This window comes from Rousettus aegyptiacus, unplaced genomic scaffold (assembly GCF_014176215.1).
Source record: "Rousettus aegyptiacus isolate mRouAeg1 unplaced genomic scaffold, mRouAeg1.p scaffold_m13_p_1, whole genome shotgun sequence".
NCBI classification, from domain to species: domain Eukaryota; kingdom Metazoa; phylum Chordata; class Mammalia; order Chiroptera; family Pteropodidae; genus Rousettus; species Rousettus aegyptiacus.
Window position 1 is genome coordinate 133,911,587 of NW_023416284.1, and position 144,179 is coordinate 134,055,765.

The following is a 144,179-nucleotide window of genomic DNA, read 5'->3' on the forward strand; positions in this document are numbered from 1 at the left end:
CAAGTGTCATTAATTCTCTCCACTCCTCCCCACCTACTTTAACACTCTTTTAACTGTGGCAAAGTAACACAAGCAAACATTCATCTGAAACTCAGAATTTCACACTTAGAAGAAATTAAGTCCTCTGTTTTCTGCCTACAAATCACAGAAGCGAAACTAAGAAAGGAAATCCCCTGTCCAGGGTCATGGAACTTCCAAATGGGGCTGAGGGTGAAGACACCGACCTCCTGTGTGGGGCTTTCTCCATTACTCCATTTTCATTCTATACCGATGGAAGAGTGCTAATTTACTTAGGCAACTTCTAATTGTTTTTAGAAATTGGAACTTGTTACTATTTATTTCTTTTTCCAGTGTTCTTATTTTTGGCACATTTGTTATAATGTATTAGAATATGAGAATGGTGTGTCACCACATCAAACCCCCAGAACTGGTTTTTTTTTATTTGACAGTGGAGATAGAGGTTCTACTTTCTCATGCTTCTGTCACAGGCTTTTTAGTATTATATCCTCAAAAAGAAATCATCCCATAGAGATGAGGAGGCAGATCTTACAAAAGCCTATAAACAACTAAATATTATTTAACCAGCCAATTATCAAACATTCTTCTATTCTTTTATTTGTTTATTTATTTGATAAACATTTATTCAACTCCTACTGAATCAGTGGGAATATAACAATGAAGAAGATATAGTCTCTGACTTCAAATGGTTTATAGTCTAAAGGATAGAAGAAAGAAGAAAATTCATAAAACCGTAGAGATACAATTGATCTGTGGGTTAAGCATTGGGTATCATGAAAGCAATTAATATGCACCAGTCTCTTCTAAACATTTCACATGTATTAGCTCAATTAATATTCACCCATATCTGAGAGATAGGCGTTATTTTTCTCATCATCCAGATAATACAATGGAAACCCAAATAAAGTAAAGTAATTTCTCAAGGTGTATATAGTTATATAGTAACCAAATCAGAACTTAAAACTACACTGTCTGGCTGAAAATTCCAAGCTCCATATTACTTCCATGCAAAGAGTATTTTGTTTATGCTATTATGTCATTCACAAGAGTCTATGAAATATATATTCGTTTGTGTACACACACCATTTTTTTCTGCTAGATTTTAGCTCCTCAGAGAAAGGTACTGTATTTTGCGTATCTGGGACTTACCCACAGTATCTAGCATAGTGTTTTGAAAATAATTGCTTTAGAAACAAATTAAGGATTCAATGACCACTTCTCTTTGTAATTAAAGAAAGGTTATAAATAATATCAAATATAAGGAACTAGACAAACCCACTGGGAAAAATTTGCAAATACATTTTTAATAGCAAAATGTAGGCTCTTATAGTAATGTAGGATGATCTCGATACTCAAAGAATACTCTTGTTCTATTGTTAAATCAAATAGGATGTCTAATTAGCTAAGCATAGATTTTTTTTCTTTTTTCCTCCCTCAGAAAAGCATTCAATTTTTAAAATATTCAAAATTCCTAAATGAAACAATTTTAATCATCTATCTGTAAGTTGGTAGCACTATAGGAAATTGACAACCTGACATCAGAGTTAAACACCCTTTTAATTCTTCTTACTCCTAATTTGTATCATTAGCGTATCTTAGTCTGTCAAAGTAATCAAAGCCATCAGTGGGGGAGATAAGGTGACTTGTATGCATGACTATCGTGTATTTATTAATATGATTATTTAAATTATATTGTTAGAGAGAGCTTATTTGTAATGAGTACAGTCGCTGACCACGTATATATCACTCAGTGTCTTTCCACCACAGCAAAAATCCCATCTGCAAGTAAGCCAACCATAACTGGCATCAAGAAATGATAATGCAGCTCTGAGTAATGTGTGTTCATGCATAATAAAGGCATACATATGTGCCCTTTGCATGTGGCATAAGCAAGCAGGTAAACTCAAAGCAAAGCATCAAAGCATCTGGGATAGCATCTCATTTTATTATTCTTCATCAGAATAATATGAGACCTTGTGGGCACATTATCCACAATGAAAAATCAAGTTTCACCCTGAGCAGGCACACATGGTGCCCCTACGTTGTTGACATAAAATGTTTTTCTCCTACTTAGTAAGCATCCTTCTCAGCCCATTACTTTCCAGGTGCTATGATGTGGATCTGGGGAAGAGGCTCTCTATAGCACAAGGGGGAGGATTGTGAACATCTACCTGCCTTATTCTCTGCAGCTTCTCATGGAACCTGTGCTATTTTATACCACGACTGCAATCTTCTAATACGCCAAACTGAGTTTGCTCAGTGCCAGTCACTAGAACTGTAATAGCAATTTAAACAAACTAACATTTGCTTTTGGGTTTCTAGTATGATCTCCCTTTTCCTCTTTCTCTTGTCCATTGCCTGATTCCCAGCAAAAGAAAATTATTCATATACATGTACATATGTGTGAACTATACATATGAAAATATATAGTCATATTCATAGTTGAGAAACACACACTTACCCATTTACAATTCCCTAGGAAGAAGAGCACAACTTAATAGAAAGCAGTGTTTTATTTTTAGTTTTCAAAAAGTATTCATTAAGAGTAAAACAGGAAAGACGATCAAAGCACATGAAAGAGAAGCTATATTCTTTGTACTTTCCTTGTTGTCTTGACTGAAATTTAGTCCTCTTCACCTCTTGCCCCACTGGATTCACTAACCTCCAATTTTCTTTTCCCTATTGTGCTAAACTCAAAAATGTGCCTAGAAACTAAAGAATAAGGTTGCCTGTGACTTACGTATGTTTGGAATAGGAATTACTACCTAAGTTTTCTCAAATACTTTTGATACTTTTGAATTATTTTTCACCCTTAAGGAAAGGGAGTCTTTCTTTCTTATTTCTCCCTTTACCTCCCTTTTCCATTGTCAATTTAGAAGCTGCCTGAAATCGGCACTGTGAAAACACTGGGTGGCAGTCCCTCTCCCTTCCAGCCACCAACACCGGAATGGACTGTCATCACAAGAGCTCCAACTATATAACATTATGTTATTTCCCTGCATTTGCTTGCTGTACTGAAACTCTACATTCCTCCAAATCCCAGCCGTTCAATAGGGAGACTGGGCAATGCAGAGCAGCATAAATAACAGGTTTTTCTAAAAGCATGTGCCGCACAGCAAAACCATGAGATTTCCTAGGTCAGCCGAAATACAAAAAATGGAAGTGAAAAATGTCCTGTTCAGTGATCCGGTCAATGGGATTAAATCACAAAACTCCCAGCAGTTATTTTCGGTAACTGCACCCATGATTTTCTGAGTAGAGATGCATATCTTGTGATCTGGTCTCTCTTCTTTCTTCCACATCTATTCTATGTACTGTCATCATTTATATGAGTTTCCTGTAATCAAAGCATCTGTAAGCTCTAGTATCAGAAGCCTCTGCCATACTCTGTTTCCTTCTTTTAACTCTCCAAACACCCCCTCTCCCACACTATTCAAGACATGAATTTGGGTTCTGAGGCTCCAAAGTACACACGGTCCAGCTTGCCTGCTGGGACTCTACAGTGTCCCAGCACAGGGCTCAAGAGTCAGCTCCTCTCTAAACTCCTGAGAACTGCTGGATAAATTAAAAAAAAAAAAAAAAAAAGTTTTTTTCAATTAATTTTAAAGTTTAAAAAAATGACAATGCAAGATATTTAGAAAGTAATTAAATAGGCTATGTGTGGCAGTATAAATATTGTAAGCAAAAAAAAATTCCCACATGATATATCTGATGTATAATATTTAATTAAAATGGCCAAGATCTTGAATTTCCATCAAGAAGAAGCTGGTGGTTTAACTAGGTAGTATAAAATGCACCTAAATGGGAGTTACCTACATTTGTATTTATATCTAGTCTTTTTCATTGTTGATGCTATACTGTCACTAACAGTTAGACTAAAAATTAGAAGACAAAAAAAAAAAAAAAACTCAAATCAATAAATAGATAATTCCAAAAAAGCAAGGGCAAATTTTTCTAGCCAAATGAATTCATCACAAAGAGATCTGTGTCCCATAAAAGCATTTCTTTCTTTAACTTCAACAGCCCACAAAGAGCTCATAGAAGCAAGATTTATTTAATATTAATTATTGCAAAATTAAATTAAGAAAATAAATGAGTAAGTTAAGATATAGCTCAGAAATCATGGATAACAGACAGAAAGGGCTATAAAAATGTATTACTCATGAAAATTTTAAAACAATAAGAATGTATTAATAATTCCTGTTTTTTTTTTTAACAAATATTTCTTGAGTATATTCTATGTAATTGATTTTGTTGTGGGTCCTGGAGTTTCAGCTGTAGACAAAATAAATGAAGACACGCTCATGGGGCATGCACTTCACATATCAAGCGCCTGACTCTTATTCTACATTAGAAGGTAAGGGTATTATTTCTTAAAAATCATTTAAATTATAAATTGTCTAGTACCTTATCTAAGTCATGGGAGGTGCTCAAAATTTTGTTTTAAAAATAATTCAGTGACCACTGTCTGACAAAGAGATGCTTGCTTTTAAAAAGCAACGTGTCTGCATGTAGAATGATCAGCTAAAAGATATTTTAACTGCATACTTAATTAAAAAGATAAATCACATTCAAATCTGTATTGTAATATTATAATATATAGCATTTTGATAGCACATTCCTAGAGGCATTAATACTTTGCTTACTCTCTTGCCTACAATTTAAACTTAAATATTTATAATAATATACACAGAAATGGTAACATTTTACTTTTACCAGAAATTCAATATTGAAGTTTTTATATATAAAGTAGAAAATCTTGCCCATGTGACTCATACATTGTGCCTGTGACTTTAATGCCTTTAACAAGACAGCCTAATGGCCCATTATTGTTTTTAACATGCCACCTTAAAATAACCTTTCGGCAAATTTTCTGACATATTTTATCTCAGCCTCCATTTATTTCATTTATATTGACCCTGGTCCCTTTAAAATAGCTGGTTTTTGAGAAACACTGGAGTAAGCACAGCATTTCTGCAAAGACTTTCGGATTCTTCCAGTAATTCCATGTTGAGTCTGCTTAGTTTTATGGGTAGCAATCTGCTCTTCTTTTGGAATCTGTCAGGAACAGAAAAATACACATTAATCATTTACTATAGGAGCGTGTACTACTCCCAATGTCACCTATTTCAGGATGACAATTGGACACTTATCAGAAATTACCCACATCCTCATTAGTGAAGAGTTAGTTGTGCAGTTAACTGAGACTCTGCATCTTCTCGTTTTCCTCCGATGGTGTTCTTAGAGACCCCAGGATGTTGTCGTGTGAATACAGGTCTGTCATATATTTGTTCTTTGTGTATTGTACTATAGGAACTGTTTAGATTCACTTGCAGCCTGAACCTAAACCCTGAAGCATCTCCAAAGGGGTAATGTAACTTTTAAAAAGCCTTTGGGTAAGGAGCAGCACTAACTGCAGAAGACCTCCTTACACAGGAGTTGGGCCTACTGGTGGAGAAGGCCAGGAAGATCACGGCTCTAAACTGGACAAGTAGTGTTGTGGGAATTCAGGGAGAGATTTTGCTGGTTTCTCCCTCAAAGATGTGAAAAATACCTCTTTGACTTTTTGACATTGTGTAAAGATGTGTGGTCCCAGGAAATCATTAAACAGAGGCTTCTGGAATAATTTTCACCTACTCAATGTCTTTATGTTGCTGTTACCTTCAAGATTTATCTTCTGCAACCTTCTGGCCTAGGTTACAGCCTTTTATTTCCTCTTTCCATCTCCAGCAGATAGAACTGTCTACAAGGAAAAAAAAAACCAAAAACAACAACAAAAAAAAACTCTTCCACATTGCTCTTGGAAATGCAAACCCCAGAATCAGTGATTGAGAATGTGAATTATTACTTTTCTAAAATATATCATAATGAAATCACTTTTTTTTCTTTCTTTTTTTATTGTATAAGCCAGGCAAAGCACCCAGGAGGAATATACATGTTATTTCTTACTTAACCCTAGATTATTCTGCCTCTGAAAATATACAATTTTTTATTTTTCAAATTTTGACTCATGTTATCTCTGAGATTACTGTGTCATTTAAACTATAACTCTTATTCACATGTTCAGATATATGTCTCAGTTTAAAAGAGAAAAAAGAAAGAGATTAACACATCTATTAATTTTATTCTATCTTTTTGCATTTCACTTATATTTATTTCATTCTATTAAAATCAAGAATTTAAAACTGGAAAGTAAAGATTTAACATGCAGTAAAAAATAAATTACGATAAAAGGTGGTAATCAAGTGTCAGATTAATATATTAAATTTAAAAAATCCTGACAATGGAAGTTTATAAAATGTGAATTCATTCGGTGTTGTTGTCAGATATGCACATAGGAAACATTTTTTAAAAAGGTTATAGAAGACAATGAAACTCTGGGCTTTTAAAAATTCCTTTGAATAACTTTTAAATAATCTTTTCTTCAATTTTTTCAATTTTTTTAATAAAAAATATCAAAGAGTGTTTTAAATGTATTTAAATGTATTTATATGCAATTCCAACACACACTAGGACCTCAAAAATTTTGTTCAATAAATAAGTGAATAAATAAATAAGTGGATGAATGAATGAATAAAATTAAATTATAGATATACAGATAGGTATATGATAGATAGATGATAGATAGATGGATGATAGAGACAGATAGAAGAATAGTTTAGGAAAAGTTTTTATCTGAATTTCATGAAAAAACAAATCTGGGAATGAATGAAAGAAATACGAAATACAGATACAAAGAGTAGGGTGTTATATTAACACTCGATATGTGGAGGTGAGAGGAAGGCATTTTCAGAGACTGAGGTTAGAAAAAGAGAAAATAATTTTTATGAAAATTATATATGATGCTTTGAAAGTGATATTCAGGGGAAATTAATTTGGCAGAGTAAAAATATAAATTAGTACAAACTTTCCATAGTTTGAAAAAACATATCAAAACCACTTTATTTGAGTGTCCAGTATTTGCGTCACAATCTAAATTTTAATATTTATCTTAAGAAGATAATTAGACATATACAAGAGTATATAATTAGAGATATTCATTTTAGCATTTTTTAAATGATTCATTCAAAAGATAAAAAAAAAAAGAGCAAACCAAATAGCTACAATCAGGCTACAGGTTAAATAAATTCATTCATAAAATGTGAAAATAATTTATTGATGAAGAAAAGTGCTCATACTATATTTATTGTGGAGAAAAACAAGTTATAAAAAGGATTTATTACATAATTCACATGTGAGAAATATGTACATTTTTGGGTTTACTTTTTATCTGAGTTTTGCTATAATAGTGCAATATGACTTTTTATGACATCCAATGATTTCCTTTGTTCGAACTGAATCCTCATTTCTAAGATTCTATCTATCTATCATCTATCTATCATCTATTGTCATCTATCTATCATCTATAATTTATCAATTGACTCCAGTTCAGAAGCCTTTGTCCCTAAATATAAATTTCTCTTTGTTGTTTCATCAGTTCTTCTCATTTACGTCCAATGATTACCTATCCACCATGATTTATCTGGCAAGGTGCTATTAAAATCATCCTTGATCTTTCAGGCCAGACATGGTTTCTTTTATCAAGACTTCCAAGGCACTTAGACCATAAGGGAATCCTGATGTCTCCCTTGGTAACACAGGTTTGACTATAAGCCCCATCTCTTATTAGCTCTGGTTTGAAATTACTGAATTATGTTTCTCGAACTGTGGGTTCTTCATCTTTAAAACGGAGCCATTGAGTGCCAAGATCACAGGGCTGTTGTACAGGTAAGGTATGCAGAGCACCTAGAATAGCTCCTAACTCAAGTAAAGGGCCCTAGACTTGTAAGTTCTTCTTCCATACTTTCTGTTTATATGTTTTCCTAACTGCACCAAACAGTTTTTAAGAGTCGATAAACTGAAATCTTTTTATTCTTGGTAGTATGATGCAGTACTACATAGCTAATAGTTGTTCAATAAAAAGTTGACAGTATGAATAGAAATTCTGATGGACTTTTAAAACAACTTTTAAATACTCTTTGGGGAGACATACGTAAAGTAGCTATTTCCAAGAATATACATTTTTTTTCTCTTTCCAGATATCTTTATCTCTCTAAAATAACAGGAATATGTTTACTAATGCTACAGGAAGCACAAAGCAGTAATCACGGTAAATTGAGGATTTTCTAGTTGATCATCTACTCACTTTGTCAGGCCAATGGTGAAAAACACAGAAGAGGCAAATCAAGGCTCATAAAACATGACAGAAATCAGTAAAAAAGTTTATGCAATTTATCAAAATTATGAAAATAACTTACGTTTTAAGTAATGAGATTCCTTAGAAGAGAGTTTTTCTTATTGATGAAATTAGTGTATGGGCTTTGCTATTTGGCTAAAATTTATCTCCTTGGTCAAGGTGAGATATTTTGGGGGAAATTATTGTGGGATCTTTTTTATTTTTTTAATTCAGTTATTTCCTTAATGGCAAACAAACAGACAAGAAAGCAAGCTAAAAAAATCCCTGAGAGAAGGGAAGATTTGTCTGCTAAATTGCCTATTATTTACACAACTGATAGGAACAGACAACTGTGACCTTGTAAATTTATTTTTTAAAAATGAAGTCTTCTACAATGTAATATTCTAATCACCCGAAGGTAAAAAAATATATATTGTTTCTTTTTTTAGGCATTTACCTGACTAAAATGAGCTGAGTAACAGCTTTAGAGAACAAAACATGCTTTGTTGGTATGAATACCAGTGTACTTAAAAAAACAAAAACCAAAAAACTGCTCAAATCATTAGAGAAACTAGCTACAAGCTAAATTGAAAAATAATTACAAGTCCTGGCTTCCACATTTAATCAGGTGGCAGCTATTGGGCTCTCAGCTAACAGACTCTAAATGAATTCTATAATATTATTAGTAATTGTAGCATCACGTTTCACAAAACAAGTTAAAAATAATAGCAATGTGTAAATCTCATTGCCATGAGGCCCCCAGTGCTGAGGAATTTATTTTGCATCATATCCTAAAAAAAAAAACAAAAAAAAAAAAAAAAAAACCAAGCCAAAAACCAGATCAATAGAACTGTCACTGAGTCATCAACACTTCTTAACTGTGTTCCTTCCAACAGATCCAGCACCTGCTGTTGTTTCTGGTTTTTCACTCTCGCTTGCCTGGGAAGTGATGGTATTTACTAGCAGTTGTACGAATCCAAGCAGGGTCTGACAGTGTCACAGAGGCCAATGCATCTTGCACCCCGTAGGTAAGGAGAACTGCCAACAAAATGTTCTTAATTCACTATAGACAGATTATGAAAGTGAAACATAAGCACAGAAGCTGTGTAGGAGGAGGAGGGAGAAGAAATGAATAGTAGAAGAAAGTGGCAGATGTAATTTTTTTGTTTTGTTTTTTTAGTTAGTGGTACTGGGTTTTGATAAACCACTAATGATCTGAATGTTTTAGCCATGATTTTTTGAAGACAATGTTTAAAGGCCCATCTCTGGCTAGGTTTCGAGATACTACTTTGAATTCCAATTTAAGAAAATGCCATTATTTTTAAAATTATTTTTCCTCCCCTCTCCTTCCTCCTTCCCTCTTTCCTTCTTTTCTTTCCTCCCTCCCTTTCCCTTTCATCCTTCCCTCCTTCCTTCCTCATATTATATAATAACTGAAACATCTTTTAGTTAAATCATTTTGAAAGGAAGAGAATATTTCATTGTGTGTAGGGGGCACAATTCAATAACATTTTCTAAGTTATGTCTTTGAAAATTTGACATCCTTCCTCTGAGTTTTTTTTTTTTATTATTATTTTGCTAGAAATTTATATTTTTTACCTAGATTAAATAATTTAAAATTTCAAAACTTATAGGAACATATATGCTTATAACACTTTTTCATGTGTTAATATTTGAGATTTTTAAATGTTCTTATATGTAACTAGAAAAATATTAAAGTGATGACTACATCAATTCTTTCTTGGAATAATTAACTTGTGTCAGTGGAAACAGCACAAATTTAGCCTTTTGACAATGAGGGAAAAAATTGGTTCACTCTTATTTTACTGAAGCAAGATCTTGTTATAATAGACATTTGTAAAATAACAGGGCAAAATCCGAATCTCTAATATAGACTGGCAAGAATTGTTTTGCATGTCTTGGGTCTGGATTACATAAATCTAAATTATAGAATGATTTGATGTGTAAAATATTTAGCAAGTTTTTGTACTTTAGAAAGAAATCATTTAAACTAGTGCTATTTTCAAAGAATCTTCCAGTCTATAGTACATCAAGGATGTGAAAATGACTTTATATGTTAGAAATTGGCCTTTAGCGAGAAAAAAATATTAAGCAATTCTAAGTGCACAGCTATTAACTGGCTGATTTCTGATCCCTGACACAGAATGTCATTCTCAACCCAGTGCCTGGCTGTTCAGCATCCTGTGGGGACCGCAGGCTTCCAAAGATTCCTCTTTACAAATAACAATCAGTTCAGATAGAGGAGACACAAGGAGAGCCAGTTAAATCTTTCACATCATTACTAGCCTCATTGTTTTGCAAATCACAGCATAAAGTAGAACACGTTCATGAATCCTCTTACAGGTTTCTGAATGCTAGGGATTTCAGATATGTGAATCCTGTTGTTAGCAGTAAATGAATAAGCACATGACCACTCACTGCCTTTACCAGCTAAGTGGCTGGTTTAAATTAAAGATTACAGGTTATTGTTTGAATTCATCAAGATTTGTCCATCTAAAATGATGAGCTTTCCCTATTCATATGTCAGTCCATCATTATCATGAAGTCTGCCATATCTGATCACTAGCTCACTTGAATAGCTCAAAACAGCATTTTGAAAGTATCCTATTTATAGTAGAGATATGTAGAGTAATCCAAAACACTGTCTGTTTAACATGCTAACCCTCTCTTGGCAAGAAATTTTTCTCAGGAGACTCTTATTTCTGAAATGATCAAGTCCCAAAGCTGAGTGCCACAACTCTGGGCTAAAAAGTGATTTATCTGTATTTTAACCAGCTGTATTTTTCCCCTTTGTAATTTGCTTTTACAAATGCAATTATTCATTTCCTTCAGTAGGTGACTAAGTTGATCATATTTCACTTAAAGGTATTTAATATTCATTTTCTTGTAATGATTTTTCAGTACTATTTTCCACAAATGTCAAAATCCTGAGTTGTTTATTCGAATCCTGAGTTATTGCTCTAATAACGAGAAGCTCTAATTATAGAGTGCAGTGAACTAGGCAGCAGAGAGCTTGCATCCTAAATATTACTATTAATATCAAGACACATGAAGAGTGCTCGTAACTTCTTTAAAATTCATTCTTTACTTTCTGGTATTTGAATATAGACTGTTGTCTTAGAGTCGCAGTGAGCTCTGCAGTAAGAAACTCCGTATTCTTGTTGGTACTCTATTCAAATTAAGCTTTATCTCAGTTTAAGCAAGAGAACTCACCTGAAGTGTTACTGCCCTGTAGTTGCTGAAGACTACACTTTCTCACTCAATTAAAGGAGCAGCATAGAAAGCAGAGCTGGCAACGACCCTCACACTCAATTATTGGTGTGAGCAGTATGCCACCACTCCACTTTCAAATACTTCTGTTTGTTATGCATATCCAAGCAATATTAGTTATAGGGAACACACAGGAAAGAAACAATTTTCCCCTCCCACTTCCCATCTGTTGTGGAAAACACACAGGTTTTTCCACCACAGGTTTAGAACAACCTCATGTCCTTGGAACACAGATTCAAACTACATTGTAATGACAGTGTGAGTCTTCCACTCACTCCTCACCCACGAACCTATTTTAAGCCTGTATTCTGAGAATAGCCTTCACTGTGATGCCTTTGGAACATAAGCCACCATGTTAAACAGCAATGGTATGAAACTGACTAATGGTGAACAGACCGTCTAAGTCGCTCTTTAGAGCAGTTGTGACTGCAAGCCCTGCCCTGTATGTACTGGTTGTACTTTCCTTCAGAGGTAAATGGTACAAAACTACCCCTTACCAAGGCAAAGACTAATTTCATTATTACTTTTTTATATTTAATGTTTCACTAGATATTTGCTGATTTTTTTACAATAAAACTAAATATATTATCCATATCAATTATTAACTTATTGCCTGATCCATGGACTCAATGATCAGAAATTAAAAATGAGGAATAAAAATTACTTAAAAATTTAGATATTAATTAAGAACATTGAGGAGATAGCTAATTGAGTAATGCCTCCAATTATAGAACAATGAGTCCAAATGCCTAGATTCTATTCTTAGCTCAATCACAGATAATTTGTAGAATTTTTTCCTAACATTTTTAACCATTTCTCCATATTAAGATGAACTCAATATAAATTTAACTGTTATTCTTTTACTTTAAAAATACATTTGTTAGCAACCAACTCTATGGCAAGTTCAGGAAAACAAGATAGATATAGTCCTTATGGATCTTACTATTTATTTTGTTCTAACACATTTTTAGTATTACTCAAGAATATGCAAATATAATAATGCCTGAAATAAAACATGAGACACATAACTTCTAAAAACTATTAGACATAATTTATGTTGTTATTAATAACTTTACTCTGAAATTTAATTATAGTTAAATTTTTAGATAGTCAAATAGGTGACAATATTCTACATATAACATTATTTTACAATTAAGAATTGTTTTAGAATGAAACTTGAAACTAATTGCTAGTTTAGACATTATAAACAAGAATGGGTACACAGCACCCCCTACTGATTTCAATGGAGACAAAAATTTGAGAAGGGGGACAAATTTTTGATTCTGTCGCACATAATATCAGCTTATTTAAGCATTCAAAGGCGAGAAGGAACACATCACTTTTACACAGGCTAAGCTGATAGTAAAATTTAAGTTCTGTGTGGTGAATTAGAATATTATTTTTTTTCAAGGCAGCTCTTATGTGAAAAACTCCTCACAGCCAAACTTTATACCTCCACATAAGCTTCTTAAATCTTACCTTTCATGACTAACTCTTCATAAATAACCTTTTATAATTAATTTCTCATAACTAACACTTCATTTAATTTGCTTACATCCCTTCACTCTTTGATATCTCCAAATAGTGCTAACTGGTTGAGGCGCTCCTTTTCCACTCTGAAACCTGAGTGGAATTCTCTCTTTGTAGCTGTATCTGTAAAGATTTAAGTTCTTACCTCAAAGGTCTCTTGAAATATTGTTAATTACAAAGAGATTATGAGAACTCACCAACAGAGACCATCTCAATTATGTAAAAATATTAATACAGCAACTAATTATATGTCAGAATAACTGTAAAATCTTTCATTTGTACGTATAGAAATATGAAATAAAAATATTAGTTGGGGAGAAATAAGTGGAAAAATAAATGGAGATCAATATAAACTTCAGTGGTGGCCTTGATATAAATATATATATTTTTAATTAAGTGGTTAGAAAATGAAATTTTTCAATGGCAAGCTTCTCTTATCCACATTTAGAGTGGGGATAATTTGTACCTCAATGTCATTCATCTTTTCTTTTTTTACCACATTAATCAGGAAATATAGACCAATTCTCAGTAATAATGGTTTATTTGAGTTTACACTATATAAATGCATATACCTCAAAGAACTTATAATGCTAATGGTATTTATCACGTATTGTTTGTAAAAGAATAGTCCAACTGATATATTCTCTTTTCAGCAGAGGAATTATACAAATTAATGTTGACCTGGATGTAACCCATTTAAGATGACACATGAGAGTCGTAAAAATGATCTCTCTCTCTTAAAAAATTCCCTAGTAAGAATTAGTTCAGTAGTTATTTTTCTGCTTTTTAAAGATCCACTTTAAGGTTTCTCAACTCTTATCAAATGCTTTACAACGATCTGGGAAAAATATCTAACAATATCAACAGGGCAACGTATCAACAGTAATGTTAAACTTACATTTACTAAGACCTAAGTTTATGCTGTGTTTATAGTAGATAAAAAAATTAAAGGATATATGAATATCTGTCAAGTATAACAACATAATAACAATAAAAACTAACATTGAGTGCTTACCAATTACTTTTGAAATATTATCTTTTTTAAATTTCCATATTATCTTTTTGAGGCAGATACATGGATTAACCCCATTTTACAATTGAGGAAATAGATTCCTAAAAAGCATAAAAAACCTTTCTGAGTTCACATATCCAGGACATAACAGAGCCAGTACTCACACTCTGGTCTGTTTTTCAATGAACTCATGCCCTCAATCATAGTGAAATATGGTCTTTGTACATAGGCTGGTAGAAAGTAAATCTAGATAACTAAGTGGGATGGAATGACAACACTTTATGATTAAATGAATTTTATTTATTGGTTATAAAAATTGCCTGTGCACAATACTTTTTAATATCGGTAAACCATATATACTAGGCATAATTTGTATTGGTTTTCATTGATAAACCAATATCCTCCCTTTTTTTCAAGTTGATCTATTCCTTTCCTTGTTCCATCACTATTTCCTTTCTTTGATTTACTCACTACTAATGTTATCACAGTGTAAAGAATTAAAGCAGGAGGGGAAAGATTAGAGTATGTAGAATTTTTTATTCTAAATTATAAAACCTATTGTTTGAGTGACTTCCATTTGAGCAATAGAAAAATCTCATTCTTTCTTACTAAATTGAAGTATGGTTGAGTAGAAAAAGCAAAAACTATGGATTCACAAAGGTTGGAATTAAATTTTAGCTCAACCAACTACTAAGCATAAAAATTTGAATAAGTATTTCTTGTGTTCTTAGTCTACCTCCTCATTGGAGCTAATAATATTATGCTTATTTTTTAATTAGTTAAAGATAATTTATATATTTAATTCAACTTCAAAAAGTGTATTGAATACTTACTATGGGTCTGGTACTTTTATAGGTTCTTAATCTATACCATGAACAAAAGTAGACAATTATCTCACTATTTGTGAAATTTGTCATTTGAAGAGAAAAGATAGAAAGTCAATAATTGATGTAATTAATAAATAAAGTATTCTTATAGTTTAAAGTGACTTAGAAAAAAAGAAAAAGTAGACTAGGTAAGAGATTTGGGAGTGTTGGGAATGGGACACTACAATTTTTAATACGCGATGTTGGGTAGGTATCATAGAGAAAGCGATAGAATCAAAGTAAGTAAGATAGACGGCTATGTGGGTCTCCCAGAAGAAAGACGACAGCCAGTAGAAAGCTTTGTATTTGAAGAACAAGCAGCAGTATGACAGGAGATAACTCATAGACATTATAGAGGTTACAGGTAATGTAGGGTCTTGCCTACAGAGAAGCACTCAATAAATGCAACTCTCATTGTGTTTATATAAGATATATTAAGCTTATCAACAGAAAACATATTATTCTGTAACCAATAAATAAACACAGCATTGTAGATATTTACTACTTAATGTATGTCAAGTATTGGACTGATTTCTAAAAAAAAAAAAAAACTTGTTTAATCCCCATGAAAGCTCTACATGAAAAATGTTATTCCCATATCTACTATACAGATAAAAAAACTGAGTTTCTAATAGATTAAAATAACTTGTCCAGGATCGAACTCTTATTAAGTAGCAGAGGTATTATCCATGACCTTAACATGATTCCTTTTTGTTTAATGTTAAATGCATGTATCACATCATTCCTATCTAAACCACTGGTCATGTCCTTCTGGTTTCCAGATTAGGCCTGTACTTTTACTTCTTATATGGGATCCTTTGAGCTCTCTATCATTATACCCTTTCCATAAAAGACATTTGGTGCTCTGGCTGTGGGAAATAAATTTTTCGCCTGCTCTCTTCTGTATCCCTCTCTTTCACTAGAAACTGAACTTAATTGTCCTCTAGCTATAATTAGCTCATTGTGCAGGGATTTTACTTTACATGTGGCTACTCAACAATTTTATGATTTCATTTCCTAAATCATGTATTTTAGGTATCTTTCTTTTTAGTGTTGATATTTTATAACCTCTCAAGGTATTCTTACTTTCATTAGCATTGATTTATTCATTAATTATCTTTTGGATATGTTTTTTTCCTCTGAATGATTTTACTCTTTCAAAAAGAATTATTAGTCTTTTGTTGAAATTTCTATTTAATAATATACAAATATATATTCAGATTTTAATGTTGGCAATATGAAAAAACTTGTTTTTCAGGGCCTCTATAAAATAATTATCTAGTGTTTAAATGATGTAAATACTACATTTTCTTTTTAAAAATTGTTTTTTCCTATTATCAAATTGATACTTTTAAAATTCACCATAAAAGGAACATAGTTCTAATATATCTTCTAAATCTAGAATGGCATTTGTTAATTAAAACTTATTTTTCCAAGGTCTATGTCTATAAAAAGAAATAATTTCCCCTTTTTCTTTTCTATTTCCATATAATATTCAATATCATAGTTTAATAGTTATATTCCCCCTAATTTCACTCCTCTTTTATAAAAAATATATATGCTAAACACAACAAAAGGTTTGAAACTTATTATCAGAGGATTCAAACTTTAATGAAGAATAAAGATCCGAAAATAATATACTTATCAAAAGTATATGTTTACTTTTGAGGACATTTAGGTAGCTGAATTTTCTACTTTTAATCTTCTTCTTTTAGCATAGTACAGACAAAAACAAATTTTTATTTCCTTAGGAAAGGTCAGTATGATTTTTCAGTATACTGAGACCTACACCCAGTGCAGCAGATTCAGAATCTACAGTTTTCAACACAGAAGTTTGTCATGCTTCCTCCCTAAAGTCAGTGTGCAAGATGTACAAGATCAAACAAAATTAGCTGCAAATCCTGACCTCCAATCAATGACTCATGAACCCACTGCTTGTTTCCCATGCAATGGTACCCAGCTATTTGAACCATTGACTAATATAACTGTCAGGGTTTAAGAAAATAAAAAGTTTACATGATACAATCCTCTTATAGGAAATTTGGAATTCTCAAAAATAAAGGAACTAGTAAAATCTATTTGTGACCTTACTCTTAAAACACTTTAAAAATGTTTGTCACATAAATGTGTCAACCAGCAATATTTGTTGAATATTTAGCAGGTGCAAGGTACTGAAGTATTCAATTAAACCATGGCAAATACTCATGATTTTTAAAAATATGAAGTATCAGCCAAAAAAAAAAAAATCTCCAAGACCATTTATAGTTCTCAAGAATAGAGTATACAAAAAATTACTTTTTGTAATTTTTATAATTTTGCTACCTGTAATGTTGGACTATATTAAAGCTAGGGCAGTGAGAGGTGAAAAAGCCAAGGCATTACTGAGATTAATCATTGAAAATTGAAGATCTAAAAAAGTAACTTAAATGTTCAATCAAATACTTTACCCAAAGGACAGGAATATCTATCATGTTACAAATGAGAAAGAAAGAAGTGACATATTGAATCAGGAAGAAAGGAACTTTTTATTAAAATAATTTTAACTATTTCATGCCATTCTAATCTATTATTCCTAATAGAACACTGAGAGTAAATCTTCAGGTATGAATAAATTAAAGCAACTACACAAATAAGAAACTTTGAAGTAATAGCTTATTATCTTTGCAAAAGATTTCTTTTTTAAATGTAAATATTTTATTTCAACATATCCTCTGCAGCCTATCACCATTTTTTTCTATGATTTTTTTAGCATCTTGAATTAAACAAGGGATATTCACAAGAGGTATTTGTTATTGCAAGTGGAATTTATTTTGGAAAAAAAAATCAGTATGGACTACAGGTAAAAATCCCACTGGATTTTGAAAAATAAACCAGCCACATTATTACAAAATATAACTAGTAGATGTGATTTTTCCCCCTAACTAAAATAAAGAGCTTCATTGTTTTTCTTCTACAACATTAGACTTTGTTTTGTTTACTTTGGTTGATATTTTACATGTCAGGAACTTCGCTTGACAAATTAAAATTTTTTAAGTTAAATAAATCTTATCGAATTTCACTTCTAATACTTACAAAAACTTATATATGAGCACTTCCCCTTTATATATTAGGAAACTAATGCTCATTGATTAACTGATTTATTCAATATTACTGAGTTAATATGTAGAATTAAAGAAATTTAAACTCCAGAGACTATGCTATTTCCATTATATGAACTTCCTAATTGCCACATGTTATATAAGAATGTAAAAATATGTAGTCAGTTGATAATGACTTCAACTTCATTTTTAGGCCAGCTCTTCATAAAGATAGCTAATCATTTACATTTTCTAAAACAATATCTTGGAATGAAATGAGCTTATCTTCTTAATTCTCTGACTGGCAATGATTACAGGCTCCATTTAGAGCCTCTTGACTTACAGAAGCAGGAATGTACTCGACCACTTCCTTGTCCGTGGATAAGGTTGAGGATAAAGTTATAAGGATTCTGTAGCTACTGGGAACTTGAAGGATCAACTCATCTGCACTTGGCACATGCAGAATTCTTTTTTTCAACATCAAAGGTGAAGTCTAAGTAGAACAAAGTTAGCTGAATGATGAGAAAAGGAAAAATAATACAGTGAGCAGAGAAAATAAAGGAAGTCAAAGAATTAGATCACTAACAAGTTATGGGGAGCAATGGAGAGAAAGAAGTCAAGTACATGAGAGAAATAGTAGTGCCAAATCAGTGTACAAAAAGAAGGGAGAGAAAAGAACCATTTCGTGAGTAGATATATCTAGTTTTAAACACATTGAGTGTTTGGTGAATATGGGAACACACACTTATGTTTTATTGCTTTTAAGAAGCATATTTTTCACATTTTAATATTTATAAAATCCAAATGCATGGCACAAGCAGAAGAGTCTTATAATTGCCGATGGGCTTTCTTTCTTGATTGTATGTAAAGTATTGGTGCATATTGCAGAGAATAGTAGTTTAAATTGGATGAAATATGATATGCCATGGATTTCAGTCTCATCTTAAATCATTCATAGCCAACTTCTATCCATTAAACATCATTTGTGATATCTTTAGTGAACTTCAAGCTCTCCTTACCCTGAAACCAATTCCAAAATTCAGACCGCACAGCACATTCTAAGTTATGATTAGAATCCCAAAACAGATATGCTCTGATCTTGCTGTTTAAAGGGGAGTGATTTAGAGCCACATTAACATTTTAAAATTCTCTCTCTCTAAATCTCCACCATGTGTCTGGAAAAGCAAAGGATATTATTACCTGAGAAATTGTTCAAGTACCTTGCCATGAATACACCATATCTTACAGGCAGAGCCAGGGTAAGGATCAATGTCTTCTTGACTGCCTCCTGCACCAATCAGCAGTATTCTGAAACTGTGCACACCACTTACATCATGACTGCTTGGATTCAGAGCAAATGTCCCCTAGATTTCTTTACATTACTTCTTGCCAATGTATTTTTTAAAAGAACCAAGCAAAAACTCTGAGTAATTTTCAAAATGGCCTTCTTATCTAGTGACTTCGTGAGACCTCATGCTAATAAGGAGCTTAAGGGTGATAAACTAACATAAAATATATCCCAGACTCAGTCTCTCGTGAGATTCCAGAAAATGTGCTTAGTTAAAGATTAAAGCTTCGGCTGGAATTTTATGCTTGAATTTTTGTGAGTCTTCTTGTAATCAGAATGAGTAATGTTTTTTCAATGAGCAGAAAGTTACTTGATAACTAAGATAAGTTACTCATAGTTTCATTATAGCAATAAGTTAAATAAAGAATGTGTGTGTGTGTGTGTGTGTGTGTGTGTGTGTGTGTGTGTGTGTATGTGTGTCTGTGTGAGAGTGTACATTACTATGGGTACAAATAAGGAAAAGATGCAAGACACATTTCCTATCATCAAGTGGTGGACACACATATAAACATCCTCTTTCAATTGAATGAGGAGAAAGCAGAAAAATAAGCATTATGCTTTGAGAATACAAAAGCATAAAAGATTTAATCTAAAGGTAAGAGAGTTTTAGAGAAGAAGGTGTAGTTGAGATATGCTTGATAGGTGGGTGATTAGGGGAGGACATTACAGGCTGAAGAATTAGGTGCAGACACCTGGAAGCATATTATGTGTCCAAGTAATGACAACAGTCCTCTGTGTTTGGAGTACAAGACCTAAAGAAAGCTGTAGTGAGGAATGAAGCTTCAAAGACAGTTTACGTAGTTAGGTCCAGACAACTGGCTGTACTAAGTTTTTTGTTTTTTATTTTGAAGGGAATGAAGACAATATTAAAGGGTTCTGAAGAATGGGGAATTATGACTGGACCCATGCAAAGCTTTTACATTGAAGAAGACCTCAAATGTACAGTCTTACATCACTCCACAAATGAGAAGTATGGTCCAGAAAAAGGGATAATTAGTGCTAGTCTTGTTCCGCACACTAACCTACTGTTTGAGAAATAACAAATTTGCCTTAATAGTACTTTATTACTGAACAAAATGTACAAGGTTTCCAAATGAACAAGAAGTATTTCAATGTCCTAATATTCAGCTACATAAACAGACAAAATATTCTTAAGTTAGAGTCACTAAGATGTCCCTATAACAAACAAACAAACAAAAACTCTCATAATATAACTCTCACATGTCATGATATATTGGAGGCATGGGATTCTACACGGGGTAATTGGAGGGATCAGTTTATCCCTGGTCCCCACCCTCCTGTTCACATTCTAATGAGAGAGTCAGGAGATAATCTATCTATACCTCTACCTCTACCTCTACCTCTACCTCTACCTATACCTATACACCTATACCTATATACCTATACCTATACATCTATACCTATACTTATACCTAAACCTACATCTATCTATCTATCTATCTATCTATCTATCTATCTATCTATCTATCATCTATTTATCTAAATATTACCTATCACAGTAACTTATCTGAGGGAAAAAGTGGTAAATATACTAATTTTCTAAGCCTGTATTTGAAAACAAAGTGCACGTGTATAAATTTAGTATGAGAGATGGCTGAGTTGAGGAAGAAGATAATTTGTGTTTTACTTCTCTTTTGACTACTTGTTTTAACAATTTTGTATTGTCCATCATTCTTAATTTAAAATATCTTTTTTTTCTAATTGAGTCAAATCACTGAAAAAATACATAGTTCATAAGAGTGTGAACATAAGAGTGCAAATTTTCAGTAATACAGCATCATTAAGTCTGATATAAACCTGATTTTGTCCTATTGGAAAATAAATACAGGGTCATGTTAATCAGCTTAGGTTGCCAAAACAAGACATCATAGACTGGGTAGCTTAAACAACAGAAATTTATTTTTTCACAAATTTTTAGGGTGGAAGTCAGAGATTAGAATGCCAGCGTGGTCGCATCCTGGTGAGAGGCCACTTTTCCCAGCTTGCGGATGGCTAGCTTCTCACTGTGTGTTTTTCCTCCATGAGTGTGCATAAGTTCTTTTAAAGCCACTAATCCTATCAAATGAGGACCACACTTTTTTGAATTCATTTAACTATAATTATCTTCAAAAAGCCTTATTTCCAAATGTAGTTACAATAGGGGTGAGGGCTTCAACATATGAATTTTGGGAAGAAACAATTTAGTTCTTAACAGGTTATTATAGAAAATTTGCAACATAGAATAACATAAAGAACATACCATAATTTTTCATCTTTCCTCTCAAAAATAAACACTTTAACCTTTATCGATTGATAGTTATTAATAGTTTTATAATACCTGACATAATTTTTCCTTTTAACTATCAGAGAAATTGAAAAAAATATATTAGTAGTATAGTTAAAAAAAAACAAAAACAAAAACCCTGAAAATAAAACTAAGGAAGTCAGGCATATAGATGAATGATATATGTTTATTCATTCATTGATTCATTCATTCACTTAGGATTCATTGTGTGTCAGGATCCATTTCTGCCATTTTGGCAACAAATGGGCAGGAATTAAACAAATAGTTACAGTTTAACATAAATTTATAAATTTAATGAAAGAAAAATGCAGTATATGGTTAACTAGATTAAAGTAATCTTGTATGTGAGGGTAAAAAAGACAGAAGAAGAGGTCAGAAAATTCTCTTTAATAAGAAATACTGTTAATTTATTGAGGATTATTTGTATGGGATGGATGTATAATTCTATTCTTGCTGCTTTCATGTTTTCTTTCTTTTCGGCTTTTGAAAATTTGACTGTGATATGTCTTGGTGTGGATGTCTTTGAAATGTTTCTACTAGAAGTTCATTGAGCTTCTTCTATGTAGTCTAATGTGTTTTAACAAATTTGGGATGCTTCTGGTCATTATTTCATCAAGTATGCTTTGTATTCCTCTCTCTTTTTTCTCTTCTCTGGGATTCTGGTTACATATATGTCGGTATGTACAATGGGAGTATCCTCAGATTTGGTAGGCTCTGTTCATTTTTCTTTATTTGTTTTCCTTTCTATTTCTCAGACCAGATAAGCTCTATTGATATATCTTTAAGTTTACTGATTCTTTCTTCTGCAAGTTTAAAACTAATGCTGAGCCCCTTTATAGAGATTTCATTTCAGTTATTGTACTTTCCAACCTCAGAATATTTGTTTGGTTCTTTTTATAATTCCCGGCTCTATTAGTATTCTCAATTTGATTTTTTAAAAACATATATGAATTTCTTTAGTTCTTTAAACATAATTATAATAACTGATTTAATATCTTTGTCTAGCATGTCCAAAGTCTGGCATCTATAGGGAGAGTTTCTATTGATTGTTTTCTTCCTATGTATAATTCATATTTTCCTGTTTCTTTAAAGTCATTCAATTTCTTTTTGCTAAAAATTAGACATTTTAGATAATGTGATGTGGCGACTATAAAAATCGAATTCCTCTCTCCTCAGTGTCTGTTGTTATTTATTTATTTTTTTTTTGGTTAGTGACTATCTCAAACTACTTCTATAAAGTCTGTATTTCATGTGACATATGCAAAGGCCTTGAGGGAAGAAAGAGCCTAGTGCCTAAGAGAAACTTAGGGAAGATTTATGAAGTTGGAAGATTTATGAAGTTGGAGAAGGTCACAAAAATAATTTCGTACATTACAACAAATTATTACAGGTAATGACTAATGAGTAATTAATGAATAACATAAATGGATTTTATATTTTATTAGTTAGACATGGCCTTCTATAATACAGGCCATAAATAGTAATGGCTTAGAAAACAATAATAGCAAAACATAGCTAAAATGTATTGAACACTATTTCAGTACTGACTTATGTATATTTTTGCAATGTCCTGTAAGATAGGTACTATTATTAGCCCTATTTTTCGGGTAAAAAACCAAAGTTATAGACAGGGTAAAGAGTTTTCATGGCTCACAGAGTTATTAAATGGAAAAGAAAGATTTGAAATACAGGCAGTTTGGTTTTGGAGTCTGTACTCTTAACTACTATACTATACTACTTACAAGTGAAGAATAAATTAACATGAAGAAAATGGATAATTGTATAGTGGAACATGTTATTTTGAAGATAGGATTGTTAGGAATTGGGGCTAAATCTACTAGAAATATAAAGGAGAGGAAATAGTTATTCCATATTCCTGGAATAAATTACTTAAATAAATAAAGATACTAAATGGTAAATGTTGGAAGATAAATAGTTTTGAGAAAAGAGGAAATTTAGAATTTAGTTTGAGACATGTGCAAATATCCATATGTAATATTGTATATACTTATTTATGTAGAAATATCAAATGGGCATTTAGAATGTGGATCTTAGAGTTTAGCGGACCAATATGGGTTGGCGGCATAAATGTGTGACTGGGAATATATTTGAGGTCATGGCAGCAGATAAGATGGTTTAGTAAATAAGAAGGAGCGAGAAACTTGATGATCCTAAAGTGTGTCAATGTTTAGGTTTTGGGTGATGGTTTCTATAACACAAATACAGAGCAATTTCCTCTCTCCAATAAATAATGATTGACTCTTAGTTGCTATTAGTTCATTTGTAGAAAATGCATTGAGATTTAGAGTCGTTAATGGATTGTGTGGCGTATGGAATGTTAATCATCTTGATGAGATTTGTAAAAAAGATTAGAGATTCCCTAGATGGTTCCTGATACAATCGATCATTTAAAATAAGTAGGCAGTACTAATAAACCTACTAAGTTATATGTAGTGGGATCAAAAAGTAACAGAAAAGATTCATGTCTATTGAGGAAAGATTGGTTACATAGCTATCCTGAAATACCAGATTCTAAATTGAAGTTGTTTTTTGTTAGTTATACTTTTAGTAAAGTGCAAAAAGGAGAGGAGAAGGTAAGAACTATTGGCCAGAACTTTTCTAATTTTATGAAATCTATAAACTAACAAAACTAAGAATTTCAAAAAAACTCCAAGCAGAAATAATTATAAAGAAAATCACACACAAAAAAGTGTATCATAATAAAAAAACAATGATAATGAGAAAAGTTTAAAATCAACTGGGCGGGGTGAGGGGGCAAATTTTGTACATAGAAAAAGATAGGTATAACTACTGAATTGTCATAAGAAACTATGGTTTACACAGATAATGGAGTGAAAATTTTAAATTAGATAATTTACATTATATGATATTAATGCTTACAATAAAGGTACAGTAAGCAAGACAATGTAGCTTTGGCTTTTCTGAAATCAAAAACAAATGAAGACCAGCCTTGAAAATTCCCTGAGCAGACAAAACCAGCTTAGTCATACAAACAAAGCTTAATTTAGCTTATTTTGCAAGACTAACTTGACCTGGGTCATTTCTTGCTTATGCCTCTGGAAATCATAAATAAAATTGAACTGTTTCCCAAGGTCAATATGAAATAACCATCGAAAATTCTAATATTTCAACTAATTGCTCTAAAGAATAAATGGTCACTGCTTTCTCACTATATAAGCTGCTTATTGACAGCATAATCCCGAGCCTCATTTCAAGGTTCGTTGTGAGTGTTTTTGGTTCGTAAACTGTCATTTTGGTGTGTGCACAATAAACTTTTACTAATTACTACTTCAGTGATTCACTGGTTTTACTTTGACTATTTATGAACCTTTAACCATTTAAAGACAAACAACTAGAGTAGTTCAATAAAAGTAGACGCGTGCAAATACAGATGATTGATTTTCACTAATGTTTCCAAGGGAATTTAATAGAGAAAGGATAGTTTGCAACAACTGATGTTTTAAAAAAATGGATATCCATACACAAAAGAAAAGAACATTGCCTCTTTTATTACACCATATACAAATTTTACGTCCAAATAGATCACAGTCCTATACACAAAAGACAAGATATGAAACATTATAGAAAAATTGGGGTAATTTAAAAAAAAGTAAATTGATAATTTAGCCTTCATAAAATTAAATGGTAATTCTACTCTTCAAGAAACACTGTTTAGAAAATAAGAAGGTAAACCACTGACTGGGAGAAAATACTTGTAATAAATATATCTGATTAATGACTTTATACAAAATATGTAAGTATCATTTAAAACTCAATTATTAGAAAAAGTCAACCCAATAAAAATGAACAAAACATGTTAATAGATGCTTCACAAAATGAGATGTAAGAAAGGTCAAAAATATCATGAACTGATGTTCAATTTCAGTCATGAGGGAAGATGCAATTTAACACAAGAATGAAAAGACTCTACACGCTCTTTAGAATGTCTAAGATGAAACGACAGGCAAAACCCAAATACTGACAATATTGCAGAGCAACTAGAATTTTTTTACATTGCTAGTAAGATTGTAAAATTATACAAACATGTGGAAAACAGTTTGGCAATTTTTTATAAAGTTAAATATATACTTACCTTGAGACCCAGCCACTCCATTCCTGGTTGAAATGAAAGCATTTGTCCATGAAACATTTAAACATGAATCTTCACAGCACCTTTACTTGTCAGAAGTCCAAACTGTAAATAATATAAAATAAGTATTATATGAATAAACAAATAATGACATGTTCATACATAGAATAGTTCTCAGCAATAAAAAAAAAAAAATTAACTATTGATGACATGCAACAAAATGGATGATTTTTAGCAATATTATCCTGGGTGAAAGAAGCCAGACACAAATGAATGCATACTGCATGATTCCATTTATTTGAAAATCTAGCAAGGACAGATAGAATCATGATGACAAATGGAAAATCAGTAATTGCTATGAGTGGAGTAAAATGGACTGGAAGGGATTGTAAGGAAACACTTTGAGATGACAATAATCTTCTGCATATTTATTGTAGTAGTGGTTATACAAATGTATCAGCTTAACAAAATTCATGAGTATAATGTGTTGCAGTTTGGATATGTTTATAGAATTTGTAAAATAAACTGACATGGAGAGATTCAGAGAGTTGACCGAAGGGTGAAACAGCCATCTTGAAACATCTACATAGAATAGAATTAAAAAGTTACAAAATAGAAAGAAAAAGCCAGAGTTTAAGAGTTTAGTCAAGAAAATGAAGAAATTTAAAACTTTTCAGAAAAAGAGATGATTCTTAATATATGGAAAAATTTATGTCAATATTTCTCTGCTACGCTAAGTAAAAACTAAATCAGTAATATTTTTTTTATTAACATTTTGATAGCAAAGAACACTTTAGGTATTAAACGTTTATTCTTAGACAAAATATTTTCATTAGAGATATTGTGGGCAAAAAGATGGAATACATCCAATGTTTAAATAGCTTGAAAATTTGGCAGATCCTGGTTTTCTCTCTCTGTTATTATTTCATGGGATTTTCATATCAATCAGAATGTCTTTGGAAAAAAGAACATACCAATTTCTCTATATATGTTAGCAGGCTATTTCACTGTTATTGTCATAATATCAATTCCCAAAATACTACTAGCTCTGACATTTCACTATAATTTAAAATTTAATTTCAATGTTAAGAACAATGCCATGAAAATTTCATCCCTAGAATTCCCTTAATTAAAAAAAAAAAAAAAATGAAGCCATAGTGAACTAATTGGCTAAGAGAAGAAAAGAACAGACCAAGAGTTTACATACTTCAGAAGAAATAAGGAATTAACTCAAAATAAGGAAAATATAAACACTGGAAACAGATGGCCTTTATTAACTGGATATTGATGCACTACTTAAATTTAGATAACCTCATCAATTTATTTTCAGTTCTAAAGCTATTCTGATGTCTCTGTATCTATCCTGGTCCATTTTTACAGTATCTCCCTCATAAAATATCTTCATTTCCAATTCTTTTAAAGTAATTTTATTCTTCTAGCTGACTTTCCCGCCTGCCTTTGATGTTGCCAATATTTTCTTTCTACGACTTACCTTAATGTTAAATCCATGTATTCATTGGGCTTTCTCTTTTGCTCCCTTGAGCTTCTCTTTTCTACATTATTTTTCAATTTAAACTTCACCTCTTTAGGCGTTTCATTGTTTTTCCAATGCTTCATGAGTGCAAGTAATTTCACATAAACATAGTCTTTACTCTGGGATGTAAGCCTCACATTCTTTTTTTAACTTCTCAGAGTGGTCTAGACTAACCTGAATATAGCAAATACTTGATTATAACTAGTTATTGATAAACTACTATTATAAAAAAAAAGTCAACAAAAGATGAAATAACTCAAAACTAAACAATAATTACTGATGAACAAAGGTGAACTTTTTTTTTCTTTTCAGGGTATTTCCAGTTACCATAAAAATAAGATAGCCCTATTTTCATAGAGGAAGTACTGAATTTTTGAAGGATATATCTGAGCCTAAGTTTGATGACTAAGTCACTAAGAAATTTTTATGAGAAATTTTAATTTTTTTAATGTACTAAATTCCTTAGTATCCTCACATTTTACCTATTATAAAACCACTGATAGTTTTCCATGCTACAAAAATGTGTATTTTACACTTTTAAATTTTTTACATCACATTTTAATTAATATATAACACATTAAATTAACATAATAATTTCTAAATCATTATTCTATTATTGGTAATGTACCTTTTTTTTTAAACCTTCATTAAACAAAAATATACGTTGTATTTGCCTGCACTATCCCTTGCACTGGTAGGTATGGTAGTGAACAAGACAAAAATCTTTACCTTTATTGATTAGTACTGCATAAAGTTTTTGAATATGTCAAGGATTAGGGCTTTTTAAAATTCAATTTCCTGAGTTGTAATTTTACAAATAACTTTCTTTCTTGGGCAAAAATATTTTACTTCACTATGCCTCAGTTTTCTCATCTGTAAAATGGAAATAACAACACAAACTTCATATGTTTGCTCTGATGGTTCTGAAGACTAACAACCATAGAGCACTTAGGATGGAATAAATACTAAACAAAAACAAACAAACAAACAAAAATGATTAAAGAATTACTGAATCCAAAGGAGCTTCCCAGCGTCTGCTACAATTGTATTTATGTCACCTGGTCGCCAGCTTACTCTTCCACTTCTTTGCCACTGAACCTTCCGTGGAGACTCCCTGGCCTATTGTCCTAACCCAGTCCTTGATACCCCAATAAATCTGTATTTTTAAAAATAGGGAACATCTGCTACAAAATGTTTCCTCACCCAAAGTGTAACTATGGATCTCCCTCAATCTTTTCAGAAGGGCTGATGATAGATTTCAAGGTAATTTTCTGCCCAAATGTGTGATAAGAAATATTCAGCCACTGCTCTAGTTAAAGAAAAAAGAATGAATGTATGTATACAATTTTTTCATATCCTAGTAGATACATTACTGTGAAGCAAATGATTTACTATGACTTTAACATTATCTCCATCTTCTGGTTCTATTACCTATGCAGCTTTTATTTTTCTTTTTTAAAGAAATTGGTTTCTGTTGTTTATGGGAAATTATTATAAACTATAATGAAGAATTTTCCTGACACTCTCTTTTTTCTTTCATTCTTTCTTCCTCATACCCTCTTATATATAGGTCATTCTCCTAGTAATGGTCATTTTAAAATTATTTACTATCCATTTCTTATTTTAACACTTCCTTTAGATATTATTTAACATCAAAACACAGTACTTAAGATTTCTGTTTCTTTTTCTTTTTTCTTTTTCATTATTGGAACAGGGGTTTAAGTGCCATTCAGTTTCTATTTTGTATAATACAAATGCTAAAAGGCATTTTAGAACTAAAACAACTACTTCATTTTCCTTACATTTATTATTATAGGCTCCCTTAAACTCAGCAGTTTTAAAGCTTTATTTTTAAAGGCAAGTCACTCTAGATGGCAGGTGACTGTTATTTGGCACTGAAACAATGAACTGTGTCCCATTCTTCTCCATTCTTCTTTGAAATCTTTTTCTTTTTCTTTCTCTCTCTTTCCCTCCATCCCTCCCTCTTTCTCTCTGCCAGAAAATAGCCAATTGTGAAGGACCTATTTTTCTGTTTTTAGTTCCAAGTTCCCATCAATCATATAAGACCTGAAGGGAGGAAGCATCACGTGTGCACTAAGATGCTTACAGCCCAAAGCTGTGCTGTTGCTCTCTCTAGCAGTACCATCTGCTCGGAGCCAAGTTTAAAGCCAAGGGATTCCAGTAAACCCACGCGTCAAAAACTTCCCACTATGCAAGAATCATCCTAAAGGATCTGTGTGAAATGTGAGCCACACACTTCAAAAAGAAAGCAACAATGTTTGGAATAACACCACAGAATTCAAACAGAGCCTATTACAGAACTCACAAAGAGGCAGCTACACCAGGAGGTGGCACGCTCCAAAGAAAACTGCAAAAATTAAAGGGTTATGAAAAAAATAAAAATAAAAGCTAATCCAAATATTATCATTAAATAAATGTAAGCATAGGTTAATAATACTGAGTAAAAAAAATAAAAGGACTTTTTAAAGTTATGCAAATAGTTTAAGGTCTTTTTCAACAAAAGTTCTAGCTCCCTTATATTACTTAGAATATTTTAATCTGTAGTGATATTTAATTTTTAAAATATTTTAAAGGCATGCAATAGCATTAATTAAATAATTAAGAAGATAGTCAAAGATGAAAACTGATGTTAAAAAAGTCCTAAAACTACGAGATGTTCGTGCTGTAGGCTCAGGATCTTTAAATGAAGTAATAAAAATTTTATTCTCTTTGTTTAGAGCTACGAAATGCTTTCATTTTAATGATTTAAGATACCTTAAGTTCTTTATGTTTAAATGTATTTTACTTTGGAAACGAATAGAATTTATGTTACTAATCTGAGCTTAATATAAAAGAGCTTAAGATATATAAATGATTATTTACATCATATTTAATTGTGCCATACCCTTTTTTTTTCCCCTGAAAGTTTAATGTTGTAGTACAACAGTGGTGTGCACCTCTTATTTTTTTGTAATTATTTAACATTATCTTCATTAAGAGGACATTATCTTCTATAGAAAGCTTATGATGAAACTTGTGGGAAAAAAAAGGGTAAGTAATAGAGTTTCGGTAGAGGAGAGCAAATTAAAAAATCTTTCAATAAAACAGCAATGTGGAAATCATGAACAAGAAGGACTCCTAAGAAAAGAAAATCTAAAAGTAGGAAAGTCTCCTAAAGTTCAAGAATGAGGGGATATTTTAGTACTTGCAAAAAAGATTGACCAGGGATATGTGCTTTTTTGTTGTTTGTTTATTTTTGTTTTCTGATATGAGCGTTAAGAGTTGCTTCAGTTATAATTTTGCTGTGGGAAAAACATCACTCCAAATCTTATTGGCTTTAAGATGACATTTGTGATAATCACTCAGAACACTACACATTGACTAGGATTCACAAGGTGATTTTTACTCAGTGTCCTTCATGCAGATGTAGTGCAGGTGACAAAAATACTCTTTTGATTATGCCACTACTTAAAACAAACGTTGGTGCTATATGTTCTATGACACAAACGTTAACATTCTTGTTTAATTAAAGTATAGTTAATATAAAATATTATATTAGTTTCAGGTTTTCAACAGTTATTCAACATTAATATACCTAATAAAATGATCACTACACTGTCTAGTTACCATCTGTCATCTTACAAAGTTATTATAATATGAACAACTATATTCCCTGTGTTGTACATTACATCCCAATGACTTATTTATTTTATAATTGGAAATTTGTACCTCTTATTCTGTTTAGGTTGCTCCCATATCTAAGCCACTGCAAATAATGCTGCGGAACATAAGGGTGCATATATATTTTCATATTAGTGTTTTTATTTTCTTCAGAAATATACCTAGAAGTGGAATTGCTGGTCATATGGTATTTCTATTTTTAATTTTTTGAGGAACTTCTATATTCTTTTTCCAGAGGGTCCATATCAATTTGCAATCACACTAACAGTGTACAAAGACTTCCTTTTTTTCTACTTCCTCGCCAACACTTGTTATTTGTTGTCTTTTTCTGATAACAGCCATTTTAACAAATGTAGAGTGATATCTCACTGTGATTTTGATTTGTATTTTCCTGATAATTAGTAATGCTGAGAATGTTTTTATATGTCTAATGGACATCTGTATGTCTTTGGAAAAAATGTCTGTTTACATTTGTTCATTTTTAATTGGAATGTTTGTTTTTAGTTATTGAATTATATGAATTTATACATACATTTATACATATTTATACATTTTAGATATTGGCCCCTTCTCAGATACATGATTTGCAAATATTTCTTTTCCTCATTTAGTGGGTTGTCTTTTCATTTTGTTGATGCCTTCCTCTGCTGTGTCAAAGCTTTTAATTTGATGAATTTAATGTAATCCTTTTTTATTTTTAGATTTCTTTCTGTCACTAGATATTTGAATTACATGTAATCTTGCTTATTTATTTTTGTTTTTCTGCTTTTGCTTTTGGTATCAGATTAAACAAAATAAATGCTTTTTTAGCACTGGAATCCTTCATGTGCTTTAGAATTTTTTTTTTCTTTTTTGAGTGGAGAATTCTTTTTTTTTTTCTTCCTTTTATGCTCACCCCTTCTTAACAGTTGCCTCCATCACAATTACTTTCATCCCTGCCCTCCATAATATCAGTCATATGCCTAGCAGTACTCTTTTTTTTTTTTAATTCCAATCACAAACAGGAAGAATACATTCCTAACACCTGAATTCCAACCATAAGCAAGACTTTGAGAATGCTGTCTTGCCCTTAACACGTTTAATTCCTTTACCCACAGTAACCAAACTTCTAGCCACCAGGAAGCCAGAATCCTTCAGTATTATGGCTTTATCTTTACTTTTATGTTCTCTTTGTGCTCTACAAGATTATCTTTGTTTTTGAGACCAGTATGTTTTGTTTTGTTTTGTTTTCTTATTTGATATATCATTGACATGAGCGTGGGACAAAATCTATAGCAACATTTTGGAATCTTTAGAATTATCTAATATCTCTTCCTGTCACAATTCTGTATTTTAGTGTACACAGTCCTCCTTCAATATTAGAAGTATAAACCCATGTTCAGTTTTCATGCATTATGAATTCTCTGTATGGTCAATAGCTTATATATTTTAAAATTTTTTAACAGAACAGCATCTATAGAATAGACTAAATATTTGTTCATAATGATATGTTTAAGGAAAGTTTCCCACAGGAAAAAAAAAAATGGGGAAAGATGTACCTTGTAGGATTCCAAAAAAGTAAAAACAACTTTGAAGTCTATTCTTTCATTAATATTTTATACATTAAAGTACACAGTTAAATTCCATCTTACAGTGTTGTAGAGTAGTAATGAAAAAACAGCACCCAATAACAGACAACAGGAGGACACGTACAGTTTTCGAAAGAGAGCGAGTGCCAGGAAATATCTAAGAATAGCATTTTACTTAAAAATAGAGTTGCTAGTGGGTTTCTTGCTGCGATACATATAGACATCAGTGCAAAGGTGCTGGGTGTTTCTGGGAACATGGAGTCGAATGGGACTTATTACCACTAATACTGACAATTTCTCAATTTTGCTGAAAGCTACCTTGAGTTGGTTACAGTGCTTATGTCCTGGTTTATTTACCTGTTATAATTTATTTCCCTGTTACAATAACTATTACAATTATTATTTTTCCCTTAAGAAATTACACATATATTTGTCTTCTTTAAGGATTAAGAAAGAGGTTTAAATTCAATATGGAAAAAGAAAGATAATAGAAAGATAATAGAAACAATAATAGAGAATAAGAAATTAGCTACTACCCAAACATTACTCCTAACATCTACAGCACCTAAAGTATTTTTGGCAAGAACTTCCAGCATATGACCCATATCATTTTAGTTTTCTTTTCATGGCCTAATGAATTATATTGCAGCATCAAAATGTAAGCTTATTAAAATCATGGTTCTTCACTAGACAAAGTGCTCTTCCTGCTTTTTTACTTCTACATTTGGCTGTTATGTATTATGATTAACCTAAAAATTGTTCATTTAAAGATTATTGCATATTTAAAATGGAGGATTTATTTTACTGCAACTATATTTTCATGCTTATGTTTTTATTGCCACCAATTTTCAATCATTCAATAATCCCACTGTGGTTATTGAAATAAAAATAATTTAAAAGACAAGCTTTTCAACCACCTTCTTACCAGGGAGAGTAAGCTCTGCACAACTCCCAAACATAGATACCTACATTTACTGTACCTGAAAATTATTTCAAGCTTTTTAAAAAGTCATGACACAGATGAAAATAGAATCAATATGAAACAATATTTGAAAATACAATATTGGATTAAAATATAAAAAATTTTTCTACAGTAACAAATTATATGTTTTTATAAATCACTTTTATTAAAAGTTGTTTTAAAGATTTATAACATTTAATGTATCAGATACCTGTTTAAAATAGTATTAATTCAATTAATATAGTAAAACTTTTAAAATCAGGCTTTTCAAGAGGGAAATTTTAAAAATGTTGAAAACTTTGTTTAAAGGTTGTGACAGGACAGTTTGAGAAAAAGATTACATAATCTTAAATGTGTTATATGTCAGTTTGGGCCTAAGTACTAAGAAACGTGCCTACTGATAGCGTTCATCAGAAAAATCTGGCACCGGTCAGTAGACCTAAAGTAGGAATGAACAAAAGAGGCGAGAAAGACGTCAGAGCATGGCTACACTGCCGGGATTTGAATCACGGCTCTATTACTAACTAACTTTGAGAATTTGAATAAATTATTAAATTCTCTGTGCCTCAGTTTCAACACCTGTAAAATCAGAATGATGATAATAATGGTATTCCACCTCAGAGGACAAGCGAGCATTAAAACAAAGGCAGTGAATTAATATGTGTAAATTATTTATAAAAGTGCCTGAAATATTGTGTGCTCCCAAAAAGTGTTAGCTATTATAATTATTGTTTGTATAAATTATTAAAAAACATGAAATACTTATAGCAGCTTTGGAAGCCTTTATACTAGTTCCACTGTTGCCATCACAGCTCAAAACTTATTTGCATGTCTTTCTTTGAAACTGCTTTTAAGACTTACAGAACAAAAATACCACTTACATTGAATACTTAGCATATGTCAAATGAAGATATTATTTTTGTTACTGAGGATGAAAAATGAAAAGATGTAATTCCTGTCCTCAAAATGCTTATAGTCCAGTGAGAGAGATGGTATACACAGAGAACCACCACAGCACATCCTCTAGGTGTTTTATTACAGAATTTTTGACATTGAATCATAATTGAGAATTTACATGCATTTTTGAATCTTGTGATGAAGAACAAAAGTAACTCCATTTTGTGACAGGCCTCCATTTTAGCCAGTTCCTGGAAATTACTGTTTGACTATCACTATAGGAATGCTACCCCCCCACCTCCGCATACCAGATGCAGTTGACCAGTAGGAATGGCCCTGGAATTCCCCTTCTACTGTTTGCTAGTTAGACCTCCCTTGCAGGTACCTTCCCACCAATGTCTGTAAAGGTCAAATTTAACTTACTTACCAATCCTGCAAAGCCATGACCAGCCACCCCAGCCTGTGGTTTTTCCCTTTAAATATGTCTGTAAGATTAAGGAAGGGGCCCTTCTCCTGCACACTGCTTTGGCTGTGTGTAGAGTTGGGTCCGAGCTCGGTAATAAACTCCCTTGTGTGATTACATCAGCAGTCGTTTCCTTCGCGGCTCGTGGGGTTCTGAATCGGGGCATAACAGTGAGACTGAAATACGTACAGAACAGCATTGGAACTGGCTCCACATAAGTATCCAATAAATGACTGAAGAAAGATAGGCAATAATAAACATATATAAAGAGTGGAAATGTTGGTGGAAATTGTCAAAGCTTCATAAGAATGGATGACGTCTCCATTTGGTTTTGAAAGCTAAATAACAGTTTATGTGACAGGGAAATGTCAAATAATTATATGTGTCCAGAGAATTGTAAACAATTTGATATTGCTATGGTAAATACAAATATATATTATATTTAAAAGCCCTCTCAAGAAGTAGGAAAACTCCAAAGGAAGGTTATTTGGAGAAGAGAAAATAATAATGAAAGATCAAGGCCTTGAGATTTGAGGAGGGGAAGACAGACTGAGCAATTTAGGAATTACTATCTGCAAGATTTGGAGATGAATCGAATGGGGTAGGGTGTGTATGAGAGAGAAAACCCAGTGTAGTTTTAGATTTTAGTCTAGGGTGAAGTTTTGAATGACTACAGTGGTAACATCTCTACGTTTCGATGGTAAATCAAATTGTAAAAACTGCCAACAATGGCTCATTTTTAGAGCCATTATGGTGTGAATAAAGGGAATTGTCAAATTTCACAGTACTATTTTTATTGAATTCAGTAAAATGAAACTAATTTTCTTCTTTGGTAGATCCAATGGTTATGTATACATTTTCATTAGAAGAACTTCTAACATTTTATTTAATAGAAACATGGGAATTTGTGTAAAATTTTTATAGAGTTAATTTTAAAAATAGAATTATATTGAATAAGTAAATTCTTGTTTATTTAATATTGCCTTATGATTGCATTATCACATCTTATATTTTTCATCACTCAATGGCACTAGGAACTCAAGAATATGCTATAAGACCTTTGACTAACAAAGAACTACTCTTTGTCTTGCTTAATGCAGAGTTGCAAAATTCTGATAGAAATTAAGGGGACAATATATGTTATTTGTGTTGAGATGTTCATTTAGTCCTTTAGGAGATTTTATCTGAAGAACATAAGACTGCTGTGACCTAGGCTATCAGTCTTTCTACATAGCTCCTATATTACTATATTTCAGAAATAGTAATATGACAATTGTAAGTCATCTGATTTTCTAGCATAATTAGCAGAATCATTTTAAGGGTTCATAAGTCCTTCTTTGTTTAAATTTATTTCTTATTATACCTAAAATAAATTTTAAAATGCCTTTAGAATACTCTGGTACTTAAGTTTTCCAAAGTTTGTGCAGCTACATTGCTTGAATCTAATAGTACAAAAAGCTTTTTGAGGAGGTGGAAATGCTTCTAAAATTCAGAACAATTCAAGAAACATATTTTAAAATTTTGAAGTGCTAAAAATTACATTTACTATGTGTGTAAGAAGATAAATTCCAGTTTAGAATCTAAGCAAAAGACTTAGGTTCAATAATCTAAATTAAAGAATATTGACATTTTTATTCTACAATTATAATCATTGTCTTTATTAAAAATAAATGCTGATAGGTGCACCCAGTTACCAGAGATAATTCTTTAAACTTTATATTATGCAATGTATTCATATGCAACCCTTAACAGAGCTATATAATCAATACCCACTGCAGTTCCATTAGATACAATACAATTATCACAGGTATATTCAGTATATCAAAAGTTGTGTATACATTTTAAATCAAAAATATGATTTTTGATATTTGGTGAGGGAAGGTTGATTATTTGTTCTCAAGTTACTCTTAAATGACATTGTACGTCCCTAAAATGGGACTGTGAATCAATCTGTTTCATATTCTTTTTATTCAAATTTCAGTGATTTTTTTTTAAGCAATATTTTATGGAGCAGCTGTGGGGTCTGAGCTTCTTTTTGTCTTGAAAAAAATAAAGGCCTCATTTAGCTCCTGATGGAGCTATGAGCTACAATTTGTTTGTTAGTCTAATGTATCCATCCTTTGTATAGCTACTAACTCCAGACAGTCTGGTGACTCCGTTCCCTGGAAAACTATGTGAGAAGACAGTAGGTCACTGCTCCAGTCTGCCATTCAACAAAAGGAAGAGAGGTGTGAAGAAAATGTTTGTGTACATTAGAGATGCAATGACTATCACTATGTAATTAGCATAAGACAGAGGCTGGCCCATAACCACAGGAAGGATAAGAAATTTTACTGACAGCTAAATTGGAGCTATGTTAATCTGACAAAGATTGTGTAGAAAGGATGTTTGTATTTAGTTAACAGTGCCATACTATGTACGGTTTTCTTTATTGTTAGGCAATGTTCAAAAATCTCAATGAAAGCAGGCAGTGTCCTGATCTGTGTGGTGTGAAACCATGGTCAGTCGTAACCATGACTACCCTGTCATGGGAAGTCTGACAGATAATGGAATCCACTAATTATAACTTTATGACCCTACCCTATCTCTAGTTTACCAAATTCTTCACAGGATAATTGCATTAAATTTGTTTCTTAGTGAATGACTTTGAAACTATACAGCTGTCTTACAAATTTTATCAGAGGCGCTATGCAGCAGTTCTAGAAACCTCCCCAGGCCCCAGCCATGAGACAGTCTTTGGACTTTCCTCTTACCCGGATGTCTTTTCAAGCAGTACCACCTTCTTTCTAGGAGAAAGATTTACTTCACCCATTAATCATGTGTAATTGTTTCCATGTTACAGAGTTTTTAGTACATTCTCAATGATGTGATTTATTAAATTTTATGTTAAAAATGACTTAGTTATGCTCAGAGGCAGTAAAAGGCATGCACGGTGCATTCAGGAAATGCTACCTTGAGTTAAGGTGGTAATTACCTTACATACTCGAGTGATTTCTTCCATTTCAGAGTCATAATTCATAACCATTTTTATGACCCAATTTTAGGATACTTGGAATAAAAAGATGAACTTTTATTCATCTTATACTTTTCAAAGCTATGTACCTACATATCTGTTCATGGCTGAAGCAGGAGTGGTTGATTTATCATTATTAAATTGTAGATAGGAAGTTCACACTATGATTTTGCATCATGACTTTTGTTAAGTTGTCAGTTGGCAACTTCAATATCTCCAAAAGTAAGATTAACAGTAAGTCTGAATTATGAAGTAGCCATGAGACAAACTATATGTGAAGTGTTTTTAAATACCAAATTGTATATCTGGAATGTTAACAGCAGATAGTGGTGGAGGTAGTTAAAACATCATTATAGCTACAAAAAAAAAAAAAAATGATCAAGCAACAAAACCAGACACCATATAAAGACAAACTTAATTTAAACTTAAATATAAAATGCACCTTATAAAATTGTATCTAGAATAAAAATAATGTTACGTCAGAAATCATAAACCATAAATGTGATAATTTTTCAACTTTTGGTCTAAAATTGCATGTGACTTGCTATAGATGTAAGGTAAATCTTATTTTAATTTACTATACACATTTTAATTTACTATGTGGCATTTAACCCCTACTATCTTTCCAATAGTTTGATGTTACTTGAGAATTATGCCTTCAGACTTTTAGGGAGAGGCCTATATTAGATATACTAGTTTTACTAGATATACACTAGCAGTGAAGGTAATTAAATGCTTGAAGGTAAACATAAAAAAGGAGAGAAGTAACTTCAAAAAGAAGCTGCTAGTGACTGAACTGTGTGCCCCCCAAACTGATGATGTTGAATCCCTAACTCCTAATATGACTATATTTGCAGAGAGGGCTTTCAGGAGGTAATTAGGTTAAATGAGGTCAAAATGCGATAGTCCTAATCCAATAGGATTGATGTCCTTATATGAAAAATAGAGAGATCTCCCTCTCTCCATGTACATACAGAAGGAAATCCGTCTAAACACACTGCAAGTAGATGGCCATCTGCAAGCCAGGAAAAAAGTTTTCACCAGAACCTGAGCCTGCTGGTACCTTGATCTCAGGCTTCCAGGTCCCAAACTCTGAAAAAGTAAACTTCTGTTGTTTAAGCCTCATAGTCTCTAGTATTTTGTTACAGAAGCCCAAGGTAATACAGAAGCACAATATATAAATTATTCATTTATGTCTAAACAATTTTTATGTCATGAAAACTGTACAGTCCTACATTTGCAACTTATTTAAAAATGCTACTTTCATTACTGAAGATAGAGCAGAAATGCACAGCATAGATTATTATATCACTTTGTAACAAAAAATTTTCATACACATTTCAATACCAGCAGTCTTAGCCTATAAGAAGTAAGATTTTTATCCACTATCTTCTCAATCTTACTCAATCCTACTGTCACATATCTGAAAGATGAAATAGACACATATTATACATTAAATATTCTCAGTTATATGACACATCTTAGTGAGGACACTTATCGAGAATGTTTTTGAAGATTATTATTGTTTACTTTTCTTATTCTTTCCTAAATATATACAATGATCACAATGTATAAAAAGAAATAAGTAACAGTCTATAAAAGTGAAGAAGTTAAGGAAAATAAGAGTGCTATATGTAAGATAGAATATAACTGGTTTTCCATAAAGGAAATGTGGTATATATTTTTGATGATATTTTTGAATAATGCAATTTATTAAATTTATCATGTGGGCGAAGAATAAAGTCCCCTTTTAGGAGCAAGGAACTCTTTCCCACAGCTGCCTGGAATGCTCACTGCTGACAGAATACACACCATCATTTGCTGAGAATTATCCCCTACCAAATGAAACTATTTCACTAGAGGTCTTTTCCCTTCCAAGGGACAGTCCGTATCTGCTACTTGATGTGGGATACAAAGCCTTGACTCCTCCTTAAACTAGGAACATCTCTGATTGGCCATTTCATCTTCACACCCCCTCTTGGATAAGCTAATGACTTAGATGTATCAGATTTGGAATTCTCCATAATACTCAATTCTACTCCCTTCACTCCCTTAACAGGTGTGGGTACCCAGAGCACTCTTCGATAAATCTCTTGGGGCAAATTTTCATTTCAAGTGTCAATGTTTTTTTTCACTGAAACATATATATTTTATGAAAAATTATGGAAGGGGGACATTTTATATGTATCAAGTAAAATTTGTAAAAAGTCACCAGGGAATGGCGATGTTTGCAATTATTTAAGGGTAACTCATTGCCATGTTTTAAACGTTTGTGGGTAATGTTGCAATGTACTTCTTATATCCTCTTACAGGAATGCAGGGGATATTTTTCAAGCTACTGTGAGGGTTGTCATAAGATTATCCTTAACTTTTTCTTCGTTCCTTTCTTTTTTTATGAAATTTATTGGGGTGGCATTGGTTAACAAAATTATATAGATTTCAAGTATAGAATTCTGTATATTGCATTGCGCATTCATTACCCAAAGTCAAATTTCCTCCCATCACCAAATATTTGACCCCTTTTACCATTCTGCCTCTCCTTTCCCCATTTTCTTTCTGGTAACCACTAAACTGTTGTCTCTGTCTATGAGCTTTTGTTTGTCTTGTTTGTTTGTTACTTTCAGTTTTATATCCCAAATATCAGTGAAATCATATGGTTCTCAACTTTTCTTTCTGACTTATTTCATTTAGCACAGTTATCTCAAGATCCATCTATATTGTTGCAAATAACATTATTTCATTCATTTTTATGGGTGAGTAATTTCCCATTGTATATAAGTACATCTTCTTTATCTTACTGTCGAAAGACACTTAGGTTGTTTCCATTGTGAATTATCCTTAACTTTTAGCCATCTTTGGGCATTTCTTCAGATGAAGAAGACTGCCTCATCTGAAGTTATGCTTCTTTCTGAGGCAGCCTGCACCCAATGACAGATTACGTGAGTTAAAGGCAGCTATGAAACACCATCCCAGATTCGGAATTACCAGTGGGTTTGGGAAAGGGGTGAAAGAGTCTCCTTAGGCCAAGGACAACTCTCAGAAAGGAAAAGTACTCTATCCTGTCAGCATCCAGCACTCTAAGCAGCTGTCAGAATGAATTCCTGATGCTGAAGCAGGAATCTGGGCAAAGAATCACAATGTTTACTTCCCTGTGCCCATTCTCTCCCTTCACTTGCACATATATTTGTCCCGAGAGCTCTCACTAGTAAATGTCTTATACACTAAATTTTTCCCAGCCTTCTTTCAGGGAATGACAACCAGCAACGATATACTGTGTGTACATGCATGCGTGCATACGTGTGTGTGTGTGTGTGTGTGCGCGCGCGCACACGCTTGTGTGCATGTATTCACACTATATCAGCTGATTTCTATTCTGTTGCATATTTAATAGCTTACATTTCAAAAATCACCTTTTCTGCTTCTTTTATACCTTACAAGAATTATATTTTGCAGAATTCTATATGGCATTTTGTATAATTTATATTAGAGTTTATATATATATATTTTTTTGTTTTTCTATCCATCATGCACTTGGTTATAAGATAAACCTAATGCATATCAGTGGGAAACCTGCTCATGGAATGAATTATAATTCTGTCTTCAATTTTGTTATCTTACAAGTAGATAACTGAATAGTCCTCTCTCCCATGATAATTATGTTCCCTCAGTATCAAAAGTGTGGACTTAGTGAAATCATGGTTTCTTCCTCTTGGATCACTTGGCAAATGTATTTTGCTAATTTTTGTGATAATGGCAATGTAAACAAAGAACACATCTTCAGTTTATAAAGCTTTCGGGACTTGCAAGCTTTGAAGTAGGAATACAAGATGAAGGTGTTAAGTAGTGTGCTTGGTTTTTGCTGTTTTCTGTACCAGCACTACCATACTGCTGGGAGTTCCATATGGTGCATTACTCTTGCAACTTATTTCTCAGTTATCCAAGCAACCAATTTTGGGAAATCCTGTCTAGAAGAGAAATAAAATGATTCATATATCAGGTTGTCAGGTACAATTCAATCTTGTAGCTTAAAGTGGGTATGGACAAGATACAACCTACTACTGAATGCAATTATCAGAGAAGTCAGATTATAGTTGGGTCCTTATGAGACTTGGAGTAGTGATTCTGATAAACAGTGAGGGTCGTGATGTGCGCACATGCTACATACAGTACGGATGCTCTTGGATTAGTGAAGTGCACACAAAGCTTCCATTGGGATAGATGGGTTCCTCATTTGAGAATTAATTAGGAAAAGTAGAGTGGCCCTTGATGGAAAGAACACAGGGGATATAGCAAATTGATAACTAGTTAGTTTATTGATGTATAATATATGAAAAGTGTAAAATAATAAATATATCTGCAATTAAACTACAATGTAAGAAATATGCTGGCAAATTATAGTAACTACTATAAATGGAAAAAAGAAATGGTCAAAGCTACTAAAATGGTTAAAATATGCTTCTGAATTCACAGCTGACTGAATAACACTCTCAGTAAGAAAAAAATTAATACTATTGTCATTTTAATAATGATAGGCATAATTTTATTTTTTAAATTGCATTGCTATGGAGGCAAAAAAATGCAGGAAAATAGTTGCAAAAAGGACAGAAGTAAAAAAATACAGTGCTTTTTTCATGGGGAGACAAAAATTTAGGAAAATGTGAAAGTGGAAGAATATTAAGTGGGCTATGTTAACAATAGGATAATTAAATGAAGGACAGTTATTTTGTGGAGAAAGTGAACAACGTAATTTTAAAAATAAAATGCATGCATGTAGTGCGCTTAAAATTAAGAATTTTGTATTTGGTAATGATACTGTTGACCAAATATAAGTAATAAAAAGGGAGTAAACTATAAATATTTACATTCTTATAAATTTAAGGGGAGGCAAACAATTTAAGGGAGACAAGAGCACAACAGGAGTTTAACCAAGTTGTGTTTAGTAACGTGGCAAATGCTCTGAGGAATAGATTCCCACTTTATGAGACATATCACATGCAAATGAAGTAACCAATTACCAGATGCCAAGTCATAGCTGGTCCAGAAAGCCCTACTCTGAAGCAGGGATAAGAAAGAACCTTACTGTGAGACAGTCAAAGCTTATGTTGAAAAGTAGAATCTGAGTTAATGCATAAGAAGGTTAGAGTTAGTTTGCAAATCAAGAATGCTTTGGGGTAATATAGAACTTGTCTTTGTCCTACTGAATCTGGTCAAGTTCATGCAGTCATATATTCAAATAGTTTCATGTGTTCTGCTTCTGGAAAAGCAAGAGATCAAGAAGAAAATGTCAAGAAGGATATTCCAGAGAACCAGACTGAAAAAATGCTGATGCTGCTTCTCCTGATCACTTCTATGAGGTAATTTAAGGACAGGAATGGTGACAGTCAGTTCTGAGAGTCTGTCACTGTCTTTTATATTCACCCAAGAGAGCCACAGTGAGAGAACAAGGAATCAAGACATTAAATGAACTTTTCCTGAGCTATAGACTCGATTTAATTCTAGTATAGAAACTCCCTTCAGGGATTCTGTTCAGGTAATCCCTGGTTAATTCTTTCAAGATTCTAAACACTCATGTTTCATGTTTTAAGTTTTTAAAGATATATTAACAAACTGCATCATTTTATTTTATTTGTATAAAGTTATATAATAATTTGGCAATAAATATCTTTTTAAACTGCTCATAGTATTTTCTTTAGCTTGTATAACACATAAAATCATATATTACAGTCATTTTTCTGAATGTCTATTTTTACAATTAGAATTTAAGAGCCCTGAAGGCAAGAACTGGGATAATATTGAGAACTTTGTTTTTTAAATATATGTATACAACAAATATATATTCGGGGATACATTTGAAACATCACCAGTAAGAAAGTAAAGGATAAGATGTGTAGCTACTATAGGCTGTGAGAAACAGAGCCTTTAACTGTGACAACTGACATTTACAGGCCAACTCTTGTGGGCCATATTGCTCATAATGTCAAGGTGTATATACCATTAATATACCTCACTGAATAAGTCTGAACATTATGATTTTTATCATTAGTGTGAAGGGCCCATAACCCCCAAACCGCAAATCTAGTTGAGTTATTAAAGAATTTCTCTTAGGGAAAAAAAAAATAGCAGCTTGGTTTATGATGAGATCTTTGTTGGTGAACTGTTCTTTTTAAAAAGGAAAAACATGAAGCCTAGCCTTAGAATAAAAATGGAACACAGGAAAGTATAATAGAAGTTCAAATAGAATTAGTTAGAAGCATTCACAAATTTTTACTAAGCCCATTGGGAAAAGTAATGAACGATTTCATGAAACTTCATGCTCAAAGTTTATTTAACACTATGCAGTGTATTATTTCAAATATCATGACATACATGCTCATTTGCTTGTAATATGATTAATGCAGATAAGTGCTAAAAAGATATTGAATAATGACTCAAGAAGAAGCTAACTAACCTCCACGAAATTTGGTTCATAATAGTGATTTAGCACTCCTAGCTAATGTGCACAACAGAATCAGTATTCATTTATTCGTCTTATGAACTTATGCAGAAAGAAGGTGCTGATGTGTCTTTAAATTAGATAAAATGCAAAACATGTATGAAGGAATTTTAACACACTACATCTGAAGAACTTTAAGATTAAAAATCATCACACTCTTTGTAAAAAAATGTTTTAAATTAAAAAAAAAATTAAATACAATAATTATCACAAATCTCCCAATTTAGAATTAATGACATGTCTATGTTGGTGTGATTTCTTACAAGTTTTTATCTATGCATATTTTTTTTACTAAATTGAAACTATAGTATGTAATTACCATCTACATTTTTTCACTTTAATACTTAACATTATTTCTAGGCATCTCAATGTGAGCATTTTCAAAAACGAAAGTGTATTTTTTCTTTTAAACCCAATCCTCTCCTGGTATTCTTCATCTTAAGAATTAATACCACTCATTCACTCTGTTGCTTTTGACAGACATTTGGGAGACATCTTTAGCACTCCTTCTACACTTCTGTATTCTTGACTCAGTAGAGTCACTCTTACCCCTGCCAGTATCATTTTCATAGAAGAATCAGAATGAGTTTTTCAAAATTAAAATATGGTCTTGCTATTTTTCTGCTTAAAACATTTGGTGATTGTGTCTTATTTTTTAGTGAAGCCCTTGGATCTTGTGATCTGGTTCTTATTTTTATTCAGCCTCATCTTTCCCACTCTGGTCTTCTTTCAGTAATTCAAATATTTGAAACTTAGTGACACTTAGAGAACTCATCACAATCTGTTTCTCCTGCCTGAATGCTTATCTTTGCCTCTTTCTCATTGCTAATATTCTCAAGTTATCACCTGAAACATGTAGTTTGTTCACTAAAATCTTCCTGTTATGTATTTTAAAACTATTTCTTATACTTCTGCTTTGTAGCACTTATCAAAATTTAACTTATATAACTCATATAATATTTATTGGCCTTGTTTTTATTCTAACATCTATAAGTATAGGGGAATGTGAGTTTTTTCAATACTGCGTACACAGGGTATCTAGGCCAGCATCTGACAAATTTGAACACTCAATAAATTGTTGTAAGTCTGAATAAATGAAAGAAGATATTGATGCTAATAGTATTATTCTGACATATTTGTTACAAAAACCTCTCTCAGTTCATATTTGACTTATTACTGTATTCCTATCTATAGAACATTTTCAATTTTATATTTCCATAGGTTTTAAGCTTGGATATCTTCATTCACCCAGATATTTTATAAATATCCATTTCTATTTCCATCTGATTTTTGTTTTAAATTTAATTGAATAATATTGAATAATATTGATACACATGTAGTTGCACTACTAATGCTGAATAATTTGATCCGTGCTGTAACCTATTATTGCTTCTCTATCTATAGCAGAGTCTGACTCATTGACACATTTCAATAGTATCAGTTTTACATTTCGAGTGTTTTAAAATTTACTCAAAATAATTATTTTTAAATTTTTAAATTACATTTTTAAATGATAGATCTCCAATTTTATTTGAAATTGTCCCCCCCACCTCCCCCCCCACACACTCTGGTATAAGTTTGTGAGTGAGTTTTTAGTGTTCTGTGCATGTGTGTGCTTCCTTATGCATATCTTAATGAAATTTTACCAGAAAATTTAGCAAAAACTCCGGGAAGCTTCCCTTTGAACTTGGCAATTTAAGAATTTATTATTTACTATAATGAAATGGAATGTTGCCTTAAACTTAGTTGAGCTTTCTGGTCAAACCTTCCTTTGAAGTTTATGTTCAACTAAATTGTTCTTTTCTTGACTACTTTTTTGCAATTCTCTTATTGGTTCTGTATTCTGCCCATTCCTACCTGTAGCATTATAAGATATAATATCATTCCTTCTTCTTGGCTTTCCCCAGTTAGAATCAGAATTGTCCAGCACAATTGATGACCCATCTAACCTCTTCTCTGAAGAAAACGTTAGTCTGGGTCTTTATTTTCTGTTACATGTAGTTGGTAGGTGATTAAAGGACTGTATAAAAATATTATGAATTAATTTCATACCACAAACCATTAATACATGTAACTTTGAGCTAACTATATGTCATAAACAGTTTTAGTCAAGATATCTTTCCATTTAAAAATGCAGCATTATTATTCACAGGTATAAAGCATAATTTAGGATTGGAGACATCAGATAATTTCCTATAGCCTAATAAATTTTCGGGTCAGAATTTGAATCCAAATCTATTTGATTCCAAATCCTAATTTCATTTTTTTAAATCATGTATAAGTTACCCCACTATTATACACTGTAACACAAAATGCTAAATGACATTTTTCACTCTATAAGATAAATTAAGAACACATTCTTTTTAGTGGTAACCAGAGGATAAGGGGTGAAGGAGTAGAAAAGAGATAGACAGGGTAAAGGGGGTCAAATATAGGGGTTTTGGAGAGGATGAAGTGGATAAAGGTGATCAAATATATGGTAGCTGAAGGAAACTGGACTCGGCGATAATCACAGAATAGAATATACAGATGTAAAATTATAAGGTACACCTGAAAATTATATAATTGTATTAACCAATGTTACCCAATAAACTTAAAAAAAAGAACATATTCTTTTGCGTATTATAAGTTTTGTTATAATTAGAAAAAATTATGAAAACCATGTGCCATAAAATGATTGGTATTTCAGGTAACATGGAACTAAACATTTATTCACATGCTATTCCATGTATATAAGATTCAAATAAAGATGTAAAGATGAATATAAGAAAATTGTAGGTCACATAAAGCTTATGTTTCTGCTCAATGATTGAATTAGTAATCTATATCCTTACCTATTATAATATCCTGCATGCAGTAGATCATCAGCAAATATATTGCATTATAACCTTATCTGGATTGAATCAATAACTGTTAAAAATGAATGTGTGGAGTCCTACTAACAGTTCAGAGGGGAAGAAATACATCATTCAATAAATTACATCTAAATGACTGCTTTGCAAAATGTAAAAAATTAATCAATACAATCATTATTTTATACGTCAAAACAAACTTGAAGTATGTTGAATACTTACATATTTATAAAAACAGAAGATAATAAAAATGAATATTTATTAAATCTGGGTGGAGGAAGTAGGAAGCGAATGTTTTAAGTTCATATATAATAAGGAAAATACACAAAGAAAATATAAATAAATTTAAGCACATTGCAATAGAAAATATCACTGTGTTTAATATGAAATAATATTAACATATTTGAAAATTATTTGCTGAAAATATAAAGTAGATAATTAAAAAATAAATCACTCAAATTTATAAGCAACACCAAAACCTCAAAATATAAATAGTTAAAAATATCCATAAAGTCATTTTAACTATCAAAGAGTGAACTTGAAAAATTATATTACTTATTAATAAATAAATACATGCCAATAAAACCCTATGTGAAGCATGCATTTTCCCTTTCAATTTAGAAAATATTAAAGAACATTTCATGTTGATAAAAAAAGAGGTAAAATATGTATTTTATTATTTTGCTGATGGAAGTACAATTTGTATAAACAATTTAAATGTAATTTTGCAATATTTAAGTGACTTAATCAGTTCTACTTCCTGGCTTCTAGCATAAGGAAATAATCGTGTGTGTATGTGTGTGTGTGTGGTGGGGGTGAAGAGACGAGGGGTGGGGATAGCATGGGAACTATTAGGTAAAAAGATGTTTAGTGAGGCATTATTCACAATATTAAAATTTGGAAAAATACTTTAATAACCAACAATTAGAAGCAGTGTAAACTATGGAACATTCATTTGTTATTACTCAGCTCTTAAAATATGTTTAAAGAATGATATTATCATTTAAATTGTCATGCAGTTTTCCTCTGTGATTTGATGGAATCTAGTTCAATGCAAAATAACCTCTGTTCACTTATCCTAGGAAAGTGGATTGCCATTTTACTCAAACATTAAGAAAAAATTTAGTTGTTTAAATGTTATGTTGATTTTCCCTAATTCCTCCTGCCTGTGGGTATAAATTATTTTTATTAACATAATACAGAATCTCCTGGATTGTGCTGCTACCTGCAAATGAAGATATTCAGTTTCCACTGCCTAACCCATCACACAACCCATTGCCTGCCAAGATTTCAGAAACTTAGGGGATTCCTCTAGTTTCTACATGTGCTTATGACTAAGCCTACTTCTGTTGGGGCTGATTCTCTGTTGGAACTGTTTTCTGTTTCTAAAAGTGGTATTTATGTAAGTTGTCCCACAATGTTTGCAGTAGGTCACCAAGCCTAGCCATCTCCATTCGAATCATCACAGTTTTAAAATTGCTTTAGATTTAACTGCTTTTATTTTTTCCTGATCCTATTTCAATGGAATCATTAAATGTAATTTCTACTGCTTGTCCATAGGTCCTCAAAGTTGCCTTGAGTAGGCCTGCTGCCTTCTTCTCTCCAGGGCACTCACATCCACTCGAAAATCCCCAATGCATGGCCAAAAAGTTCACTTTCTGCACCCAAAAGTTGTAACTTCTTTACCAGGTGCTGGGGAACTTCCACTACCCTTCCAGGTAAATATATCGATGACCTATGCCCCTGCTTCTGTCTCTCACTTGAACCTGCTACCATGCACTCATGGTGCTAAAATAGTGCTATAACTACATATGTATCAAAGGAGATCTAGCAAGAAAAAGAAAGCATTTTCCCCTTAATATCACATCCTCAAAGCAATATAGTTTGTGATCCAAACTTTTACAAAACATGCTTTCCATTTTTTTTTCTTACAACCATTTTTATTTCAAAGATCTAAAATCAAGTGACAGCCCCCCCACACATACTGTATTCATAATTTCTAGTCTTTTTTGGTGACTAAAATCTTTTTTTTTTTTTTTTTTTTTTTTTTTTTTACTGCATTAAGATTCTCACATCTGGCTTATGCCTTGTACATTTTCCTAGGACATCATCTGTCTGCTTCCAGTCCTTTTTACCACTACCAAGCAACTCTCTTAAACAGAATCTTGCCTATGTATCTCACATATATTCAATGAGATGCACACACACATTCCTTTCTCTGAGAAACTGGAGTCCAGGGAAAATCCGAGGCAGCAACAACTTCTCCTGTGGATCATTATCAGAATATTCACTCAGTTCATTGCTCACTCACTTTTTAGATTTTACAGATAGGATTCAGGTGAGAAATTTAAGAATTAGAAAAATGGTTCTCAGTACTTGCTTTGGAAATATAAGCCTCTGTCTCTCCTTTAGATCCTCTCTGTAATCTTAGAGTCTCAGCAAAACCTTCTTTCAATACAAACTTATATATTCTGAGTGTTTGTCAACAAAATTGCAACACTGGAATTCATTCAAATGACTGGTTTTCTGCATGTAAAAGTAATAACAAATTTGATGCATTTCATTGTTTGTTTTTAAAAGTAGATTATATTAATGAGGCTCTGTCTACACAGCATCTAAACAACCAATATATTTCCCCTGAACCACATTAGCAAATACACGTTGATTTATCACAGACTCTAGATGAAACACTTGAACTTCAACCTTTCAAAAAAGTGTTCTATTAAGAGATAAAATCACTAATTTTCTTGAAAAAAATGGATTTCCTAAATTATCGAAATTATCACAATATCATAAAGTAAGTTAAAATTTAAAATAGTTAAGATTACCATTCCCTGAATAAAATTTTTATACTGATCTTGGATTTTTACTTAGAGTCTTTTGTAAATAATAATAATAATAATGCTAAAAAATACATAAAGAATGTTTCTATCGGGAGTTGTCACTATAGAATGGTAATTGTGAAAAGTCTTATGGATCAAAGTAATTTTGCTGCTGAACTTGTGAACATAGATCCAGAAATCAATCAAATCTCCAATTTTTTCCCCCGGAAACAGGTAAATTGATTTGTCTTTCACATAACGTGATTAAACTCTCTAAAACAAGATATTTAGAGAAATTATTTTCTGTTTCATACCTAACAGTTTTAAAGGAAATGCCTATGGATTTCCATTTGATATTTATGTATACATTTTATTTATGAAATATGTATATCTGTATGTGATGTATATGTGTATGAAATGAATGCATATGTATGGAATATGGAATACATATATGAAGAGGTAATACATGTATATGAAATACACATATATTTACATATGGAATACAATATATATAGAATACATGCATGTACATATATAATGTATATACACATATATTCTCTAAATAAATACAGTTTAAATAATGAATTCATATTAAATGTTTAAACATCCTTAAATTTATGCCTATTGGTTTTTTATCTAATTATTCCTTAATTTCTTACCTGCATTCCTTAAAATGGTAAGTAAATTTCTGTTGCTATGGTTTAAAATTTTGCACAGAAGACTGACAATTACATGATTCAAAGTAGATGACAGTTTGCCTTTTTGGAGGCAGTATTTATAGTCTTAAAATAATAATTATCTGTAAGATTGTCAAGGGGTTACAAAGTTATTACAATTATTAAACATTTTTATTCATCATAGTAATTTTGAATACAGCTTTAAATGGTTAGTCTCTACCTTTGTAGTAGAAATTATACATTTTTTATATAATGAGAGAAAGATTGAAAAGATCGAAATAATCTAGGCATTGACAGATAATAGATACCTTGGTATAAAAGACTTGCCATACTGATCAGACCAATAGTTTGTCCTTTCTCTGATTCTATTTTTTGGTAATTTTGGCCAGCGCACTTTACATAATGGTAGTTAGAAGAGCATCATGGATATATTTTTAATGGCCTATTTTTGTTTATCAATCAAGAATTTAATTTTACACTTTATTCTACATAATATTTGGTGATGTAGAGATCTATATATAAACTTCATGCCTTCTGTGTAAAGAATTATTCATTTGACTTATTTTAAAATGGCCTTTTCCACTCATGGATATGAACAATAGTTCAGTGGTTACCAAGGGGAAGATGGCTAGAGGAGAGATAGGGGATAAAGAGGGTCAACTATATGGTGATGATAAGAAATTTAACTTCGGTTGATGAACACACAATGTACTACACATATGAAGTATTATTGAATTGTACACTTGAAACTTGTATGATTTTATTAACCAATGTCACCCTAATAAGTTTAATAAAATAAATAAATAAAAATTAAAATAAAATAGCCTCTTTCATGACTCATAAGAAACAAGTTGTTAAAGAATTCTGGGATTTTACATGTCTATGTAAATCATATCAATGTGTTTCATAGTTCTATAATCTTAACCTATCTCTCATTCAATCTTCATATTTCCAAAATAAAAATTTATGATCTTGTGTAATAGGAGAATATAATCTATCCTCTTGATTAATTTTCTTGTTCTTATAAATGCTTTTTTTTTCTCTGTTTTTACTTTTGTTTTATTTTGTTTTGTTTTTAATAAGTGGTAATCCAAACTGAATCCATGTATTACTATTTGGAGTCTGCTATATGATATATGGGAGGAGCCTAAGTCAGTCTGGTTTAGTGGGAAAAAAAATCTCTTCAGGATATAAGTTCTTGATCAAAATCTTGGCTCCCCTCATTATCAGGCAAGACTTCATGCATTTACTTTGTTTTTTTGACTCTTACACTTAAACAATATAATTACATTTTCTTCATTGAATTTTTATGATATATAAATGATATATAAGTTTAGTATTTAGTGTCTGGCACGCTGCATAGAAGCATAATAAACAACAGCCATTATTATTAGACCAAATCAAGCACAAAGCCTAGCTGCCTAACCCCTGACCCCAAGGGTGTACAATATTACATTTTGGTCTTTCTACCCATCTTCTGCTCTGCTCCCAAGGAGAAATACTGATATAGTTCATAAGCCAGGGCCATGATCTTAAATGCATGTTATTTAATTCTGGAAATTCATTTTTTGGAAAGTTTCTATTTCCTCCACTTATAAATCTTGAGTAGCTGCTCACCTGGAAGATAACTAGGCCTAAAAAGACCAGCATTTCATTAATTCTTAGGGAAAGCTCTCCTGTTCTTTACACATGAGAATATATTTCTCTTTAGACTGACTTTCTCTTACCATCTAAGATTTAGAATAGATGCAGTCTAGGAAAAAGTGGAAATAGGGTATTTAATTTTGTCTTTATCTTAGACAAAAGAGTGTCTCATCAATATACTGGCAAAGTATAATAGTAAGCTAAATGTATAGGTTTGGTCTTGGACTCTGCATATGTATCTTTTTGGAGGACTTTAAAAAGACTTGACAGTAATAGAACAAGACTATGTTTTAACATGACTTGTGAAAATCCATGGTTAAACACTTAATAGAGTCCATATGATAGAGCATTTGGTTTATTGTTTGTTATTTTTTACTCTGTGTCACTAAGCTAGACTGGCCAATTCTCAGATAGCATGATTGATCATTGCTTAGTAAAAATACACTTGGAGCTACTTCCCGCTTTTAGTCTCACTTTTTGCTTCTTTCCATTGCAGGCTTCTCTAATGTTATGTTGTCTCAATGACTGAATTTGTCTTCCCTAGCTTTGATCTTTGATATACACCCTCGGGTATAACTTTCATTTATTCATTTAGTATTATAAATAAACAAAAGCCACAATATGATTAAAAGTTTGACCTTCTGGGCAACAATTGTCAGATCTCTGGGCTGCAACTCCCTTGGTAAATGGCCCAGATGGACATAGAGTACACATCCCCTCAAGGAGCGATCTAAATCTTTTTGCATTTAAAATCCCATTTTATTGCAAAAATAAAAGACACAAACAGAAAAAGCATACAAAGCCAAAATTTAGGCTTATGAATTTTCATAAATTGAACAGAATTATTGACTCATATTAGAATATAGTCAGCACCCTTGAAGGTCCCTTTCTGTCCTCTCTCTAGGCCTCTCAATCATTCTTTCAAAGATAACCAATAGCTTGGATTTTATGATAATCACTTATCTGATCTTCTTTATGGTATTGTTACATAATTAGGTATGTAACAATTAAATATTAAAATTAATTTTCTCAGTTTTTAAAACTTTAAAAGAAACATATAGCATATATATATATATATATATATATATATATATATATATTTTAATTTAGCTTCATCCAGTATTTTGTGTGGCATTTATTCTTGTTTTATAGAGTTTGCTGAGTACTTATCTATTGCAGATATTTCATAATTTGAATGTTCATTCTACTTTGTTGGACATTTAAGTTGTTTGCTAGTATTGACTAAAATGAAAATCACCACTCCGAGCATATTTATATATGTTTGTTCATGGGATTACATAGTTTTAAAAATATATTCCTAGATGTGACCTTGCCAGATCTTAGGGTAAAAATGTATTCAATTTTAGTAGACAATGATAAAAACTGTTCCAAAAGATTATAACAATTTACATTTTAAACAGCAATGTCCGAGATTTTCCGAGATTTTCCATTACTCTATATCTTTTTCAATTCTTGCAATTTACTAACCTTTTAATTTTAGCTATTGTGGTGGATGTATAAGAATATCTGTTTATTTTTAAATGGCATTTTTTGATAATTAATAATATTGAACATCTTTTCATATATTTATTGACCATGTAAATTTTGCCTATTTTGCGAAATACTAGCTCAAGTATATTGTCTATACTCTATTGGATTCTTTGATTTTTTTCTTAGTGGTAGAATAATTACCTTATATATTTTGTATATGAGCCTTTTAATAGTTATATATGTACTGAATAGCTCCTCCAGCTATGCAGTTTATGTTTTCACTTTCTTAATAATGGCTTTTAATGATTATAAAGTTCCTAATCTTAAATTTATAGTTATATATAGATATATATGTTTATCATGTTTTTTTCTTTTAATTTTGTTATATAAGTTGAACCTGAGTAAATGTATCACATATGTAGTCAAGAGAGTTGTTACATGTCTGGTGTATAAAATTTTGTGCATAATAATTGAACGATAATAACTGAACATGGGGAATGATGTCTCATGAAAACATTTCACTATTGATTGTTTTAGTTCTTATCACAAGTTATGAATACTGTGTTTTTATGCTAAAGAATGAGAGTGACTTTAATACAGAATTAAATATTAAATTTTTAAAAATGCTACTACTGCTTATTCAAACTTTTGAATTTATAAAACTAAATAGTATCTCCAGATTATATGATAGTTTGTTTAAAAATAGACACCACAGCTATCGGCAATTATTTATATATAAAAGTGAAAAATTTTCTTCATATTCTACAAAAAATAAGCTGAACAAATGATGGACAGAAAGAAACTAGAAAATGAATTAACTGTATCTTCAGATTATAAAGTAGATGTTTAAAAATAAATATGACAATTTGATATAATGAGTATAACAAAAAACTTCAATTATAAAGTTTTAGGCTTGTTAAAATAGTCTCATGGACTAATAATAAATGGCATAAATTTTAATTTAAACACATACAAATAAAATTATCTATTTATATTTTATAGATATGATTTCCATTTAACATTTAACTTAAGCACAGAATACCATCGTAAACAAAATTTAAAAATCAAAATTTGCATCCAGAAAAAAGCAAATGAACGAAAGCCACATTAGTTCCTGGGCAGATCTAAGCTCTTTCTAGATTGATGCTAAAAATGACGCTTCCCTCTGAAAGATATAAACTTTATGAGTTTCTGGAATATCTTTTAAAATTAAACTTATTACTATCTGGAGAGTTAAATCTGGGAGAATCTTCAGAATTATTCGTGATGTTTCTGGATTACCTGAAAATTCCTGCAAATTGTTCTATCTGTATTTTGGGAGGATGGAGATAGATGTATCCAAACCTTAATCACATTTTTACTTTATGTATCTCAGATAAACATATATTGCTGAATCAACGCTATGGCTTTTGTAACTTTGCAGGTTTTATGTAGGTTACAGATACACCCCATATTTGTTAAGGTGATACTTGGATTTTGACCTCTTTAGTATTATTGAAGAAGTTCAGTACCGGTTGTCCTCTTGGGCTCTATGTGGAATATTAAACTTTTACCTTCAAAGTATACAAAGAATCATTTAAATGTTTAATGGTTTAGAACCCATCATTTTTTTTTCAGATTAATTTAAAAAATTACCCTAAATATGTCACCTTATAAAACTGGACTTTGCAGATTTGCATTTTATTTATTTTTAAGGTAATTTTAGAGTTTATTGATAAATCTCTACCATATTCAATCCACTATATCCATCTCCACTAGCCTTTCGTTTTAAAGTCAAGGTAATTTTAGAGTTTATTGATAAATCTCTAATATATTCATTCCACTATATTCATCTCCACTAGGCTTTTTAAAGTCAGTATGTTATTTCTTCCTTGACAGCATCATACATTTTAATATAATCATTGTCGTTACAAAATTTTGTTTTAGGTGGAACAATGTATATATTTATGTGCCAGTTTCAATAAAGTTTATGTGACCTCCTATCCACATTTTAATATAATTTCTCTTAGCTCAGTTGGTCATAATAATCTTGATAAATGATAGAATTATTTTTATCCAACTATATTACAGTAAATGAGTAGTTTGTGATGCCACAATTTTTATATATTTTATAAGACTGGAATGAATATCACTAGTTTCTTAGACCAGTATTGTTCAGTAGAACATTCTGCTATGTTGACGTTGGCCAGCACATGTAACTATTGAGCATTTGAAATGTGGCTAGTGCAACCGAAGAACTAAGATTTTAACCTTTTAAAATTAATTAAACTTTAAGAAGTACAGGTAGCCAATAATACTACTTTGAAACATGCAGATCTAGAAAATTATCTGCCTAAACAAATTTCTGGGGCATTTCTTGTAAGAACCATATTGATAAGCTGTCATCTTTCAAGCATAATGACAGTTTCTGAAAATCCCAGGTATTATACAACTTTTTCAAACTTTATACAAATATTTCTTAAAATACCTTGCTTTTGATTTCTTTAACTATTATGCTGATATCTAGTTTCTTAATTAAAATATAAATTATCTTATACATTTATTTACTACCTTATTTAAAAGAATTACTAAAAAGAATTCAACAAAAAGTCTTCTTAACTAAAGATTTGATGAAAATAATTCACTCAGTTTACTCTTATATCAGTTAACCTTTTTGCACAGTGTTTAACAAGTGGCCCAAGTTAAAAATAAAATAAAAATAAGAAAAGAAGCTTGCTTTAGAATTTGAATGGCTATAGTATTTATAGGATATTTGTTATTTGCTAAAATATTTCCCCAGTTTTGTATAGCATCTAGCCCATGATAGTTCACTGTCTTATTTTATTCACTCTTCCACTTTGTAAAAGTATAATTTAAAAAAAAATTAATGACTAGGTATCTCAAAAGTTGACAATTTGAGCTGTAATGAGTATTTTTTTTTCTTTTTTAACATTTGACATTTTGGTGCAAATAACACAAAAAAGATTATCAAAAATTTATCAAAAATTGATAGGCACATAAATGTTATTTTTAATTTTAATTTCCTTTTCTATTGCTGGTTTGTATTATAATCACTATTTTTTAGATTAAAATTTTTGTACTCATTTTTGCCCTATATTCAAAGTCAAATTCGATATCCTTGCCTGCTTTATGGGTCTAAATAAAATGGTTTAATGAAGCAGTCCTAACTCTACCTTAAAAACTTACCTCTACATTTCATCATAGTAGAGCATTCTATGAATTTTGTATGAAAAAAAAAGTTTTCTTTAACTACAGTCTCAAATGTCATTAACCTCATCATTCATCCTAGACTAACTCTATTTCCTTTGTTAGTGCTAAGGACCATATAGTCAGTCCATAATTATTAAATTGTTGGAGTCTTTAAAATATCCTCAGAAATGGTCAGTTTGGATCTTTGCAGGGTTAAAATTATTCTCAAACATGAATTTTGGGGAAGATAAGAATATAACTATTTACTTCATGGGAAATAGTGTTAAAAAACAGCAAGAAAATAATACTGAGAAATAACATAGAGATGGAGTATGAATTACAAAGCATCACAGTATCATAGAGGCATGAAGACAAGGAACACAAACTTTCTTTGTAAATGTTGATATTTTCTAAGGTTTTTGTTTTCTTTTCCATTGTTAATCATATTTTATGGTTCTGACAACTCATCCATATTCAGAAAGTTAATAATATTATCAATTTATTAATAAACTTTACTATCCTTGTCATATACTCTGAGGAAATATTTATAATAGCCATGAACTATTTATTAAGCCACCGACCAACCAATCAAAAAATATTTTTTTCCTCATTTAAAAAACACCTTTCAATTTATAGATTTTATATATATTAATTATTTAGTTCAGATTCTTGGAATAAGAGAAACCGTAACTATTTTAGAGAAAAATATTTCAAAAGTTGAAGGATATACATCTTAAATCAGTCAATAAACTGAAAGATCTAGCAGTTGATAGTATTATTTCTCTTTCTATTCACTATGTCACCATTGGGGCCTATTGGAGTTCGGTGTCGACCCAATGGTAGAGGGAAAGGAGATGGATAACTACTGCGCAGACATGTAGTTAGCATTTTCCCTCTGTTCTTCCTCAAACTACAACAGTGAAGAATCAGGTCATTGAGTTTTAATAGTTTTATGAAACATATATTTAGAAAGACAAAGAATGCCCCCAAAGAAGCACATGGTCTCAGTGCCGTAACCAGCACAAAAAGAGAGAACCCAGAAGGGCAAAAAGGGCCCCGAAGTGGGATAAGCTGCCTTATGCTTGGGCAGTAATGGATGGCTCCAAAGGCATTCTTAGGTGATTGGCAAGCGAGGTCATTTTGATTGACACCTGGCTGCTATATAACTTTGCCTAGTGTGCATGTGCTTACCCAGAATACAGTCTGTTTTAATTAGATTCATGGACTTCCAGGCATAAATATAGTATTATAATGACCTTCTGCGAAGGCATCTATAAGCTAGATCGGGCAAGCTAAGATTATGACTTTCCTGTCCTTTGTCTCTGGGGATGCAGGAGGGATTCTCTGACTACCAATAAGGTGTTCTTGGGCAGTTTCTGGGCTGGCCCTTATTCTTTTGTTCCCCCTGTCACTCATGTCTGACTAGTTACATAACAAGTATACCTTGATAAATCTTAGAATGTGGGTTTTCAAGTTTCTATGTTGTGTTAAGTGAGCTATGTTTATGCTTAAGGCTTATCATTCATTGAAACTAGAACACAAATTTTCAGCCTGTGATCTAGTTTGGAGCCCAATTTCAATGATAAATACTTATGCATGTATTGTTAACAGGAGAAAGAAAGTGACACTTTTTATTAATCCTATCTCTCTTAAAGTAGTTTTGTTTTCAATGTTTCTCTTTAATCCTGAGTGAGGTTTTTGTCCCCTCATTTTGCTTCATTTATTTCTCCTTTTGAAATATATTCTCAAGATACTAGTGAAATTTATATCTCAAAAACAAAATTATTAGAAGTCATTATGTGAGACAAACAACTAACAATACCACAGAATTAATTTCTCATGAAGACTTTCAGAAATAGATTTATTGAATTCATGACTTTTTCTTCCTAGTAATGAGAACATATCATGATTAAATTATTTAACAAGTAAGTACATTTTCAAAAACTGTTCTAGGATTTTTTTTAAGGAATAAAACTTTTTAATAGCACTTAGAGAACTTAATAGAATTCCCCATAACTTTACATCAACATTCTTTTTGTTGTTAAAGGCAACAATCAATGAAATGTTAGCAGCTAATCGCATAACCGTAAAGATTTGACATCGACCTCTGACAGCATATTTTAGCTTCCATTTATTTAATAAGACATCAGCTAACAAAGACCGGAAGGGACAGTTTACCCCTCCCACCCCTCTTTGGTGTGTTACGGCAAAAGAAAATTGATTTAAGTGACAAAGTCTCAAATACCACTGTTCTTTTCATGAAATATTTAATGAATTCTGAATCTTCACAGAGAATCATACTCACACAGTGTCTAATTCTAAATAGCATCCTGACCATAAAAATGTGACTCCTCTGTCAGCACAACGCAGACCTCCTATGGAAGATTTTAAAAGAACCATGCATAGAGCTGCAAATATTTCATTTTAACTTCCATACCATCCCATGCTGTGATGTTTTCCTTGTTCCTTATGTGCAGGTCAGTCTGCATATTTCCCACAGAATTCCCACTGAGGACCTTTGACATGTACATGAAGTTATAAAAACATTTGGTTGAGCTAGGCTACAGAATATGGAGATACATTCCAAAACTTACCCAGTAAAATCCTATGAAAATAGTTCCAAAGAAAAGCTAATTATCCAAGTGAGAAGTTGCCTTTATTCAATTTCTCTATTAAAACTTTTGAAATGCTGTTTCCATAAATAACAGTGGAGACTCCAATCAGTAACTTAAAATAAAAATACACATATTTAAACATATTTGTTTTTGCCTATGTTGGTGGCCTGAAGATGATAACAGGAAAGACAGTGGTATATTCTTTTTGCTTTGGGTAATTTTTAATATTTTAATATTTTAAATCAAGGATAGTTCTATATTATCCAAATATTCAATCAAGAGCACTCTTCTTACTTTTCAAAATGTACCCTTGAAGTAAGTGAGATTTAGTGTGAACAAAAGCTAAAGTGGCAGCAGTTGTGAGTTGGTGTTAATTATATAGGTATATGGTTCATAATAGTAAAACCAGCATTTTCTGTAAATGAAGATAATTAATTAATTAAAACAAGGTAAGCCAATGCCACAGTTGCAATACATGAATATAAAAGAACATATAAAATATGTTACAATCGGAAGGCACACAAGAATTATTTAGGAATCTTAGTTTATAGAAGTAATATATTTAGATTACAAGTGATCCATATTCAGTTTCTTCTCTTTAACAAAAACATTATTTGTAAACCATGTTAGTAATATAATTAATCTAATTTTATGCTGAATTTAAATTATACTTTAAAAATAATCTTTTCTAAAATTACCAAATAATCAATTTAAATTCACAGATATTTGCAAAGATAGTGCAGAGTTCTTACATACCCAACACCCAGAGTTCCTTGTATTCTACATTTTAAATTGAGATGGTAATTATGTTACAATTAATTAACAGATATTGATACGGTATTGTTAATTAGTCTATATTCTGATACAAATGTTATTTTTAGTGAAGAAAATCTCGAGGGCCTATGGAAAATGGAGAAAACTGTAGTATTACAGACCAAAGCTTTCATTAGCATTCTGTTACTACTATATTTTGTGTCTTTTTTTTTTTACTTTCTAGCCTCAAATTTGCCATCTGTAACACTGAAAGACTGAATATTATAAACTCCAATTTGTTTCCTCATTCTGAATTACCTGATTATATTACTTACAACAAATATACATAATAAACATTTAATAGTATACTACATAAGCTATTAGTACAATAGATAAAATTTTGCTTGTTTTTCAAAAATAGGAGTATTAGAAATGACCTCTATCCCCACTGGCTCCTGGGAAAAAAATTACTGCACCGTAGCTTTTTGTCAACACATTTAACTTTAATTAAATTATCTTATTCAGTAAATGCTTATTTTAGGCCAGGTACATCAAAGCACCATGGATGGAACTTTTAATAAAATAGGCAAGAACCCCTGCCCACACAAAACTTAAAGATTGTTTAGAATTACACCCAATAATTCTAAATAAGTTTGTATCTGTATCATATTACATGTTCAGAATTTGAAGAAAATGATTAAAATTAATACATTTCAATGAAGAAGAAGGTAATTATTTCAGGCTGCAAATAATGAATCTATGGTAAAATATGATGAATAAAATCTAAAAACAAAAATGATTATCCCTCTTTCATATACATAAGGAAGAGGAAAAAAATAATTTGGCCAGACTATTTCTGTTTAAGCCACTTGTTTAGGTGTAGTTATCAACAGGACTCATTTTCACTGTTAAAACTGTCTTGTTACATTGTTAGGTAGCTAGTCAGACATGAGCAACGGAGGAACAAAGGAACAGAGCCCCAAACCAGAGACCACCCAAAGAACACCTTATTGGTAGTTAGAGAATCCTTCCTGCATCCCCAGAAACAAAGGACAGAAGGGCCATAATTTACAGCTTGTTTAATCCAGCCACCAACGCCTGTGCAGAAGGTACTACCCTAACCTGCCACAACCTCAGCCTCATTACACTGTCACTATAATACCAGGCTTATGCCCGGAAATTCATGAATATAATTATAACAGACTGAATTCTGGGTGAGCACATGCGCAGTAGGCAAAACGTGATACAGCAGCAAAGTGTCAATCGAAATAACCTCAGATGACAATCACCTAGGAATGTCTTTGTAACCACCCATTTTAGCCTTAATATAATACAGACATTCCCACTTCTGGGGGAGGGGAGCAATTACAATTCTCTTCATTGAAACCCTGTTCCTTCCTTGGAGCATGCTCTGTCTTTCTAAATATACTTTTAATAAATCTTTTCTAAATCTCATTGACCAGTGATTCTTCACTGCGTCAGTGAGGAAGAAGGGAGGAAAAATGCGAATTACATTTCTGTGTCATTATCCACCCTCATGCCGCTGGAGCAACACCAAAGTTCAAATCACCCCCAAACGGTAACAGTATGTTTAACCTACTCAGAATTTAGCCAAAATATAGGAAGAAATTAGACATAAAAATCTCTTGTACTTCACAGTAGGGAATTTTTACTGCATGTATAAATAATTGTGGGTCACTGGATAATCACAAGCAAATAAATGCTTATGATATTGAAGTAATAGGTAATTCACTTATTAGAGTAATATTTTTCACTATTAAAATTTTTTAAATGACTTCAGAAAATTTGCAATGTATTAAAAGATACAAGGAAGATAATACAAATCACACAAATTCTATCATTCACATAGTATTTTGTTGTGCATCATAACTATTTCTTAGATTTTATTTTGTTCTATATACACATATATAAACACTACAATTTGATTGCTGGCCAGGATGGGTGTGGGCAGATATTAGAAATAGCAAGACAAGAAAAGTGTTATTATAATAATTTTGATATTAAAATTTAAGAAATTAGAGTAAGCAATAGTAATAGAAATGAAAAATGAAAAAGTTCCCGGGATATTATTAAGTAGGACACATAGATAGGCCTTAAGAGGCCTATTTCATATGAAAGCTGAAGGAAAAGGAGAAATCCAGAAAAACTCCCATGTTTCAGAATTGGATAGTTTAGTATCCTCTGGGAGGAAATGATGAATAATACTATATTAAAAAAAAATTGTACATTGATTAATTTATTCATTCAAATTGAGCCAAGTAGTGATGCATTTGTTTGTGATGTAACTTCATCTTTCCTTTTACATATTTTAGTATGCTAATCCTGTGGCCTGTGGTTATTGATTGGCACAAATCATGCATTGATTGTAAAGTTGCATTTTATGGAAATTTATTAATTTTTAAAATTACTTTTAAATATGCTTTTAAACTTTTATTTAGAAACTAGATACGGCCCACTTTTAAATAAAATTTATATTAAAAAATTTTAACAAATCATGTTTTAATTTAAGACAATTCAAAAGGTCATAAAGTGTTTTTTTTTCATTTTCTCAAAACTTAATCATCAAAATTTTCTCTTAGTTACATTGACATACATCTATGACTTAAAAAGAAAAATTGTTGGAGTAGTACTGCCATCTTCGATACTATAATCTTTTTGGTTTTCTATATAGGATATTTATAAATGATAATAGACTGGGGCCAGTTCACTCAGCGCACAATAATGTATGGTGAAGTGAGTAGATAGAAACATCCCTGTCCAGCTTACTAAGCTAATTGGCTTCTTTATGACTTGCCTTTCAAAGGGGAGACCTAGTCATGAGTAAGCTCAGCCCCTGTCTGGGTTGAAGAGTTTGTCAATCCTGAGTTTTATGAGAGAGTAGCAGTCTTCTCTATTGCTCAGTTCACCTGTCCAGTGTTCTTTCATAAGTAACAATCTCCCTGTAAAGTTTGATGAAACATTTTCCAGATGAAAAATGGATCATATGTTATACCTCTTTGCAAAGTACCATAATCCTTCTTCATACCTACCTGTAGCACTTCGCGTGAGTTTGAAAGCCTCAGTTAGGCAACCTTTATGCTTAATTTACAGGTGGTCTGATAATGACAGAAGAGCTGAGGGAAGGAGAACACCTAGGATTGAGACCAGAGCAATCCAGTCACCTACTGTTGCCTTTATTTGTTTCATTCAGTATTCTTCTCACTTTAACGTTTATATTTTTCCTATTTCCTTTGCTTATTCTCTTTCCTTTGAATTTATACCCAGTTCCAAAGGTATCCAAAATTCGTCTTTCATAGCATGCTCTTTATATTATAGTTTGTTAAAATTAAGAGAAAGAAGTAGTATGTGTGATGCCTTTCTATGTTATTGAAAAAAACAAATATACATGTATAAACTCACTCTTATTTTTCTTCCTGTAAGAGAAATATAGTTGAATAATATGCCTCCTGACTCAAATGAGAAATCCTATCTATGAATAATGACCTATATTTGCCCCTCCCTGGAACTTAAACATGGGAGACACACATAGAAGTGTTCTGAAAATTTTTATCCTTTACTTAAAACATTGAGGAAGGTGAAATTGTTCTGAAGATTGAAACCCTAAACTTTCAAAATTTAATACATTTCCTTGACTCATTAAACTCTAACAAATATAAGTAGTGATTATGAACTAGTAGTTGTCTATTAGATACTACCAGTATTCTTTCTCTTTCACTGATATATTTTTCTGACAATATACCTTTTTTCCTAAGTAACCTGCATTATGACATATTATAGTCAAATAAGATTTGAGAACATTTTTTAATGTCAGGAAGATGCTAATAGTCATACAAGTGTTCATTCAATAGTAAAAATATATATATATATTCATTAATCAACCAATATGTGAGGTATATTGCACCAGACTAGATGATAAAATTTGTAAACCTTATTTTGGTTACAAGGAGTTTATGAGTTAATTAAGAAAAAAGTTATAAAATAATTATGAATTAAAGCAGATTTGTGTTAAAAATGAGGTTCAAGAAAGTCTGCAAGGACTAAAATGTCAGAAAGTTGACTTATAGTTAGGAGATACTAAGTTTGTTAAAGGACAGAACATGTGAGTCAGATCTACGAGAAAATGTAGGAACTCAAGGGAAGAGTGGCCGACAGAAGAGGAATATTATGAGCAATTCAAATAGATGGAAACATTTCCTCAGCTACCAAGACGTCCTTGGCAGGAGAAATATTCTGTGTGGATTGGTGGTGAATTCTGGTGGTGACATGTATTAAAGGTCCTGAAATTTCAAAACTGCATGTCTCTATATAGTTCAGTAAGCAATGAGGAACAATTAAATGCTTCTGAATCTAAAAGTGATTATCGTTTTTTTAAAAAAGAACACCATGACATTAGGTACTGTTTTTAATTTAGAAATCGATGATTATATACCTCAGGGGATAATACAAGTCAATCAATACCTCGTCTTTCATATTAGAGAAATAAGAGATACTTCCTTGAATAGATAAAACAAGAAAATAGAAATATTCATGATATTTAGAACTATGGAGGCAAACAAAACAGAAGGACAGAAAAACATAAACAGGTCATGTGAGGGAAATGAGACTGGAGGTAGTAAAATATGAGACTGGATTGTCACTTCATAAATTCTTACCTTAAGGAGGGTAATAAGGATGTGAATAACTCTCGAATATATATCTCCAGAACATCTCCATTGATTTACAGACTCACATATCCAACTGCTATAAGAATATAAGCTTTAATGTCCCTTAATCCTGTTAAAATGTAAATTCTCTGAAACTGGGAATACCAACTGCCTTGTTTACTAATTCATGTCTAATTCTTGCCCTTAATAGTACCTATCCTGTAACGAGCACTGAACAAATATTTTGCCAATAAACAGTCTTCTCAAATTTAATGTATCTATAAACAAACTTATTATTTTCCTCACCACAGGTGGTTTCCATTACTCTTAAAATTTTGGTCCTTCAAATCTCTCATTAGTATGTAGAAAGTGGCCAATGATGTTTTAATAATAATTTAATAAAAGAAAAACACAAGTCTTAAGTTTACCTTTCAATTAAAATATTTTATTTTAAAAGTTAAGTTTCCTTTGCAAAAAAATGCTCAAATATACACCAAGGTTTAATACCGGTTTGTGTTTTCGTTTTACATATTTATGTATTTGTTTATTTAGTTAGTTAGTTATGTCTTGGGGGACTTATTGATTGCTATCAATAGCCTCTCCCTCAATAACTATGGTTACTTGTTTCATGATTTAATATACTGAATGAAGCATGAAGATGAGAAGAGTAAAATGTGGTGCACTTAAAAATTATTTTCTAGCACAAGATTGTCTAAAGAATTCTGGTGATAGAATTATTATTTTCTGCTGGGGGGAAAAACAATAACATAGTTTCCACAGTTTTCTACAGTTAGGAAGAGTTGACAAAGCCCCTAATCCTAAGGGTGGATATGTGGCAAAAATCACATTAAAACATTTTTTACCCTGACAATAGAGAGAATTATAATCTCTGGAATACAATAGATGTTTGCAAGGATTTTAAAGAGCAAGAGTGGGAAGTGGGGAGAGAGGAAGATCCACCGAGCATACAGGAACATAGAGATAAAAGATAAAGTGGATACGGATGATATTATTTTATTGAATGGATCAAGCATTCTTTGAAGTTCTATGCCTTTTAGTTTTAAGAACTATAATATTCTTGTTTGGGCTAAAGCAAATTGTCTAAGTTGTTTTTTCTGTAATTAGGGTCATCCCAAATGTTATCGCATTCATTCCTGTCTTAGTTGAAAGCTATTTATTATTTTATATATAAATGTAAAAGTGAATAAACCAGATCTTAAACTATTAAAAGGTCTAGACTAGGAGACAGAAATATAGGCAGATGATTAAAACTTGATATAGACATATAATGAGAGAAATGCTCATATTTGAGACCTATAGACATATAATGAGAGAAATGCACATATTTGAGACCTAACTTTTATGGGAAAGCCACCTGAACTTAATTTTAATGGATAAAGAGCAATTATTTAGGTGACAGTATAAAGAAAGGACAACATTCTAGGCAAAAGTGATAGCAGAAGCAAAGTCATGACAGGAATAAATGACAAGAAGTGTGTTTAGCTTCACTCTTGGTTATGTGTAAACCATTTCCTCTGTGAAGTTTTCTGCAGTTCCTTTGAATTCATGCCACTCCTCTTATCTACCACAAGCATTTTCTACTTTTCTCTAGAATAATTTTTGCTTCATAGATCTGCTTTCCCTATAAACAATAAACTCCTTGAAAAAAGCAAAGTATGAACTGAAGATTAGAAATGAATATACACACACAGATCTAATTCCGTTGGTCTAAATATTTAATTTCTTCCTCATTCATGCTTATTGGTTTATGAAATATTTGAAGAATGACTAAATAGGTGATCGATAAATCTCTTACTAGGAAAATTAATAATTGGTGAGGAGAAATTCAGTATATAATGTTTTTGACGTACTCAGCTATCAAGATGCTATTGTTCCTGAGGATTATTTAGAAGATCTTGAAATGATTATAAAATGCTTTTTATAATTCAGGCAAAACCTCCCTTGACTTTGACTTTGATTTGATTATCTTTAATAAATGTTTTAAGCAAGGAAGTGTAATTGCTTTGGAATGAAATAAAAAGCCAGAATGCTTTCAGTTCTCAACACTGATATAGCTACAATTTATGGAGAAAACATCGATCATTTATATGCTTCTACTAACATAGTTTCAGAAAAACATAGCACACTCAAGAATGTATTTTCACCTTGTTTTTTACTCATTTCTTCCCTTAGAATTCATCCAAGGAGTCATAAATATGAGCTCTCCAAAACACTCAAAATTGTCAGTATCATTTAAGAAAATAAAATATTGCATTTATAACCCATGATATGTCTATTATACAACTATAGGAATGGCTGGCACTTAGGAAAATATTGAAATAGGTGAAAAGACTACTCAGATTCATCTTTTCTTATGATTTACAGCTCTGCTTGAGGAGCTCCATCCCTATTGCCTTACTGTGACCAGTTTACCCATGTCTCAAGGTCTCTGTGCCCTTAACATGGGCAGAATACAGTGCTCTCGAGACAGACCTCTCTTTCTTTCCCTATCTACCAGATATTATAGTATCTATACAACCATTCTCTTCAAACCCTGTGATTGTTGGTGCCAAGGGGAACAATAGAAGGTGCACATTTAATCAGGAAGAGAATGATATGTGTCGAATGTATAGTTAGCTAAATATATCATGTCTCTTAGATAACACAATCCTTTGGCCCATTTAAAATGCACAATTATCTCAATAAGTACCCTAAGCAGAAGTCCTCAACCTTTTTGGCACAAGGGACTGGTGCTCCTAATTCCTGATGATCTGAGGTGTTGAGGTGGTGATGCTAGTGCTGGGCAGTGGCTGCAAGTCCAGATGTTGCTTCCCTCCAACCCTCCCCTCCCTCCCAATGCTCATATCTGGTCTGTGGCCCAAGGGTTAGGGATCTCTGCACTAAGGCATGACATTAATGGTAAAGAACTTCAATATAAGGGCAAACTCACAGAATAATATAGAGTAGATATTTTTAGGTATAACTTTGGTTCCATTTAAATCATATAAGTAAAATGACTTATTCTGTTTTCATGTGAAGACAGGCCTATTATGAGGTCAAAATTAAGTAGTGGAAGAGTGAATATGAAAAATATTAGCTAGATAATTCATACATCAAAATAAAAACTGTGTTTTAGAAATAGATTTTAACTCATCTTTTTTGAGTGACTGGTTATTTTTTTAAAATAGTAATATTTTTTAATACTCTTTGTTCATATCAACTATTACAGTAAAACTCAAAGAAAAAAAAATAATGACTTGGTTCCCAACAAAATATATACCTGTATAGATGAAACCTAAACTATGTATGACTACTGTTGGGTTATGGGAGGAAATAGTTTGGGGAGTAGTTGACATTTAGAACTAATTGTCTATAACCTTGAATCCATACATCGAGCCTCAGAAAGTAAAATATTAAAAATAAATCTTGCTAGTCAATGCCAGGTTATATTTGTTCATGTTGGCTATAATTATTTTTTTTACCATCAATTTATATCACCCTTGCTGAAATTTTAACAAGAATTTTGACTGCAAAGGAGCTCTAGAGCAGCTAGTCAACAATTCTTAAAATCATTACTTGTATACTTCAAGGCAATTAGTAAATCACTTCTTATACTTCTTTAAAATCACACATTTAAAATAATATCATTGCTTCTTTGAAATTCCAATTTTCTAAACATTTAATCTTACTTATATCTTTTGGTTTATCTACAAATTCTCCAGATGTTAGTTGTCCAAAGTTTGACACTCTGTTTTAGCTTGAAATTGGTAGATATAAAATATGAATGATATTTTATCTTATAATTTTCATTCTTGCTTTTTATAGTACTTTTCAGTATTATGTGTTCAAGTCTCTTAAATTATGTTACTGAGATGAATTATGTTCAATTCAGGTTCCCTGTGATCTTTAGGTTCTTTACTGCCACAATCATGCCTAATTAGTCATTCTCTATCTTGCATGTTTTTTCCTTACATTAGTTCCTGCTTTATACCTGACCTCAGAATTTTCATTATTTCTGACTACTTTTGTGACTTGTCAAGGTCAATTAGAATTATAATCTTCTCCTCTAAAGGGCTAGCCAACCCACATATTTACTCTTCTAGGTCACTAATCAAATATATAGAACTTTACTCAGTTCAGAACCTATGAAATACTCTTTACTACTCTTGTACTGTAGGTATTAATAATAACATGCTAATTGGAAATATGTCTGTGTAGTAATGAAATAGGTGAAGAATGCCAAGGTTATAACTCTAATTACACCTACCAATTGTCTTTCTTTTACTTTAAAATCACAGACCATACTTCTGACCTTTGTCACAAGTGACACAAAGACATTCATGTTCAACATTTAAAAGGTAAATTGGATGTCAAAGAACATTAAACGTTGTATTGAAAGAATACAATTTATTATAGGAAATTGGTATACCTACCAACCAATGTCACGATATGGACTAAATATTAAGGCAAAATGTAGACAATCAAGACCAATAATTCCAGTTAATTATTATCAGCCAATCCTGACTAAGTGAACTGTGAAAAACATGGGCTGAATATTTAAAAGGAAAAATCGATGCAATAATTTCTTAATTTTATCAATTTTATGATTCTCACCATATATAAAGAATGATCTTTACAAAGCTATGTTATATTTTTATGTAGAAACTTTTAAGAAGATGATAAAGTAATTTTACAAACCATGGGTTTTTTGAAAACAGAAATAATGAGTATTATTAGAAGCATTCTTTCTCTTTGTGAGAACCCTGAATAGAATAGACTTGAAATATCAAGTCTAACTGGAAAATTTTCTACAAAGATCATCCATTCATACTTCTATGTTGAGTTGTCATTTCCCTTGACATATAAGACTTGCTTGTAAAGGAATAAACTTGTCTTCTAGTAAGTAGGGATGGCCTGCTTACTGATGACAGCTACTTTTTAGTCCCCTTTGCTGAGTCTTCTTCCATCTTTCTGGACTTTTAAAGTTGGAGAAGTTCAGAGCTTGGCCTGTGGGTCTCTTCTATTTTCCATCAACCTTTATTTGCATAAACATACAATCTCATGAATTTATATTTTATCTATACATATTTCTATATTTTTATTTCTATATCTCTATATATCTCTCCATATGCTTATGTGTGTATGTACATATGTATGTATATGTGTATGTATGTGTGTGTATGTATGTATGTATGTATGAATGTATGTATCAATCTATTTATTATTTATCTCTCCATAGAAATAATATCCAATATTTCCAGGTTAAATCTTTAATTCCTCTCTATCCATAAATCCTACTATTCACTAAATTCCGCTCAACCCACCATAATGACCTCCTTGTATTCTTCAAATACTCAGGAGAATGTGTACCTTAGGACATTTGCACTTGTTTTTATCTGAGACTCTGTTACCCTAGATATTTACATGCTTACTCCTTCTTCTTTTTCAATACTTCTTTCAAATGCCATATAAAGAGATCTTCCCTGACCTCCCAATTTAAAATTCCACATTCTCCACCACTGCCTAATTGGAATTCTCTGTACCCTTTACCTATATATTTTCTCTTTAACAATATTAATATCTAAAATAATACATATTTTTCTTAATTATTTGATTCCCTTCACTAAACAAAAATGTAGAATGTTTTCCTCAGTTTGGCTTACTGTTGTTTTCTAATGCTTGGTATGGTGCTTTGCAAATTATAACATTTCAGTAAATATCGACTACAAAACAGGTTACAAAGTAGTTAAAATGCATGCTCTTCAGTCAAACTGCCTGCGACCAGAAGCTCAGCTTCATAATTTTATAATTGTATAACTCTGAACAAGTCATTAACTCCACTGTTTTTTGGGTTCTTTATCCTTTTATGGAATAATGATAGCTGCTCTTGGTATTAGTTTCCTAGGGCTGCTGTAACAAATTACCACAAACTGGGCAGCTTAAAACAATAGAAATTTATTTTCTTACAATTCAGAAGACTATCCTCCCTCTCTAGTCTCTGGGGAAGAATTAATTCCATGCCTCTTTCATAACTTTTGGGGTTCAATATCAATCTTTAACATTTCTTGTCTCATAGTTACATCACTCTAATTTTTTGCCTCCATTGTCAGATGGGCTTCTTACTTGTATCTCTTTGTGTTTTTGATCTCTCTCTCTCTTTACAAGGATATCTATCAGTCATTAGGAACCAGAGTTAGAGTCTACTTAGCCTAACCTCATCTGACCTCATCCTAACTGGATGATATCTGCAAAGACCCTATTTCCAAATGAGGTCACATTTAGATCATCATAATAAAAATGATAATGATTAAAAAAAAAAACTAAAATAAGTATCTCGTACTACATACTCTATGCTATTCAGTATTCTGTAATTTACATGAGTTAAGTCTTTTGAATATCACAATTCAATTGCTTAATACTATTATTTTCTCTTGATTATTAACTAAAAATGGAGACACAGAGAAGATGACTAAACCACCTGAGGCCACACAGTTAGTAATTGATAGAGCCAGGAGTAGAGCCCAAGAAGTCTGGTGCTGGAGCTTTGGCTCTTATTCACGATATTACACTGCCTTCTCACTTATATAAACTCCCTTTGTTATCTACATTTCTCCCTAAACTGAGAATTCCTTCAGGGCCAAGGGCCTACTCTCTTGCTCACCACTGTGCATCCAGGGTCTAGAATACTTCCTAGCATCAAACAGGTGCTTTAATTTGTTTAACAAATGACTGGCTAGGCTGACAGTAGAATGGGAGTTGATACACATTATGCTTTAAAATACATATTGGGCAGAAACTTTTATCATGATTTCTCTCTAATTTAGAAAAGCGTAAGCTCGAAAACAGTGGTTCTTGTCTGATTATTATATGGATATAATACCAATTGATAAACTATGAAAATCATTGAAGACATATTATAATCAATAATCCACTTAGTAACTGTGTTAAATATTTCTCAAATTGCTTAAATCTTTTAAGGTGATTTTCAAATAGAAAAATATAGAATAAGCATTTGTTACATTCTATAAGCAAAATTGTCATTCATTATGCAATCCTGTACCTTCTCTTACATTTAAAATAATATATATACACAAATTATTCTCAGATTAAGAACATTTCAAATCATTTCAGTATTACCATTAAATATTAAGTAAATTACTTGTTAAAAATATTAGAGTGATAATCTATAAAATTAGTATTATACGTAAAAGTTAAATATTGTATACGTATGTGCATACAAGTGTATTTATGCATATATTTTGTATCCACAAAACAACATACAAAAATACTCAAGATTTAAAAATACTCAAGATCTATATATACATACAGATAGAAAGCAAATAAATAAATATGTCATTATTTTCAGATAACATGGTTATAAATGTATAGAAAAAAAATTGGATAAAGAACTGAGAAATAGACCCTTCAATATATGGGAACTGATATATGACAGAGATAAAAAGAACTCAAAAAAGGGATGAATTTTTCAACCACTATGTTAGCAAAATTTGGTTATTATATGAAAAAAAAAAGATCTATTGCCATGTATTAAAATGAATTATATATACATGAAATAATTAAATGTCAAAAGAAATTTTAAAATATTAAGGAAAGAGGTAAGAATTTAGATTTTAAAACATAAGAATACCAGTACATTTCTAAAGCAAAATATGAAAACACAATTAGAAATAAGTTTGACTTATTTAACTACATTAAAATTTTTTTAAAAATCCATACAATTAAAGAAACCATGTATAAAGTTAAATTAACATTCCAAGAAATGCATAGAAGAATTTGCATATGTAAAAGGCAAAAGTATAGTACCTAAATACATGATTAAATCTTTAATTCGTTTGTAATTTTATAACTTAAATATTAAGTCCCTATTTTATATTACTCTCTTTTATAGACTCAGGAAATATTGATAAACAAAGGAAAAAGAGTTCTCAATTTTGGAGGGAGTTTACATTTTAACAAAGAAAGACTAGAGATAATAAGTGTTATGTGTAAAAAATGTAATAAGAATTAGAAGTATAGAGACTGGAAGATGAATTGCAATTTTATTTATAATGGTTAGAGTATACCTCATAGAGAACTTTATATCTGTGTGAAGACTTACAGAATTATGGAGTTGTTTTTTCACTTTTTAGGAAGACGGAAGAGATGTTACAAAAGCTCTAATGTTGGAACTTTTCAGTGTAATTAAGGTAAAGAAAAATGCTGGTGTGTCTGGAGTGGAATGATGAAGGAGGTAAATAGTACTTGAGAATGTCAGACTGTGGAGCCTTATAAGTCATTGTTAGGAGAAAAGTTTTATGCTGAGTTCATCAGAAGCCTTTGCAGGAATTTGCTCAGTGTAGTCATAAAGTATGAGTTCTGTTTAAAAAAGAACACGATTTCAAATCAATAAAAAATTACAAACAACACAATCACAGAGTGGGCAAAGGATATGAAAAGTCACAAACTAAAAAATTATTTTAATTTATAAACATATGAAATATACTCAAATACATGGTAATCTGACTCCTACAAATTAAAAATGAATGAAATATTATTCCATAGTTATACAACTGACAAAAAATTTAAAGCCCGACAACACCCTGTTTGTGACAATGGGCTCTCTTCTATTATTGTGGGAGTAAACAAATGGTATACATATTTTGGGAGAACAATGTGAAAACAAGTAATTAATGATGAAGATACATACACTGAGGAACAACTCCCTTATGTTTTCTGGTTATATATGCTGGATGCTATCTTTGACAGTTTCGTCAATGTAATAGACAAAAAAATAAAATCATTGCTTAATTTCCACATCCTTAATTATTAGTGAAACTGAGGAATTTTACTAGCTGGTCTCCAGTACATTACCTTTGCTTTTTGTAAAAATCATGCTGTCTTTTTTAAAGGAAATTATAGGTGCTTTTTATTATATGTTGAGGTAAATTAATACATCTGCAGAATATATTAAAAAGGTGACTATATCGACATAAAAAAAATATTGCCAAGGCCAACGTTGAAAAGCTTTTTCCTTATGTTCTATGATTATTATGGTTTCAGGTCTTACATTTAAGTATTTAATCCATGTTGAGTTAATTTTTATGAATGGCGTAAGATAAGAGTCCAATTTTATTATTTTGCATGTGATTACCCAGTTTCCCCAACACGATTTATTAACGAGATTATCATTTCCCCATTGGATATTCTTGTACTCTTGTCAAAAATTAACTATATATGCAAATGTTTATTTCTGGGCTTTCTATTCTATTCTATTGGCCTGACTGTTGTCATGCCATACTGTTTTGATTACCACAGCTTAGTAATATAGTTTAAATCAAAAGTATAATGTTCCCAAGTCTGTTTTTTAAGACATCTTTGGCTATTCAGTGTCTTTTGTAGTTCCATATAAATTTTAGAATAGCTATACTTCTTTTATTTCTGTGGGAAATGCCATTGATATTTTGATAGGGATTGCATTGAGTCTGTGTATTGGTTTGGATAGTATGGACATTTTAATAATATTAATTTACCAATTTATGACCATGAGATATCTTTTTATTTATTGTTAAGGGTTTGTTGATTTTGTTCATTTCTTCAAAAAAATAACTCAGCTTTGTTGATTTTTTCTTATTGTTTTTTATTCTCTATTTCTGCTCCAACCTTTATTATTTCCTTCCTTTTATTAACTTTGGTTTTAGTTTCTTTTTCTTTATCTAGTTCATTGGTGTGTAAAGTTAGATTGTTAGAGATCTTTTTTTTTTTTCATGAACTTCCAGCTTAGTGTTACTTTTGCTGCATTTTATTCCATACGTTTTAGTAAGTTGTGTTTTCATTTTTGTTTGCCTAAAGATATTTTTAAATTTTTCTTTTTGATGAATTCTAGTCCAGATGGTAGGTTGGGGAAAAGCAGGGTTTGCCTCCTTCCATGACTGCATTAAAATTACAACCATATTATAAAACAAACAACTTGGAGAACCACACGAAGTCTGGCTGATCATAACACACATCTGAGGACATAAAGAAAAAGTCACATGGAATCCTGTAGGAGGGTCAGAGATGCGAGGAGGGCCAGTCCCACACCACACATGGCAGTTGAGTAGCAGGCCAGAGAGTGCCGCTGCAGAGACCTCCCCTGAAAAAACAAAAGCAATAGTAGGCCTATACAGGGACCCCCAATCCCAGGATTCCAGTCCCAGGAAGAGCAGTTCCCACAAAATCTGACTGTAAAAACCAGTGAAGATTGGCCATTTAGGTGAGATAGAAGGAACCTGAAAACCCAGATCTTCCCCTAAAGGACTTGCACACAGACTCACTAGCTTGTAGACACTTATCCTGGGCTCTGGCGGTGGGTCAGCAGCTCAGGAGATGCAAGAGACATACAGGGAAAGACTGAGTTGTGTGGCACCAGGGCAAGGGCTGGAGGGACAGCTGCCATTGCTCCTTTTTTGGGCTCCACCCTGGGACAGTCTGTAGGTGGGTGCCATTTTCTTTGTTTTGAACCCTCCTCCCACATGGCCAATTCTGAAGCTGCACTGGCCAGGTGAGATCTGGCTACTCCACCCCATGTCTCCCTGAGGCCCCACCCTAGTCAGGCCACAAATTACCCACAGTGGCCTGTTGCCAGGCAGCCAACACTACCATGCAGATCCCCTGGGTTGGATATTTAGTGGCAGACTGCAAGCAGCCCTCAGTACATGCCTGGTCCGTGCCTGTTGGAGGAAACTTTTGGTGGCAAGCTACTAGTGCCAGCCCAAGCTGCAATATCTTTTGGGCAGATCACGAGGACTCGAAAGTCTGAGGAAGAAAGTAGCTGGCTTTGCTGCAACTGAAGACTTTTACAAGAAGCTGCACATTCAGCACTGGCATGAAACCTGACCCTGCACTGGCCAGGTGAAATTTATTTCCTTTACCCCAGTGCCTTCTTGGGTCCCTGCTTCACCCAACTTGTGTACCACTCAAAGGTTCTTTCAGTTGTGGAGTCATACGTGCAGCTGGCAGGCAGCCCCAGGCCTTGAGGTATACTGGTCCTTTTGCTAAACCACCAGGCCTGGTACTCTGGGTAACCAGCCTCAGCTCACAGCATGGTCTCTCCCACTTGCCTGCAGATCCAGCATAGGCAGCCTCCATTGGTAGATCACTTTGTAGCTCCTACGAGGTAGCCCCAAGCAATTAAAGGCACTGTCTGAATTTGGACTATGTGGGAGCCCCCCACTCCCATTAGAGCTTCAGAGCCAACTCATCCAAAAGCTGGCATCAGACCACAGCAGAATACCACCTGACTAGCCCCGTACATGGTAAACTCAAAGGTAATCTCAACAGGTACACAAGACTGCTGGGGTGAATCCCATTTCATGGGATCAGCCCCCACATAGTAATTCATAGCCTGTGAGCATGGCCAATCCCCATAACTAGTCAATCCGAGAGCCAATCTTATCCATGACACGCTAACAACAATTAAGACTTAGCTATAACAGGAGAACACAAACAAGCAACCACACAAGAAACACGCTGAGAGTCCCAACTGCAGGTGATCAGGGAGATTGCACTACTGGGCTACACATGACACCTATTATATAAGACCATCTGGCCAAGGCTGGGAGATGTAACAAATCTTCCTAATACATAGAAACAAACACAGAGAAGCAACTAAAATGAGAAAACAAAGAAATATGCCACAAATGAAAGAACAGGAGAAAATTCCAGAAAAAAACTAAATGAAATGGAGGAAAGCAACCTACCAGAGACAGAGTTCAAAACAATGATTATAAGGATTCTCAATGAGTTTAGAAAATCTCAGTGAGAATTTCAAAAGAGAGAAAGTAAGGGTAGAAAAGGAGATAAAAACCATAAAGAAGAACCAGTCAGAAATGAAAAATACAATAACTTACATGAAGAATATAATAGAAGGAATCAACAGTAAATTAGATAAAGTAGAAGATGAAATCAACAAATTAGAAGACAAAGTAGCAGAAAACACCCAATCAAAACAGAAAAAAAAAAGAAACGAAAAATATTAGAAAAGTTTAAGAGATCTCTGGGACAACATCAAATGTACCAACATCTATATCATACCAGAAGGTACCAGAAGGAGAGAGAGCAAAGGATTGAGAACTGATTTAAAGAAATAATAACAGAAAATGTTTCTAACTTGGAAAAGGAAATACACATACAAGCCCAGGAAATGCAAAGAGTCCCAAACAAGAAGAACCCAAACAGACCCACACCAAGACACATCATCATGAAATGTCACAGGCAAAAAAAAAAAAAAAAAAAAAAAAAAAAAAAACGAGTTATTTAGAAGGGTACTTCCATAAGAATGTCAGCTGACTTTTAAACAAAAACTTTTCAGGCCAGAAGAAATTGACACTAAATATTCGAAGTGATGGAAAATAAGAATCTGCAACCAAGACTACTCTACCCAGCAAGGCTATCTATTAAAATTGAAGGTAAGATAAAGAGGTTTCCTACAATAAAAAGTAAAAGAGTTTATCATCGACAAGCCAGAATTACAAGAAATGTTAAGGAGACTTCTGTAAAAATAAAGAGAAAAAGAATACGAATAATAAAATGACAATAACTGTGTACCTATCAATAATCCCTTTAAATGTAAATGGATTAAGTGATCCAATTAAAAGACATAAGGTAGCTGAATGGATAAGAAAACAAGACCAGTAAATAATGTGTCTACAAGAGACCCACCTCAAATCACACAGACTGAAAGTAAAGGGATGAAAAAAGATATTTTATGTGAATGGAAATGAAGAAAAAAAGCTGGGTAGCAATACTTATATCAGACAAAATAGCCTTTAAAACAAAGGCTATAATAAGAGACAAAGAAAGGCATCAATACACCAAGAGGACATAACCCTAGTAAACATATATGCACCCAACATAGCAATCATTGACTAACATAAAGGGAGAGATTGACAGTAACATATTCATAGTAGGAGAATTTAATACCACATTGACACCAATGGACAAATCTTTGAGACAGAATTTAATAAGAAAATAGCACCCTTAAGTGACAAACTAAACTAGATGGATTTAATTGATATTTTCAGAGTGTTTCACACCAATCAGCAAAATATACATTCCTCTTAAGTACACATGAGGCATTTTCCAAAGTAGACCACATTTTAGGGCACAAAACAAATCTTAATAAATTTAAGAAAATTGAAAAAAATCAAGTGTCTTCTCCAACCACAATGATATGAAACTAGAGAAAAACTACAAAAAAAAAATTGGAAAATATATAAAAACATGGAGGCTAAACAACATACTATTAAACAATAATGAAATCAAGGAAGAAATCAAAAGCCACCTAAAGACAAACAAAAATTAAAACACAATGACTCAAAATCTATGGAACGCAATGAAAGTAGTCCTAAGAGGCAAATTCATAGCAATATGGGTATACCTCAAGAAACAAGAAAAAGCTCAAATAAACACTCTAACCTCACACTTAAAAAATCTAGAAAAGGAACGGCAAAAAAATCAAAGTGAGTAGAAGGAAGGAAGTAATAAAGGTCAATGAAACCTAAAAGTCAATAAAACCAAGAACTGGTTCTTCGAAAGAATAAACAAAATTGAAAAACCTCTTACCAAATTCATCAAGAAAAAAAAAGAGAGAGGACCCAAATAAATAAAATCATAAATGAAAAAGGAGAAGTAACTATGGACACCAGAGAAATACAAAGGATTATATATAAAAAAAATACTATGAACAACTGTTTGTCAACAAATTGGACAATCTGGAAGAAATGGATACATTCTTAGAAACATACAATCTTCCAAGACTGAGTCAAGAAGAAACAAAAAATCTGAACTGACCTATTACCATGAACAAAATTCAATTAGTAATCAAAAACTTCCAAAAAAACAAAATTTTGGACCAGATGTCCTCGTAGGTGAATTTTACCAAACATTCAAAGAAGAATTAACACCTATTCTTTTCAAACTATTCCAAAAAATTCAAGAGGAGAGAAAGCGACCTAATTCTTTTTACAAAGCCAGCATTACACTGATTCCAAAACCAGACAAAGGCAGTACAAAAAAATAAAACTTTAAACCAATATCTTTGATGAACATTGGTGCAAAAATCTGCAACAAAATATTAGCAAACCGAATTCAGCAAGACATTAAAAATATCATACAACATGATAAAGCTGGATTTATTCCTGGGATGCAAAAATGATTTTATATCTGCAAATCCATTAATGTGATATATCACATTAACAAATTGAAAGATAAAAATTATATGATCATATCAATAGATGCAGAAGAAGCATTTGACAAATTCCAGCATCCATATGATAAAAACTCTCAATAAAGTAGAAATAGAGGGAACAGACCTCAATATAATAAAGGCCATATATGACGAACCTACAGCTAACATTATGCTCAATGGGGAAAAGCTTAAAGGGTTTTTCTTAAGATCAGAAAGAAGACAAGGATGCCTATTTTCACCATTTTTATTCAACATAGTATTGTAAGTCCTAGCCACAGTAATCAGACGAAAAGGAAAAATAAAAGGCATCCAAATTGGAAAGGAAGAAGTAAAACTGTCATTATTCGCAGATGGCATGGTACCGTATATTAGATAACCCTAAAGATTCCACCAAAAAACTGTTAGAACTGATAAAAGAATCCAGTGAGGTAGTAGAATATAAAATTAATAATTAGAAGTCAGTTGCATTTTTATACACCAATGATGAACTATCAGAAAGAGAAAACAATCTTATTTATAATTGCATCAAAAACAATAAAATACCTAGGAAGTAAACTAACCAAGGATCAAAAAGACCAGTTCTTGGTAAATTATGTCATTGAAAAAAAGAAATTAAAGAAGATACAAATGAATGAAAGTATATGTTATGCTCATGAGTAGGAAGAATGGCCATCATTAAAATGGCTATACTACCTAAAGCAGTCATAGATTCAATGCAATCTCTATGAAAATATCAATGGCTTTTTTCAGAGATCTAGAACAAATAATTTGAAAATTTATATGTAATCATAAAAGATCCTGAATAGCCATGGCAATCTTGAGAAAAAAGAACAAAGAGGTACTATATGATCTGATATCAAACTATACTACAAGGCTATAGTAATCAAACAGCATAGTACTGGCATAAAAACAGACACATAGATTAATGGAATAGAATAGATAGGCAAGAAATAAATCCACGCCTATATGGTCATTTAATCTATGATACAGGAGACAAATATATACAATGGCATAAAGATAGTTCCTTCAAGAATTGGTATTGGGAAAACTGAACAGATACATGTAAAAAAATAAAACTAAACCACCTTCTTCCACTATATACAATCAACTCAAAATAAATTAAAGACTTAAATGTAAGATCTGAAACCATAAAACTTCTAAGACAGAACATAGGCGGTAACCTCACTGATATTGTTATTAGTACTTTTTTTGTTTTCTAGTATATCTCCTTGGACCAGAAAAACAAAAGAAAAAATAAGCAAATGGAACTACATCAAACTAAAAAGGTTTTGCACAGCAAAGGAAATCATCAACAAAAAGAAAAGACAACCTACCGAACAGGAGAAGATATTTGCCTATGATACATCTGATGAGGGGTTCAAATCCAAAATTATAAAGAACTCATGCAACTCAACAACAACAACAACAACAACAACAACAGCAACAAAATCCAACCAAAAATTGAGCAGAAGACCTGAATAGGTATTTCTCCAAAGAGGACATACAGATGGCCAATAGATATATGAAAAGATGCTCAAGGTCCCTAATCATCAGTGAAATGCACATTAAAACCACAATGAGATATTATCTCACATCTGTCAGACTGACTACCATCAAGAAATCAAAAAAACAGCAAATGTTGATGAGGATGTGGAGAATAGGGAATCCTTGTACAACGTTGGTGCAGCCACTATGGAAAACAGTTTGGAGGTTCCTTAAAAAATTAAAAACACAACTACCTTTTGACTCAGCGATTGCACTTCTAGGCATTTATTCAAAGAAAACCGAAATACTAGTTTGTAAATATCTACGCATCCCTTTGTTTACAGCAGCACTATTCATAATAGCCAAGATATAGAAGTAATCTAAGTGCCCATCAATAGACAATTGGATAAAGAAGGTGTGGTAGATATATACAATGAAATATTACTCAGTCATAAAAAATAAAATCTTATCATTTGCAATGACATGGATGGACCTAGAGGTTATTATGCTGAGTGAAATAATTCAGACAGTGAAAGATATGATTTTACTTATATGCAGAATCTAAGGAACAAAAGAAACAAACAAACAAACTAAAGAAAAACAGACTCACAGATACGGAAGAACAAACTGGTGAAAAAAGTGAAGAGATGAAGTAGAAATGAGTAGTTACAGAGTAGAGCATAGGGTAAATACTCAATATTATTATAATGATTGTGTGTAGTGCCAGATAGATGATAGAGTAATTGGCAAGATCATTTCGTGACTTATTAAATGTTTAAATTTTTTAAATTTTAAATAAAAAAATTAAAAAGAAAATAATATTTTCTTTTGATTTTAGATCAGGGTTTTTTGTTTTGTGACATTTTAAATATGTTTTTTAATATTTAATTAATATAACTGCTGATATTTTATTCTATTCTATGTAGTAAAAGTACATATTAGCTAAGCTCTCTCTCATGATTTAAGATACTTTCAATACTTTCTCATATGAAAACATATCCAAATACAAAAACATTAAGAATATTGAAATACAGAAAAAAATAAAGTACACAAAATCTTGTATGACAATAACTATTAAAATTCTCTTTTTCTGTATAATTTTTGAGAATTTATCATTGATATTTTTCTAGTTTATGAAAAAACCTTCATACAAAATGTGGTTATATTTGGGTTTTATACATAAAATTTGACTGACACCCTTATCATTAAAGTCTTACACATATCTTTACTTCATATTTTTATTCAGTATTTTGGTCAAAGTCTGATCACAGCTAAGTTCTTACATTTACTGCAAATTTTTCCCTTGAAATGTTATTCCCATTTAAAATATATTAAAGTCCTCATTTGCCAAGACTGGGTATTATACTTCATTCTTTTACCGATTTATGGGTCATGAAATTTCATTTCATTAATTTAATTTGAATATATGCAAAAATCAAACTATTCTTGAATTTGCGTTGTGAGCATTTCAACTTCTCCTTTTTCAAGTTATTCCAGTTTATTTTATCCAATTTGTCTCATTTTTTATAATAACTAAATAATCTTAACTGAAATATAAGTGCATATAATTTTATTTTCAATTTTATTTTATTTTATTTTTTTTATCTCTGGTCTTCTACCAAATTGGACTAGAATCTCTTTACCCTTTTTTCCCCCGTTGATTGAAAAGATATACAAACTCCTCCTGCACCCTTGGCTGCTGATTGTCATTATGCTCTTTACAATTCTATATTCTTCACTGTCCTTTAATTTCAACTTTATGAAAGAGAAACTATAATCTGTGGTAATACAAGAGTATGCTTTCATTCTATGTATTCCTTTTCTAGATGTTTTATAACATAAAACTGCTACTTCTAAATTTTGAAGTACATTTTTTGATGTTGATCTGACCTTCTTCCTATTGACTTTTCAGATATTTTTAAGATAATGGTCATCATACTATATGAGTACTTTCAACTTATCAGCTTTTAAAAAATTTCTCACTTCCTTTCTCCTCTACCTTAAACTCTTTCTTTAATCATTGCAACATTCGCACAGCACACGGCCATCATTGACCTACTCCATTTTTTTCATCAGTAATCAAAGATCTAAACCTGAGTTAATGTAATTCTTTTTATTTTAATTTATCTTTTTACTTGTATCAAGAGAAGTCACACACAACTGAAGAAAATCACACGACAGAGAAACGTACACTGTAACCTCTCAAAGTCTCACTTATTAACCTCAGTTTACCCCTATCAATCTTACAATTCTCTGCATAATTCATATATTTACTATCAATCATAACATTTCAAACCATCTCCAATTTTCTCAAATATCTGAATGCTCCCCTGCATTTCTTCTCATTTTGCCTCGTAGTTAGTTGTCAATGAAAATGAAAGCCATCAGATGTACCAAGGGAAACTTACCCATGTTCGTGTCCATTCCATTCTTTCTTGCTAAAGCAGAGAAACTCTCTCTTCCCCACTGAGGACCAATACTTCTTTTAGATCCCAAACTTTAACCACTTATTCTCAAATAGATACTCTCCACTAACTTTCAAATTGCTTTAAGCCTTTTTTCTTTATTAGAAAAAATCTCATTTTTTTTCTCTAGCCGTTACCTGGCCTTTTTGCCTCACAGTTGACCTATTTTCATTTATGCACTATTCATTGTGTCTCCATTTCCTTAAATCTAATAACTCTAAGGTCACCAGTAACCTCTACATTGCTAAATATAATGGATATTATTTAATTCTTATAGTGAAATCTTGTTTTAATCTGCTCAGCAATTTTAGTTACTTCTGGCAAAAAAACCTCCATTACTATAAAGAATTTTCGCACTGAGATTTAGCAAGAGTTGACATTATCATTAAAATTGTAATTATGAGTGGGCCTACCAAATCAGACTATATTATCCATGTTGCTGAATGACTGAGCAAAGAATCGGCACATTATTCAAGCAAAGCCAACCACAGAAACTATTACTGCCCAGCTCATCTGTGAGATTACTTCCCATACATCTCCTCAGGAAAATTTTGACAATGATATCCAAAGTGTTAAGAGCTTTTTCTCCTGAACTTGAGTATTGAACAGCTTGTCGTCTCTCTTTCATAGAAGTGATTAAATATGCGATATATATATGTGTATATATATATATATATACATATATATATATTTTACACTTACATAGTAAAGTTGGGAAGAGAAAAAGAAAGAAATACAAGCATGGTGACTTTAGAAAACAGGTTGCCTGTGATGAAACAGTGCTCAAATTGGTTGGTACATCTTATATATTCCAATCTTGTTTCTGAAAATAGAAGCGAGTCTTATCTCTGCTTTCATTTTTTGATTACATTGTTTTATAAACTTTACATTAGCCATGACTTTATTAATTTATCTGTTTTCCTGTTTATTGTAGATAGCAAAATTCCTCATTGGTTTTAATATGGTTAATGCTTACCCTTTAGTCCTGTACTCACTGAGATTCTGTCACTTTTTGCATACCTTTAATTGAATAAAAAGAGAGCCCGGGCCATATTATCTATTTGCCATCTTGACCTATACTTCTCTATTGCATATGTTACTTTTCATCATTAGTATTAATAGTTAGTATTTTATTATCCTTAATTGATTCTAAAATATGAGTCAAACATAGTACTAAGAATTCGTATGTATTCCATATTTTTATCCTTCTCTCAAATCTTCACGATTACAATAATTATACCCATTTTACTAATGAAACCAAGTTTAGCAAGGTTAATGAAGGATAATGATGATAGAGCTGGTTAATGATGAAGAGGAACTTGAAGTCAGATTCTCTGCTCCAAAATTTATATAATTTACACTGTGTAATGCTAACTCTCTTTTAAACATTTTAATACATATCCTCTGGTCTATGGACGCCACACTTTAAAGCAAATCACTTTATATGCTTATTCATAGATACCAGCACGAATAATAAAGAAATCAATAAATTTAAGTTTGTAGTTAAAAGAGTAATAATTTAACTACTTTGCTAAAAAATTTAAATATTAGTATTAGGTTTTAATTCATTTAAATGGTATTTATTTTATGTCTATTTATTACATTTGTTTATTTGCTACTTATTTTCAGTAACAGGAAAACAGAAAATACTACTTCTTAGTTTTAAAGCATTGCAATGAATAATTGTATATCAATGTTTTTCTTCTCACAGCTAAATTTTTTCTAAAAATCATGAATTTATAGAACTGAAATTACATATATATGAAAATAAGTCAAATTTTTTAAAAAATAAATGTCATTTTAAATGTTCTTTTTTATTTTTGTAATAAGTTTATTTAATTATTTTTTTCACATAAATAAAAACATTTAAAAAAGCAATTGCTTTTCACACAGTGCACTTATATTAGGACAGACCAGAGAGATTCTGCTTATAAAACCTGGAATTCAAATATTAGCTTGTATTCTTTCCATTAATTGGATCTACGAATAATTAGAGATTTAGCTGATAAAAATGTTGTAATATATCCAAAATTCTTTTTATTAGGCATTCATCCTTTATAGTGTGTGTGTGTTATTTGATAAGCCTATTTGTTTATTTCTAGATGGACATATTTTAAAAGATTTGGGGTAGGGAAATTGTTGACTAAAAATAGAAGAAAAAGTGATATGAGGAAAGGAATTTTTCCTCTTCTGTTACGTAGATGTCAACTTAAATAGCTTCATTAAATTTTAAGTCAAAAAATTAAAAAATTGAAAAATCTCATGGCAATTATGTTAGGTTATCATTAAAAGAAGCTCAACATGTGAGTGGAGTTGAGAACAGTAAGTCATATTACTCTTCTTGTTTTATAATTTAATCTTTTTGCATTTAAATTTGCTAAGACAACATTAAATTTCTTCCCAACTATGAAAAATGCAGCCATAATTACATATTTTAGTAAAATAAAAGACCAAAGTCTTCTGACAAATCCATAGTAATTGCTAATTCGAGTAAACTGCTTTTTTAAAATTCGTAAACTATAGATCAAATTTTAAGTCAAAGAGAATGAAGTTAGATTTGATACTTGAAAATTAAGATAAAACTTGTAGTTCTTAATGGATTTGGCCATTACGTTTCTTAATTTGTGTATATAAAGTTTAATAATACCATTTAGGATAAGTGAAGTCTGGATCAAATTGACTTTGAATTAGATAGAAACAATTATCTCTGAACTCTTGCTTCTAGAAAGATGTTTAATGATGTGATACCGGAAGTGCCAAGTTACTACTCAAAAGAGTGTCAGCTTTCTTGGAAATGTGATGAGAAATTGCTTTCCTCAACTAAGGGGAGAGACAATACAGCCATGTCTGTTACTGCCACATAGGAGATAATGTTGATTCTAAAACAGAGCAAAGATTCCTGAGGAGAAAAGAGAAAAGATGCTTTTAGAAAAATAAAACAAAACAGAAAGCTCTTCACAGAGCATAAAGGAAGGAAGAGGAGCTTTATTGAATTAAGATGTTAAAAGTTTCACTTAAATTTAAATCTTAAACCCACTATGAATATATTAGTAGAAGCTCTGAGAAAAAATTGCCACTGAGACAAGATAAAAAACTGTGGAGCAAGGAACTTTATCAAAGACTGACAGGAGAGCAATAGCAAAACCTAGGTAATGAAGAAGAACAGGCTGACTGGACTACAAAGATGGCAACTCAGGCACTGGAAACTGATAGTATTTTTGATTCTTGTTAGAACAAAATACAAAGGTACATGCTTCTCATTGTTTATGCCTTTTCTAGAAATTACATTTTTCCTTAAGAATCCTAGGTTGTTTATTTCAAATATTGTTATCTGTAGATCATCGGACAAAGAGAATGAAAATTAAAAAGTAAAAGATAAACAGCTAGGTGCAGGGGATGATGTGAGGGAATAGGCACTCAAACTGCAAAAGTTTATTTCACGACATGTAGAAAAATCAGGTTTCTAGATCTCATGATAGAGTAATTTCAGTTCTGAAGTTAATCCTAAGAAATAATGAAGATAATAACAAATATTTATTTATTAAGATATTTATCATAATTTTTAATTATGAAAAAATAGATATGGTGATTAATTTTACATCAACTTTTTTGGTCAACGGGGTGCCCAGATATTTGATTAACAATTATTTAGGATGTGTCTTTGACAGTTTTTTGATAAGATTAACATTAAAATGGGTGGAGCTGAGCAAAGCAGATTTCTCTCTCCCTTGTAGGTAGGCCTCGTCTCATCAGTGAAAGGTCTGCACAGAAGAAACAGGCTGAGTAAGGAAGAATTCACTCTTTCTGTCTATTTTCAAGCTGAGACATCACTTTTGCCTTGTCTTTGGACTCAGAATCAGGCAAGAACTACACCATTGGTTCTCCTATGTCTCCAGCTTGCCTACTGCAGATCTTGGGACTTAGCCTCCATTATTGCATGAATCAATTCTTTGTAAACAATTTCTTTATTTTTTTATAATTATATCTCTTTTTGGTTCCATTTCTCTGGAGTACCCTGATTAGTACAATGAGGTAATCTAATTGTTCAAAACAGATAATATGTTAAAATTTTACATTGATTAACACAAACTATTTCAGAAAGCTAGAATTAAACATTGTTCAAATATACCATGGTATTTTCTCTTCAGAATTACACCATTAAAATAGAGTTTTAAATACAATCCTCTGCATTTTAAGTTAAGTGAGCTTTTACTTTATTCCCTAATTTACTGCCAGGATTATGTTTGCTTGATAAATTTCATACCAACTATAGTAGATAAAAGATGGCGAAAAATTTGTTGCTCCTTCCCGAGAAGTTCAGTTTTCTCCATCCCTTTGCATCTATATTTCATCCCTTTGCATATGTGACCAGTAGAGTATGACGGAAATGACATGTGCCAGTTCTGGGCCTACTCTTTAAGCAGCTTCTACTTATCTTTTGGAATACAGCCACCAAGCTGTGAGGAAGCTCAGGTGGTCACAGAAAGGCCTGTGCAGCTGACTACTGGCGTCCTCATCTGAGCATCCCTCCCTATCTCTCAGCTAAAGCCAGAACCAACTTCCCAGCCATGAGAGTGAGCCATCTTCACATTGACCTTCCAGGTTTAGTTGAGCCTCCTCAACTGAGGTAACATAGAGCAAGGGCAAACTACCCCCTGAGCCTTGTCTAAGTTATAAAACTTAAACCATGAGCATATTAGTGATGATTATTTCCATGTAAGCCCATGGTCAACAAACTGTACACTGAGACATCATGGAATGCTTTGGTGAACCCCCAGGGTTCCCATGAGATTTTTAGAGAGAAACAAAATGCTCGATGCCTATCAGATACTATATGATTTGTTAGTTTTATTTACTTCACAGTTTCAGCATTAGAATGGACTACATTTCTTTCTGTGGCATCATATCTTTAAAAAACTGGGTTTTTGGCAGTTCCTAGAGAAAAACAAATACTGTGTTAAAATCAATGTGGAAAAGTAAATGAGAGTGGTGGTGTTCAATATAATCCAAGATTTGAGGAGCAGGCCGTGCTCAGGTGCAGACATCCATTTGAAAGTGATTGTGATTATTTAGAATTAAATGTTTTTTTCCTGTTTCTAATGTGCATTATTTTTCAAATGGCATTAAGATAATGTGTTTTAAGGATAATAATATTATATATTAAGGATATAAATGCTTATTTAGAGTAATATTATTAAGATATAAATGCTTATTAAGTTGTTTGCTCCTAACTTCTTAATAAAGAGGATCATTTTTTTTCCCTAGAGATGCTGTAAAAAAACAAATAGTGAGACATTAAGACCCCCCCCATTAACTGAGAAATTTTGTAAATTCTGCTATAAATCTTTACATATTATATATAATTAGTATGCGGTTTATAAAAATAAACATTTAATTTCTTGTGAAAATGTGTATGATAACCCATTATAAAAATAATGTTTAGAAAATAGATATAACATGTGGTATATAGTATGGTATTATTTTTATGAGGTCTATATGTATATATACCCTGTTTTAAATAAAGAATGAAAATAGATATGCCTGAATATTAATATTGTTTTTTATGGATAATAGATTATGGACTATAGAGGTAAAAATTTTAAACATTAGTCTCTCTCTGGATTCTACAAATTACTATCTATAAGACCTTGAATATATTACTTTTCTATGTTTTTGTTTCTCCATCTGTACAATGGATATAATTATAGGACTAAATTCATGGAGTGCTTGTGGAAATGAATTATTTTTTAAAATTGTTGATTGTAATGAGTAGCATAGAATTCAATAAATGTTAGCAATGATTATTACTGTAATGATGATATCTCTAATTCTTTATACTTCATAAAATGAACTACTTTGTAAAGCTAAATACTATTAGAAGTGTTATTAAAGCAGAGGTATTTATGTTACTATTCTCTGGGGTACATATAAATTCTTTTTCAAATGTGTTCCTTTTCTCCTTATCTTCCCTGTTCTCCAGGGTTCTCATCACACTTATAGTATTTGACTGAAATATAGTGGGGATATCATATCATAGACTGTATTGAAGTTGTTTATTCTAGAAGCAACACTGAACCAAGGGTATTTTAATAAGGGGTTTTCTGTGATAACAAATCAAGAAAAATTCAATAAGGATCTGAGTTCGAGCCAGGAATTTAGCTAGGAACATTTAGTTCAAAGTACCAGTTTTAACTGTACATGGAGAAATTTAGCAGGATAGGCTCAAAAGGAAGATGAGATATGGTGCCACTAATGAATCATAGCAAGAGTCTAGGAAAGAGAATGGCTAGAGAGTTGGCACAGGTGTCTGGTTCACATTTCAGTCATTTGTGTTTAAGCACTTGGGTATGTGTGTGTGCACATCATGTATGTAACTGTCATTATCATATGGGATTCTTGTACCTGTAAATAAGTATAGGTATAAGAAAAGTGAGATTATAAAATTGGTGAATTTGAGAAAACATTGCTCCAAAGGGGGGAAAAAAAAAAGTGTCTTTGCACCTTATTATGGGACTTAACAATAATGGCTTCCAAACAAAGAATGTGCATTTACTTCTAAATTTGTGTGTGTTTTTAGAAATTCATGCTATATTAATATATTAGAAAAAAGTAAACTCTTTGCTTCACTTTAATGCAAAGTGATGCTGAAATTTCTGTCATTTAAGTAAAAATATGACTTTGTTTACAACTATAAGTAATTTCTAAATATGAAATAAATCATAAAGCTCATATATGGAAACACTGAGTTAAGAGAGTGGATTTGACAAATAGACAGAGGAATGGGAGCAAAAAAGTGACAATACTATGTCCTGAATATTTTGATAGAGGATAGAATAGTTTTGTTCTTCTATCTGTTGCTTTGCTTCCTTAATTTACTGAAAATATCTATTATTCTTTGCCTTCGACGAGCGATACTGTGAATGTGTCACAGTAAAGGCCAGTTCTTGATTGGCGATCTTTTCTAGATGACTGGCAAGGGCACCAGGGGTTTCAGTACAGCTTGTATCAGTCACCCAAGAGGGCACACTTTCCTGCCACTCATATGATGAACATTCCACACATTGATAAATATACTCTCTTTACATAAAGTATCTTTTCCAATCTGAATTTTTAATTGTCATAGAACGGGAAGCTCTTAATACACATGATATCTATTGTTGTAGAGTTAGACTCACATAGGAAAATGAACCCTTCCCATGCCAAAAGTCAATTTCAGTATACACCTGTTCTATTATTCTTGACAATGTTAAAAATATATTTTTTCAAAATATGAAATTATTTTATGCAGAAGTAAAGGTAATACATTTTATATAGGAAAAGGGAAGAGTGAAAACTTAGAGAAACTAATACAAATATTTGTGGACATGTTTGAAAATCAGAAATGTTCAACTTTCTAGAATAGGTTTGTGGCATTTTAATGTCACAATATTAGACATTTCTAATAGTTCTAGTACTTTTTGCATCTTCAAATTTTATTACTTATCAAGTAGCCTTGACATCTGTTTAAGCCATGCATAAAACTCTAAAGATAACAGACGTTCCATGCCTATTTTAGCTAAAACAAAATAGTGCAGGCCATGCTTCTTTAAATGTTTCTTAATAAAACGTTAGCTTTTATAGGGAAAATGATTGCAGTAAAGTTTTTCCACAGGTAGAAATTGTTCTTCTATTAACATTTTGCAGAAATTCTTCATGTTAATAAGAAGAACAATATATTCTAATAACGACTATCCTTCATCATCTTTCCTTCTCTACACTATAGTAGTAGCATGCTTGCTAAAATAATAGATAAATGTGACAGCAGTAAACACAACTTCTGTTCCTTAATATCATTTATAATAATCATAAATATTCTCATGTTGTATATGAAGAGATAAAGATATTAAAATAATATTATATATATATATTTTATTCTGTTATTTTAATAACTTTCCTAATAACAATTGTTTTGCTAAAGAAAAATGAAAAATTTGGGTATCTGATCAATGATATTAACACTCTACAATAACATTCTTGCATATACCCAGTTAATATCTTTAAACTGAATTACCAAGAGGTTTTGAAGTATCAGGAGACAACACGTTCTTGGAAAATATTGTACTTTTGTATGAGAAGTACTCAAAAATAAGAGAAATGTAAGCAGCATTAGCATCCCTCTCTGTGTGATAGTTATGTTTTAAATACAGAGATGTTGTTGTTCAATTTGTACAATCTTTAAGCTCCACCCCCACCTTACCCAATGCCGCTGGTTTCTTCAAAGGAATGAAATGCTTTATCTTCTTGACAGAACAAATTGACTGGAAAATTACATAAACCCCTCAGCAGATGTTCTTTTCCACTCTGTTTGGAATTTGCGCTGCTGTAGTGCTTCCAAGACCCATGTGGAGACAGGCTTGCAGGGTGTAAGCAATGGATGCAGAATCTACTACAATGTATGCAAAGGCTACTAGTTGTTTGGTTGCTTAGTGAAGTACAATTTGGGTGATAAACCATAATATTATTTTGTAATTTTAAAGATTACTTAACATCCAAAAGATTTAAGCTATTCAAATTAGTCCTATAAATACTAAGCATTTTCCCACCCAAGTGAAATTCCAAGGTCCAAATTGCTAGAAATGTGTTTGCTATAATAAATGAGTCTTAGAGTGAAGGATGTCAGGCAGCAAAAAATAGGAAAAAGAAACCAATTTTGACTTCCAATCCCCTGCATCACATCTCTATCAGTATGGCATACTAATCTGTGCAAATCAGATGGCATCTTCAAAATTAGAATGCACACCACTGAGTTAAGCATCTGTATAACAATCTGAATTGTCATCCATCTCTCTATGAATAGTATACTGAAACTTAGTGACACTTAATGCTAAATGACATCCATCTACATTGTTTGTCTCTCAGTCTAGTATGGTAAACTTATAATTGTATTTATCCCTTTATTTTTCAAGCTTTTCAAAAAATATAGTTTGCTACACAGTTAAAAAAAAAGATAAAGTAATGCAGCCAGCTCTCAATAAATGGCTATCAAGCTGTTCAATAAATCGTGTATTAAAAAAATCTCTAAGTAAATGTTTATATTCCCAAAACTTTGCAAATTCTTAGCAAGTCTATGGAATACATTGATATTTTCAGCTAGAAAAAAAGATAATTTTTAGAAAAAAAAAGGGAGCTAGCTATTCCTGAAGTAAAAGAAATGCTTTAATAAAAATTCTAAAAATTACAGTCAGAAAAAAAGCAAGATAATATTGGTGTAAACTAAAACAACGATTTCCATAGTAACACGATTCATAGATAGGCAACTGTTCTATACATGAGTTTTCATTATGTGAGCTGGGTTTCTTCTAAAATACTGATTATGAATCATACGAATTAACACTAGCTCTATCAAAATCAAAATCAATTTTCTGATAACTAATTAAGATTTCATCTTGGTGATTTCTTCTATATATTTAATTTCAAGGACAGCAAAAATAAGGTAATTTTTTCACCATTTCTTTTCTTATCTAAACAAGTCTAAGTTTTGCATTAATAAGGAGTTAGACCTGCTTCCAACATACTTGAGTTCTACTTCAGGCTTTTCCCATAATTAAATGTGTTTCATGAAACAAATCATTCCCTGGATGCCATGCCCCAAGTTGTAAAATCATGGAGGTTCCTGTTTTCTGCTAAGATTCACTAGGTACAGTGGAAGAAAAGTTTGTAAAGGATGGCAGAAGTGGTTCTTTTGGAATGCTTGGATCTCATATCAAGTAATATGGATTGTACCCTATAGGCAAGGGGTCTCTTAACATGTTTCAATCACAGCAACAACATCAATTATCAATGTCTCAAGGCTAGAAGTTTGAAGAAAACTAAGCAAAATAAAATTGACTTGTTAAATTATAATTACTGAGTAATAATTACAAGAAAAATACATTTTAAATTTTGCATGATGCTATTAAATAGGTTACAGTAAAAAAAAATCATCTGGGAAAATTTGTGGAAAATGAATATTTTCTTTGATTTCTCCTTAATTTCCTACATTGGCAAAGGTTTTCTTAAAAGGCCTTATTTTTTTTTTTTCTAAAAAGCTAGTCCCCCTTTTTTTTTTGAGATATGATTCGAATTTACAAAACTGATCTGCTTTCCTCTGTCACAATTCTCAAGAATAAAAATATATATATAACGTTTCAAATTTTGTGTAGTTGTCAGTGTTTATATTATTTAAATGTATTCTAACTCACCATTTTTCTTATATAAAAAAGCAACAGTTGAATCTAGTGAATTTCTGAAAACATTCTATTTATGAAATAAGCTCTACACTAAGTAGTCTTAGTTCAAGAGTTAAAGCTTCTGAGAATCACTACAAAATTAGAATTCCTTTAAGTGGCTAAACCACTGCTAATAGCCTAATTCCATTCTTTTTTGTTAGGCATACTACCAGCAAATTAAAAACTTTCTGAATAATAAAATCATCTGATAAGGCTATTCACTAATTTTTTCCCTTTGGATTCTCTGAAAAAAATATGCCATGTAAACAGAAAGTTCTACCTAATGAAAGCTTACTAAGGACTCCCATTTTTATTTAGTGCTGTTAGTGCTTCACAACTTAGGGGTGTTTAAAGCAAGCATAACTGTGATAAGTATTTAAACCTTTCAGTGTTTTGAAAAATATCGTGTGAACAAATACAGGTAAACAAAGAAAATCATTTTTCTCTAAAAAAAAAATAATAACATCGTTATAGAATAATAATACCATATTAGAGAATATCTATAAGTACAGTCATGAATTCATATTTTTCTTTAAATTAAATAAATAGATATTCCATTTTTTTATTTAAAAAATATTATTTATTTTTTATCACCAGGTAAAAATGGACTCAGTCTAACTTAGTATATATGTAAACTGTTATATCAGGAATATCATCATTTTATGATATCATCATCTTGTCTAGATTTTTTATAATTTACACAATTGCATAAATTTGCAATTATTTCAAAAATAATAGTATGGTTGGAATAGTGTTATCTCAAAGGCAAACACTCTTAAATATGCAATAAAAGTTCCAGGTAAAGAATACAAAATTACCACACAAAGGGATGTACGATCAGGGTAGAATAAAACTTGCTTGACTTTATCATGAGATAAAAATGCATATATCTAAATTCACATGGCTCTTTAAGACTGCAGTTTACTGCAGTGTTTCAGCAAAAGAAGTCTAGCTTATTCAAAGTTCCATTCACTCATAGCCTGTATCTCTGATTTAGATTGCCTTCTAAGACTTTGACTTGAAATACATTATCCATCAAATCCTTTCCAAATCGTCTAACTAGAATGAATATTTCGTATGTTGTTATAAGCTCTTTCTGTTTTACTCTGCCTCTACCGCCATACTGTATATATATTTGCTTGTCAAGTCCTGGTTTTGTGTGATCATTAGTCCAATTATTTACAAATCCTTTAAATTTGGATAACTTAAATCACAGGAACTTAAAAAATAGTAGAGGTTAGTAAATATTTTTTTAGAAATGTTCACACATAATGTAAGTCAACATTCCATGGACCAAAGCTTGTGTGATTATGGTGTATTTTGTAAAATTTTGGAGGTAAATTCTTCTTACCTACAGTTTATAGACAACAGGAAAGTTAAGGTTGGAAGACAGACAGGAATTCTTAGGAAGAACTATAAATAAATGTAAACAGAGACTTAACTCTTTGTAATAATCAAAATAAATAGAGCAAAAGGAAAATCTTTAACCACTGAAAATTCAGCCAATACTACTGTCTCCCCATATTTTACTCCAACCAAATTTATTCAGTATTTATAAAATACATGAAAATCCCTAGGAATTGACTAGGTCTTGGTTTTTCCTTTGACTCCATACTGTGTTTAAAACTGAAAATATAATTCCAGCACGCAAAATTTAAGTTCAGGGGTGCATAAGTAAATGGGCAATAAGTGGTCTTCTACAGATGAATACACTTTGGTGATTTTATTCTCTGAGGACACTCTTTTTTTTTTTTTTTTCTTCCTGAACATTACTATTGTAAAAGCTCATTAATTTGAAAATGAAATACTTTGAAAAAAATCTTTTGGTTAATTTATTACTTCCCAAGTTCATATTTTGTATTGACTAAGAAAAACAGTTTTCATTTTTTTTTTTTTTTTGTAAATGGAAATCATACTATGAGTTGTGGACTTCAGTTTCAATAAATCAAAGTATAAAATGGAGTATCGACATTTTAAATGTTATATAATGATAATTGTTGCTAATATCAATTTCTGCTAGGCATTATTTCAGTCAGTTCATTATTTCAGTAATGGACTTTGCAATTATTAGTGGATGATACTAGAGATTCTAATTTATTTCTTTGTAATATTTATCTTTAATTCCGTAAAGCAATTTATATTTACATAGGAGTAGTTGGTCGCCTATTACAATGAATACAGCTTTCTTTTTTGCTACATGTGTATGTCTGAATTCACATACACACATACGTATATTTTGCAAAGCATTTTAACTTAGATAATTATTAAAATTAAAATAATAAATATCAGATATCAAATGTCATATATTCGGTCACTAAGACTTTCTCCGATTTCTGTATTTTCTTAGCAATTATTTTCTCCATGAAAACAACCTTTGGGGAATGTGAATTGACACTTTCTTCTTGCCATTAAACATAGATTTGCACTAAATTCTTCTGAACTTTTTTAAGATACGACATCCTAGCACTTTCAAAGAAAGACCACAGATACAAATAAAAAAAATTATAAGTGAAATTGTTATAACTATTCAACATATCAGCACCATGACTTACAAAGTGAAAACTTTCTAATGACGAAATTTCGATATCACAAAAACAGGAAGAATTTTGGATGATGTCTTCAACTTAACAACTGTGTTTCTTCAATGTCTCCAGTTTTCTAAATGCCAGATAAGTTTGTGTAAACACAATCTCTAAAGTTAGCTCCAGAACATTAAGGTTGCCAGTGTTATTCCAAAACATTGTTTTATGTTTTATTCTTTGAACTAGAAAATGAGCAGGTGATTCTAAATATATATAGGAGAAAACTTAATTATCCCTACTATAGGAATTCAAGATATAAATATCTTTAAAAAGACCAAATAAAGGAAAGCATGGTAGCATATCTTTTATGAGGGAATACAGCCTTGAATTTTTACTTAACCTATGTAAGTTGATAAGATTTTAACAGTTTCCTGTGTGTACCAGTTCCTCAAACTCTTTTCAATCCTCTTCAATTGTCACTGCTGTAATGACAAACCTTATTAAAGACCTTAATGAAGAAGGCTGTTTACCGAAGTGTGTTCTGTATGACACTGGTTCTTAAGCTATTCTAAGAGAAAAAAAGTTTTGTGTTAAATTAAGTTTATAAAATTCTGAACATTGTTTCTCACACTTGGAGATTTCTAAGGCACATTTTCAGTTGATATGGCATCATGAGCATGTTTTCATTATATTCATTAATCTTTGGAAATATTTTTGAATGGCTGCATAATCAACAAATATATAGATGTTCTATAATTTATTTCTTTACTATTGACACAAGAATTTTCAATAGTCTGATTTTATGAACAATGTTGTACATAAAGTTTCATGCATGAAGTTTCAAGAATTTTTATAGAATAAAACACTAGAATTAGAAATAATAATCGATCATACTGTATGAGTATTGTAATATTCCTGATAAATATTGTTAAGAAAGGTATACTAATATGTGAGCATATTACTGCATATATTTCCTGTTTACATACCTAAGAGCTTTTACAAATTAACATAAAAACTTAAAAGAACAATCAGTAAAGCACTTAAAAATAGAAAAATCAAACGTAAATAGAAAACTAATGTGCAAACTATTGAGGAATTAAAATAATGTAAATTAAATCAGTGAGTAGATGTGTTTCAACTGTTAGATTAACCAAAGTAATTTGAGAATTAAAATAATATTTAGCATTCTTTTACACTGCTAACAAGATGTCAGCTTGACTCAAAATTTAAGAAAAACAATTTAGCAGTACTTATCACGGCCCCTAAAACAATTCATTATATTGAATCTTTATTAGAAAATTAGAAATGTGGATAAAAATATTTTAAGATTAATCAACACAGGATCATTAGTAGCAGCTAAAAATTTAAAAACAATAATGACCAAAAGCATAAGATAAAAATACCTACTTCTATATTGCCTAATAATCCATTCTCTCCTACTTTCTTTATTAGAGAAATCCTGAAATGTTAATTAATATATGATCACCTGGAATAAATATTATAACTCTAACCCTTTCTTTCTACTAGGATGATTACATGTCTAGGTCTAGGCCAATTCAGTATAAGCAGAAAATAAATGTGCAATATCTGTGACCTTAAAATGAAGACTACTCCTTCCTCTACTACTCCTCTCTCCTTCTATAATGTAGACTTGGGGTGAAACAGATGCTTTTATCCATGAGATAGGCACATGAATGGCAGAGGACCAAAATAAGTATATCTTGGATCTCTGATGATGCTGGTGCAGCAGGGAACTCTGGATGCCACCTATCTCTGAGACTTTTATATAAAAGATAAATAAAGGTCTATCTTTTTTAAACTGCTGCTATGTTGGCTTCTTTTGTTACGGTACCCCAAAATACTTAAGTTTATGACATATACAGGTAAGGATGTTATGCAGCAATTAAAGCCTCCTAAGAGCATGGAAGAAACAAATAAAATAATGTTGCAGAGAGAAAGCAAAATATAATACACCAATTTTCCAAATTATCAATATTAAAGGAAAATAATCTCTAAAATGTTATTGGGAGTAATGTCTTGGTGGTAAGATTAGGAGGTTTTTAAGATGTGTTTCTTTTTCAGTCTAATTATGAGAAAAGCATTAGACAAAACCCATTTGGCTGAGATTTTACAAGATTCCTCACCAGTACTTTCCAATACTGTTAAAGTCAACAAAAACAAGGCAAGTCTGGGAAACTGCTATAGCAAAGGAGAGCCTAAGAATAAATGATGAAAATATGTAATGTAGTGTCCTGGATGAGATCTTAAAGTAGGAAAAAAAAAATAGATACATTCTAAGGAAATCTGAAAATGGACTTTAGTTAATACTATATTAACATTAGTTCATTAATTGTAATAAATATGCCATAGTAAGTAACCGTAGAGAAAACTGGGTATGGGCTATATGGAAACTGTTAAGCGGGACACAGTACATGGTAAGCAATGCCAGGGGAAGACTCCAACCTCATGGAGGATAGTGAAGATCATCACAATGCCAGACACTAGGAATAAAAGTCCAAACACTTCACTGCATCTTAGTATTTGAGTCACCAAGGGAAACACAACATAGCCAAGTACTACATGAGACAGTGCTTTTACTCACATAAAGAAGATACAGAGCAAAATCAGTTCCTATAGTGTATGTCAGTTCCTCACAGCCAGTGGGTATCTCTGGCAGCAGATGCAGGGCAATAGGATTACATGCACCCCTCTAGTGCCTCTAAAGAAGGACCCTGACTCCTCCCTCATCAAATACTGAGAGCTAGGGGCATGCCTGAGGCCAATGGGTACACAGGCAGCCTAAGTAGAACAAAGGAACACTCATTATGCTTGAAACAGAGAAAAGTATTCCCTCACAAGTTATAAAGCGTGGGCTTTCTGTCTCTTGTTAAGAAAGGTTAAGGCCAAAAGCCCATTCTCATGTGGCTGAGCAGGAGTACAAAAACCGTGCGTCTGAGATGACCTTTCCAAACAGAAAGTCTTGTTATATCTTCACAACTTTTCTGTAAATATAAATCTATTTTATTTTATTTTATTTTTTTTAAGTTTATGAAAAAGTGTTCCAGGTACTACTGCAGACCATAAACTTTGCTGCTGGTATGTTAGTTCTCTTTGTGTTGGCAGAGCTGGGCCTGCAGTATCTCCAGCTTTTGCCAGATTTCCCACTTCAGCTTCTGAGTCCTGAGCCACATGTATGTTTAGCTCCATGAGGTAGGATATTAACTTCTCCTGCAAGTCACTGGCAACACTGAAGTTGGAAGTTTAGAAGCAGTGATTAGTTAATCTGAGTCCCAGCTCCTTTTCATGGATTCCAGTTTTCCCTTATTCTCCTCTGCTTCATATTTTTACCTTCCCAGATGCCTGCCCTCCTGACCTCAGACCTGCCACCAGAAACAGAAAGCAAACTGTGTAACAAGATCCCAAACAACATATGGTAAAAATAAAATAATAAAAAAAATTTAATATATTATATTTCCCTAATGGTTATGTTTCTCTGATTAAATCTTGTCTGCTATTGCTATGTAATCTATTAGACCGTTCATTTAAAAATTTCATACATTGAGCACTACTTGCTTTATTTCAAAGGCTAAGAGTCACCAACCAATCACCAGGAGATTGAAAATTAGAAGGCAACATGTTCTTGAAATCTGACACAGTATTTTGGAACCTCCTTAAACACTTCCATTTTCCAAAATGAATCAAGATGAACAACCATTTTGTTGATCTCTTCATTGAAGAATTAATAATATTAATAAAATCTACTAAAATCACTATATATTCTAGCTCCTTTCTACTTTCAAATTTGCTACATCTATGATGAAAATAAAAGATATTTTTAGTGGTCAAAAGACATAAAATGATTAATCACATATCTACTAATGACATTTTAAAAGTACCTCAGCCCAGAAATTTGACACTACAATCATTAAAAATCAGATTCAATTTTCAAAGATACTAATCTTCAACTTTATAGTGCTGGCAGAAACATAAAATTAGATCCAGTAAGCTCAGATGCTCTGGATAATGGAAAAGCTCAGTTCTATGGTGCTGCCAGAAAATAATATGCTCTTAGAAATTCTGCAAGTTGAGTAGGGAGATAACTGATCAGAATATGACAAAGTGATGTTACAAATTGTTCAGAACAGAAAAATTCCAGATCCAGAGAGATTTTTTTTTTCTCGCAACACTGATTGAGGTCCAAGAGCAGCATAATGGTACCAAATGGATAAAAACAACAATAAAGTCACTTCTCATGCATAATGCATAGGCATTCTCTATTGGAGTTGATATCACCATCTGGTGTCTAATTATTCCCGCCTCACACCACACGGTGGTATGCACCTAGTGGAAAGACTGTACATTATAATAACTCAGTGCACAGAATCTTTGGTGCTAATTATAAGGTGCTGTTTTAAAGACCATGGAAATCCCAAGAAATTTGGTGTTCATTGCTTAAAATAAATGTTTTGTGGGGTATTACTAGGAAAAGAGAACTCTACTTAACTTTTACTTTTCTAAAAGCTCTATTGTTCCTTTATTTTTCGTTTCTTCTAACATCTGTATCACAGAAATTAATTTGGGTCCCGATTCCCTGTTCTCATTACATGATCTTTTTTTCCAAACTGAATACTATTATCTTGATTTATTCATATATACCTTCAAGTCATAGAAATTAGGGTTAAAAGTTATTTGTTCTCTCCTAAAATAACAACAACAACGAAAACAATTCTTATGAAACCAGGCAATTATTCACTCATTCCTTTATTCATCATTCAACAAGCATTCATTATATGCTTACTAGAAACTTTATTCAGGGTTTGAGCGAATAATTTACTACCCCTTGAGAAGAATTCAGGTTGATTCATGAAAAAATAGTTATAGATAAGCAATTATAACAGAACATTGTAAAAGCTATAATAGAATTATTTACAGGTACTGAAGGAGTAAAGAGGAGAAATTCTCCACTATACCTGTTAAACACTGAAGATACCGCTTATTTTTTTGGTTGGAGTTTTGGTTACTTATTGTGTCACAATAAACTCCCCCAAAACGTAGTTGCTTAAAACAGCAATCATTTATTTACTGATAATTTTGTAATTTAGTCAGGATTGGGCGCAGTAGCTCAGGTTTGTTCTAGATATCATCTTTAGGGAGGCTTTACTGAAGGAATGGATCAGCTCGAAGACAGGTGATTTGGATGAATAAAAAATTGGTCTGACTTTGTCTGGTACTTTAGGTTAGATGGTCAGTTAGGGACCTCACATATCTACCACATGGGCCTCTGTTTGTGGCTACTTGACCTTTCTTGCAGAATGGCAGCTTAGTTACAGAACAGATGAAGTGTAAGCTGCTGTGTGTTTTTTTTTTTGTTGTTGTTGTTGTTGTTGTTTTTTAATTTAGGCCCAGAATTGGCAGAGTGTCAATTCCACCATATTCAGTGTAAGAAAATACAGGTTACATTCAGATTAAATGGACTGAAGATTTAGACTGCATTTCTCAGAGCTCTATTTTTGGCTATCTTTAATTCACTAATTGTTGTGAAATTTATCAAACAAATAAAATCCTGCAAAATATTGTAGGGGGTAAAGATTTATTTCTCTTGAAATTTGAAGTATTGTATGTAAAACTCCATTTTAATACAATGGTACTAAGAAAGAAACTCTATATTCCATGTAATATCTGAAAGACAGGGTTTAATTCTAGGTTACCTGAAACAGTTTGTGCTAACTAATAGAACATGTTTTTATATTACAAATACATGTTAGACAAATTTGATTTTCAGATGAAATTCTATGTACATGGAAAACATCTAGAATACTTATTACATACCACAATGCAATAAATGTTTTATATGATATTTCATTTGATCACCACAACAAAACTTTTAGGTAAAATGATTATTCCCATAAGAAAACTGAGGATACGGGAAATGAGTAGTTTATCTGAGGTCGTGCAGCTAATATGTAGAAGACCTTGGATTCAAGCCCAGACTGACTTGTTTCAAATACTTTGTGCTATACAGTACTGCCTAAGCACAAACAAATTGAATATTAAGTTTCATAAAATGTGTTTTTATCTATTTTTCCTTCTGATATATTTTGTGTCTACTTGCAAATAAAATTTATGATTATTTACTATAAGAAGAATTGAGAGTCTGGTAACATAGTTTATATCCACCTCCCTAACCTAGTCAAGAATTATTCAACCAACTTTTATTCTATTCAAAAATTTCAATTATGAAACAGTGTGCAATGAAAATATGTATTGCCAGGTATATGTGTGACCACAAATTAATATTTAGAATTAAATAGGTAAAAATTGGAGATAGAATATATATGTTTTAAGATCAGATTTCGGTACCAAATTCTAAGCTGAATCATCTAGTTGCTTAAATATTTACCTTCTTCATGCCTTCTTTTCCTATTTCATAACTCCATGATGGACAATAATAGGACTCTTACTTTATACATAAGGCTGACAGCCCTACTAGGTATTGAATGAGAGGAATATAAAAGTCCTATATGAAAATTTTTTGAAAACAGTGAAATGAGTGAAAAGTCAATCAGAAAACCCAAATCTATAATACTAGGTCAACCGTAATCTTATTGGAAAATGTCCCTATGAGTACTTTGCTCTTCGTTTTTCTGTTATACTAAGAGTAAATTACATGAAAGCAGATTATAGTTATACTTTAAGACAATTATTTCAAGACCATTTGAGAGCAGAGAAGAAATACTGAAGAGCTATCTGAAAAATTATAGTTTTATTTTTTAGAAGGTTTCTCCATTAACGTTAATTATGTTCTCTCTGGAGTCATGAGCTTAGGAGTCTTTGGAGAAGGCAAATTCATTCACCAACAGATGAATATATTAAGTTTTTCACTTCATTGCCGTTTGACCTGAAACATTTAGAATTGCTCTTTTTTTTTTAAAAAAAAAAAAAGCAGCTTTATTGAGATATAATTTACAAACCATAAGGTTCACACAAGTAATGTTATAATTCAATGGTTTTTAGTTTGTCTACCAAGTCTTGTAATCATCATCATACTCTTAGAAGATTTTTATCACTCTAAAAAGAAACCTTTCACCAAATAGCAATCACTTTCCACCGTTTCATTCTTCCAATTCTAGTCCTAGGCAACCTAATCTATTTTGATTTATCTTTCATTTTAGATAGAGAAATGGGAAAAGTATTCTCAGATTATGGTAATATAGTATGTAAATCATAAGTCTAGCCTGTCCATTTGTCCATCTCGTGTTAATAAAATAATATGTTAAAGACTGGGCAATATAGCTTTAAGTGCATCCTATGGAACAATCAACATCCTTTCAATGAAATATGGGAGTATAGCAATAAGAGCTCTCTCAGCCTTCAACTCAAGAATTCTGAATTACAGTCACTTTCAGAAGCCCCACTGGAGATAAGTTTAAGATAGAGCAACTACGTGCTTTGTATACTTATTTTGTGCTCTTATTTTCTTCATGTTCTTTATTCTGAAAATATGTTTATGTATTTACACTCATTCCTGACAGTTATTTTTATTTTTTCCCACATTTTCCCTGACATTCACCGTTCTAATTTTATTCACTTAGTATTTCTATGAGTCTTCTTTTCCAAATCTTGCCCCACCAAAAATACACATACTTTTAAACTTTGATTTTTTTTTCCACAAATAATCTCTCTTCAGACTTCTGATTTACTTCACTTATTGTTTTGTTTTCCTTTTTTATTCTATCACCTTGGTTAATTTTTTCCCTTTTTTCTCTTTTTATAGTGTTCCTAAGAGGTAATATCTCATTCTCCTAACTTAACCCTCCAGTGTTTCCCTGATTTTTCAGTGCAGCCTATTAAACATGTTTTGCTTAACCTAATGTAAATGATGTTCTTGGCAACTTTTCAGCAGCATATCTGTGCCTCCACTGCCAGCTTTCCTGTTGGTCTAATAAAAATAAGTATATTTACATTTTTCTGCCACTTTTCATAGAGCCACATAACACAATATAGTGTAATAAAAACGGTTAAAGACTTAGATTTGGGGCTGAGTGATGGACAATTTCAACTTTAACTTCCAAGTCATTCGAGTGTTCTAAACTGAGAGTTCTTCATCTGTAACATAGAAATGATAGTACTTACCTCAAAGGTGGTAAAAAGAAAATAATAATGCATTCAAATGCCAAGAAATGATCAATAACATTAACAAACATGTATTTTGATTATTGCCTTTCACACACATTAAGCTTTTACTAGACTTTTTTGGGGGATGAATCTGGGTAAAATCCATTTAAAATACTATATGTATGGGAAAATAAATTTCAAAAAACAAACTGATTTAAACCAGATTTTTGAATAGCATAGTCTACTTGAAACTTGCTAAAGACTTGCTATGTAAAAATAACAAATATTATAAGATGATCTAGGTGATTCCTTGTTCTTTAGCCATGAATATACATAAATTTTTCTGCTGCTTAAATTTCTCTCATGAATTTGATATTGTTTAAACATTTATTTACAAACTAAATGGAATCAATTTTTTTCCCTAAGAAACATGTTTGCCATCAAAACTTGTTAGAAATAAGGGGAAAGAAAAAAAGTGTAATTTTGCCATGTCATTATGAAAATATTTTCTCATAAATCTGAAAAAATAATATATGCTTTTATCTCTCATTGTAAATTAAATTTCATCAATGAATTATTTTGTAGGAAACATTTGTTTGCTGTAAATTAACCTGCTAATTAGGATATAAGAAAATAAAGCATAAAAGCAAGATCTGGAATTCATTTCTTATTTAAGTTCATTAACCTTCGTTATGATCCCTTTGACTAAAGTTCCTAAACATACCTCTACTCTGTTGTAATCTCTCTACATATTTGCTTTCTTAAATGAAACAATAAATTTTTAATTGTTTCAGATCCAATTTCTTTTCCAGCTTGTAAGTTTCCTGAAAGCAGGCACTTTGTCTCTCTTAAACATTGCTAATCTCCGTAATAAATTTAGATTGGATCAATGAATAAAAAAGTGAATTCAAAGAATTGAGACCTATTCGTCTGAAAATAATTTTTAGTTTCAAATTGGTTTCTCTGAGAACAACAACAAGAATTTGGTATCTGAAATCATAAAATATACTTTATTCAATATGTAAATGTATATGAAGTCATATATACTTTCCATGACCATGTTAAATGTAGACACATATATCTTGAGTAGAACTTAATTGATTATTAAACTTTTTTTTTTTGATGCCCTGAGAAACATAACCAGCTAAGTGGTACACTTATAGCATGTTTTCTAAATAAGACTTTCAGTGGTCTTGCTATTCTCTAGGCAGTCAATGTAAGCATCAGTTCTGTGATCCACTTGAGAAATAAAAGTATAATTTTTAAAAAATATTCAAGGAATTGTGGTTAACAGGATCAAAAGTTTTAATTAAAATTTTGTAAAACAATTTTCTAATATTTGATATAGATATAAAATGACTGAATTTTAGTTCTAAAACTGGCAACTAAAGTGTTCAGCTAGCTTGACCGAGGCAAATTAAATTATAGAAGGATCTTAATTGTTAAAAATACAAGAAAACAATGAATAGACTGTTCTTGATTTTAAGATTTTCTTACATTAGCTTTTATTAAAATTTTGGTGCCTGCTAGAAAGTCAGAATAGATAACAGAATCAACAAGCATGTAGCAAATGGATATGAACTAAAACACTTGGAAATAGTTTGATAATAGTAGGTTTGAAAGCCCTTTTCTTTCTGCTCATTTAATGATTTAGTTTGTATCCAACATGTCACAATGATATTTATTTTGTACCAACAAAATTAGTTTGCAATTTACATTATGAAAATACTATGCCAATATTTCATGGCGTAAAAAAGGACAAGTTGGCATTCATGATTCGTGCAGTCTGCTACCTGGCCTCATGTGAGATTCACTGGTGTATACAATGAAAACACACATATGTACTAATCCCCGCAAAGTGTTTTTAAAGCAGAACCAATGTTTCTTTCTTCTCCGTGCCTCCTTTCACCACATAGCATTGCCCATAGTCATTTTTTTTTTTTTAAATAAATAAACAAAGCGCCATCTGATGTTCCCTGGGAAGTGTCTCTATAACCTGGAAAGTGGAAAAGTGTGTGTGTGTGTGTGTGTGTGTGTGTGTGTGTGTATGTGTTAGAGAGAGAGAGAGAGAGAGATCGAAAAATCCAAATAAAAGTCTGATTTATCATTGTCTTCCTTGCCTAAAATATGTAAAAGATATGAAAATCAGTCTTGATTTTTTTGGTCAAGATGATTTTAGCAGACAGTTTTGATAAAAGTGTATAATTTTTATTTTAAAAGAATGTCCCTATTTCTCTATCAGCAATTTTAAAATATGGGTGTTTTCAGTAGTTGGCAAGAAACGCAAAGCAGATTTATCTATAGGCACCAGCCGATGCCCAAGCAAGGCCTCACAGGAAGCTGTTCTGCTGGTGGGCATGATGGTCTAAGGGTTGAATTATTGCTTTTAACTTCAGAAACATGATTTGTTTGCTATAACCAAATGTAATGAGTTACTCGGGATCTAACATGCTTATTAAATCATAAGTAAAAACTCAAATATTTGTAGTTTCTGCTAACTCAGGCATTTATTCCTTCTCACAAACTCTTTTCTCTAACTGGAATACCCTCTCCTAAGTGTTCTCCTCACAAACTGTTAAATTCTTCAAGGCTCAGCTCAAATACTAGCTAAACTGCAAACAATTCCCTGGCTCTAGAGTTCTTCCAATGTGCCAAACTGCATTCTAGATATAACTCCCTTATAAAAATTGTGACATTTTGTTTGTCTGTTAGCCTGCCTGCCTCTTCCTTAATGTAATCCTGCTTTGTGTATAGGAGACATGTATTTGTGTTCCTTCATTTCTGTGTCACTGACATTTGACCAAATTTCTGGAGAGTTAATAAAGACAAAATATTTTTTTAAAGGAATCAAGGAATGACATAAAGAATGAAAAAAAGAAAAACATAAAATATCATTAAACTTACTTATTTGAATAAAATCATGCAAATGTATAAATTATTTAATAGTATTTGCATTTATTGAACAGATCATTCTCTCTGCAGCAATTTGTATAGCAATTATGGAATCAGAACTTAAGGAAGTGAATTTGGTCATCTTAATGCATAAAAGGAAGAAGTGGATAATGGACTAGCCAAATAATCATATACCAGCACTGTAGTGCCATCCCCACCCACCAGACAGGAACACTCCTGCTGCTCCTACCTGTGCATTCAACAGGACGCAGCAAGGTCAATATATTCATTTTGTGGGTGGAACAAGGAGTGAGGGTTCGACTCTTTTTAGATTTTAACAGCTTTACCTTCTTTCTATTCCTAACATACTTTTAGTTAGAGTAATACTGTTGATTAAGGTATGGATTGATTGTATTTTCAGACTTTCTTCTTATATTTTTAAAATCTAGGTTGGCATTCAAGTCTATTGTAGATTTAATGCAATAATATTTTTAAAGTTCTTAGTATCATGTCTGGCACATAATAAACAGTATGTGTTTCTAAATAAATAAAGTGGAGTCATTAATTTTCAGGTGATTTCTTCACCTAATGTCTTGTCAATGTAATGTGTTAATTTTTCCTAGGGTCGCTGAGTCAGTGATTATTACATCTTGTTTAATTGCAGGCTTGTATTATCAGAAATAGGAATATAAAGCTTATAATAGACATGTTCTGAGTTAATATTTAATGATATGTTTTAACACATTTAGTTGTTTCTGGTTTGGTTAGCTTACAAACTCAGGGGAAAAAAACAGCTATTGATATTTAGGTATTCAACAAAAGTGGGCCTTTTATTTAAACAAAAATTAACTTGTATATAGAAACCGTGATGGTATGCCTTTAACTTAATTCTATGAATTTATTCATTTTTATATCTATTTCTAATCATTCTATCTTTTAGAAATGATTGTGAGATATAAATTCTATTTAACTTTCAGTGTGAAGAATGACACTGTACTTTAAGCTCTGCCTCTAAGAAGTTCTGTAATCCTGGCCAGCAAATATAACCCCTGAATCTAGGCTTTCTCTTTTGTGAAATAAGTGAATTGAATTAATTAACCTCTGAATTTTCTTCCAGGTAGGAGAGTCTATTGTGCTATTATGTGATGGAATACTATCAGGAATATGGAAGACTTCGGAGTTACCATAAAATGTCCATTACAAAATGGGAAATTTTATCCAAGGTAGTTTCTCTCTTAATAGATACTCCTTACTCTGGCAACACTCATCATTTAAATTCACAAATGCAAACTCAAAGCTCAATTAAAAATTATTAGAAGCTCATTAGAAAAAAAATATAAGGCTATATGTAGACATATTTGAAAAAAATAATTCTTCAAGGCTGAATTACGTCTGTATTCCAAATGTATATTTACTTTTCTGTATCTCCCACAACAATTAAAACATTTTGAGATAAGGGAGCATATCAATTTTTGTTTCTTCAGTGCCTCATGGCTCATAAGTAATATAAATATAATACCTGTTGAATGATTAAGTGAATAAATAAAAAGTTTACATAATTTATAAATATATATCTCATATTTTTCTTGCTATCACTTAGAAATATATAGGCAGCTTAAATTATAATAATATTCCACATACGAGTACCCAAAGTATAAAAGACTCTGGGAACAGTTGTGAAGTAGGCAAAAATTGCATTTAGCATATCCAGGACTCTTTCTCTCAAATTACTTGGCTAGATTCCCAGATACCAGTGCTATATGTTCTGTCATATCTTCCTGCCCGCCATTCATGGTTAGTTTCACCCAAAAATGTGCGTGTGCGTGTGTGTGTGTGTGTGTGTGTGTGTGTGTGTGTGTGTGTATGCAGTATGCTGAGGATGATGGGTGGATATGAAAACATTCAACAAACAATGTGTTGATACATTTATTTAATTACTTATATTTGATGTTCGAGTTTTCCAAACTGCACATAATAGTAATGTTAGGTACTGTAAGGAATTTAGAAAAATGATCTGCAGTCCTTCAGATCCAGATCTTATGCTTTAATAGCAGAACTCTAAAAGTAAGCATACACACATGAGAGAGACTGTTGTTAATTTCTGCCACATCAGTGTTGTCTACTCAGCTTTTGCCTATAACTGGATCTCACTTTGTTTTCTAATTTCTACCTCTTCTATGAATGTAGGCTGCCTCACTGAATATCTTCTATTGGGTTCCTCACAGCAGAATCAGCATGAGCCTACTAGTTCTGCTACTTCTGTTGGTTCTTGCAGACACCAGGAAGATTTCAGACGGTAAAATGGCCATTGCTATTAAAATGTTTGAATTATAACATCTAGGCAAATACTAATTTCTTTGGAAAATTATCCGTTCTCTTTTCAATTGTAAATTTATTTCAAGCTAGAAAATTGATATTTCCAAATCATATCAAACCGGTGAAATAATCTATATACATTTTGGAGTTTTCTAATGTAAGAGTGTTATAAAACTATCCTTATGCAACAATTAGATTCAGCTTCAGAAAAATAATAGAGGTACATTAATGAACAAATTTCAACCACGCTTATAATTTAAATTTAAAAAGAGCTGCACAGTCTCTTATACTAGGAAAAAGCATTATTATTTTAATATGGGCATTGTCCTACTAGTCATCTATATATTTTTAAAAGCAAAACAGGGACAAATCCTGCTCCTACACACAATCTGCTTTCCCTTCCTTTCCTCCTTCCAAAAATCTATTTCTTGAACGTGATTATCTTGAAAATTGGGCCTACTGTTATATAGAAAACTAACTTAAGAGTAATGTAGAAACCCTATATCCTCCAGCAATTGCTTTTGATGTAGAATAGTTTGTTCTCTAACTCTTCCTTTCCCACTACAAAAGAAACTGGAGTGTAAAATTTCTGAAGTGTTTGTTTTGTTTTGTTTTTTTCTTTTGCTTTAGGACTACCTATAGTCCTTATAAGGCTAAGGTCAGAGCAGGGATACATCTGTAAAAATACAGATTACATTTGCTTTGCTCAAAAAAAAATGAGCAGTTTTAAAATTAGCATTTTCCCATCAATATTCTGTACCATCTTAGCATGAAGGAGAAAAATACAACAGTGAATCTAAGAGAAGATAAAAGGCAATGACTCAGAGTGGGTAATATTTGCTTCTTAATTGAGCTTAAATGTAAGAAAAGAGAGGAAAATAGTCTCATAGCTTTGTCTTGGAGAGATATCTTTGGATCATTTTGAAGTGAGATCCACTTTTAGTGCACTTTTAATAGCAGAGCTCTAAAAGTAAGCATGGAATATAGCTAGATGTAGAGAAAGGCTTATGGGTTTTGTGGACACAGAAGCTGAGCACCAACTGAGGCTTAGAGCTGTCAAAGGTACTCAGAGAAACTGAGGTCTAGGACCACCTTGTGATAATCAAATTTACCCCATGGTATCACCCTAAAGTCTAGAAACAATGATGTTAATTTTACTCCTCTCTCCTCTGTCTTGATATAGATATGATTTTAAGTCTGGAAATTCTTTTATTTATTTTTGTAAGATATCTTTATATATAAACTCTCTCTCAAAGCCAAATTCTAACATGTACCCAAACCTTAACTCAGTAATTTCACTTAATCAACTTGTAATTAAACTACAGTTATGTTCTTCAAACAACTTGTTCTCCCTGCCATTGCAACAAATCAATGACACTTTTACAATGCTACGAAGATGTGTCTTCTTCAAACATTATATTGTTCGTGCAATTTGCCAATTTAACAAATTTCAAAAGTTTTGTATGATGCCTAATCATGGTAGGGCAAACATTATGTTATGAACACAATCCTTTATCCTCCTTCATTTGAGGAAAGGCAGTCCTGAGGAAAATCTTTTAATTTTTCCCTAGAGCTGATCGCTGCACTGGTGAAGATTAAAGAAGGAAAAAGGAAGCTAAAATACCTTATAAGAGATTGCCCATTAATCATCCAGAGCCTTAAAACCCCATCATTCTATTCTCTCCTGACCTTCTGTCATTGACTCATCTTTTGCCTATGGAAAACTCACTTTCCAAAGAGCTATGAACAGAGAATGGGAAGTTGAAGTCCTGACTGTAGGTGAGTGCCACGAAGAGAAGAGCCGGAGCTAAGCAAATTGGCACTGGACATAACCAGTTGGGCATTTTCTTATGAGCCAGACAACCCTAGATTCATCGCCACTGTTAGATATGTTTAAAGCTTAATTTAGGAAGTTTTGCTCTAAGATACTTTATGTATTGCACTTGATCCCACATTGAACTTCAGGTCTCTCTATCCTGCCTCTCCAAGAAATAGTAAGTAAAACCCCACATCATTCTTTACATATTTTAGGCTTAGTCTTCTTAGTGGTTCCCTTTTCTACATGTCATGACAGAAACTGGTCTCCAGGCAGGGCTCAGGTGAGACACAGCTGCCCCAAAGAGAACTAGTAATACTTAGTGGTGAGATTTTGAAATCTATCTTCAGAACTCGTGAATCGCAGGTGCATTATTCAACTCTTCCTCTGACTAAATCATCATTAAGGAAAACCAATAGTGCAACAAACTGTGGTGGCCAAGTTAGTTAGACTTATCATACAAGAAAATGGAGAATGGCATGACTGAAGCCTTCATGGTTCTTGATATACAATTTAAAAGTCAGAGGTAAATGTTCAACTGCCTTTGATATCAAAATTGAGGAGATGTGCTATTCTAAATGGAATGTTTACAATGAGAAGCTGGACATATACCACATTACATATTTTCAGTAGATTGAGAAAGTATAAGAAACATCTCAGCATTGCCATATGAATTCTTAAAGCAATGAGGTCTTTCCTCAATGGTGAAAGAGATATGAAAAGTATTTGATGCTTCAAGATAGTTGTCAGGCTTCCCAAGCTGGCCCTTGTCTTCAGAAAAGTAGTCTTCTCTTACTGTATCCAGAAAAGACTAAAAGTGAGAATTTCAGGGCAGATTTGAGAGGATGAGAGCAAACCAGGAATGATTTACTCTTGATATTAGAAGTTTAGTAACTTAGAACCTTGTGGTGGGAATAGGAAGATTCCAAGTATTAAGTCAGAGAGGCATCCTGAAGCCAGCTGGGGCTTATCAGAGACACTATTTACCCAGAGGCTTATGACATTCTGGTTGCATTACTGAATCTAAATTCCTCACTCTTGAGGTGAAAGCCACTATCAATACATTGTTATCATTTAACAAACTACATGCTTGTTAGAGCACGGATTTAATTCAGTTATGACTGTTTTCTGTTTTATCAATGTCTATGCTTTTCGTGTATTTCTTAGTAAAATTATTCTTTCCTTTCCTCAGTCTGTCTTGCCATTATAAAAGCATTAGATGTTTATAATCCTGGCTTGTTATCTGGCTTGATCTGTTAATTGACTTCTTCTTTCACCCAGTTTTCACCTCAGTGTTCATTCAGCATTTATGTTGTCAATTTGTGCATTTTTCATGTGTATTCCTTGGTAAAGGGGTTCTTTGTTTTCAAATGCCTTACTCCATCACCTTTAAACTAGCTCTGTCACTGTAATTCTTCCCCCAAGCTGTTGAGCATCGTAAGAGATCAATGAGTAATTCTAATTATTATTAAATGAAAGTTCTAGTTTCCACCTAGCATACATATTCCCCTTTGCTGCCCCTAGCATTCCTCATTCTACTACTTAATCAACTTTTCTAAACCTCTATCACTGTTCTTAAGTATTAGCTGTGATAATTTCCTAGTGTTTCTCTTGTTTTTTATAACTTTGACAATTTTGAGACATTTTTTCTCATGATTCAACAGAGATTATGTTTTGTTTTGGTTTGGTTTGGTTTGGTTTGGTTTGGTTCATTTAGAGAAAGATAACAGAAGTAAAATGCATTTTATTCATATCATATAAAGGAGAGGTACTCATCTCTGTTCATTTGACCTTGATCACCTGACTTAGGTAGCATTTGTCAAGTTTCTTCATTGTAAATTTACTAATTTTTCTCCCTGCCTATAATCTAATATAGGAAGTCACTATGCATGGCCCACGCTTAAGGGGGAGCCAGTTAAGTTTCACCACTTTGAGGGCAGAGTATACACAAAAATTATTTGGAATTCTTCTGCATGAGAGAGTTTGCAATAACTTCTAATTGGTATTCCTACATCATCTCCATGCTCTCTGTTCTCCTTGCTTCCAAACTATAGACACAGAAGTCATTTTAAAGCAGACATCTGTCCTTTGTATAAAACCTTCCAATGAATGTCTATTGATAGACACATAAAATTCTAAGTCTTAAACTCAAGGTATAAAGCTCTGCATTTCCTAGATACTCTTAACCAGCATCTCAAATTTGTTCACCTAAGAATCAATGAATTGCTTTGGAGCATGTGGATGCCTAGTTCCCACTCTAGAACTTTTCAATTTAATAGTGAAATATGCCTTCGAAATATTTTAGTCCATATTACTTCCTTATTGTTATAAAATATGTATTCTCGCACTATTATTTTTATAAAAGCTATCATTCCAATAATTATATTTACTTACATTAGTCATAAATTTTCTGGTTTTTTTTTTCATTTAATTATTTGGAGTCAGTGATTGTCTTTTAATATTTCAGAAGTACTTGGATACATGCTATAAGCATTTCAATTCCCTCTCATTTCTACATTTTTAGTAAAGTGTTTCCATGGTGCTAAAAAAAATGTAATTACTTTATAATCAAGAAATGTATTTTAATGCTGTTATAGACCTCTAGAGCAATAAAAACTTCTAATCTAAAATATTCCTTAGATAAATTATTATGAAGTATCATCTGCATATGTTATTAATTTCCTCTTCATAATCTCTGACCTCATTTACCTATACTAAATTATATTTTTCATTTATTTGATTAATTATCGTAGAATATTCACAAAAGTTTATCAAAACATAAAATATAGATAACTTACAATGTACTTATATATGAAGAAATGATGAGTTTAGAGAGCAATTACTTAATATTCTAAAAAACCTATTTAACTATACAGCCATTTGATTTTGAGAATAATTTATTTCCAAATTAATATTTTAAAATTAAAACCTGAAAAATGGGAAGTGTTTACAGATTAATGTTGCATCACCAAAAAGCCCCTATTTGTACCATAAGACAGGGCACTATCTTCCTGAGCCAAATGCAACTATTTCAAATTCAAGTTATGTTAGGAATTATTTTAGATATGATTTGATAATTTCATGTATTTTTTATCTTTTTGGAAATAACATCATTGGTATTTCTGGTTATTTAAATAATAAATGTTTATTGTCAAAATAAGAAAATTAAAAAGTATAAGAAAAATAATTTCTCTTTAAAGCCACATCACATTATATGTATCATTGATCTATCCACATCATATCTATCATCTGTCTGTCTATCTGTCTGTCTGTCTGTCTATCTATTTATCTATCATCTATGGCAATAAAATAAGGAAAGTTTCCAGAAGCCAAACATGAGAAAGAAGCATATAAGAGATCCCAAAGTGAAGGGAGTAGTCATGGCCTCCGTGGGTCATGGCAAATCAGACATAAGTAGCAGCCTGTCGGTTATCCACAGAAACATTAATTGGAAGGCTGTGTAACAGCCTGTCCCAGCACACTCCATAAAGGCTCAGACAGCCAGAAATCTGAGGAAATTAGGTGAAACCAACCATTTGGTTTAACAAAAGCCCAAGGCTCCCAGGGCAAATGGGCCAAACAAATCTGAGAAAGCAGGTAAACTGAATCCAGCACATGATCAACTTTAACATTAAAGAAAATGATCTCATAATGAAAGTCTGCAATGTAAGAATAGATATTTAGTATCTAAACAGAGATTGACAATATAAAATATATGATAAAGTTTCTAATTTATGGCATTAAAAAAGAAAGGAAAACTCTATAAGTACAAAGTAATTTCATATGTGGAAAGCAAATATTGACATACTGTGGAGTAAGTTTACAAATCTATCATCATACGTTGATATTTTGGCAAACTTCTATCAATAAGATAGATCAAGTATACAAACATTTCAGGAAAGATATGCAGGATTTGAACAAGACAAAATTACTTACTTGATCTGCTGAACATATATTTCTGACATCACATCAGAAATCCCTCACTTTCCTTTACCATATAGCCACGTGTCTACCTGCACTGGCAGTCAAACTCTATTTCTTCTTTGATATCAGATGTCTCTCCTTTGTATCTAAAATCAATTCTCCAATTATACCCTATGCCATATCCTGTTCCCATCCTTTTCTCAATAATGTCGGAGAACTCTTTAAAAAGACAATCCAGTCTTTTCTTTTCTTTTTTTAGAGAGAATAAAAGAAGTAAATAGATGGTGTGTATTATATATTAATTTTTTTACATACACTGCTCATATTGCTTTCAGAACTTCTTTTCTGAAGCTACTAATTCTGGAACTAAATTTCCCACCATGAATACTGAATATACATGATTGATTAAACTCCTCTGAAATTTCTTTTTAGGCTATTGTACACTAGCAAAACGTTATCTAAGAAAATACCTCATATGCTCTCAAAAAGAGCTATAGAAAAATCATCAGATATAGGCAAGTCAGTTTTAACTCACTCACTTTTAATTTGAATACAATTGTATTTAGAAAAGGTAAATAAATATCCTATATTTTTCTCCCCTTCAGATGACTATTCTTCTTTCTCTTCAGATAGAAAATTTTCTATTGTAACTATTCAACTGGAGTAATAGACAAATCAGAAGTCATGTATATTTGGCTTAAAACTATAGGTAAATTAATTAATCCAACTTTATTAAATGCTTACTATGTGTCAGGCATTGTGATAAGTACTGGGAATACAAATGTATATGAAAGGAAGTATGAATCAGTTAGATATTAAGTTGGGAGATTTAATTCATAGTGTTTAAAGGACACAAATATTTACTCTCACATATATATGAAGTCCAGAGGAAGGCAGTGCAATGCCAATACTGAAGCTATACAAACTCATCGCTTTCCCTGTTTTCTTCTGTTTCACTCCCCTAACTCTTGTGCTCTTCCTTCTCAAGCTTACCTCATGTGCCAAGATCCCTGTTGAAGCTTCAGCTATTATAAGCTTTGTCCAAGGAGCAAGAAGGCAGAAGGAAAAATATAATTAAAATACCCTGTCTTTTTTCATGCTTTTCCAGAAGTTCCACGCCACACTTTTCAGAACTTAGTCACATGGCATAGTAGATTTAAAAGGGTCTATACTCTGTTGGCTTTGGTAGGGCTCATTATCTCAATGAATAAAATCAGAATTCTATTAATGGCCAGGAAAAAAAAAAAAACAAAACAATGTATGTTGGATAAGCAGTCATCTGTCTTTGTCTCACATTTTCTCCTTGCCTTCAAGGGATATAAGAGCTAGCAAAGGAGATTAATAGACAGGATGAAACAACAAAAGAATGTGAGCACTGAAAACTTAGGAGTTATGATCAAGGTCTTTTCTGTGGTAGTGTGAGTCTTAGAGTGTGTAGTGATCAGGTCCACTTTAGAAAGTCATGAATAGAATAATTTACACATGTGTATTTATCAATAATATTGGAGTCAAAGTTTTCCCAATAAATTGCAAAAATTTTCCAAAGGGGATGGAGAAATTGGGTACGTATTTTGGCTTCAAGTATTTTACTTGCACTTTCTTATTTAATCTTCATATAACCTGTGAAGTAATTATTATTATTTCTATTTCCCTGAGAGAGATATGGCTTTTTGAATGATAACAACAGATTTGAGTAGTACTGAAATCTAGGTCTTTCTTCTATATTCTATTTTTTTCTCAATATACCATAGTAAGCTATCAAAAGCATTTCAAACCAAGATGTAAAATTGGAAAACATCTCTCTCAGTCTTTTATTGAAGTGTACAATTAAAATTTATTTTTAAGGGATCCTTCGAACTGTATATTCTTCATCTAATATTCCAAGAGCTTAGATTTCAAATGTTAGTGTGCATAAAAGCCCTCATTCCCTAAGCCCTTTCTGATTCGCTATATTTTTCTGGCTTTGTAGCATTTTTTAACAACCTCGTCATGTTTTTCTAGCTTTTAAGAGTACTACCTCCCTAAGGTAGAAGCCAGGAAATGCACTTTCTACTCTACTTTGTGATGCAGCACAGGACTGTGATTTAGGATTCCAACAATTGCATTTGCCCAAGTGAAGCTTTATTTGGCAGCAATCCACTTGGGTAGTAAGGACACCCTGTGTAGGGTTAGTTGAATTGACGTTGGATTTCCAGGAGTAGTAGTGTTTATACTCCTGACTTCTGGTCCTAGAACTGATGTCAGTGTGATTATTAATGCCAGCCAAATGGCAAAAGCTTTGTATTTTCACACCTCAGTAAAAATACACAAAATTGGTTAACTTGAATAAGCAAAAAAATATACGGTAAAGATACAGAAACAGCATGATGCAACTGAAAGTATCCTGGAGAAAGATCAGCAGACTTTCTGGATTCTGGTCCTCAGACCGACACACTTACTGACCTTAATGTCTCACATAATCTCTTTGTCTTTCATTTTCTTGAACCAACGTCAAGGAGCATTGAGTAGATAACCCATAAAGATTTCATACTGAATTATTGATTAAAATGTTTGCGAGCAAATATAGGTATATTTACTTGTGTTTGTGTGTATAAAGATATACATAGATAGATGATAGATGATAGATAGATAGATAGATAGATATAAATAAGTAAATAGATAAATAGGATAGATTAGATCAGGAATCAGAAAGACCTTACTAAATCATTTATTAGTATTTGACATTAGCAAACATTTCAATCAACTCAGTCTGGCCTTTGCAAATAAGATTATATGAGACATATATAATAATAGTGTTAAAATAAATAAAAATAATTAGAAATTAAATAAACACTAGTGTCCTTTTAATTTCACAATTTCATAATCACCTAAATTATACTCGGCCACATACTATGTTGAATCACCTTAATACTGGATATTTAGTACTAAATGAAAATACGAAAATAATGTATGACAATAATGGAACCTCAGAAATCTTGAAATGCAAATTATTAAAAAGCACCTTAAGTATATTAAAAATATTGATATAACGAACGCTTTAACCAGAGATACATTGTAGTAGATGATTTTCAAATTTGTCTTGTCTGTTTTACATTCAGTGTTACTGAGTGCTTTCTTCTTCTACCAGATAACTGTTTATATTATGCCACTTTGGAAGTGATTTTTTTTTCCCATGGAATTGCATGATGAGATGGCTAACTACAAGAAAACATTGAAAGGTCAAAGCTAGTAAAGTATGTTTTTTATTTTTTTCCAAACAGGAATAAAAATGACTTTACCTTTCTGCAATGTTTCACTTTCATGCCTTTTATATTGACTCGGTCAGGAAATACATCTCATTCACCTTGATCATTATAGCACATGCCATCAGGATAGACATAGTAGAGTGTTCAAAAATAAATCAGCTAGACACCAATGAACATCAAGCAGTAATACTGTGAGTTCCCTACAGTCTGTAACACATATATTTATGTCAACTTTCAGGAAAATATATAGACAATGTTTGATATTTGAGAAAAGAACATCATAAGTATGGCTATTATTTAACAATTTCTGCAGAAGTTGAATTTAAAGCAAATCATTTACCCATTTAATAATTATTATTTTATATACTCTCTTTTCTCTGAGTATGCAGTTCTAATCTTTCCTCTTTATTTATAAATATTCTTACCTAGTTTTAATGTTTTGAAGAATATAATTCTGAGCATTATTGCCAAAAGGTCTTTAAATGAATTAGCCTGAGTCCTTATACTTTTATGTTATCTTTAACTCTTGAGAGTTTCTTATTGTTTAAAAAATATTCCATATTATCGTTAATTTGTTGTTAATTTATATTTTCTTTCCAACCTATCTTTCTTATGAATCACCACACTTTCTTCAAGCTCAAATGTTTAAAAATTAAGAATCAGTTATTTAGAAATCATGTGTTACTTGTTAAAACCTTCTCTTTTTTCTCCTTCCAGATACTTATTTTTCCTTGAGATTCATTGCCTCTTATAATTGGTAACATGAATTTCTACATCAAAAATTTCTGTAATAATCATGGATTACTTGTTGTTCACATGTTTTCAAACTACAGATGAAATCATTATTTAACAGCAAAAATAATTATTTGTCCATTGAAACTTCATAGAATGAATTAGATAAAAATGCAAACATCATTAAAGACTGTAGATTCTTATACAAATTAAATTATTCTTGTCTTTATGGCTCTTTTAACTCATGATAGTCAGGGGCATACAATTCTACATAAAATTTTCATAACGTTCTGAATGGAACACATATATGTTTTCTGTCTTTTCAGATATGTTGAAAGTTGAAAAGCAGGGAGGGGGAAAGGTGGTCTTCTTTTCTATCTTGAAAAATGTGTCTTGAAGAATCTAACTAATAGACACAGTAAAAGTATTTAAATCCTATTTATTTTCTCATTTTTTCCAAAGACATTTATCCTTCAATTAGAAAAAGAAAAAAATGATTATAATAAAGACTAAAACTTAAGAAATAAGACAAGATAAAATTTTATCTGGCCCTTGGAGACAATACATAGATTTATGTCTTCAAATAATTACTACTGAGAATACTGAGGGAATTTATATTTTTAGAATAATATCCTAATTCTCCATTCAAAAAGATATTCAAGATAAGCAGGGATGTTAGAGAAATGAATCTTCATTGGATAAAATGTGTCACTAAATGCTAAATGAAGGTATAGATCAAACCAGAAAAGAAAACTGTAATACCTTAAAACCACATGAGTCATATCTGAAATTTTACAATTGAGCTAAACCTTTAAATGATAATTAAATTACTGCTATAAGATACCAAAGCTAAATATGATATAAACTATTAGAAAGTATAAAATATTGTGGGGTAAGATACCAATATTAACACTTGCCAAATGTTAGTCCGAAGTACTGATGCTAGGCATTTAATATTACATTAATTCTCACGTGACAAATTTAAATAGCCAAGTAAAAACTTAAAAACTCGTTGTGCTATTTACTTAAAGACATACTTTAAACTATCAGGGAGGATAATAATTGAATGATATTTAAAATTTTTTGTAGAATATATATAGTAAAGAAATATTATAAAGTCTAAACTCCCAAACAATGCCCCTTTCCTGATGCTTCAAGTGTTCAATGATTTTAATGTAAGTTCTCTCGATGCATCTCATTGTGCAGTCTCATTCACCTCTCCTGTGCTAGGAATCACATGCCTGTAAGTTGGCTATTTCTCTCTGATGTGACCGGTGCTCTAGGACAAGAGCATTAAATTTATGTGTATTATAGCTACTAATTCTGTTCCTACCAGCTTGCTACTTACCCAACCAGCCAAGTGCTACAAACTAACTAAGCTGTGCTTCTTTGATGTATAACTTACTCTCCTGTGTTCAGTCTCCTATCTGTAAAATTACAGGGTTAGGTTAGCTGGCTTTTAAGTATAGTATATTTACCCTCTGAAATTATTTGATTCTCCACCAGTGAAGTCCAAACAGAACCCACTTTCTCAGGGAATTCCGATGACAGATGGCCTCTACCTTTTATCTACTCTGCAACACCAGAGAGGCTTATACTAGTCACTCTTCATCCTGTTATGTTAGGAATCATAGCTTTTCATAGGTACTTACCAGAAGCCTTTAGTCAGTGATTCTTCTGTTTTGCTTTCCAAGAATTCAAGAAATCTGAAATCCACAGACAAAAATGGCCCTTTTCAACTCAGTTTTGCTTTTTAGTCTTTGCCGGAGCCAAATAAGTAAAAGTCAAAGTTAAGCTCAGAAGTCTGGGTCCTGCCCTGGTTTGATGGCAGTTTTGCCTTATCAGAAAGCACCCAGAATGAGTTTCCTGCATGATCGCTTTGCGTTTTCAAATCCCCACCTGCTTCTTAGGATATGTGTAAAATATATATCGCTTCTGCTATCTTCAGTTCTAGCATTTTCCCGTTTCCCATTTTTTTATCTCATAGAATTTTAAAGTAGCCAATCCTTTTCCTTAATGAATATTTTAAAATAATTTGAATATTTAAAATATAGCAAAATAGTTGAAAGAAAAGTTTTTTACATAAAAACAAGAACATGTTTTACAGACTTCACACTTGTTCCTTTTTTTACTTGCTCTAGTCTAAAATGACTTTTGGGTATAGACATAAACCTAGCTACCAGCTGTCTGAAATTTTTTTGCTAAATTGTCTAAATTGAACTATTGTTTGATGCCATGATAATATTTAGTGCCCCGCAGTATTAATTTCCTAAATATTTTCAGAAGAGATTAGAAATTAGTGTAACATGGAAAAAGTCCCTATCAATCTAAGTCCAATTGAAAAACATAAATTACACAGTAATTTCAACAAAGAAAGTTTAACATAAAAAATATGAAACCATGCAGAAAAAGTTAACAGGCCTGAAACTATTATCCTTAGAAAGGCCTGCTTGAAGGATTGGTCTTTCACTAGAACCTGGGAACTAGGATTTCAGAAGAGTTTTCACCATTCCCTGATAAGAATGGCTCGCTGTGCCTAACTGTTGGGAAATCAGTATGTTTTATGTTGAATACCTGCTTTCTTTCTGGGAATCTGAAAGTTTGGCATGAACCAGGCAGATGGTGCCTATGCAACCAAACTCTAATAAAAACTCTGGCCATTGAGTTTTTAATGAGCTCCATGGTAGACAATACTTGACATGTTTTGTCACTATTTCATGTTGAAGGAATTAAAAAAGTCCGCATGACTCAACTTTGTGAAGACACTTAATATCCTGCCTGGCGCCATGCACCTTTTCCCTTTGCTAATCTTCCTCTGTATCCTTTTTCTATAAAAAATCATGAGTACAACCGTATGTTGATTCCTGTGAATTCTTCTAGTGAATCATGAAAACTGAGAATGGCTTTAGGGACCCCTGACACACTAGGATATTATAAAAAATATAAAGAAAACTGAAGTATACGCTAGGACGAACAGTACCTCTGAAAGAAAAATTTGGAAAGTTGGTGCTGTCCTAAAGGGTGGGATTCTGGCCTCATTTAATAAGACATAGTTGCAGTCCAACTGTTGGCAGAGAAATATGCTGGATGCCATGGCTAAATCTGGTCCATAGTCACTGGGCAAATAAGAAACAACATTCCAGAGTTCAGACAAGTCAAGGTTGGTGGGCAGACACATAGCAAGTTCTGTGGGAGATTTAGGGCTCATAGTTTGTAACGGGCAAACCCAGGAAAACAATCCTCTGAGGTTCAATCGAGCTGAGGCTGGAGTGTGAAAATGGAGTTGGCGTTTAGACGATGTAGGCATGAGTCCTGGATTGTGCAGTGCCTGAATCAGAAGGGCCATGGCTGCAAGGTCATTGAGGGTCTGCTCATTCTGGGCTTGTAGTTAGGGAGAATACCCCAATCCTTCCACCACAGGCATGACTGAAGTTCTCTACAACAGGAGCAGAAAAGCTATAGTAGCACTTTGGAACCAGGATGATAACCTCCACATCTTCCTTCGATGCCCCTCTAGCGCCCTCTACTGGCAAAGTTTAATATAGCCACTGTAAAGAAATGCTGAAAGAGCCCAGTCATTATTTCAAATCAAAAACAAAATGTGAATTTACATCTGAGAAGCAATAAATTAATAATTGGCTGACACATACAGTGAAAGCATCTAAGGGAAGACTAAACAAACATTTCTTTTGAGCATTCTAAATTTGATGTAAATCAAACCATACCACATATTATTTCTATTCCTTGCAAATGAATAAAAAAATAAAACATATTTATAGTTTATTTTTGGTCCAGGTTTAATACCCTTCTTGAGTCCTCATTATTTCCCCAGACGTAGTATGCTTTTGACTTGTTCATGTATTTTTTAAATGGTAAATAGAATTGCAGGATAATAAACATACAAGTAGTTTAAATTCTAAATTTGTTTGGAAGTTACATCTGTATTCTGGTTGTTTACTATTCACATTTTACTCAATTGGAACAATACAATTAAATTTCAGGTTATTTCTCCATTCAGTTCATCAGGATAAACTGAATATTTAAATGAGAAAACGTGTTAACAATTTTTTCTTTTTATCATGAAAATGTTCCTGGTCTTATTAAATTGGTGATCATATTTCTTAACAGAACTTATATTTCCAACTTAAATTCCTTTATAGTACAGCCTAATGTCCCATGCAATGATGTTATACCTGTATTTGTGTCAAATCTAATTATGAAGCTTTGATTTGTGTAATGTGCAAAAAATTATTTCCACTTTCCCTACCATGCAAACAGATCAATTTTCTCATTAGCCTTTTCCGTCAGTTCTAATTGCTTTAAGCTTATGCTTTTCATATTACTTTGTTTTCTAGCCAAATTTGGTCCTTAAATCATGTATGGATAGATTGACTATTTTTCAAGAGATTTATTAATGTTGGCAGATTGCCTATATAAATTAGTGATAGTTCAATATTTTTTATTATTTCCTTTATTATTAATTATTGATATTGTCCTATCATAATCTTTCTACAGTTTCTAACAGATTACTTTCTGCCTTTTGCTTTGTCAGAATTTAGGAAAGAACAAATAAGGAGATGAACCACAAAGTAGGTGACAATAAAAGATGAAGAGGAAGTGGGAGGTATAACTCATTTTAAGGGCAAAGCTTTGGCTAAAAGACTCTAAGGAGACTTCTTCAGACTCAATGCTCTGACAAAAGGAGTTATGTGGTTGTGCATAATTTTCCCATAGATCTTTTGTTCTTCGATGTGTTTGATGAACAAATAAAAAATGTGAGTCGAGAGTCTACAGAATAGAGATTGTGTATTTACAAAGGGGCTGTAAAATGAATATGCTGATGTATGTGAAATCAAACATACTGTAGATAATGGACACTATTAGGAAGATATACTCAGAAAAGGGTTTTCAGAATCCCACATGCTTCTGTGAATGTCAGGTTCATTTATTGTCTGGGTGTAACAATCATTCATCAAGTGCATCTTCTAAGCATTTTCTAATAAAATGCTCTCTAATAGGAAGATTGATTCTATTTCATTAGTAGAGAAGTTGAAATAGTACTTACATGATGAAAACCAAGTATACAAAACCTAAAGCCATAAGACTCCTAGAAGAAAACATAAGCAGTAAACTCTCTATCATTGTCCTTAGAAATACTTTTTCTTATCTTCTCAATCAAAGGAAACAAAAGAAAAAATAAACAAATGGGACTACATCAAACTAAGAAGTTTTTGCACAGCAAAGGAAACTATAAGCAAAATGAAAGACAATCTACTGAATAAGAGAAGATATTTGCCAACAATGTGGCTGATAAGGGGTGTATATTTAAAATTTATAAAAAACTCATACAACTCAACACTAAAAAAAGAAAAAACAAACCAGTTAAAAAATGGGAAAAGGGCCTAGATAGGCATTTCTCCAAAGAGAACACAGAACATACGGATGGCCAATAGATATATAAAAAGATGCTAAAAATGACTAATCATCAGAGAAATGTAAATTAAAACTAAAATGTGGTATCACCTCACACCTGTCAGAATGGTTATCATGAACAAATCAACAAACGACAAGATTGACGAGGATGTCGAGAAAATGGAACCCTTGTGCACTGTTGGTGGGATTGCAAATTGGTGGAGCCACTATGAAAACTAGTTTGGAGGTTCCTCTAAAAATTAAAAACACGACTACCTTTTGATCCAGCAATGACACTTCTGGGTATTTATCCAAAGAAAACCAAAACAATAATTTAAAAAGATCTATGCATCTTTATATTCACTGCAGCACTATTTATAATAGCCAAGATATGGAAGCAACCTAAGTACCTATCAGTAGACAATTGGATAAAGAAGATGTGGTACATATATAAAATGGAATATTACTCAGCCATAAAAAAGTGAAATGTTATCATTTGAAATGACTTGGATGGACCTAGAGAATATTATGCTGAGTAAAATAAGTCAAATACCATATGATTTCTGACAAATGCCACATGATTTCATTTATATGTGGAATCTAAAGAAAAAAATGAACACACAAAATGGAAACAGACTCACAGATACAAATAATAAACGGTGATTGCCAGATGGGAGAGGTTAGGGGGCTGAGTGAAAAAGGTGAAGGGATTACAGAGTACAAATTGGTAGTTACAAAAAAGTCACAATGATATAAAGTACAGCATAGAGAATATAGTCAATAATATTGTAATACCTATGTGTAGCACCAGGTGAGAGTACTAGACTAATTGGTGGGATCACTTTGTAAATTATATAAATGTCTAACCACTATGCTTTACACCTGAAATTACAATAAAATAATATTGAATGTCAACTCTAATTGAAAAATTAAAATTAAAAAAAAAAAAACAAGAGTACAAGTTTGGTGAACTTATTCTTTATAATTTTGAATTTAAAGACCCCGATATTCACAAGATGATTATAAAACATCTTATCTTCTTTGTAGTTTCACTGGAAATACTCGTGTAGTTTCTATCAAACTTCTTTTTTTAAGTCTGTCTCTATGTATATGTAGAATTTGTAAAACCTATATCTCAAAACATGAGTATAAAACAAAATATTTCCTGTTTAAAGTCCCAAACTACCTAACTCCTAGAACTGTACTTCTCTACTCTTTAATCCAACAAATCCTTTATTTTTCCAAAGTTTCTTCAGGATTTCTATTGAGGTATATAATTATTAGAACTCCAGAATACAGCTATACTAATATGTAATCCTTATTAGACATGGGCACATATTAAACATATATCACTTGAATTAATTTTATTTTTTTTCAAACAGGAAGTGGTTACTCTGAGACTAGAAGACACTTATATATTAAAAACTATAAAGCTTCAGGTGACTACAATGTAAATGTTCTAAAAAATGAAAAAATAATTACTGATTCCTTTATTTGAGTTTGCATATTTTTGTTATGGTAATCACTCTGGGCAGGATGTATTTGGAGCTGATTCATGTAGTCGTCATTCTTCTAGCCAATAGTTTTCTGAAATTTGTGTAACACATGTCTCATGATCTCAGTTTTACTAGTAGCAGTATACCTTGTTCTCGCTTCATAGATATTAGAAAAACAAACGCTTGTAGCCAAAAGAATGTGGAGTCTCTACTTGGCAGCATGTGTGGATGACGTCTTTTGTTTCCCAGGGTCTAGATGGAGACAGCTGGAGGCAACTATGGAAATCTAACCATCAGTAATAGCAGGACGGACACCTGTTGATGACCAAGAAATGGCATCTTGAGCAATATAGAACTAGTAATTCTTATCAGAGTGTGAAATTTAATGACTCTTCAGGGCTTCCTACCAATTCACTCACTTTTTTTTTTTTTTTTCCCAATGGGGCTCTATCTTAAATGAGGTCTCTATTCAGACTGTTCCTTATTTTAACAGAACACAAATACAGACATAAATTGTCGCAATCTGCCCTGTAAATACCCAAATTTCTTGTGAAGGAGCACATTTATTTGCTTTTCCTCGTGTTTTCAGGTGGAGACACCAGCACCCGAGTAATTGGGTTGGCCCCACTTTGCCTCTTCTTTCCTTTCCCTTCAGGGAATGGTCACTTTGGAAGAAGGAGTTAAGCCCACTTAGTGTAGACACTTCTCTCTTGTTTTTGTCTTTGGAATATGCCCAAATGGTGGAAACACAATTTTCCTCCTGTTTAGTGTAGTAAGTTTTAAGAAGCAGAGTTCTAAGTGAAGGCCAATGATTTTCCAGTTGTGCCCAAAGATAATTGGAAATATTCTTTCAGGGTTATATTTTGGGCAAGTCCATTTGCTTCACAGTCCAAATCATGCCATAATATCTAGTTTATGACTATAAAGGTACAGGCCAGTTTCCTTAACTGACTATTCTGTCTTTCAAAGGTTTTATACCATGACGATGACAATGATATATATTTGATCCCATAAAATATTAACACTTCTCCTCGGTTTGTCCCTCTTCCATATCCTTAAAACTTTTTAAAAAATTGTAATAGAGTAACTGGGAGGATGACTTCATAAATTATACAGATATCTAGCCATTATAATGTATATCTGAAACTATCATAATAAAAACAAACAAACAAATAAATAAATGTAATATGATTTCTATTATCTAATGTCTTAAGAAAATTTCATGTGAATTAATATGATATTCTTCACCACAGAAGAGTGGTACATTGAAACAACGCATTATTTTTTGTTTTGCAGTGCCTGCTAGTCATTTAATAATTAGTCACAGCAAACACACTTTGTGTATTTTGAGTACTGGGTACTGTTAAAACTTGTCTATTCAATCTCATTATTGTATTTTTTATAAGTTTGAAATCATCAACTGCATATATTAACCAAAATAGATTTTTCTGTGTCACAACTTTACTGAAAGATTTAGGTTGACATTTAAAAATTCCTTAATCTAAACTACCAAGATACATTAAGAAAAAAAAAAAATCAAAGCTGAGAAAGATCTTATGAAAGACAGAGTAAATCCTTTAGGATGATTAGTTCAGTGAAATGTTAAGAGAATATTTTGTGTGCATGTCAGGTCTCTTGCTAGCCTCACACTAGTAATTTGAATTCACTTCATTATAGACACTGAGGTACCTTAGCAGAGACTGGAAAGAGAAATAAAGAGCCAGAAAGAAAGAGCAATAACACTTAAAGGATGAAGTTGCTCTCGTAATTCACCTCCAGATAACTGAAAGGAGAACCTGGCAAATGACAATGCAGGGCTGAGCTCTGCCTAGTATGAATAAAAATGCGTGACACAGGAGCCCTCCACAGCTCCCTCAATGAGCCTCAGGATGAATATTCCAAAGGCGTACATTTCTCCCTTCTTTTCAAGAGCTGATTCTTCCATTTAAAGTCAAGGATACTTTTTAAACCAATGAAATCTGACACTGTCGCTGACTTTTAGGGTAATAAATGCAGTCACATTTTGCTAAATACACATGATTTTTACATAGTGGCAACTTGGTTAATGAGAAATTCATAATTTTTTTTTAATTTTTTACCTATTTAACATAATATTCCAATGGCAACATCATAGAGTATGGAAAACTTGATATCGAAAACATACTTCAACAATAATAAATAGATCTGAATTAATTGTTAAGCAAAAGAAACGGAGAGGGGCTTGATATATGGGCTGCGGAATTATAGAGACATGAACATAAGACTAAATTTTAGCTCCAAATTTTAATGGCTATGTGACTGTGGCAAATACATTAACCTCTTTGGGTTGCATTTTCTAATCTTCAAAATGTGAACAATATTAGTAGTAACCTTGTAAGCTTGTGTGAATATACATATAAATAAAAACAACCCATTACTGAATAATATTTAATTGTACATCAAATACTAAGATTTAATTTAACCTTCACAGCAATTGTTTGAGAATGTGTTAACTTCTCTAACTAACTAAATTTCCCTATGTGGTAGCTGTCTCTCCCATGCCAAACACTCCTAAATTCTGACTTGCAATTCGAAACACTCTTCTAAACACCAAACCTAAATATCTAACTATTTTCTGTGTTGTTGCATTTGGCCATCTGCCAAGCACCTTGATAACTACATAAACCCAACCATACTCATCATCTTTAGTTTTGTTTAATTCTTTTGTTTATCTTGTTTTCCTTGGTAAAGGGCACCACCATAAATCTAGAAGTTACTCAGTTACTAAAATATGTTGACTTACCTCAAATACATTCCTTCATCCCCTCCAACCATTCTAATTACCTGACACATTAACTACTTTTACAGTCTCCTTACTAGGCTTCCTGCTATCAGTGTTGCCTCACTCCCGTAAGACCTTTAATTCATTACCTATATTGCAGTCAAAGTGATGTTTTAAAAACTTGTATGTGATCACCTTGCCCTATGGCATAATACCCTTAATTTTTCTTAGATAAAATTGAAAACACTTAACATGACCTGTGGAGTCCTGCTGGATCAGGCCTTGCTGATATCTGCAGTTTTATTTTACTTCATTAGGCACTCACTGTCTGTGCTTCAGTCATACTAGACTTGCTCATGTTTCAAATGTACTTTCTCCTATATTGTCTCAAATCCTTTGTTCATACTTTTCCACTGCCTACAATACTCTCCCTTCCTGTAATAGCTTAGCTAATTAATAGTCAACTCTCAGGTCAGGGAGTAGATTATTCCTCCCCTTATGAACACACTGTACTTCGTATTTTTTTGAGCTCTTCTTTCATTTGATACTGTAATTGTCCATATCACTTGCTAAATTTGATTGTAAGCTCCATGATGACAACGATCATGTCTATTTATCACTGTAAATCCAACACAGTGCATTGTTCATTATTCTTCATAGGTACTCAGTTACTCTTTGCTGAATAAGCTGAAAGTCTAAATAAACAACCATTTTCAGTTTGTTTCCTTTACCCAAAGTTGCTTGAAATTGGTTTTGAGCTAAAGAAGGAGATAGAGACAGAGATGGGAATGAGAGAGATGGAGAGAGAGGAGAGAGAGAGAGAGAGACAGAGACAGAGAGAGAGAGACAGAGAGAGAGAGACAGAGAGAGAGAGACAGAGAGATGAAAGACAATAATGATAGATAAAATTATGAAAACTCAGAGCATTGACAGTGCTTTTTAAGATCAAGGTGAAGAAAGGACAGAACAAGTCATTTTTCCCTTCCAACCTATCACCTTCACTCTACGGTACAGAAAAGCTTCAACCTAGGGTAGGCATTGCCACTATTATTTCTGGCTTTCATTTACCAAACACATCTTATATATTTACATATATCACCTCATTTAATTCTAACAAGCCCATGAGGTAGGCCCCTTAGTTGTCCTCATTTTATAAATGCTGTGGTGGAGACAAAGAGGTCTTAAGCAACTCACTCTAAAGTGGTGCTCAGAAAAGTGGAGATTCAAACCCAGGAAATCTGACTCCAGAGCTTAGACCCTTAACAACCACGTCTCCTGTCATCAGGATATGTATCGCTAACATAGTAGTCCATCAATGAGCACTGGCTAACAATGTATTTATGAGAGAAAATGACCTGGGTAATCTCAGCAATGAGAAGAGATTAAACTAACTGGGAGGGAATTCAAAAGGGAACTTCTATTTAGATAAATAATGTAAGACAGATATTTAGAATTTATTCTGAATAAGCCTTTCTGGTGCCAGGGCTCATTTTTGAAAGATTGGGTGTGTGTGTGCGTGCATATATGTGTATGTGTGTTAAAAAATAAGATTTACTCAAAATCTGAAAACTGTGTTATTTATGTGACCTTTCTGTGAGTTTTTCCTTAACTGCACAAGAAAGGCATCAATTCTCAGTCACTCAACTCCTAAAACCACCTGTATTAGTCTATTAGGGATGCGATAACAAAATTCAGACTGGGTAGCTTAAACAACATAAACTTATTTTCTTGCATTTCTAGAGGCTAGAAGTCCAAGACCAAGATGTCAATGTTTTTGTCTTTTGTAGAGACATCTCTCTTTGGCTTGCCATGGCTACCTTCGTAATTTATCCTCACATGGCCTCTCCTCTGTGTGAGTATATATGTCTTTTTCCCATCTCTTCTTATAATGCATTAGTCATATTGAATTAAAACTCACTCATATGACCTCATATCACCTCTTTAAAAGTCCCATCTTTAAACAAAATTTTATTCGGAGGTACTGGGTTTAGAACTTCAACGTGTGCATTTGTGGGGGGGAGGTGAGGAGGGGACAAGATTTAATGTGTAATGCCATTCTTTCCATGACTGTATGAAATAATACTAAGGCCTTTTAGGAATGATTAACTGGAACTGGTCAGTGTCAAACAATGAAATCTTTAGAATAAAGGCAAAAACTAATAGTGTATTGTGTCTTTGTTTTCCATCAGAGGTAATGACGGAAGCAGGAGCATCCATAGTGGCTATTCTCTGGAATACCATCTGGTGGTCCCACGCGTTCAAAAAATTGAGACAACCAATGTAAAGATTTTAGATAAATTGCCAATTTATTGTGACTAATGAAGAATTGGCATTGTAGGATCTAAATTTAAAATATGCAGCTGATTTATTGGGGTTTTGTAATGACAAGAATCACCAGGACTGAGTCTCTCACATATGTAAAGAAGCTTGAAATCGCAGACTGCCAACTTAACAGTCATTTTCCAACTTTTCTGTTGTCACATGTATCTTTTTTTTTTTTTTTGTAAAAACAATAACTTTGTTTAGAAATAGGTATTTATGTACTTCAGTAAACACTAGTCCCTTAGTATCAGGGAATGGTTTTAAAAGGCAACCATTTCTTATGAATGAAACATGAAGAAATATCTGCTAGGTGTAACTATTAGAATTGGGTTCTTCATTCTGAAAATGAAGTAAAACAGTTATATTCATGACTCTGTATCTAGTTATGTTTAGAAGTTGACATCTGCAACTGTAGCCATTTTGCAAATATAAGGGAGGTAGAAGACCAAGTTTACTGGGTTGAACAATGCCTCCCCCTAATTTATGCTTACCCAGAACCTGTGAATGTGAACTTATTTGGAAACAAGTTCTTTCCAGATGTAATCACATTAAGAGGAGGACATATTTTAAGACAGCAGGATCTAATTCAATGACTGTTGCCATATAAGAGGAAAATACAGGCACACAGAGACACACAGGGAAAATGCTATATGATGGATAAAGTGGAAATTGGTGGAGTGATAACGCCGCAAGTCAAGGAACATCAAGGATTTCTGGCAATGAAGTGGAAAAAGTCAAAGAAAGATTCTTCCCTAGAAGTATGCTCCCGCCAACTTGACTTTGAACGTTCAGCCTCCAAAACAGTGACAGGATAAATTTCCTTTTTTAAAAGCTACCTAGTCTGCTGTTCTTTGTTATGGCAGCCCTAGAAAATTAACACACCAAGGCAGCCATTTGAAAATGGCAGAGCGAGAACTGAAAAGAATCTGGGTCCTTGATGATGTTAGTGAGCTCAGGATGAAACTACACTACCTCCAGTCTTATTACTAAAGAATATTTTTTTGTTTCTGTTTTAGCCAGTTCTAGTTTTGTTGTTGTTTGTTGGTGTTGTTGTTGTTATTTATTGTTGAGATATTCCAAAGTGCTATGTAATATTTGGGTGTCGCAAATATTTGGGGAAAAAAAACAAAAGGAATAGCCTGGAATTCCTTTTGCTCCAGTATCAAGCTTTGCGGGATTAATGCAAATGTGACCTCATGTGTTCTCACAGTCTGGTGAAGCTTTGCATTTATCACTTGCATTCTGTTACTTATTGTCACTCCAGTGTTTATTCCATACTGGTGTGGCCCAGGGAAATACTAGCGACATTTGCTTGGCGGCCAAGCACCATACAAGTAAATTTCATCAAGATCTTAGCCTGAGTTTTGATTAAAGATAAAGAGATGCAAAAATACCCAAATCACATGCATGAAAACAAAATGTCTGCTTCTTCAGATAGTACTATTTTTGTTTCTATAATTCCGCTTACCAACTGCATGTGTAACCCTTCTCTAAATTTGTAAAATAATTCAGAAGTTTTCATGCTGCCAATTGCTAATCAAACCTTCTTCATCAACATCCACACCCTCTTCCCATTTGTTATCTGATTCATTCATGGCAAACAGTGTCTCATGCGGCTTTTGTTCTCTAGCCTCAGGAAAACAACAGGCTGTGTAACCAAGGGGAAGCTTATTAACAGCTAAAAGCTCACTTATAATGCTATCTAATCAGGTTGTTGACTTATATAAATTATAAACCTTAAAAAAAAAATCTCATTTAATGACATATTTTACTGTGGCTTGTCACACAGTGCCTTTAATATTGCTTTCTTCCTCCAGAAGAGTTCAAGTACTAATCCTTTGCCAGAATAAATTGGTAATCCTGTTTTTTTCTCAGTGCATATGGTGAAAACCTATGAGGCCTGTCTGATTTATATAAGTACTTGGCTGCTATTTTATATTTATCCAAATTATGTTATAAGGTAAAAGTAAGGCTCAGCTCCAAGAATAAGATTGTTTTAATATAAAGACTGGACATGTTAGTGAATATGGCACATGCAGACTTCTCAATTAAGGCAGGCTTACTAAATTAAGATCATTCATACTGCATCATGTGATTTGCTTTAATTATTGATTAGTCCTGTAAGTTAATGAATGAAAATGCAGGTGCTTGAAATTTTTATATATTTTAAATATGTTTTTTAAAGCTGCAATACCATAAAAGTATTTTTTATAGTGTTTAGAATTGTTCTAATTGAGCCTGTGTATTCATTTGTCAAGAAGAAAAAAAAAATTCTCTGCTTCCCATTGCTATGATGGAGGGACCAATTTAAAATTGCATTACCAAGGAAAGAACACAATACATTCCAACATGGATTGGACATATATGTAGGTCATGTAAATTGACCTGTATATAGCTTAATATCACTATGTGGTATCAAGTCTGTGACTTTGTTGACTGTAGTGAAATGATTTCAGGAGCTACTCGTGGAAATCGGTGAAGCATCCAACATTTGTAGATCCAACATCTGACATCTACTAAGGTAGTTTTGATCTCTCTAGAAGAATTAAAATACTCCAAGAATGTTTCAGTTGATACATTCTTAACATATAAGCTATAAAATTAATATTAGAGACTTACAATAACTTACCATTTGAAAGCGAGGACACACAGAAGATGGCTCTCTGGCCTGTGATGAAGACTAGAGGAAGGAAAATCTTAGAGACTTCTGTTAGTTTTAAGGCAGTTCCACTGAAACTACTTTTCCCTTCTGCACCAGGCAAAAGAAGCTTATAGCGTCCTCCTTTCCACATAATATTCTTTCAGATATTTGAAGACAGTTATATCACTACTTAATACATTTCCTGGCTAAAATCGCGGTACCTTTATCCACCTTGTTGTCCTCTTTTTCAAGCTCTGTAACTGTGATGCTTGCTATTAAATATATCGATCCTGCTCAATAAAACCCATATAGGAAATAGGATTATTATACCTTGTGTCCTATAGACTATACATGGAGACATAGAGGATTTTAAAGAAAAAATATTTAATTTTTAAAAAGAATAGATTCTTCCTTGCTTCTTTTCTTCTCTACCACCATCTTTTCTTCCTTGCCTTTATTTCTTCCTTCTTGAATGATTAGTCTTCAATCAATTAGGTTAGGCAGATCGAGGTGGGTTTTTTGCCCAGAAGAGAATGGCAGAGCACTCTGAGCTATTATATTCAAGTGATGGGAGTAGAGCATCTCTATGTATATAAGAGGGTAGGAGAAGCTGTTCACATTAGGGTGGGTATTGGAGCCAAGATAGAATGAGAAAGCTTTCTGTGAGGAAGAGAGCAGACATTATATATTCCTCTCCATTTGTTTAGATCTCCTTTTAATTCTTTCAATAATGTTTTGCTAACTTTACTTCTAAATTTTATTTCTCATGCTATTGTGAATAGAATTATTTTTATAACTTTATTTTTCAGTTGTTCATTTTTAGTATGTTGAAATGCAATTTAGTTTTCAATATTTATCTTGTATTCTGCAACCTTACTAAACATTTTTTTTAGTTCTAAGTGTGTATGTGTGTGTGTGTGTGTTTTCCTTGAGTTTTTCTATATACAGAATTATGGCATCTGTTATTATACTTTTACTTTTCCTTTCTAATCTCTATATGCTGTAATTTTTTTTCTTTTTTTTTTTTTTAAGTTTTTGCCTCATTGCACTGGCTAGGACCTCCAGAACATTGCCAAATAGAAGTGGTGAGAGCAGACATTCTTGTCTAATTTTTAATCATAAGAAGAAAGCATTCAAGCTCTCACTGTTAAGGAGGATGTTAGTTGTGGGGTTTTCACAGATGTATTTTATTAGTTCTTTCCTATTTCTTGTTTTTTGAGAGTTTTATTATGAATGGCTATTTGATTCTGTCAAGTTTTTTTTTGTTTTTTTTTAACTTATCGGGATGGCAATATGTTTTTTTTTTCTTTATTCTATTAATGTGATATGATATCCTCTAAATATGACCAGATGCCTAAATCTTAGTCCCTGGAACATATGAATAAGTTATCATAAGTAGTAATAAGAAACTAATAAAATCTTGGTACCTAAAAATGAAGCACTACTCTAACAAATACCTAAAAATATAAAAGTGGCTTTAGAATGTTGAAGTAGTGTTATATTATATAATTAAAAATAATGTTGGCAGAGCCTGAAATAATTATGATTAGCATGTTAAAAAAATTCTAAATTGCCTAGAATAAGCTGGGTGTTAAAGCCCCGAGTGAGAACTCAGAAAAAAAATATGAGGACATGTTAGAAAAAAAAAAAAATCTGTGTTCTCTTAGAGAATACTTAAATAATCATAAACAGACCATTGGCAGAAATACAAATGTTAAAGGTGCTTCTGGTGAGGGTTCAAAAGAAAATGACAAACGTTTTTGGAAACTGGAAGAAAGGGAATCTTTGCTAGATGATGCAGAAAACTTAACTGAATTGTATCTTACAAGCTATGTGAAAAGTGGAAATTGTAAGCAATGATCTTGAATATTTAGCATAATTTCCAAGCAGAGTGTTGATGGTGAGGCCTGTTTTTTTTCTTTTCTTTATTTTTTTCTTTTCCTGCTGTTTGAAACAAGCCACACAGAAGATTGTTCACAGCCCCTGGAACCAAATGGTTTGTCTGGTTGGATTTAGAATTTTATGGAGAGAGTAATCCTTTTGTCATTTTTTCTTTATATCTATAACTGTTTCCTATACCTGTCCTAGCATTGTATTTGGGAGTAGTTAACTTATTTTCTGGTTTTATAGGTACATAGATGGAAAGGAATTTTGCCCCAGATGGATACACCCAGAACCTCACTCATAGCTAATTTAGGTAATTTTGATGATAAATTTTGGGATTTGTGAACCATTGGGTCTTAGCTGAGATTTTAGACTTGAATTAATGTTGTATTGGGAAACTCAGGATGTGGTGAATGCATTTTACATGTGGGATAACTGCTTTTGGGACTAGAGGGAGCAGTGTGGTAGGCCAAATAATAACTCTCAAAGGTTTTCATGTTCTAATCCCCAAGCCCTATGAAAACGTTACCTTATATAGTAATAGGAAGCTAACACATACGATATATTATGTTAACTTTCGTTTAATGCTAACTTAACTTGTACTTTTTATATAATTCCTACTTGGTCATGGTGTTCAATGTTTTACTTTTATATAGCTGAATTGGGTTTACTAATATTTTGATAAGGATTTACAATTAACTTTTTAGTACTCAAAGTGGTATTTTACTTTTGTATCTGTTAAATATTATCTTATGTGTGCCTTTTCTAGCCAACTGAGATTGTCTTGTTGCAACTTGTCCTAGGGAAAGTTATAAAATGTAATATTGAGGACATCAATGTAAACCTTTATTGCGTGAACATTATGTAACACATTTCTGCAGTAAAATCATTTTTTGTTCTACTTTAATGTTTAATATTTGCATATTTCTAGGTATGTTCAGAACTTTAAAGAACTGTGCTTCTTTACTTAATATCATTTATATTATTCATTTGGAATGAGGTGTATCCTTGAAATATCATAACATGAAGTATACTCACTCTATTGTGTTTAAATCAAATATCCTTAAACGGCCATTATTTTAACACTAATTTACAGAAATCTGACTTTATATGCTCCTCACAGCCCTATTGAGAATAACTCCTTGAAAGACAGGGAAAAATGTGTCTGGTAGAACTGGAGTACTTCAAAGTAGTCAGAGCTTGCAATATAATCAAATTAACTCAAATTCTGTCTCTTTTTGCAAGTTCTAATAACTGTCACTCCTAAGAAAACTTTACTCAGATTTTGGCTTTTATCAACTTTGTTCTTCTTCATATGTGCTTTGATTTCTCATAACCTGGCTGTATTCCCATGTTCAATAACCCCAACAACCGTTGTCTTTATTCCTATGGGTATGTAATTGATTCTGTGCTTTGCCAATGGTATTTTCTTCTTATGTTTATAGTTTCTCATTCCTCCTGTGAGTATTTGCTGACAACTCTGGATTCCATGACTTCTTGACATAATTTCCAGTTCTATTAAAGGGCAATTAGATCTACCTGGACCTTTAGTCTCTAGGACCTTCAATTTAGTCACTCTCTTCTGCCCCCTCTAGCTCCAGTTGGCACTACCCACATCAACCTCTGAGAGCTTGGGATCTTATAAATACTGCTCTTTTCATATCATATATGTTAGTCTAGAAAGTTTAAAAAATAGTTTTAGCTGAGTTTGATTATTTTTTTCTTAAAATTTAATTTAAAGAATTCTTGGTTACATCAGTGAATGATATAAAAAAATGCCTCATCTCCTTCAATCAGATGTCTTCATATTAAAATATAAATGTCATTGATTTAGTACAAATAATTCAGTATCATTACGTACTAGTTACTATACTAGACATTGGGAAACAGGTTACCAAGCCTGGTCTGAATTATCGAGCTGCTCATGACCCATTGTGGGCATAATGAGGATAAACTAACAGTTACTATGAATGACAAGAAAAAATGATATTTTTAAAAGTTTAATAATATTCACCCACCGGAGCATGATTTATAAGGTGAGAGTGGTACCTGGGCCATGATGGGTTAGTGTCAGCTATGAAAAGGAACATATCTTTCATTAAATGAAAAAGAGAAAAAGAAAAATGGGAAAAAGTTACATTTAGGTGCTTTAAATTATGACAATATGTTATGTCAATAGTCTAGCTATTTACAATTTTAATGATGATAAAACTAGACAAAATAAATTTTGCCTCCATGATGACATTGGTTATTAGGGAGAACTTTATGTTGATGGAGTTTGTTAATGAGTTTGTAACACTTCTACCCTAGAAGATCTTTAAGAACAACAGAGATAACCATCAATCAGGAGTGATTTAGGTGGAGCCTAGTGACAAAGCACTGTTGATATCTCTCAGCACTCCCATTCTATCAGTAGAATATATCAGATAAAGCTCATTTTGGAAGTGGCAGTTCTTAGCTCAGTTGTAGGTAAATGGCACTCAGTAGATACTTAATAAATAGTTATTAACAGTGATATAACATCCTCTACATTTTTTAAAGTAAAGATATACCATTTGTGTAATTAATTATTATCATTAGAATAGAAAATACTAACACCAGTGGGGTTCTAATTAGGAAAATTATTAATAGAATTCCTCCAATCTGCAAGATTTGCTTAATTTGTTATTGGGAGATGTGTTTTACACATTTCTGTTGAAATGTGTTTATGTAATTTTAATTCCTGTCTTGAACACAGAAAATTTCTGTTTTTAAACAATCAAAGGAAAGGAACTACATCTCAGGACTTGTTTTGAGCAGTGCAATATCTGAGGCACCACTGGGTCAGTTTCAGATATTACTTGATGCCTCAGCGGAGTTGACCCAGAGATGGATATCTCATTTGTTCACAATAGGGCTCATACTATCTCTTAGGTGGAATCCCTTAAGAGGTGGGAAACTTGAAGAAAAATTGCCCTGTCTATAGTCAACAGACAATTGTTTTCTCAAGTGAGAATTTTTCACCTGCCCTGACCTACCTTATGGGTTTCCTCATTACTCTGCAGCTTTAAATGTAGCAGGGAAAACTTCTGCACAGTGTGGTTGTATGCCTGCATCTTACTGAAATTAGATGATTCTCTTTCACATCTGGAGCACAAATCTGCATTCAAAGTATGAGAACCAGATCCATGTCTAGTTTGTCTATCCTTCAATACCATGAAAACATAACTTGTAGTTTTTACTTCCATAATATTTTGTCACAGGAAGCTCACTGACTGACATGCTCTTCTCAGACTTTAGCATTTTATTTCAAACCAGTTATTTGGGGAATTTTTCCTTTTAAAGAAAACCTAGAACAACTATTTTAAACTTTTAACTATAAGGATGATAAAATTATGGTTTTTATAGAAACTATGATATAACGGCCATATTATGTTCTCTTAAAGCATATACTGTGGAGCATCCACGCAACCTAATAAAGGGAAACAAATAACTTTCCCTCTTGTTTCAAGAGAGAGTAAGAAAAATGTGCACGAATAAAGTATATCACATCTAGACAGAACCATGTCTTGCGAAGATGTCATTGCCCACAGAGTTCTGTATATCTGGTAAAATTAAAGTTTCAATTGGATTCTCCAAGTCCAGAGGTTTTTTAACTTTGGAAACACAAATGGCAAACCATAGAAAGGTGTACTGAGGATATTGAGCACACACTAGTTTTCAAAGCAGTACATTTATAAACATCTATGTAACAAATTATTCATGTTCTCATATATAATTCTTTCTTGTTGGCAATTTCTGTGCTAAAAGTTGCTCAATTCCAAATGATCACAGCCCTGGCTTATTTAATAAAATTTCAGAGAAAATTTTTCAATCACTTGTTTTTGTGGTGAAAAAAACAGGTAGTTACTTCTTTAGAAAAATTCAAACTCTGCTTTCAGGTACATTGGAAATCCCTTCTTCAAAAGAGGTAGAATATCCACTCATAGGTTTTATACAAAAAGCCATTCATTCTTGCTTTTCTGGCTTCTAAATCATATGCAGAGAAAAGCAATGAGTAGCACAGAGTATTTGTATTCCAGGACTTTATTAAAGAATATCATTTTAGACTAGTAATTATCTTTCCTAAGATTTTAGAAAAACTTTATTTGACTATAGATGGCAGAAATATTTACTTTGGCTCAGAGGACACAAACTAGTGTCCCATAGCCCAAACATGTTCACATTTAATTGTTTTACTCAGCTTATAGTCTCCAAAATTTATTTTTGAATTAGATGACATTTCAAAATCAAGAAATCCCACATAAAATCAGAATATTTGCCTTTTTATGGGACACTGGCAACCTATATTGCTGTAAAGAATTTAAGCTGTCATTATTATACCATCTTTATCCACTTATTATGACCTTTGCTGTCATTTGAGTTTGCAATCCCTAACTAGAAAGTCCTGGTTCAAATTCCAGCTTCACTTAATTGTTTTAGCTTGAAAAAAAAAGTTATAGAACTTCACTGCACCTCCATTTTCTCATACATCAAGTAGGAATCACAATAGCTATTTTACCGAATAATTCCAGTTAAAGTAAGTTATAGATATTTCAGATGGTACAGACAACCTCTATCATTAATGTGATGATACGAGCAAAACTGTAGCTAGCTCATTTTCACTTCATATTCCTTAGATGATGAATGTGAGAGGTTATCCAGAATCTTAAGTTTTCTGCAGGCTCCAAACATGATGCAAGTGTGAAATCATGTTAGTGAAGCCTGCGATTCTGATGCTAACCATTCGAATATATGTTATTTTGTGGCATAAACTTTAATCGTTGAAGTATTGCATATTTGAGTCCTGTAGATAACACATCTTACTTGGAACAATTTACATGGATTGTCAAATTCAAACCAGGTGGCTACTCATTTGCAATTAGAAATATCACAGGCTAGGCTAGTGTGTATACCGCTTAAATCCTTGGGCTGGTGTCAGCGCCAAGCTGATCAAGAAGGGAAGGTTTGGGTGGTGAAATGTCCAATTGAAAGAATGCACGAGGAGCTGACATGAGAATGAAATAGCAGGCACCAACTTTATTGCAGGAGTGTGCACTTTCTGTGCTAGGGGACCGCATGGGCTTTATGTATGTCAGAGAAGAACAGTGACATTCTGCCACAGATATGTAATGAACAATAAGCTGAATCATGCTTGCATAATTTAGGCACAGGTGCCCTACTACATTAACATTTTAAATCGGGAGTCCTATCTCTAGCCGTGAGCCTGGACCCACAGCTGGTTATTCTGCTCTAAAGATACTTTGAGGAGAAAACACAGTTTATTCAGAAGATGGCTTGGTAAATATGGAATCACAAAAAACAGGGAATTACTTATAAGATTTGAAGAGTTGGTGGAATTAGATAAAGCTATATTGCTATAATTGGGCAGAAAGGGTCTTTGGCCTATGGCACTCGCTTCCTTGTGCTACCCTTGAATGGATAGTAATTATATTTAATGCTGAACTCTACTTCTTTTATTTTTCATGTCTAACTTATGTTCCCTTCTGACCAATATTGATATTTTGTGGGGCATGTGAATTTATACAATCAGAATTCATTTGAGGCTTGCTCTTCTGAGAGAATCCTTGTCTAAGATCAGATGTCTAGCTTTGTCCAGGTTGATTATGTTTTGATCTTCCTGTTTAATTCTCAAAACATGATCTTATTTGCATATTTTTTGTAACCTTTTAGTTAAAGATCAGACTGGCTCTTTTCCTCTTAGCTCCTTGTAAGAACTTGTTCCTTATTACACTTATTATCTTTTCAACACCTTTGTCTCTGTGTGTTGTTTGTATATCTATATATTGCATGTGTATGTCTATGTGTGCTTTAGGAAGCACATTTAATGGAATCTGTCATACGTTGTCTTCAATTTTTTAAGAAAATAATTTACCCTCTTTGGCTCCCATTTTTCTAATGTACCATATGTGGTAATTAGAATATTCATCTGAGAACCTCTCAATTTTAATAGTCCTATGATTTCATAATTATCTTAATTTTAAAGAATTCATGATAGTGAATAAGCAGCAGTTCATAGCATCTTTGGTCTAAAAGCCTCAAATAACTGTGAAAAAAATCATACGCATTTTCTAAAACTTATAAACAACTTAAATTTATCCAGACTTTACTGGCAGATATAAAAAGAGAAAAAAGTATTTACTACAAAAATATGACTCTTGGTTTTTCCTCAACAACTAATACAGTTATTTTTTAAGAACAAAATGTATTTGCTGACTGGATATATTTAACTCGAAAATATCATACTCCATTTTTTTATTTGTAGATTTTAGATCATTTGTGAAATTTTAATCTTATATTTTAAAGTGATAGAACATTTCTATATATATTTTCCATGTTATAATTATTTATCTTTTAAAAGTTTAAAATTATATTCAAATATATTTTAATTACATTATTTTATAATGCATAATAGTTATAAAGTAACATAAAATATGTGTTTGGTGCTGTAGTCATTGTATGGATACCATGATTATAAAAAACTCTATAATATAGAATAATAGTAGACTATAAAAATTCATATAGATCCTAATTTATTGAAAGTAGTTAAGCTCTTAATTATTCACTTCGTTTATAAGACTTAAGGTCTGTTTATTATAGGTCAGATAGGCCATGAAATCTAAAGAAATTAAATTAGGTCATATAAAAAGGAGAAACTTGCCTAAGGGATGAGCAAAATCTTAGTAAAGTTAAAATTAAAAAAAAAAAAGGAAGGAAACAAGCTACCTTCAGTCCTAGGCTTCTGTGTTTACACAAGAAAGTCAGAATCTAAAAGTGAAAGTAATTGCGTGACAATGAACTCAATAAATAATAGTAGATAATAAAGTTGTGCTTAATTGAATTTCCAAAACACAAATAATTTTAAGGTAGTCATCAGTAAGAAAAATTACCTTTTTTGAGAGAATTACTTTTTTGCTCCAATTTTGTAGTGGTAGAAGGAAAATAGTCAGAAATAAAATGAAACTTCTACTGTTCTTATGTGGCTTATTGTGGAATTTTTAAATTCCAGTGTTAGTTTTCTTCCTATGCTGGAAAACCAGCAACTGAATAGCTGAACTGAGATATTTATCTTGCAAAAAAAAAAACAATTAAATGTAAAGGACAGTAATTAAAGAAATCAAAGACATCTACACTCCTACGTTCATCATTGCAGCATTATTTACAATAGCCAAGATATGGAAAGAATCTAAGTGTCTGCCAATGAATGAATGGGTAAAGATGATTATATGTATATAATCACTGAGTTATATACATAATATATATGAGGTGAAATATTACTCAGTGATGAGAAAGAAGGAAATCCTGCTCCTGCCATTTGTGACAACATGAGTAGAATTAAAAGCATTATACTGAGAGAAATAAGCCAGTCAGAGAATGACAAATACTGTATGGTGTCACTTATATGTGGAATCTAAATAAAAAGTCAAAATCATAGAAACAGAGAGTAGAAATATGATAGCCAGGGGCTGAAGGATATAAATTTTCAGCTACAAGAGGTATAAGGTCTGAGAATCTCAAGTATAACATGGTGGCCATAGTTGTTAATACTAAATTGGATAATTGACATTTGTTGAGAGAGTAGAAAAACATTCTCACAAAAATTGATAAATTTGTGAGGTGATGGATGTATTTGACTGTGTTAATTAAGTATATGAAAGGAACTCTTTCACAATATATACATATATCAGATTATCACAATGTACATTTTAAATATCTTACTTTTTTGTCAAGTATCCCTCCATAAAGATAGAAAAAAATAGAGGACAATAAATGAGGGTTGTGGACTGGATGGAAAGAGGTTCATTAAATGAGATGTGGAGTTAACATGTAAAAGAAAATATTAATTGACAGCTATATTAAGATGAACTGTTTATCTAATAATTAGTGATCCTACAGTACAGGTACCCTAAACCCAGTAAAAGAATTGTTCACTATTTTTTTTAAAGACAGTGTTTAAATTGATGCATCCTTCTTTGCATCTAGTAATAAGAGATGAAAACACAAAAATACTCAATGAATAGGCAAATTAATATCTATTACATCGAAAAATTTGGATATTGTCACCAATCCACATTGTGCTGAATTCCCTGTGGGAGAAAGACTGAAAATATAATTGACTACTGACTGAATAATTCTGGTTTCCTAAACCTTATTGCCCAGAGAGAGTTTCTAGGTATTTTATAACACTTTTTAATTTCTTATATCATATTTCAGATACTTTGTTTAGACTATCATGTCAGCTCATATAATGGATACAAGTATATTATTCTCTATTTGATGAATTTATTTTCATGTCTAATGCTTTACTTTATCCTCCTATAAACAGGAAAGTACCTTGAAGAATTCTGAAGTTTGGATCTATATTCAGAGTATCTCAATTTAAAATAAATTTATATCCTAGTATATATTTAATTGGCAATTATCCCCAACCTTCTTGAATGCATTCAGGATATATCAGAAACTTAAACTAAATAAACTAAAAGATACTGAAATATATAAACTGTGTATATTTATTCTATAAATATTTTTCTCAGAGAAAAAATAATAC

At 32.1% G+C, this 144,179-nt stretch overlaps 1 long non-coding RNA gene across 2 annotated transcripts; it reads right to left on the reverse strand.

Moving 5' to 3' along the window:
* Positions 1–1,059: 1,059 nt before the first annotated feature.
* LOC107505434 lies at positions 1,060–120,953 on the reverse strand. Of its 2 annotated transcripts, XR_001595709.2 has the most exons (5): positions 120,729–120,953; positions 25,777–25,878; positions 18,353–18,521; positions 5,680–5,761; positions 1,060–5,076 (listed from the first exon to the last, which is right to left on the reverse strand). It is a non-coding gene; the product is annotated as an uncharacterized LOC107505434 (long non-coding RNA). The 2 variants fall into 2 exon arrangements; XR_004950733.1 differs by lacking the exons at positions 18,353–18,521; positions 25,777–25,878; positions 120,729–120,953 and adding an exon at positions 19,210–19,457.
* Between the last annotated feature and the right edge of the window lie 23,226 nt (positions 120,954–144,179).